Source organism: Condylostylus longicornis, unplaced genomic scaffold, assembly GCF_029603195.1.
Source record: "Condylostylus longicornis isolate FDR11 unplaced genomic scaffold, ASM2960319v2 ptg000010l, whole genome shotgun sequence".
In the NCBI taxonomy this organism is placed as follows: Eukaryota; Metazoa; Arthropoda; class Insecta; order Diptera; family Dolichopodidae; genus Condylostylus; species Condylostylus longicornis.
In genome coordinates this window covers 18100173-18244351 of record NW_026577979.1, presented here as the reverse complement: position 1 = coordinate 18244351, position 144179 = coordinate 18100173, and the positions used below count along the sequence as shown (strand labels likewise).

General features: G+C 25.6%; 1 protein-coding gene and 1 non-coding gene across 5 annotated transcripts; both read left to right on the top strand.

Moving 5' to 3' along the window:
* Nucleotides 1–32080: 32080 nt before the first annotated feature.
* On the top strand, nucleotides 32081–139085 carry LOC129619032 (uncharacterized). 4 transcript variants are annotated; one of them, XM_055534102.1, is made up of 5 exons: nucleotides 32081–32571; nucleotides 96697–96899; nucleotides 106018–106066; nucleotides 137335–137794; nucleotides 137864–139085. In XM_055534102.1, the coding sequence occupies exons 2-5, from the start codon at nucleotides 96873–96875 to the stop codon at nucleotides 139005–139007; spliced, it is 1680 nt and encodes a 559-aa protein (XP_055390077.1). In that variant the 5' UTR covers nucleotides 32081–32571; nucleotides 96697–96872; the 3' UTR covers nucleotides 139008–139085. The 4 variants fall into 4 exon arrangements, with proteins under 4 accessions (XP_055390077.1, XP_055390076.1, XP_055390075.1 ...); XM_055534101.1 differs by having other exon boundaries at nucleotides 96697–96911; nucleotides 137867–139085; XM_055534100.1 differs by having other exon boundaries at nucleotides 96697–96911.
* Nucleotides 120757–120827, top strand: Trnaf-aaa (transfer RNA phenylalanine (anticodon AAA)). Its single transcript has one exon. It is a non-coding gene; the product is annotated as a tRNA-Phe (tRNA).
* Nucleotides 139086–144179: the final 5094 nt, after the last annotated feature.

Below are 144179 nucleotides of genomic sequence, written 5' to 3'. Positions count from 1 at the left end.
ATTCTTATTGTTTTTGTTTTATTTTACAGAATCAGTAACTCGTCATACATAAATATTATAAAACAAATCCCGGAAATTGAAATGGAAATATTTTCAAATAAAGTTGGGTCAAACCAACGGTTTGTAATGTAGCACTTTCCCCTTCAACAAATGAAATACTGATTTAAAAATAGTCTAGCTATTTACTACACTATTAAAATTAGTTTTTAAAATTTCTACTTTTGGATAATTTCAAAAATGCTTATGGTTTTGCTGCAATAAATAATTAGAAATAGCATTTTTAGGGTTTTGAGGGACTGTCATTTTTAGAGGGTGGAAGTCGGTAAAAATTTTCTTCTAAGGAAACAAGATTCTGCTAAAGATTTATGTACGTATAAAATTTCACCTTTCTATCTTCATGGGTGTAAACATGTCCACGGAGGGACGGACGGACACATGGTCGGACGAACGAACAGAGTGAGATTAATACGCATTTTTTTTTGAAAATTTTTATGGAAAGGTGCTAATAAGTGAATTGAACTTTTGAACAAATATTTTAAGTTTTTGAGAAAAATCAAATTAATATTAATTGATACTCGTATTTATTAAGTAGCTAGGTCTTTCAATTCTCAATGTATAACATAATATTGTTATTCCTATTCACACAAGATTAAATAAATTCAAATTAAACTAATTATTTGTAAAGTACCATATTCCTCTTGAGCAAATGAATTGCGTTCATTAGTATACGAAAATATATTAGATTATTGCATACATTCAGTACCAAGAGAAAAAACTATTTGAGGAAGCAATAATATAATGGTCGAATTTGGCTGTTAGGTAGGTCGGCTGTAATAACGGTTGACTACAACGGCTATATTGTTATTGTAATATTGACCATGCTGTGTCAAGGTAGAACAATAATATAATCTAGAAGCATATTGGTCATATATAGTAATACGTAAAGTGTAACTCTCATACGAGTGTACAAATAGTCAAAATATGATTTTCGTTCTTTGAAATTTGAAACATTCATCTGTGTTATCTCCATTCTTGTATAAATTATGCTAAAAGATTTCTAATCTATTAAATATTCTGAAAAAAATTATATTTCAATTTTGAAGTTTATATAAAAGTAGCAATCTTCAAAGCAAATTTTTCTTTTCCATTGCATTACAAATATTTCGGTTTTTATAAAAAAGAGTCCGATTTATTCCCCATATATTTTCATTTTTCATAATAAGAAAATAAATTAAAATAACAATTTTTCAAATGATAATTTAAAAATGGAAAACTAAACAGAATTTGGAGAATTTTTTTAATTATTTTGTGAAAGATTTGTAATTGTCCTTTGTTGGAATTTAGGATATCTAGGAGTTGAAAACTTCTATGGTGATTTCATTTAAAAGAATACGTGTAACGGTGAGTTCGACGAGTGACTTTCTTGAAAGATTTTTAAAATTAACTTTTCATATAATTTGAAAGCAATTTTTATTTATCTACTGTTCCGCCTGATTTTTCGTTTTTATTCCTGCATAACTTTATCATATATTTTTTGGTACACGAATTTTGTGAACAAAACTAGAAACTAATAAATTTTAAGATGCTTTGGATGAATTCCCATATGTGATATTTTCATTATACATTTTATCGGACGAAATTTCATTACCAGTTCTTTAAATTATATGAGCAATTACATTTTGCTTTTAAAATTTTTTTTTGAGAACAATTCAGATTATTTGTTAATTGCTGCCTGTGTTTAAAATGTAGCTTCTCATACCCATTTCATATTTCCCATTTCAATCTTTAAAAACTCAAAAGTCTATAGAGAAAAGACAATATACAAGAATAGATTTTTTGTTTACTTAAATGCTCATATCCCGTTCTCTGTTCATTTTAATCACAAATTTATCTTCTTAGAATTAAAAACAATATTTTTTTATAATCGAAAATTTTATTCATGGCTATTATAAGGGATGACAGCAAATTTCAAAAACAACTTTTTTTTGTAATTTTTAAAATTTCACTCTTAAGCATGCTAAAAATAAAATAAAAGTTTTTACTTTTACTCATATTATTCGCCTCAGGGGAATTCTAATATTGTTTTAGGCGAAATACTCAAAAAATATTATATGAAAAAAAATGTAAAGCAATGGTTTGCAAGCTAGCACATTTCCTTTGACTAAATTTTTTAAAAAAGAAAAACAATGTCTTTTAGAAGAATAAAAAGATAAAAAAGCACTAATTAAATCCGTTAAGACGACAAGAATACTCTCAGATGTAATGACATTTACGGCAAAATTTTTGAGAATTAAATAGATTTGAAAAAGCTTTCAGTTTTGGGGAAATAAGTGCCGCAAATTAAGCTTTTGAGTAATTTTGGAGTAGAATATTGAAAAAAAATTATTTCGGACCATATAAACCATCAATTATTTTCTACAAACTGTTTTATTTTGAACTTCTACAGCTTAATGTGTAAGGGTAATGTAATTCAACAATCATTTTGACTTCTTAAGTTCTAGACAGTGAAAATGTTACGCATTCTTCCTGAATTGGAAAACACCTTGTAATAGTTTTAAAGGACTTTAATCAGCAAATTAATAAAACATATTTGCAGCACTAAAAACACAGTACTCGTAATGTTGAAATTTCCATTTAAGAGGAAGAAGAAAATATTCCGAATACTTCTTAATTCAAAGTTTTTTTTTGCTAATATTTGGTTAAACAAAAAATTAATAAGAAGTACTTTTTCTCACAATATCCGAGAATGTTCTAAAAATTAATATTTTTTAATATTTTTCTGCCCCGCTATTTCAATGTCAACAAAAACTGTTATAAAACATGCTACGATTACAAAATTTCTTCTACACATGTACGAAGATATAAAAAGATTTTTATTAAAATTGTATAACAATATTGAATCACATGCACAAATATTGTAATAAATACATATTGTGCAAACACAATGAACGGAACAATTATATTCTGTTAATACAACACAAGTGTGCTTAAAAATTATATGGCACTTCTTCAAAAGAACTCTAGAATCACTTGCAAAAAACATGCGAAATGAGACTCTTTATGAAATGTACTCGAAACAAACTTGTAGATAAGAGTATGAAGGGGATATTTAAATCTATTTTTGATTAATTTTCCTAGAAATATTAAATTTTAGCAATTTTCATAGCGAAGAAGGTTAATTGAAATTAGACGTAAGTCTTTGAAACTTCGCTGTTAGAATTATTTGTTTATATAAGGTATAACACAAACTCATACATCAAAAAATTACAAATTTTGTAACTTTTTTAAATTATGTCTCATTTTTACTAAGTGAAACATTTTTATGATTTTTAAAAAAACTCTCACCAAAACTGTTTAAAAATGGAAGCCCTTCGTTACCACTGCCTCTTAAAACAAGTGAGCTTTTCGCAATCAAACACATTCCTTCATTGCTAAACATTTGATATTTTTGTTTTTCTAATATTGCACACTAATTATTTGTACAGCTACTGTTCGGGGATTTTCGTTATCACATCAAACATTTTATCGTTTAAATTTGAAAACTTTGTTATAAAGTTAAACCATTTATATGAATTGGTTTGTGTTTACGATTATAGGCTAACAGATAGGTTTTCTTCATAATATCTTTTGGTGGTTTGCTTCTAAGAACAAACTCCATTCTGAAGATATTTCAGCATTAGCTTTTAGTCATTAGCTTAGAAAATTTGTGTTAAAATTTTGTATACATATTTAACTTTTCCTTAGCTGAAATTTAAAACATTTTGAGGCCATTTGGAAAGACTCAACTCAAAATCTGTGTATATTTTGTAACATTATCCCAGAATTTTTTAATCGGCTCGGAATTAAAAATTCGACGAACCGAAAAATTTGAGAATATACTAGACTCTAGTAACTAGATTTATTACATTTAATTTACGTTTAATTAAATTTCACATGAACTATAAAATTACCGATTGGTAAATTCTTGGTGAGTTCATTAATTTGCTAATACATATTTTATTTCAATAACTCCTTAAAAATATTTTTTAGCGTTTTCAAATATTTATTGTGAACTATGAAAAAATTATTGCTATAACTTAAATTAAGTTGAAAGCCAAAATACTCCTGACTTCCAAATTTAATTAATAATGTTGTTTAATAACAAATAGTTTATGAGGTTAAGAGTTTTATAGTCTGGTAAATTTTTAAAGTTTCACTTTCATTAAAATTTTAACATCATTTTAACGCTTTGTCTTTATATTTTCATTTTTAAATTTTTAAATTTGCAATTGCTTTTTAATACATTTTTCCCTTCAATATCTTGAATGCCTTACAAAATCCTATTTAGAAAATTAAATTTACCAGACTAAAAATAGAATGTTTTATATGAATACGAGAAGTGAATGATTTACTGTTGTGTTTATCATAGGATACCACCGTAATACACAGTTAAATTTATTGAATGAAATTTAAGGAAAGCGCGGTTTGCGAACAATCGGATATTACCATTTAGATTTAACCACAATTTATAGATGTTCTCAGGTGCACTTATTTTGTTCCATTGCAGCAGAATCAAGAACATATTTATGTTGTTTCAAATTTACGTTGGAATTACATTTTATGATAAAAATAAAGGTACAACGCTAATGAACCTGAAGATGATGGGCAAATAAACAGCAAAGTTTCCGAAAATTTACTCAATGTTTAATTACTCAAATTTTAGAACTAAAATTATTTTAGAGCCCGCATATCAAATATTATGATGTGGTTTATTCTGAATGCATGAGCTCAATTAAAATTTTGACTTCATTATTAAAGTTGAAGAAGATGAGCAATTACTGATAAAAGACAGATTTTAACTCCCGAAAAACTTTTTGACTTTCACAAAAAAGAATTTGGTTAATTTTATGATTCATAAAAGGAATTTGATCATATTTTATAGTGAGTTGCGGTTGAAGTGCGGAAATTACTAAAAAGTAAATAATTTAAAGGCTTTTTGGATCAAGTTTTTTGGTGATGAAGACCTTTGTTATTTTACAGTTAAATTTAAAATTTATTCTCAATAATCAAAACAATTTGTTCTAAACGAAAACCGATTTATTGAATACAATGCATAACAACGGGTTTCAATAATTCGAAGAAAAACAAAATATTCTTTTCTTGGAAACCAGTCGGTGTATTAAACTAATGATATGTGCGTAAAATAACTTTTCCCTTTTTTGTTCTCTTTTGGGGTGTTGGATGTCAAAACTTTTTATTCTAGGTTAATTTCGTTCGATGGGAATTCAATAGAACTCATTATATCCAGAGTTTCAAGTTTTCCAGAATTTAAATAATGACTTTATAGAAAGTTGTTGAATACTCATGTCGCGTTGGAAAAATTTTTCATCATAAGTAGAAGCTCCGATATTAGTTGTATGATGAAATTTCTGGTTGAAAATGCATCATTTCTCTCCGTTATGATATTATTATGAAAATGAGAATATTTTTTTAGAAATATTCTTGCAAAATACACATGAGCTCTAAACAAATGTTCTATTTTGCTTTTATGGATTTAAAATTTTGAAATGTCGCTTTGTTAATATGGGAAGTTTTTATTTTAAGTGTTTCACATAGAATTTTTCGTTAAAATATAAATTTGACGAATTGCTAGTCTGCTTGAGTTTATTTTGAATTTTTTTCAAATTTCATTTTGGAATTTATAAAATTGGATTTTTTTTTAATATGGAGAACGACTGGGATCGTCCTGGGAGGAGAAACGGCTTGATTGCTGTTTTTATAACACTGAAAAAGTTTAGTCTTAAAATACAAAGTACGTATGTATTTCGGATTTTCCAAAAACAAGAATTTCATATTAAAATAATTTTGAAAAACTTACAAAAATTCAAACATCCAGCGGCTTCTTTTCTGGTTCTTCTTTATCTCAGAAACTGTTGCATGTGTATTTTATTTCTTTTTTTTCATTTCCAGAAATTCTGAGTTGAATTCCAGAGTGTTTTCAATTCTAACTCTGAAATTAAAAACACTCAGCGGAGATTTTAGAGACCAATATTCATTCCGTTACGCCTACCTCAAATAATATGTTTTAAAATATAAATAACCCGATTATAGGATTATTTGTATCTTAAAACATATTATTTAATAGGAACTAATTATACTAATTAGTACCTCATTAGTTTTTGGGATTAATAATAATAAATTCTTGAAAAACACTGTCGTAATCAGGGTGTCAATAATGCCGAATTTTTGCAGTGTCAGTAGTTATACCCTTTAAAATATATGTTAAAAATTTAAATAATACTCGGGTAAAACGTTGCAGTTAAATGTTTAAGAAAGCAATCTAGATAAATTTTTCTATTGTATATGATGAAATAGGATAAAAATAAATTTCGTTTCAATGATTTTTTCTAATTTAGAACCTCTACATAGCCATTTTGAAAAAAATACAAAATAAAAATTATTCATAGCGCATTAAATGGTACAGATTATCGAATTTATTCAGAAATAATCCAAACCTAAAATTAACAAAATAAAGGTTTTAGTATTAAATCTTTCTCAGCATACTATATAGAAACATGTCTATACACTAATGACAAAAATTTAATCATCTATTTCTGTACATACTGGTGAAAATTACGTAAATTTGCATGTAATAATTTCATGTTTTACAATTCAGTTCTGAAATTATTATACTAAAAAAATCAAATTTTTCACCATAATTTTCTATTTGCGTATAAGCATATAGAAAAATTCGAAATGGCAATCAAAAAGGTAAAATTGAAAAACTGTAGGCGAATAATTTACACGAACATTTTCGATTTTTAAAACTTTGCCTCATTGATTTGCAGGAAATCACATAAAAATTTTTAAAAAATTTTAAATTCCGAAATTTCTCTCCACTTTGTAATTATAGAAGGATCATATTTTTTTTTAAATTTCATTGTTTTTAAGAAACTTTTTCAAATCATAGAAGAAGAAGTTGAAAGAAATCATTTTTTCCAATAAGTTGCCATACGCAAAAGTAAAACTTTATAGCAACTTTGTTAAAAACACAAAAAAAAATAACAAATTTTATTTAAGGAGTTTGGTTTGCTTTTTGCTTTTTAAAATAGCCTTTTTTTAGTTATTTAATTTACTCGGCATTATGTACACACCCTTACTTAGTTAACTTTGCCACAATATCGCATTATTCTACATTATTATACTATTTTACATATTAGCCATTCTCTTTCTAGGGAATTAGATATATTGAAAAATTTAACCAACTTCTTATTAATCTGTTATCTTTTATTTATTTGCCATTTATGACGTAATATCCTCTGCGTTCAACGTCAAAATCACTTAACACAAGATACTTACATAGAAACACAATATAAAATTAAATTTCTAATATACCATAAACAAAACCACGTGAAATTCTGGTGAAATGGGAAGGACTCGTCTAAAAATTGATCCGCTTTTCAGATCCTTTTAAGCGGGTTTGATAGTATCAGCAATTTTCAGATCCATTTAAGGTTCTTTTAAGCGGGTTTGATAGTATCAACAGTTGAAAACAAAAAAAAACAAGGCTATGATTGTGAAGGATTCGCATGCCTCGCTTTCTAAGTTTTGATGATGTTTGTATGAAAAAATACATAAAATATTTTTATATTTTTTACATAAAAAAAAACGACTAATAAAATTAAATGAGAGCCATAAAAATTGTTGGGAGTTATTTAAAAAAAAATCTGATGTGGTCAGCACATAACCGACCGCATTGTGTATTGTCCAGTTGAGTGAAAATGTTACAGAATATTAAAAAAATGTCTGTCAAGTACTTCTTTCCAATTTTAAGGACATTTGTAAGCTTATAGTTAACATATCTAGAAAAATGTAAATTCGGCTCTTAGTACAGTTTCGTTTTGTGCTATCCGAATTCCCTGAAATGCCCACCAGTTAGTTTTGGTAATGCCCAGAACTCAAATATCAAATTTCATGAAATCCCATCAATTCGTTCCGTAGATATGATGAGAAATGTAAAATCGGCCCGCAAATCAGTTTTCGAGCCCTGATGTTTCCAAAAAATTTATATGTTCATTGCTTTAATATGAGGAATTCATATATTAATTTTCAATGAAATCGGTTGATTATTTCTCTTTATATACACAAAAATGTATATTTGGCCCGGAGTAAACACCCAGTTGCTGATGCCTGATTTCTTCCAAAAGTTAGGAATTTTTGCGTATGATCGAGCAAAGCTTATATATGAAATTTCAAGTAAATCGGTTGAATACTTTCTTCAAAATGGTGAAAAATGTAAAATCGGCCCGCAAATCAGTTTTCGAGCCCTGATGTTTCCAAAAAATTTATATGTTCATTGTTTTAATACGAGGAATTCATATATTACACTTGAATGAAATTGGTTGATTATTTCTCTTTATATTCACAAAAATGTATATTTGGCCCGTAGTAAACGTCTAGTCGCCGATGCCTGATCTTTCCAAAAAATTTATATGTTCATTGCTTTAATACGAGCAATTCAAATATGAAATTTCAATGAAATCGGTTGATTATTTCTCTTTATATACACAAAAATGTATATTTGGCCCGTAGTAAACGTCCAGTTGCTGATGCCTGATTTCTTCCAAAAGTTAGGAATTTTTGCGGACGGTCGAACAAAGCTCATATATCAAATTTCAAGTAAATCGGTGAAATATTTTCTTCAAAATGGTGAAAAATGTGAAATCGGCCCGCAAATCAGTTTTCGAGCCCTGATCTTTCCTAAAAATTTATATGTTCATTGTTTTGATTCGATGAATTCATATATTAAATTTCAATGAAATCGGTTGATTATTTCTCTTTACATACACAAAAATGAATATTTGGCCCGTAGTAAACGCCTAGTTGCCGATGCCTGATTTCTTCCAAAACTTAGGAATTATCGCGGACGATCAAGCAAAGCTTACATATGAAATTTCAAGTAAATCGGTTGAATACTTTCTTCAAAATGTTCAAAAATGTAAAACAGGCCCGCTAAAAAGTGCAGTTCCCGAGGCCTGATATATCCCAAAAATTGATCAATCCGTGCCATGGTGGAAATAAACTTACATATAAAATTTCATCAAAATCGGTTCAGCCGAACTTGAGATACACGCGTGCACACACAGACCGACAGACCGACAGACCGACGGACCGACAGGTTGCTAAAAATAGTTTGGCAAACCTGTCGATATGCAAAATTTGTTGCCATCACAAAACCTACCTATTGTTTACACAATACGGTCGGTAAAAAAATTTATGTTCAAACAGAAGTCGCCATTTTTATTTCACATAGGAAAATGTATATAAGTACATAAAAATTTGAAATTCATTAATTCTTGTTGCATATCAAAATCGTTTTAATTATACTAGCTTAATAATATTGTTGTTTGCTATATATTTTTGTTTTGCATACTTTTAGGGACAAGTTGTAAAATATATTGTTTATACGTGTATGTGAATTCATCATTTTTTATCCACTGCCGTGCATATAATAGAGGAAATTAATTGATTAGGAAAACGTAAATAAAGTATTTTTAAAAAAATCTCAATCTAGTTTTTCAAACTTCCTGTGTGCTCGTATATCTCAAGTTTTATTCAACTCAGTTTATATGAAAACTTAAATCTGAATTTACTTCGGAAATGGGGCGGTGTAATAAACTTTTGAAATATGTAAGTTTTCGAGCAATTGGAGCTTTACTGCGCATCGACTTTTAATCATATACAAGAAATACTTAACAGATTTTCTTAAAATTTTATATAAGTTTCGTGTGACAATATAACAAGTTTCTTTCTTTTTGGAGTAATCAGATGTGTGCAAGTGAGTTACTACGGCTTAATTTGCATTGTTGTTCTTATGTAGAGAAAAATTCAATCAATTTCCTTAGAATTTAGTTTACTTATATTCTAACAATAAGACTATATTTCGGGAATATCGGGATTTGGAAATAGATCTTTCATTACGAGAAGATTTTACAATTTTTATTACATCTAACGAAATAAGTGACGGAATTTTTTCAAATTTAATAAATGAAACTTATCAGCCAATTAAGGATATAAGAACCAAATTTATATTGTATTTTGACAAAATGCTACTTACCCCCATTGATAAAATTTAAAAAAATAAACTTTGGCTCGCTCTTTATAATAAACTATCATACAACACTTAACAATGCGATTTTGTTATGTACTATTAACATCAGATTTTTTAAATATGTCAAAAAACACTGTAACTCCGGCGTCTTCGAAAATTCGAATTTTCTAAAATAAATGTATACTTTTTTTTAATTTATATATCTATGTAACAACACAACACTTTGTATAAAACAGAGGTAATGGGTTCGTGGAGGTAATGGAAAATTTAATTGAATCTTTAGCGTCCATGATAAAATCTGAGACTTTTGTTGCCAACTTTTTGTGAGTTTAAATGCTTAAATGTCACACTAAAAAAAATTTTCATATTACCAATATTACCATATATTTATTTTATTAATTATTGTGTATTAAATGTTTTAATAAGTCAAGTATTTCAGAATTTTCAAATTTTTTTCATTAAAAAATATTCACGAATGTAACTGAATCAGACAATTATGAGTCACAAATTTTAAAAATCTTAATATAAATTCCATTGAATCGTGACATTATTATTAATAATAGTTGAAGTCATACACATATGAAAAAGTTTGTACAAGTACCAATAAAATTTCACATTGTTAATTTTCCGGAGCAGAAAATTTTAATAATAAATTCATTGCGTTTACAAAACTTTAATATCAAACTTTTTGGAGAGTTTTTCACTCATTTTCATTTCACCATATTTTCTGAATCTTGTCCTTTTTAAAAATTTTTACACTTATACATAAAAACTCTACTATTATAGAAATAAAGTATTTAACTAGAATATTAAACAATTCCTTTTTTTTTTGTTATTATTCGGGGGGAGGATCCCCGAAATGTAATATTTTATTTATGCGATCCTCAGATTTTCATAAAACACATTCATAAAAGCATTTTTAATGTTGCAATATAATATATTAAAATTTATTGCATATAACAACTTTAATATATAAAAAAAATTTTATGTAGAGTGACTAATATGATTTTAAAAGACCAAAGGGGATCTCCATATTGTTGTTAAGTACAATACATAAAAATACGGAAGCGAATATTATATGGGTATTTTTGCGGTCTAGCAAATGGTATACATAAAAAAACCCCAATGTATCTCGGATGGGTATAGAAGAGAAAGAAAGTATCAACCTTAAGTAATTTTGCAAAAAGCATAAAATATTGTGTATATGTGTGTTATATAACCTATATTAAGTTATTTATGATACGTATAATGTGTAAATGGGGCCTAAGAAATATGGTCATCTGTATTAAAAGTTAACTTGTTGCAAAAAGGAAATTTCTGGCGATTTCTTAAATCTTGATAAACCTAAAAAAAATTTTAATATTATATTGCTTGAAAAACATAATTTGTATAAAGAATTTCAAAAAAATCTCCTAGTGTCAAACTCTTGTTTATTTCTGGTTAGTATTAGTATTCTTTAATTTGAAATCCCCATTATTTAATCAAATCCCCAATTTGAATTACCTGAACAATGGTGCAGTGGTTGTTGCACTGATCCTTTAACAGAAGAGTCTCGGGTTTAAAGCCCAGTCAGGCCACTATAAAAATTATATTCAATATTATATATACTCACATACTCACTAGTTGCCATATTTCAATAACATCCAATATTAAAAAAATACCAGAAAAATAAAATACAAAAATCAATAACTTTAAATAATCAACATAAAACTATGGTAGGTTCATCACTTATTTATTTACTCAGTGACCTAAAAAACTGGTGTTCATATAGTGCACCAGCCCTATACTCCTCCCAGGAGCGAAGTAGGAATAATTTGAAATTCCACTACACATCAGAATTACATAATTTAATTTTCTTATATCAGAATTCGATCATTATTACTTCATTTAAAATTAGTTGGCAAACAATTATAGTCCATGTAAGAGAGAAAACCTTGAGAATATAAAAAAGTTTTGGTACATTCTTAGACTTATTTAATTATAACTTAGAATGAGAAAGATATATATCCTCTCTGCCCAAATATAAAGTTTATTGTCCCTCTTTGTGAATGCCTTTTAACACTTAATAAATTTGCTGTTTTCTTAAGGCTTCTCCATAATTGAAAATGAAGGAAATGCGACAGACACAATAAAACAAAAGAAAAAAAACCTTTTAAATCCTTGTTAATAAGGAGGGATTTTTATTATTGCCTTTCATAAAAAAACCTTAACACCTTTAATATAAAAAATTTATTTGAAAAAGGCACAGATAAAAAAATTTTAATTAAAATGAAATATAAAAAATTTATTTACAATTGTTTTAAGTTTTTTACACTCATTTTCACTGAGTACAATAGGAGGATTACATCTGAAATTTTGGTTGAAATCTGGGCTACAAATAAGTAAAAATGTTTTAAAAATTTATTGGCTTTAAATAGTTAAATTATCTTTTGAATGCTTATGAATTTCACGCTGTCCGTCCGTCTGTTCGTTTGTGGATGTGTTTACAAAACTTCCTTGCAAAATAGAAAGCCCAAATTTTATATGTACATGTGAGCAAATCAAAAACATTTTTTAAATTCTGCAAATGCAAAAAAACGGTGGTGAGCTTTTTCTACCGCGTAAAAATTTATTAAGTTTTAAAAAAAACAAGCCATTAAAATAACCTTAATTTCAAATTCGTTTTTTTCCAATTTTTGATACCGGTTGTCTTCTAGAGGATAAGCTGTAGACAGTGGCGTGCCTAAAACTTTTGCTTCCCGGGCCGATCTCTATTGTCCGGGCCGATCGGCTCCACCCTTTCTATTATAAGTCAATCAAATGGTGGTTTTTATAAATTAATACACATAAATAAATTATTAAGTTATTTAATCAATATTAATTAATACACAGAGCAAATTTTTTTAGACATATATGCACATTTGTATGCACTCGTAAACATATTTATATAATATTTACTCTTCTAGCTTTCATCAAAATTTATATAAACCAAATATTAAACTTATAATAGTTTGCTTTTGTAATAATAATTTGTTTGTTAAATTGTTAATAATAAGTTGCTTTTTACAACTATAAGTAAATATAAAAAATACCGCCCCAAGGTAAGTGCCGTCCGGAGCATACCGCACCTACCGCCCCTCCCCGCCCCCTAGATATGCCACAGCCTGTAGGTGTTTGAAATTTATGTTCTTAACAGACAATTTTTTTCATTCTCGATCCACTTTCATGTTATCGCCCCTCGAAGTTCGTAAAATTCGAATTCACAATATCTTATATTTCCCGATAGAGCTTTTTCAAATGCTTCTTTCAGTTTGTTTTTTCTTATCCTTAAATGTATGCAATAGTTTTACGTAGAATTTGATATATGAACAAAACATGTTTAAATAATGTAGTAGCTAGTTTGACTCAACTCTATTTTATTTTGATTGGACATTTTAAATTGTAAAAGTAACTACTAGGGAGATTGGGCATTTTTACTTCTACGTATTTGTTCTATAACAATTTTGTGGGGAATTGAGAAAAAATCAAATTTTCAGTAACTTTCAAAATGCATAAAAATTTTAAACGGAGCAAGTAACAAAAGAAAAATTTTAAGTCAAAATATTCTCGAGATTTCGTTGGTCTCCTCCTACATCTCAAATGCAAGTGTTGTTCAATATAAAAATGTATATGTCATATATGGAATGTGTCGGTGTAATTTACACTTTATATCTTTTTAATTGACTTTTAACACATTCTCATCAACACAAATAATGAGAAAAAATTAAAATTGTTTGATTTTCTGTTCTTGTTTTGATTATTTTTTTTCTTTTTTTTTTGTTACTATTTAAGGATAATAATTGCATTTATAAGAAATTCGAAAAAAATCTTTTTCCTTTATTTTTATTATAATCTTTAATCGTACAAGTTTTTCTATATATTTCAAATTTGTTTTTAACTCTAAGGAAGGAGTAACAAAAACAAAACTATAAGAACTTGGATTTTTTTAAAGTGTTAGAAAATAAGAAAAGTTCTAAAAGAAAATTTATTAAAAAATTGACTGACATTGAAAGTTTTCTAGTTATTTTTCTACTGATTTCTTCTATTTTTTATAATTTTCCTTCTCTTTTTTGTGAGAGAATAATACTTCGGAAAAATAAAGTTTTATTGTCTTTTTAACTTAATAGTCACGTTCCTAAAGTTCTACGATATTTTTTTATTTTTCATTTTTTTTTTTGAATTTTTTTATGATTGCTTAGTTGGAATGATGATTGAGTATAATTTGAACACTTTGTGTGAAATTTTAATACAATCTGCTATCATCGTTACTTTAACTTTTGTGTATCTTTCAGTTTCCTGTTGGAAATAAAAAATAAAAAAAAAAAGTTTTGTTTGAAATTTTTCTTAAAATATTTGAAAAATACTTTTTTTTTTGCTTTCTTAAATTTTAATCTTTTGATATTTCTTGATCTGTTATGAAAATTATGTTGCCTGTATGAAAAATGCTCCATTGGAAATATTGTGCCAATGTGACTTATAGGACAGTAGTTTCAAAAGTTTCATAAAATCCAAGTGCCATTAAAATTGATTTAAACAAAATACTAAATTGAGGCCAACCTTTTCTTAATTACTTTCTACTTACTATCATTGACAATACGTAAAGCATATATACAGGTTATTTTTTTTCTGTTACAATTTTCAATCTGTTTAATCCAGTGTTTCCAAGCGGGGTCATTCAAAAGTATATTTCTATATGAAAGTCACTTCAAGTACACTATTGATTTCGAATCATACTTAGGAATGCAAACTATTAGACGTATTATTTATCACCTTCGGAAGAAACAATATTTTTCTGTCTCATTGAAATATTGTCGGAGGAAAAGGAACAATATGATAAACCACGAATTGTTTCTATAATATTATAAATTATTCTCTTCAGTCATTCAAAATTCAGGAGGATATATATTCCTTTTCACTCTATATATTCCCCATCTAGAACAGCTTCTAAATTTGTTTGGATCGCTAAATAAAAGTAAAACGATTAGTTTTGTGATAATTTGCTCTTTATCTTTCTTTTACATTGTATTCTCATCTGTTATACAATTTACGGCCCCCTAAAAATATGCAAATTTTCTAGTTTTATGAAATTTTGAGTAAAAGTTAACGCTATATATCGCTATGATATTCTCCAATTACAACTAATATAAAAAAAACTTTAATTTCCTGAAATTACTAGCAAAACGCCGAAATTAAGGCTTTACATTTTATTCCTTCCTGAGAAACCATTTTCATTTGAAATACATAAAAATTCATCTATACCCAAATGAATCAGAATACTGAACTGCCTTCTGTTAAATTTAAATACTTATCTTGTTAAGCTTAAAAAATTTAATATGGTCTTTCATTTTCATTACGGTTTTATTTTACTTACATATCTCTTTGTTTTCTTCACCTTAAGCATGGGATTTTGTTTTATCCAAGTGTATATTAATATTGCTTATCTAAGTACTTCACATACCTTATCATTAATTAGCTACATATCTAGAAAAATTCATATTAAAAAATGAAAATGACATTGAACAAATTGATGATGAAAATATTTTTTTTTCCAATAATGACATTAAAACAAAAAATTATGATTGACTTTGAATTTTAATTTTAAATTTTTCGTAAATTAAAATACGTTCCATTAATTGAATATTATGTGTGCTTAACCTATAAGTGCGCAAATATAGGACTCGAATATCAATAATTTTTCGAAATTAGTAATGACGGAATAAAGTCAAAAATGTTTTTCCAGTAATAGTCGCGCATCTACAGTATTAGAGCCAGAAATTTTAAAAGTCTTTTGCTGGTTTTAAAAAAAATTTATTGGATAGCAAATGTGCATGAAATTATAGGATTGAATTAAAGGAATAATCAGTATGAAGATCCCCTTCATAATTCTAATGAGAGTTTTTAGTGCTAAATTTGCTTCTAGTACTGATGTACCAGAGATTAACCTTTTGTTTTTAATCAATATCACATTTATTCTATACCATTAAAATAAAAATTAAATTCATTGTTGCATCAAATTTGCTAAAAATTAAAACAATTTGAGTGTTTCACTTTTATGCGCACAATATACTTGAAATTTTGAACTTCTATGCACCACTTGTAATATTTTTAATGAAAATTTTCCATTATACAAAAATAAATTTTATTGATTTCAAAACTCTACCAAAATACTTTTGATTAACAACCATTTTGAAAAAAAAAATAGGAGTATTTTAAAAAATGTCCGATTACATGTACCATTTTTAGAGTTCAATATTGCAGCGAATGGTTAAAAATAACTGCCTAAGAGCGCCTCTTTTAGAAATTTTAATGAAAAAGAAATTCAATACTTTTTTGTTCAAGTAGAATTTCAAATTTATTATTTTCCCGATTTTTTTTTTTCAATTTTTTAAAATTTTGTTCACTTTTCCTGAAGCCAAATTTCCTGCATTATTTTTCAGTAGAGTTTTTTTTTTTTTTGTTTTTAATTTTAAAAGAGAAAAGAGAATAATAAAAAATGCTTGATGAAGGAAGGTAAAAAACAAATTTGACAACTTGTTGAACTTTGATCATGTCTTAATAATTTTATTGACAAGAAATGTCAGACTTTACCTAACTGTTAATTGTGCTTACTTACTTGTTTGCCACTCAGTTTTCTTCTTTTTCTTGTTTCTTTCTTTGAATTTGTGTTGTTTATGTAAAAATTTAATAGGTATAGGGTTTTGTAGTATAAGGGAGAAATATAAAGATTAAGTTAATTTTTTTTTTAAATTAATTTACTGGAATATTTTTTATATGGAGCTATTGAATAGGTTTGACTTAAAGAACTCTAATGTTGGCTATTAACGCTTTATAAATTTAAACTTATTGCAGAGTCACTAGAATAATTAAAATTCATAAGTAGTTTTAATTTAGTCATAAATAAAGATCTTTTATTTATGACTAAATTTTATTTTATTTATCTTAAATTTTTAAGATCTTTTTTATCCATTCAACTGACTGGGATTTATTTTTCAGTTAAAAATTTTAATAACTTTAAGACACAATAACTTTAACTTTATTATACGTATGAATTCCTTTGTGGGCTTAAAATGAGTCACTATGTAACAGAATTTATCTTACCATATACGAACAATATTTATTTCAATTAATTTCAAAGAAAACTTTACGGATATTCTACATACTTGGCTTCTCTGGACTTGACATAAGAAAATATATTGTTTCTTTAAAAATTGATTATTAAGGGACAATTTATTTCAAAACTAACATATTTCTAATTTGGCATCAATTATATTAATTGCGAGAAAACTTGAGATTCCTTCAAAATTTTTAAAATTATTCTGCATTACTTGAAATATTAAAGTTCGATTTTGATAATTATTTAGTAATTTTACAAAATTTTTGGTACCTTTACTAGCAATGGTAAAAATTACCGCACCCCTCACATTTAAGAGTATCTTTCTTGAGCATTTAAAGGACCGTACCTTTAATGTATACGAATCCATAGTATTTAAAAAATAATAACCGAAAATTAATAACTTTCCGCTTTTCCTTTGATATTTAGTTTACATTTTGTAAAATAAAAAAAAAGTAAATTCTAAAGGAACGTTGTAAAAACCTATTGAATATGCAAAAAAAAAATCAAATTCCTCATAAAAAAAATGAATTGCTTTTATTTCATCTGTATAATTTGAAATTAATACTATTCGTTGAAATTTAATAATCCTGCCACAAAGGAATACGAATTTTTTTTTTGATAATGGGAAAAAATAAGCATGCGTAGATTGTGGGCAATTCTTTATCAATTTAAATTTTTTATTAAAAAAAATAATTTTCTATACGTTCAAGGTTAAGGTAAAAATATTTGTAATTAAATGTAAGTAATTTCAATAAATTATTAATTGCATTAATATTTTTATTAATTGCCTCTTATTTGAGAGTAATGATTTCCCGGGACCAGAAACAATTGTCATATATACTCTTATATCCGTGCTAGTTTTTAAAATATCATTTATTCTGAATTATAACGCATTTGTACAGGACTTGTTCTTACAGAATTGATCTCATAATATATTGTTATAGATTTGTATAAGAAGTTTAAATATTAAGTTTCTGTAGATGAATTTGAATTCTAATTCTTTTGCAATCTAATCCTGCTGTCGTTCAACAAAATATAAGTATTTGAAAATGGTAAATAATTTTTGTTCTTAAAATTTTCAAAATAATGAAATTGAATTTATTTTTTTCTGCTGTTTTCTATGGATTTAAAAATATTCAGCTATGACTTTGTATATTACCCGAGTGCTTTTTTAAACCATTCTCATATAAGACGTGTCTTTAACGCTAACATGGATTTTAATAATTTTCAAAAATTTCGTGCCGGTTTATTGAGGAATCTCCTATATAATTCCAATATAACAGTTTTTGTTTTTGTTTTTTTTTTTAATTTAATAAAAGAACTTTAGATAGTAATAAAAGTGTAGATTGAAAGAAAAAATCTATAGAAAAATCGGTAGAATTCAGTAAAAACTGATAATATTTAAATTTATATACACAGGTCCTCATATATACACAGATTTGTGAAGATATATTGTACTGTGTATATATTTGTATATTGTACGCGTTATTACAGAAAAGTAACTGTCAATTAAAAAGGATTTATAGCAAGATTTATTTTCAAAATATGGTTTGCATCGGAAATTACTTTTATTAATACTAAAATTTTATAAAATTCCTCATCACTTTTGTTTAGAAAAAGAAAAAGAAATATAAATTTTGTGATTTAATGGAATTGAACATGCATTTGCTTGGTAACTCAAAAAAATTACTCCAATCATTCCGTTAAATTCGTTAAAATATATAAACACACTTGAGCCTGGAGAGATTTTCAATTATTCTACTAACCCCTACGTTTACGATGAATATTCCATAAAAATACTACCGATCATGGAAATTCCTTCAGAAAATTTTGCGTTATATTAGGATCAAATAGGATCTAAGTGTTTCAATCACAGTATATGCAGAATAGATCTTGCAACAATGAAATAATGAAAAGTTTCGGAATAAAATTGTAATTTAGAATTCAGTTCTAAATTCAACTTTTTGCAGAGTAGTTGCGAAGAGAAACTATATATACGACTGATTAACAAGAATTCCTACTTACTTCGATCCTTTTTTTCTCATTTTTTCTTACGTAATATTTTGCTTTTATTTATAATTTAAATAAGTATAAATCCTCAAGGACCCTTTTGAATAACACTTTAATTTGCATAGAAATTTCCACTTGACCTCATATTAAAAAAAGCACATACAAAAAAAAAGGTTGTATAAAAAATAACAAAACAAAAACATATTGGAAATTGATGCAATATCCTTTTTTTTTATTATTATTATTTTTCACATCTTTTGTGTTGACTATGTGTGAATGTGAGCATAAATTTTATGGTAATATATTTATGAATGTACACTTTTTGAGTAATAGATTTTCACGCATTCATAACTTTTTGCCTTACTTATGTGATTCTTAATGGCTTTTTATGCTTTTTATGAATCGTGTGGGCTATTTTTTTTTGTTTTTGTTTATTCCTTTTGGGCTTTAAAAGGGTTAGTAAAATTTTTATAGTTTTTGTTTTTTTTTTTTGTATTTTGAAAATATTGATCGCTTCCTTTGTCACACTTCTTTAAAAACAAAAACAATTTGAATGTTTATCTTGCTTTTATATAATAATTTCATTTTCAATCAACGCTCTTTCGAAAATAAAACAATTACCTCCTACTATTTGTACTTTTCGTACAAAATACCATTTTTTTTTTTTGAATTTGCCTTTCATTGAACGCATTTTCGTAAGTGCAAATATGAAGCACACCAGAAAAAGGAAATACGCTTGAAGAAATATTTTTCGTAATCATAGAGACTTTCGTATACAATATGCAATTAAAATTGCGAACTCAGTAAATTGACATGCCGAATATTCAAAATACAAATGAGTTTTTTCAAATATTATAAAATTCGAAGATATTTTTTATTGAATTGACTAATTATTCTTCAACATTTTTGCTATTATAACAATGGATTTTTGATTGCTTGAAAATTTATTTGAAAATTTTACTCATGGCCTTACATAATTGCAGCATTTTTTATTTAAAACCAAAACGTATTGATGCCGACAATCTCCAACGACGATATTTTCAGCATCAATTTCAGTGTTTCTTAAGCGTCACTTAAGTGCCTAATTTAGGAACATTTTCAATACACAATACAATATTTTCTAAACGAGAGAATAAGGTTAGTAAATATGTAAAAAAAAATTAAAAATGAAGAAATCTGAAATAACAAGAAACAACAAAAAGTATAATACGTACTGCTATTGCTGTAAAAGAACTGGCCCAAGCATAGTTTAAGCATACAATTAATGCCATTATTGAAAGAGTTGGGGGTTGGAGAAAATGGTCTACACATGCTTACAAGCCTTTCATCTTCAATATTGATATGATACCGCTAAATCTAAAGTAATAACCAAAATTATAAAAATTTCTTTATTAACATAAGCATTTTGTTAATTTCGGACAGACACGAGTAAATTCGATTTTAAATAATTTAATAATAAATATATTCTGGATACAATACTTTTGAGTAAATTTTGAATTAAAAGACTACAATACACGCCTTAATATGTGAGCAGGATTTCCTACAAAAAATAAATTGGAAAGACTGAAATAATTTTGTTCTACTTATAACAGCTTCTGGACCTGAAATTTTCTACTTATAGAAAATTCCAGGTTTCGGGAATACAATTACTGAATGAGAGAATTTTTACATTTCAATCACAAACCTTCAAAACAGTTTTAACAGTATAGTGGCTTCAAGCCGAAATTTAAATTTTCCAGTGCAACAGTTTGAAATTTCGAAATCTCTCCGGAAAATTCATAATCATAACTCGTGTTATACTTCATTGTCACACAATATATTATTCTCTTTCTATTGGATTATTCGTCGTTATATTCCACGACAACAATTTCCAGTTACCCAGTTTTATTCAAAAATTTCCTTATTTTAAGAAATGAATCCCTCACAATTGTGACTATATAACATTCACTGTCTTAAAAGTCGGAACGAAAATAAAAACTTTATGGTAAAATTAAATTTAAATTTTTATTGAAAAATAAATTTTTTCTTCTTTTTTTATATAACAATATTTTTCTATTTTTATCCTTTTTCTATAGATTATTCAGATCCCCTTGTTATTTTGTATCTCGTATTCTTTTCATTCAATTTTTTTTTTAAAGTTAATTCTCGCACTCAATACATTCTGAATTTCTTTTTCATACAGACGACCATGGTATTTTTATGTATGTAAGTTTGTATTGACTTATGTGAGTAATGGTAGTGAAAAATTAATTTATTTCTTTTTGCTCCAATTTCAATAGAATAAGAAATGATGGCGTGCAAAAATATAATGAATTTTAATTAAATTAATGTGAGAAATGCATTAAATTAATTATTAATTTCTGATAAATTGTTTTATTTTCTGTATATATAAATCTACATATGTAAATATGTACAAAATTAACATGAAAAAAGAGATGAAATGTGTTAATTTTGTAGACTTTTAAAATGATATAATTATATTCCACATTTTGTATGTGGGAGTCGAATTCTATCCAGTTTTGAAGGTTTTCTCAAATAAATTCCAATTGAAGGTGTTCTCATAGAAATTTGATCTCAAATAATTTATGCAAAAACGTAAAGATTTTCAATATTGCGTTTATTATTTTTAAGATTTAATTATAGAATGGGACTGATTAGAATCAAATTTAAATTTTGAAATAATATTTCTGGTAAAGTTTAATGCGACGCTTCTGTTCGAAACATCGCCTTACCAGAAGGTGTTAGCAATACAATAGGTATTATACAGTTAATATCGCTTATTGCTACAGATGTAATGAAGGACAACATAATTTACAAAAATAGTATTTGAAATAGTTAATTAAAATTTAATACCCACAAAAATTAGAGTGTAGTTCAATAAGCGGAATTTCGGCTTTCAAGTCCCCTTGGCAACAAACACATCAGAAAAGACGGACTTATAAAGTATAATTTTCTTATAATTCGGAGGATTAAAATACCGAGTTTTTTTGAAAAAATAAATGCCACTTAACTCTCTCTTTCTGTGGCCCCTTTCATTATTTTTTCAAAGTAAGATATGAAAATTAGTTCATATACTACAAATAACTCTCTGTTTTTGACTTTTAATTTTTAAATTTCAAGCATAAAATACAAACAATTATAACATTATTGTTATAGGGTATAGACACTCTATTCCTCGCTTTTAGTCACCAATAAAAATCGTATATACTTCAGGTATAATTTTCTCAACAAATATACAATCGGATTCTACGAAGTAAAATAAGAAATTAAAACAAGTGGGCTAGATAAATTTTGCATATATTTCGATATTTTTCCCATTAAAAATTAAATAGTGCAGCACATTCACATTATCTTACTATATTTTTAGATCATATTTAATATCCAGATTGTATCGGCATGCGTAGTTAAACTGAATCTATTATATTTCTTATAATTGAAATTTCTAGAAATATTCTACCATCTGTTTAGTTCACACAATTTATTTGTAATTAAGGGAAAATTAAATGCTTTTAGTTATTTAATATGAAACAAATGAATTAATATCACTATAAGTTTTTCTAAGTGAATTTAAATTTTTGCCTTAAAAAAAGTATGAAACGTAGTTTATAAAAAATTTCATACGCTTAAATCCGATAAATTTGTTACATTACTCTGGAAAAATATCAAATATGACACTTAATTTTTCATACTTTGTATTTCCCATTCATTAATAAGTTCTTTACCATATACTATTGTTTAAGTCTTAGGTTATCAGAAATTGGGAAAATTTTAATATGCAACTAAGTGTGAAATCCTAATGTCGTATCCAAAATATGCGGATTTTTAGAAAATTCTGCGTCATTTGAGTTTACCTTCAAGTACTTTTCTGAATCACATCCGTTCCAACAAAAATAAAAGCTTCAAAACAGAATTTAAAAGTGCATCGTTCTATTTTATCCAATTTCAATTTATCGCTTTAAATCGATTCGCACTTCTCCTTTTATATAAAATTTAAAACGAATAAAAAAATGTCCAATTCAATAATCATTCCGTACAATTATAAACAATAAATTTATTGTAAAACAAAAACTTTCTATTTTTAATAGCAATTATAGTTGAACATTTTTCTTAAAATTTAATTTTCAAAGATTATAAACGATTTCAATAAAGTTGTCTTGAAAAATTACGTAAAAATAAAGTTTTTTATTTAATAGTTTTTCAATATTAAACAAAAATTTGTGAAAATTGTTGGAACTAACAAGAATAAAGTTGGATCAAACCAATGGTTTGTAATGTGGTACTTTTCCATTCAACAAGTAAAAGTACTGCTTTTAACAGCAATCTACCTATGTACAACATTATTAAAATTAGTTTCATTCATATACGAAAGTATTTAAAAAATTGCATACATTTAGGATCCGCAATGCATACAATTTTTGAAATAAAACCAAAAAAAATTCAAAGAAACGTTAACAAAATGCTTGCATTTAAGGGTTAATTGCGTAAGTTAAGAAAAATAATTATATCTTTTGAAGGCATGACATATAGCGTTAGATTTCTGCATTTATAGAAATTTCGAAAAGCTTGCAGTTTCAGAAACATAAAGAGCTAAAAAATCGATTTTTACAAATTTTGATAGGCGATAACTTTAGAGGGAGTGGAGATTGAAAAAAATTTTCTTCTAACAAAATAAACTATTTATTAGTGTCTAAAAGCCGCCAAAAATTGTAGACTCCAACAAGCTGCAGTCTACCAGAAAAAATAATATCAAGAATTTGGGAAAAGTGGACTTTATATAACGGTAAATTTCAACGGCCATTTTGTTTTTTTAAAGTTGAATTTAGTGTGTTATAGTGCGGTAGAAAAAGCCAGCCACAACTTTTCTAAGTTCGTAAAATTTTAAAAATGCTTATGATTTCGCTGCAATAAAATAGTTAAAAAATGGCATTTTTATGGTTTTGTAATGATATCATTTTTAAAGGGGGGAGGTATAGATCTTCTATGAAAATATTTTCTTCTATGAAAATAAGTTTCTAATAAAGATCTATGAAAATCTAAATTTTAGGTTCCTATGTTCAAAGGTGTAGAAATTTTTCAAACATGTCAGTGGACGGGCGAACGGACGAAGAGCGTGATAACTAATAAACACTTTTTTTCAAATTTTCTTGAAAGTACAATAATAATTGGCTTGTGCAATAATAAATTTGTAAAAATAAGTAAACAGTTGGAAAACTCAACGTTTGTACTTTACAAATGAAAAAAGTATGAAGAAAAAGTCGTAAATAAAATATGGTGAGTGCGGTAGTAAACAAATAATTTGAGATATTCTTTAATAAAGGATTATTTAACGAATAATCGGATTTGTAAACAAAATGCTTTTTTGCTCATTTTCCTGTTATTGAACTATTTGTGTTTCATATCCAATGAAAGAATATAAAAAATTTTAAAGAAAAGTATTCTATTTTTGAATTCTCAAAAAAGCGGAAGCTATTTTAAGTATATAGGTTCCTATATCCAGCCCACATTTTTAACCTGCTTTTACTTTGAAACGTTATGAATTCTATTGTTTTTAAGGGAGCAAAATAAATTCAACATTCATTGATCAGATTTCATATTAATTTTGATCAAACAAAATTCATAAGGAACAAAATCGGGTTCTGAGAAACAATTCATTATTTGCACATTCTTTAATTGCAAATGCCAGTCCATAAGGTTAATCATTAAAATATGGACCTGCACGAATGCAAAGTGTGCATACTTGAATTCCAAATATTTCATTAATGCACGCTTTTTTCTTCTTTTAAATTCTTCCTTTTTAAATTAAAGTGTAATTTAATATTACCCAAGCGACGAAGCGTATAGTTTATTTGCTTTATAAAAATGTTTTTGGGGGAAATTTTTTTTATTAAAATTCGTTTTGTTTTAAAGTTGTTTTAAAGTTCTCAAATATTTCGTTGAAACAGAAATTTTTTAATTTTTTTTACTTAATAAATTAAAAGAGTGGATCAATAAAAGAATTTTAATTGAATATAAGATTAAAATTTTTTAAAATTGTAAAAATAGAAACTTTAAGATTTTTTATTATGTGATGTATTCATAAATATCAAGAACTGGTAACACTTACACATTTATGTTCACCAATTTAGTGATTTCGTGATACGAATAGTTCACCAATTTAGTGATACGAATTTGTTACTCGCTTTTATTTTAGATAAACTACTATACAAACTAGTTTTATATGATTCTTTATTGTTGCACACTACAGTCAACTTAGGATTAGAGTCTTCCGCTCAAATATTTAGAGGCAAGCTGTTTCAATTTATTTATTGAGTTAACCGTAAAGGGTGATCAGCCTCTCGTAGTTTTTATATTAGGTATTGCAAGTTATTGATACTATTATTGTCTATTTATGTTGGAGGTCAATATCGAATATTACAGATAATTGGGTAATTACTTTTATAATTCATTAATCTGCATTATTTGTCGATTATATTTGCCAGCTATATCTTGCTAAATTTTACGAGAATACAATGCTAATAATTACTTGAACCTGGTTATGGAAAATAATCTATTGCACAATTCTGATAAAATTTAATGAAAAATAATACAAATTACATGACATTTTTGAAACTTGCAACTCTTTAATTTTCTATCGATACTTTATAGAGCTATTTAAAGTATCTCTATCGATACTTTAAATAGCTCTATTAAATTTTATAATAAACGTAATATTTCTTTCTTAAGTTCACTGAAAAAATGCAATTTTTTTGGTATATTTAATATTCGAAGTTCGAAAATTGTTAAAATATCCGGTCCACACTATTACCTGTTGTTTAATATTGCTTTAATGCTATCATCATTATTATTATTTATTTTTCAATGTCATATACTCAATTACTACATCCTATACACAAGCGTACCCATTTATCTGGAAGAAAATGAAAAAGAAAAAAAAATATTGGTTTCTATAAGGACTCCATGGAAATTTAAAAAAAAAGTGAATTTTTCTTTCTTTTTTTTTTGTTTTTATTCAAGTAATAAAATTTATTGTGGCAGTTAAAAGAGATTACGGTAAAATGTTGAAAGTAAAAACAGAAATAATAGAAAAAGTATAAAATAAAATCCTGTTGCTTACATTTATTTATTCCGTTATATTATTACACTATATATATACGTACGTGCATAATATAGACGGTGAACGCGTTACTGTGAAAATCCGAAATTAAAAAATTTATTTTTAAACATTTTATTGTTATTTTGTAATGATTTTGGAGGATTCCTATTTAAAAAAAAAAAAATTCCTATTGATTATATTAAGAACGCCTACAATTTAATTAAAAGTGATCCGTGAAGGTTTTATTTTAAAAAGTTTTGATCAGCAAAAAAGTTTTGATAAATTTTAAAAATCTAGTCAGTACAGCAGTTCTAAAGACGGATTTTACTTAATGTCCAGAAGTCTGGACAAAATTATGAACAGACAAAAAAAAATAATTTTTCTAACACAAAGTGTGCGTAAAGGAATGGAAGAAGATGCTCGTGATGAGAAACCGACTTTTTGTTTGCATGTATTTTTCTAGTTATGTAAAAATGTTATTGTCCGGACAGGTCTATACCATAAATTATGTTTGCCCGTTCAAAAATTCTTAGTTATAGACGGAATAATAAGTTCAAAGATTTTACTTTTAAAACAATAACACTCCTACAAAATAAATGGAAATTTTTAAATTACTTAAAAAATAAATGGACTTACTATGAGTGCAGAAACTGAATGTGAACTTCTAATCTCAATTTCAAAATATTCAATTGGCAAAACTTTTTCTACATCAATTTTCTTTAAATTATTTGAGATGAAAAGAGAACTTTCAGTTTTTGATGAGCTGAATATGCGAATATTAATTTTAGTTTAAGCCCTATTAGCTGATCTAAAATATTTTTTAAAATATTGAAAGTTGTTGTCGTTTGAAAATTCAATTTGTATTCACATCCCATGCTGTACAAGATCAATTATGACTGTTCTCATAAATCATACATAAGTGCATTTTGATTTCGTTTATTTATTGTGACACAAAGTTATACATATAAGTTCAAATATATGTATAAGCAGGTATAATAATATAATTATAAATAACTTCATTTTATTATGCTTATGCTTACCTCCATTTTATTCTAAAGAAATGATCAAATATAAAGAAACTGAATTATTAAAGAAAAAAGAAATAGAAAATGTTATTTAACTGAATTGAACCTGTGGCTATTTTAAATCTACTTAACTAATACAAGAATACCTGGTTTTATACAAAATTCATTGCAATACACAACTACACAAATGTGTATTAAGTTGTATACTTAAACATTGGTCCTTAATAGGTTCTTACCGATATAGGAATAAAATACTTTGTGTATGTATGTAAGTATATAGATAAAAACACTTAAAAAACATAAATAGAAAATCTGTTCAGCAGAAATTTTTATTAAAAAGAAAAAACGAAAATTTCTTTTTTTTTTTGCTTTTTGTGAAAAGCAACATAAATGAGAAGAGGGTAAAATGGACATAAAAGTTTTCGTCATCACTTAAGACTTTCATTTTTTTTTTTCGAAATCGAATGACAAATGAATTAAATAAAATATAAATGACAAAACAGAATTATAATGACAAGAGCTGAGAAAACCATGAAAAAAATAAAAGAAATATCAACTGAACTACCAAAGCTATTTAATAGAAGAGAAAATAATCTGTACGAAATCGACCATTAAATCGAATTTTATAAAAGTTAAAAAGGCAAAATGCTAAATGTGATTGGTAAGTCTTACCGATTTTCAAATTTAATTTGTAAATACGGTATATTTTTTTTCAATATTTTACAACTCATTCAAATTATGTTGACTCTTCATTAAATTTACGAGTTTTTTTGGATATAGGACGGCATTCTTCGAATATTACAGCTTTTTGTAGAAAATTCTAACAGTTTTTGCGGAACATTGTACAATTTCTTATTATAAGCATTGTACAATTTCTTTCGGATGAGAAAGAATTACAGTATTGTAAGTCTTATTATGGAATTACAGAATTGGATACGTAACAGACCCCCCCTCCTCCCCAAACTTTGCCTTTTAATAAACATGGTTCGTCAAAATTCTATTTGAATTTCGCTAATCCATTTCAGAAGCTGTTCTCAGAAAATATTCTCCGTTTAATTTATTCACTTCAATACGCATTGCCTATTTCATTCACTTCCAGATAATTATGTTATTAAAGCTCATAAATTTTTCTAACATGTACTTGAAAAAATTTTTGATAAAAATTCCATGCATTATTATTGTTTCATATAGTAGCTGTAGCTTCCAGTCAAATTAGAAGGTGATTTTTAATGGCTTCATTTTCTTAGGGATATAAGAAAGAACTTCTTATAAATTCTTTAATAAAGAATTTACCGAAAATGTTGCACTTATTAGTAACTCCCACAGAGTTCTTCCACCTTAGATTATATTCAATATTAGCGCCTGACTTCAAGGAACCCGTCGTTCGTAGGGTCGACTGGTGAGTACAATCGAAACAGGCGATGCAAAATATTTGATTGATCATCATATTATCTCCGCCCCTATTTATATTATAAATATGGGAGAATTTCCTTTATTCGTTTAATTGCAAAAATTCTTTCTGTTTTCCGGCCGACTTCATATTTATAATATTCAAATTAACTGAAATGTTAGGAAAAGAGCTTAAGAATATGAAAAGTGGAATATGAAAACGAAGTGGTATAACCATTTTCTTCCTCAGCAATCTTATTACATTTTGATGTTCCTACTTACATAATATTTAAAAGAAATAAAAATTCTGGTATTTTATTAAGAAAAACAAATAACTCTTAAAGTGGTCCTAAAAAGAAATTTATGAAGCTGAAAATAGAAATGTTGAATTATTTAAAATCTATTTTCAATGAACCACTAGCAGTAAATTTAATTATCTGCCTAAAATATTAAATTCTTATTATTGTCCAAAATATCAAAGTAACTATACGACATTTTTATATTACGTTATACACTAAGAGTAACATCTGCATAGACTTATCATGCATTATACAAAACATCTATTTACACATATGTATATTTATGTAGAATATGTAAAAAAATGTTTATTTGTATAGAAATATTATGTATAAGTAAAAGTAATTTGAAACAACTGTTAATTTTATTTGTTATTAAAAAATAAGGTTAATTTTAAAGCATAGGAAATTAAGAAAATGTCATCAAAGTCGGCCATTGCTTTTACAAAAATAAGTATTTCATTAAGGATAAATACAAGGATACGATGTCGTTACTATAAAAATAAGAGCACATAGTAAAATTTTATTGTGTAACGAAAATTTGTATTATGAAAAATTTTACTATGGGCATTATTTTCGGTTGAAAAATTTATTAAAATATTCTTCTTCTTTTCTATTTCATTGCAAACTTTTATTTTAGGTTTTAAAATTCGAACATAAAAATGTACAGAATATAAGCAGCAAAATATATTTTTTGTAGTTATATTGACCTATTCGAGTGTGACAAACACAAGAAAATATGAATTTTATAGCACAATTATTTGAAATTCTTTTAAGATGATTCTGACGTACAATTTATGTGATTGTTAAATTTTCGCAAATTCTTCCATTATACCAAGTAGAGTGCAAGTTATTCTTGTGTTAACATAAAATATGCCTAGATAAATTTGGATTTATTTTTAATTAAAACCTTCTCATAAATGAGCTCTTTTAGTATAATAGTACGAATAATAAAATTTAAAAACAAATTTTAAAAATGAAAATTGTGAAAATCAAAATATACAGTTATTCTTAATTGTGGGTGCTGTTGCATTTTAAAAAGTAGTCGTGGATCATCCGATAATTTTTTCTGTTTGTTTCATCGTCATCATCACTTTGTTGAAAATAAATCATCATTTTATTTTGTTTTTTAGCAATAAATTTTTAAAATGAAGACGCGCTGCTTACTCGTATTGACAGGATAGCAAATTGAAAAATTAATTAAAATTAGAACACCTTACATAACTTAACTGTACGTACCAATTTATATATTTTTAAATACACTCTAGCTCTTAATTAGCGAATAAATTTTAGAATTCATATTCAAAGGTTTACTTTGGGGCAAGTTACATACCATTTCGCCACATTGTCTGAATTCAATTGAATTTTAGGAATTATCGTTTTGAGTTATTTCTGAATCAACACGAATTATAGAATTGATAATTAATATCTTGCAATTATTTACATTTGCCTGAAGTAACATAAAAACTTTAAAATGTTTCGGTTTCTATTTTATTATAGAAATGATTGACGCCCCAACATTGTTTCAAAATTATTAGCAGGCCAATTTTCACAACCAACTTATTGATTCAAATCAGAATTTTAAATTAGAATGTAAAAAATAATTGTATGCCTACACAATTTTATGGTCATCAATAAAATTTTTTTGTCGCTGAACTATAATTCGTAATAGAGAAATGCTGGCACATATTATTTTATTCTTTAAGCCAATTAAAAGCGGTAAAGTATTACTGATTTCAGTTTAGAAACCGTAGGGGCGACTTAAGCACAAAATTTTTTACTTTTGACTAGAGTGGAAAAAGGATTTCAACACCACAGTGAAATAGTATTACAAGCATTAGGCTATAGTTTTACAGCTTGGTGAAGGGCCAAACTAAACAAAATTCAAGAAAAATACTTGAAATAATATTATTGTCACTAAAACACTGAAAAATTTTTGTTTAAATTTTCCCTACATAATTTATTTTTCTTGGTATAACCAAATAAACTCAAATAAATCATTTAAAATTTCTTTTTGTTGCATTGAATTTAAAAATTGTTCTTTTTTGGAATTCTTTCATTTCAAACCATTTAAAATTATGAGCACTTCAATTAAAAACCAATAAAAAATTATTGAAGAAAAGGTTACAGGCAACATTTTTTTTATTTTTATTACAGTTTTTACTCACCTGCATTTTACCGGCCACATTTGATTCAATAAGAGCGGTTATGTGATGGCACAAAATTTCACATTTTGAAGCTTCAACTGGAATGAAATTCTTCGTGATAAGAAAATATAAAAAATTTGGTTTTAGAGATGTCTTTTTCTCTTTCGGTTTGCCCCATTGGGAACCTGTAAATTTCGATTTCGGCTAAAGTGACGGTTTAATGAAATTTTATATTTGAGTTTGATTCAGTCATGTCACGAATTGATCAATTTTTGGGGATAATATGCCAAAGCTTTGTGCACCTTTATTACTAGCTAAAATTATATTTTTGATAATTTTAAAAGATATATTGAATAGGTTTCTAAGTGACAAAGATGAAAATTCGTTTTACTAAGAAAAATTAACTGCCCGCAAGCAATTAAAGCCTTTCATGCCATGCTCTGCATTCAATACACGTGCCGAATTTATAGTTTTGCTGATTTTTCTTGAAAATGGGCTAGAATAAAGGAAACCTCTTCTAAAAACCAAATTTACATTCCACTAGGTATAAAACTTACTAGTCTTGTGTAACATTTACGCCAACTCATAAAATACTTTTGACAGTCGGCTATGTGCTCATCACATCAGATATTTTTATTCCTTTCAATATCTTTGTTAATTTGCCAATTTTAAAAATAAATTTAAATTAATTGTAATTATTTTAATTTTTTATTCCCTTTTTCTCTTTCAGACTTAAACTGTAAACGTTTAAAATAAACAAAAAAACAACATCAGGTCTCCACCTATAATCGAAACAATCGAATCAAATGTTTTCATTGAACATCAAATTTGGGCAAAAAAGTTAAAAATTTTTGAAAAACAAAAAAAAATTTAAACAAAAGACAAAAAGAAAGAAAAAAAGAGTAATCAAATAAAATTCGTGTATTTGCGCGAATGTAAAACAAAAAAAAAACCAAAACCCAGGTCTGAGAATTTAAAACGCCCGCTCCTTAATTTTACAGAGTAAAAAAAGAAAAACAAAAAACGTTGTAATGTGAAAATTCAATTGAAAAACAACAAAACTAATTTATTTTAATACTTTTTTACAATTTTATTGTTTTTTAAATTTTATTTTTCCACTTTTTTTTGTTCTTCTAAATTAATTTTTTTCGTTTCTTTTTAATTTTTTTTTTTTAATGGCTTGAATGGCTTAAAAAATATTTACCGTTATTTTTAAGAACATAAAATTCCATTTACTTTTTTGTTATTGTTTTTCCTTTAAAATTTTACTCTCTTCATCTTTTAACAAATTAACAACGCCAAGAATTCAGGGGCAAAAATAAAAATTTTATAGAGAAAATATTAGAAGAAGACGACACTGAAGCAACCAACACTGAAGTACCATAAAATGTAAGTCTAAAGAATCCTTTTTTGGTTTCATTTTTCTTTTAATTATTAATTACAAAAAAAAGAAGATAAAATTTTTGCTATTTCTTGTTTATTTTTTTAATTTTCTTAAAATAGAAAATTAAATTTAAGGATATTGTATCCTTTTTATTTTTATTTTTTCTTTCAAATTTAACTAGATACTAAGTATATACAATTTTACATAATATTTTTTATATTTGCAATTATATTGAATTTTTGCTTTGTAAAATTTTATTAGACTCCAAATGATATTTTTGAAAATTAGAATTAATTTTTAAAAATTTCTCCTTGTTTTTTCTGTTTTTGGACATAAAATTGCTTGGTAATTAAAATGTATAAAATTTTTTTCCTTCAATAAGAAGATTTTTTTTATAGTAATTTTATTAGAATTTTTAAAGAAGATTTTTTCTTATTCTAGCTATAGCTGCTTTTAAAATAATTTCTAGTATACAAGTATATCATAGTGCATGGCAGAAAATAAGAAAATTTACCATTGAATTAAGCTATTTAACTCTTTGCTTTAATAATTAAAAATTTTAATTAATTTAATAAATTAAAATTCACTTCATTTTCATATTTTGTCTATTGAAATTAACAAAAATTTTAATATTTCATAATGGTGTTTACTATCTTCTTAAATGTGATTTATATTTCAAAAATATTAAAAAATTATATTATAATAAATTAGTTTATATGCGCCCTTTAAATCTTAGCTGCTCGTATGCTATTTTACAATAATTATTATTAATTTATAATTTTAAGATTCTTAGAATTTTACTTAAATTAATTTGATTTTTATATATTTCAAGTGCTTGAATTAAATTTAGAAATTGCAAATAATAAAGTAATTGGAAAATAAACAATTTTTAAGTATATAAGTATGTATATATGTAAGTATTTTTGTATATATTTTATTGGATAATTATTTTTTTCGTAGAAAAGTATAATATTTTTAATAGGCCAAAAGAATTTTAAATATCGTATATAATAATAATTAATTAGTTATATTGATTAATGAAAAGCGTGCCAATCAATAATAATTTGTATATAACTAGTGATTCTAAGAAATTTTTAAAATTTTTGTACTCTGAGCCTTATTTACTAAGTGTTCTTGTAGAATTGAAAAAGTATTTGATTTAATTCTTAGCATCATTTAATTTAAAATTAAAAAAATTTAATTGTTGCATGTAATTTTTAATGTATTTTAATTTGTAAAGCTTTATGTCAATGCATTCGAATTAAAAATTTTTAGAAATCACAAATTAAATTTATTAACTTTGAAAGAATTTACTACAGAATTTTCTTGGAATATATGACTTTTAAAATTTAAATTATGTATATAGAACAATCTAAACGAAATTTTAGGAAATATATTTTGTATAAAATTTTTCAATTAAGCGATTTTTTTTGAAAAATATTGTCAGATTTTTATCATTACGTATTAATTGAACTTTTTTGAAAAATTTAAAAATTAAGCACATATCATTTATGTGGGAAAATTTATGAAACAATAATATTCAATTCGAAAATCAATCGAAGTTCTTGGTAAACTAGGGAATCCAAGTCCGGATTTTGAAATTCCGTAATTATAAAATTCATTTGTTTATATAAAATTCGAAACTCCGGAATCCGAACGAATTTAATTTTGGATTATTCGGATTTCTATGTTGCACGTTTTCCCTTTTCTAATTAATATAATTAAAAAACTCTAACATAATCGACCACAATATACCTAAATTGACTAGTTTAATAAAAGTGTTACAGAATTGTGGATTTAATTTTTTGACAAAAATTGGATTCACTATTCCATACTTACAAATAAATAATTTGCTTACAATGAAGTAAAAATTAAAAGTTAATATAAAATAAAAAATTTATAGTATGCGTCGTCAAGTTGCAATAGACCTCAAAACCCAACAGGTTGAATTCGGTTTTGTAATTAAAATTTTCAAATTTTATTTTTGATCAAAAATATGCAGATAATTACTGGCTCACCCTCCTGAAGCTATGCAATAGTGTATGTTTTAACACTAACATGTTAATTTGTTATTATGAATTACTATGTAGATTAAGATTATATAACATACTTATATTTTTATAAAAATTAGGGTACCAGCGAGTTATAAAATAATTCTCTGAAATTTTCTTGTGTTAAAATGCATAAAACTTTCAAAAATTGTATTTTCACATTGATTTGGTGTTTTGTGATGTAATTTGAAAATATTCGGAAGTTATAATATTGTAAATTTAACCGACTTCCCTTTAAAAAGCTTATATAGTATTGAGAAATTTCTTTTACTTTCTGTCCAAATAATTCAGTTAATCTTCATAAAGTAATTCTGTTTCAAAACAAATTTTCTACAAAAAAATAAAATTAAATTATTTTTATTTTAATTAAATCTTGATCCAATAAAACTAAAATATTTGTACATATATGTAATATATGTATGTATTTTGTTTTAAATATTCCTTCTGTAGCTAAAGAAAATGTAAAACACTCCAACACGGAATATGAAAATGTAATTTAATTTCCAGAAGTTGAAATAAAATATTTGTATAAATTTATTATTTGGTTAGTTCAGTTAACAAATTAGATTTAGGAAGTTAGAAAATTTATTTTACATTATTTAAATTCATGTAAAAAATTTGCAAATTATATTTTGCATGCAATACTAAAATAAAAACAATAAATAATTTGAAAATGTTGAATTAATTTAACAAATTACTCGGATTTGTTAAATTTTAAAAAGTAAAAGGGATAACGAAAATTTTTCTCAAAAAACTGTTTGTTTTTTTCCATGGTATTAATAATTAACTTTTTATTCACTTTGCAATAAAAGTGCATAAAAATTTTTCCAAATACATATTTATTACGTAACTTGCCCATTAATTTGAAATATAACGAAAGTTCTTGAAACCACTGGCAAGGATTCACATTTGTTTTACTTACAAATTTATTTTTTAACACCCAAAACATTCAAAAACGTATGGGTATTTTGCATACATAATTAACATATTGGAGTTATTTTTAGTTTATATACATTCTCGGGAATTATGAATTATTTGTGAAAATTTGTGATCTAAAATGCTCAAGCAAATAAGCTCCTTGTCATGACTTCACAGAGAATAAATTAACTTCGATTTCAAATCGAATTTGAAAAATCACATGCAATGTTTTGAAAAGTTTCTCCATTGTTAATTTGCTACTCGTAATGCTGCTATTTTTCTAATGTCCACTGACATATCAGAAAGGAATTGTTGAACAGGATTTAAAAGTTGTAAAATATTAATAAATAATATACTTATAACTATTACAGCCTTACATCTATCAAGAGGATAAATCACGGCCCTATATACTGTGGTTCTTAGAATTATTTAATTTACATGAAATTGAAGAGCTAGAGCTAAGAATATTTCGAAATGTACGACTGTATATCGAAATGCGTAAGTTTGCATATGTGATACATTTTTAATGCAGTTTTTCTTGTATTTAATATACTCCTCATATTTGAATTCTGAAAGTCTTACATATGTAGGTTGTTCCTTTGTTTTTGGACTGACAAAAAAATTCATCATAATAATTCTAGTTCTTAAACTCAAACAAACTTAATAAGGTACTCGTATATAATTATTTGTTAAGATTTTTTGCCTGATTATAACAATAGGTTTATCCTTTTTGTCTATAATATTAACTTGTTTAGAGTTATGAAGAAATAATAGATGGAACAAACAAATTTTTATTTTCTCTTGAAAAATTTTCTTTCAAAAAATGAGTCACAAAATCTTTCCTTCACAACATGATTAAACTTTAACGCTAACATTATCTTTACCTGAGAAGTTAAGATATAAGAAAAAGCATTTTATAAAAAAATTACATTTTAATTTAAAGAAATAGGTCAAAAACAGAAAGGGACAGATAGTCTTTCGTTTTGTATTTAATTTGAATTTAATGTACAAAGTTTTCCGTATTATATTTGAAAAAGGATAACAAACTTTACATTTATAAAAATTTTTTAGCAAATGCAGATTGCAAAATTTCCCATATAGGATTTGAGCCGAAAGGAGAAAAATAATTTTGTGTACCTTTGAAAAGACAAAATGAAAAGTGACATTTATTATATTTTCAAGGGTTCATTAAAGGATATTTTTAGTTTTTGTTTTTTATTTTTATCTTGACAATGCGAAGTAGATATACAATAATGACACGAATTGTCATCATTGTGCATGTGAAAAGGATAATTTACAGAGTGAAGTCTTTCTTCCTTTTTATTCATAATTTGTCTCTTTGTTGTTGTATAGAATGTAGATTTATAATGTAAAATAGACTGTCTGAGTATAGTAATGTAGAAGAATTTAAAACTATCAAAACAATTCGAAGAGTCGTAATAGTTTTGATGCTTTTACAAGACACCAAGCACTAAACCAAAAAAATGGAGATATCGGAACTGAAGAATCCCCCTGATTCGCCTGGGAAAATTCCCTAAGAATACCTGCTGGAACCAAGGAAAACTCCAGCGAGCCTATTAATCTAAAATTAGTTAACAGAGTAATTTTAGTGTGTTTAGTCTAAAGAAAACTTTAAGAAAATATTAGTCACATACACAAAATACAGGGTAATTCAACAACAAGTTAAGGGTCAGATACATTCAAATAAATTGTCGAAAATAAGTAAAATTTTTGCTTGAACAACAGTGTTAAATCAGAACTGTTTGGAAGCTATAGGGATTTCAAGCAAATTTATTTAAGCAAAATTTTTAGCACACCTAAGTTTTTTTGCTTATAACTTTTGCTTATAACTGTTTATAACTTAAAATAAAGAATAGTATATCATTTGGTTTTACACGTTTTTTCGGAAATTCAAGTATTTCAATTTTAAAAAATTTCAAATTTTCCAGAGATTCTAATTAAATTTTTTTTCCCAGACCAGAAATTATTTTTGTATCTCTTTACAATTAAGATTTCTTTAGTAAATGCGATTTGCTTTACTTTTGTGATTTAAAACACATAAGATCTTAATGCTCTCCTATAACTTGAATGTGAACTTACGTACATATAATATTATTTACCCACACAATAAATTCAAATAAAAATATTCTTTAACATTTTAACCAAAAAGATTATAAATAATTTCTATTTATACCATTGGTAATTACATGGTTACCCTAGTCGCCTAGAGTATTTTGAAGTTTCTACAAACAACATATACTAAAGCGTATACTGAAATTTATAATGTAAGAGTGACCATTGATTTTTAATTTAAAGGGATTTTTTTAATTGGTTACTCTGGTAATTTATACTCTTTATTTTTTTATATCCCTATTATCCTTTTTACTATTTATTTAAATAATATTCCCATATTACACCAACATTTATGTGTCATATATATTATATCCATTTAAAATATATATTTATGCACCCTGGCTGGTACCATATAAAATAAATGTTAGAATAGTATTTTTTATTAAATGCCTAAAGGAGTTTTACAAAAATAATATTAAAAGAATGAGGATGCGAGTACAAAATTTATGATGTGGTAAATTGGTATAATTTTATTGTGTATGTGTGCGTTCCACATAATATATATGTAATGATATATTCTTAAATTAATCTACAGTTTTTTTTATCTTATTATATTTAATAAAATTAAATAGAACGTTCTTAAATATCACCAAGCTTTACGTTTAAATAAAATATATTTATGCAAGGAACTGAAGCATAAATTTATGTTTTAATTTTACTCAAAATATAAAAATATCAAATGGAAAAAAAGAATATGGAATGGGATTTAGTTAAAGGATTTCAAGTTTGGTGAAAAAATTTTGCCTACCCCTACATCCCTCTTTAGATGTTCATTAGAAAAAAAAGAAAACAAAAAGGAAATTATGTTGTTAACTTAATCCTATTATAGAATTATTATGAACTCTTAAATAAAATTTCCTGCCTTTTTGTTTTGTCTCTATTTATTCTATGTGGAACTAAGTATGACACTCCATTTTTGAATGTTTTCAACACAATTTTTTTTTATAAAAAAAAGTCTAAAACAATGGAATCTACTATTCATGTTAGAAATTCAAAAAAAAAAAAATTTAAATACATTTTTAAACATTAAAATATTCAAATTCGTTGTTTTCATGTTTCTATAAGGACATAGAGTATAATAGTGTTATGGCCATATTAAAAATTAAATGAACTTCTCTGCAAACAGTAAAAATTAAAAATTAATAGAGCTAAACAAAATATTCGAACTTTTCTTAAAATATTTGCACATTCTTAACTCCCACAGTTTTTACTGCTTAATTAAACAGCAAATTTTATCGTAGAACTTATTGTATTTTTTGGATTTGTGCCATGTAGTTTAGAACTAAATAGAAAATATTGAAAACGGAATATTGATAATAATTGATACTTACTCACGTAATTATTAATGTTTAAAAAAAAGGATTATATTTTTTTTTTGATGCACTACAAAAATCGAAGCCAATCTTGCTGGGTAATTGTTGGGCTATTTGTTACGGTCTTCTAAACTGTAAAATTTATTCAAATTTTACGGTTTTAAAAATTTTTTCAAATTATTATTAAAGCGAACATCGTTTCCTTGTAAAAAATTTGTCAACTCATGAGAACCTTTATGGTATTATATATAATGATATATAGCAGTGTACTTCGAAAAGTGACAACCTGTATTTTTAGCACTTTTCGAAAAAAATTTTGAAAAAAGCGGTTATTAGTTTCACTCTGTCCTTCCGTCCGTGGACACTTTTTTTGTTTAGAAAACTTCTAAAGCCTTGAAGATAGAAAGCGGAAGTAATATGTGCATAGATCTTTACTAGAAACTTATTTCCGTAGAACAAAATTTTTACCTATCTGCCCCCTCTAGAAATTATCCCCCCTAAAACTCTAAAAATGCCATTTTTTAGCTATTTATTGTAGTGAACCATAAGCATTTTTCAAATTTTACTAACGCGGGAAAACAGCGGCTTGCTTCTCATATCGCAGTAAACTATAGCTTAACTTTAAAAAAATAAAATGACCGTTCAAATTTATCGTTATCTAAAATCCGTTCTTTCCAAATTTTGGATATCGTTTTTCTTCTAGACCCCAAGTTGTAGAAACCTGAAATTCATTTCGCTTAAAGAAAATTTTTTCCCTCTCCACCCCCTCTCAAGTTAAGGCCTCTTGAATTTTGTAAAATTTGAATTTTTGACATCTTAAATTTCGCAAACCGCAAGCTTTTTCAAATTTCTATAAGCGAAAAAGCTAGCGGTAAATTCCATGATATTAAAAAATATAATTATTTTTCTTAACTCACGGAATCAACCCTTAAAATCGAGTATTATGTTAACTCCTGTTTATATTAATTTTTGCTTTATTTCAAAGACTGCTTAAATCGTTCAGCCTATATGTATGCAAGCCTAAAAATAATTTCATTTATGAATGAAAATAATTTTAATAGTGTGGCAAGTATACATAGACTGTATTTAAAAGCGGTATTTTCGCTTGTTGAAGGGAAAAGTGTTACAATACAAACAATTGGTTTGACTCAACTTTATTACTTTTCTCTTCCGGCCATTGGTAGCTGTGATAAAAATTCAAAAACTATTTAATTAGCTCGGGAATTATTCAAGTTTAATATTACTGAAATTACAAAGAAGTGAGATTTAATGTAATATTGCTTCATGAACTTTTGCTGATTGTGAAAAAAATAAAAGCTGTGGCATAAAATGTAAATTAAAACACCCTTTTATTCCGGTTTAGCTATTTCTTAAGTTCGGTAGTAAGATGAAACATCAACATTTCGGAAGATTTTAACGAAAGTTCTTAATGTTATTTTTCTGTTAAACAGTAAACAAAACTCTATTTACGAAAATTTTTATTACTTGCCTTATTAAATTATTAAAAAATGCTTTTATTGAAATAGGTGAGTTTTATCTTACAGCTTTTGCGAATTTATGTTTTAAGTTTCAATTCGCAGAAATATCTTAAAAAATTTTTAGCATCATCAGGATTTCGAATATAACGCGTAGGCTAAAAATAGGCATAGTTTTGCATATGACGTACAAAGATTTTTACATTAAAATTGGAAATGTCTCAAATCTTAAACAAAGATTTATTTGTGAAACATTTTGTATAGAAATATTTTAATTAATGGCTGAAATTGTAAAATTCATACTTTTTTATAAGTCTTGACCTTTTAATTTCCAATTTTATTCTTAAGGCACACAAAATTACAAAATGTTCATTAATTTGCCTTAAATTTAATTAAAAAATGTTTTTGATGTCTGAAGCCGTTAACATTGAAAATAAGACTCTTTTATAGAATTTTAAACAGATCGTTTTCAAACTTGTAAAAATAACAAGTTTTCAAAAAAAATATCTTATTTTGTACACCCTTACTCTGCATTTGGCAATATTATTTTACATTATGCTGTCCGTAACGAGTGCAATTAGTAAACAAAATAAGCTTCAGACACTGTTATATTCACGTTTTCGTTTTGCATTGCAAATACAAAAATGAAAAATTACTGTAATAATGTCGCATTTATCCTTTCTTTTTTGTGCAATGAATCACAATAAAACTGAAATTTCTGGAGGAAAAACACAGTTATAGCATTAATGAAATAAAAATGACATTAATTAGTATAAAACATGAGTTTCATTTTAATTCCTCTGTCTGCGTTCATTGTTTTAATTCCCCCGTCTCATTTTTGTTTGTATTCAAAAACATATTTTGCAAATTTCTCATGAAATTGGTAATCAAAAACACAAATTCATGTTTTTGTTTTGTTCTTTAATGCATTTAAAGACTTTTGAATTCAAATCGAATTTGAATAAACTTTAAAAATTATTTTAGTGATTTGTAGGGTAATTTATGCTTAAACTTCTAAATCCATGAGAAAATCCATTATAGACGTGTCCATTAAAGTATTTTTGCTCTTTCATATAAATCAAAAATAATTTTAACTCTAATTTTAACGCTAATTTTAATTATATTTGGTACTTTTTGAAATTTCAATGGAAATTGTTTTTAATTTAGCTTTGTTACTCGATGGAACAAATTTCTCTGAGAAATCAGGTTTCCTTCTTACCAAAGGTCAATTAGTTAGGCATATGTTTAAAATTACATGTCAAACAACACAATCGATCACGAATACTCACTATATCTGAAAGTTCAAGTTCTTTAAACGGGGGATAGAGATGATCTTTATCAAAATCTTTTTCTTCTTTATAATATGCTTGAAGTTCATATGCTGATCAAACTATTTTTTATTCAGACTATGATTAGAAAGTTGAAACTTTTGTGCTGATGTCATTAAGAAAGTATCATGTAGTGAATTTCAGAAATTATTAGCGGCTTCACATATTCCTATTTTTTTTTTAATTAAACTGTCTTGACAACTCACAAGATGAATGCTTGTTTTTCAATCACTTCAATTTAACATAGTGCTGGAGAGATACAATTACCTGTATATGACCTTCAACTCACTTATGCAATCCATTTATGCTTATTTTGATAATGATCACTCAATCGTTTCAATACTTCAAAATTCAAAAAGTGTGTATTAAATCTCACTACAATCTATAAAATAATAGTAGTTCTCAAAATTGCTTTAATTGTTACTGACATCCCCAACCGCTTAACTTTTAAACGAAAGAAAAGAAAAAACACATAATAACATACAATAAATCAGTACACGCAATCAAAAATGAAATAAAGCACTAAAAAAAGAATAATTTTTTAGCCATTAAAAATAAACATAAAATTCAAGAGACTAAAGTAAAAGGAGCCACTTCTGTTTTTGCTCTTATGGTAATTTGCATATTTTCAAGTGAAAAGAAAATTAAAACAAAACACTTAACGCAAAGAAGGAACGTAACGAACCAATACAAGTATAGAGAAACAAAAACCAATACAATAAACTGGGCAAAACAAGAAAACAAATCCTTGTCAAAATGCGAAAATAATAAAAACAACAATATTATAATCAGAAAATAACGAGAAAATATCCTTCAATTCTATAGAACAACAATGAAAAATTTCAGTTTCATATACCTTTAATTTTCTTTTCTCAATCCGATACATACCATACAGTTTTGCATTTTTAGCCTGAAGAAATGTAGAAATTTTAGAACAAAATGATATAAACAAGAATTCCATTAAATCATCATTAAATATTCAATATTTTCTCATGGCTATCTCTAGATGTTATTTCACACGAATATCCTGTTGAAATTCTTAAGATGAAAACAGAATTTTCTCATAACAATTTATTCCTGTTGCTTTGTATATGTATAATCACTTTTCTATAATACAAAGATTCTGGTATTTGTTCTCTTAAAATATTATTTGTAAATTTCAAAAAATTGTGTACATATAGATTTTATAGTTGATTTGCAACAGATTCGTCACTATAATTAATGCGATCAATATTAATCTTAAGAAAATGGAGAACACAATATTTTAACGAATGCAACGTGATTTTATTTCGTTATAGATAAAACATCAAAAAATTTAAATGGATTAGATTACAAGTGCAAGTTCCAATTCCTAAATGGAAGTCATTGTAAATTTTATGCGAATCTTTTAAAATTCAATTTGGTGAATTAATTACGTATTTTGAAACGAGTTTATTAAAATTATAATTATGCACTAATCAAAACGGCAAGCCCAATCATATTTGAATATGATTAGATCTATTCCACGACTGATAATAGGGCCATGTATTTTAAATGTAAAAATTGTATATGGTAATTTAATAATTCGTCCAAGTTATAACTTGTAATGTGATAATTTGCTTAATGTGTCAAGCAGATATGTCAGTAAAAATTATTACTCGATGATTATTGTTTTCGCAAGACGAAGAAATTTTTGACTAATTTACGAATAAAAATTTTCTCAGGCGTAAATATCTTTGCATCCTTACAAGATCATTAACAATTTTTTGAATATTATTTATTAGAATGTTTTCAAAGTAGATTCGACGTGTCCTAGTATAATAATAATAATAAAATAACACTCTCGAATTATTGCAACTTCTAACAAAAAAATTCATTCTGCTTATTAAATAAGTTACATTATTCTTAACGAAATAAATTTAGTTCCAAGTTGTTTTTGAAAATATAAGAGCAAAATATAAAAAATTTCAAGATAGAAAGGCAGGTCATTAAATATAAAATATTCAATTGATTTGAACATAATTTGATTATTCTTCTATATTTCATATTATTCAAGTGTCATTACCATTTTGTACTTAATGACCTCTATAAATAATATTTACGATGAGAAAATTAATAATTTTTTTCATTCATTTCACACCTTTTCCTTTCATTTTAGATTTTAAAACTACCGTAACACAAAATATTTTCCAAAACTTTTCCTAAAGTATAATAATATAGAATTAAAATTCAAGTAAACAAGTTGTTAAGAGAAAATTCTCGGGAAATTTAAACTTCTATATAATATGCTATTTACTCGTATATTATTTACTACAACAAAGTTATAGGTACACTCTTAAGGTATTTAAGGTATTTTCACTATATCTTATAGGTACTTGTACGGCATTTCCATCTATATTTCAAACCTTATAGTGATAGTAGAAAGTTGTATAAGTAAGCTAAATACTATAAGGTTAATAAACTAAAAGTTGTACGACAAAAAAAAAATCTAAACTTTTGCTGTTAAAATTTTAATCTGAAAACTATAGGAACTTTGAAATGATAAAATTGTTACGGATTTTGTACATTAAAAGACCAAAAATTAGCCTGCAGTCGTTGTTAGAATTTAATATAGCAAGAATTACTTTGGAAAATCTCAATTGAGTACTTCAATTTTATAGAACTACATTAGAATACGCACTCTAATCTGTTGTCTAACACCAAAATACAGGAACTGACACCGGATTTCTGAAAATCTTTCCAAAATTTTCTAAAATTCTTTTGCAGAATGTCAAACCAATTTCATAATACTCTTACGCAAAAAAGAATTTTCACTCAACCAAATACACAAGTGAACAGAATTTAAATTTTAAATTGCCAAAGTTATACTCAATTTTTCAATTGTTTTTTTTTTTTTATTTTATTTTCCAACTTTCATTGCTTTTATTGTAACATTAGTGATTTTTAAATACTATTACAAAATATGTATAAATGTGTATAGTGTTTGGCATATGGACGATGATGACTATAAAAATGTTAGTGTTGTGCATAATTGAATACAACAATAATGTTCATTAAAATTGTATGGAAATGATGAAAGCACTTAGTGCTCTTTATCGCTTTAAATTAAAATAAAATTATGCAGATGAAGTAAGGGAATTTAAATATAGAAGCAAGATTAAAGGAAAAAATAAAAAAGAGAAAAACTACAACAAATAAAATAAAATAAGAAATTCAACGAAAAATAATAATGTATCCATTAGATCCTGTAAACAGAATTTACCTGTTCCTTTTCTTAGTATAAAGATGGTGGTTACCATCATCATATTTTGTTGCCCTCTGGTTCCTATTTATAGAAAACCAAAGAAAAAGTGGAAATTCTACCCTCTTATTAGAAAAACTGTTTTTTTTTTTCAGAGCGCTTAATTTTTCCTTTTGTTTTCCGTTCATGCTGATGAGATGAATTTTCATTAAAAATCATTTGAAATTCAAAAGATTTTCATGCGATTTTCGGTTTTTGCTTTTTCTTTTATTTTTAACTGTTTACTGCTCTTGTACGTACTCTTGTACAATAGGTTTGTATATATAAAATCATTGTATTTGAATTATAGATAAAATTTGTGTTCAAGAATGAGATTTAAGGATATTAAATAAAAACAAATAAATACAATATGAAAATGAAATGGTATAAATTTAAAGTTAATTTGAAAATGGAAATTTTTAGAATTTTAAATTATTTACAAATTTTTATTTGAATTTTTAAAATTTTGATAACGATTTGTAATGTCGTCAGTTCTTCAGCTACAGTTATATTTGGATTATATGGAATGATGGCAAAATTTATTGTTAATGTTATTCAGCTAAATAATTACAAAAAAAAAAAATTACAAATGAAATTTTCCATAAATAATGTATTGGCGTATTAAAAACACGCTATTTACGTCATCGAATGTTTTTGTTTTCTATAAGGTAGAAAATAACAAACTATTTTAAGCGCCTGTATGGTGGAATGGATTAGAGTTAAATATAACTATATGTATAATTATATAAATATATGAATATAAATAATGAGCGAATATATTTGTAAAATATTAAAAGGTGAGCGGTTTATGTCACATAAATTTTTTTTTAATAAATAAGCTGTTAAATCTGCGTTTAATAAAATCTGTTCAAAAGAATTAGAAAAGGATATCTCAGAAAGGAATAATGTTGGTATATTTTGTAGAATCCTATACACCTATAGTAACACCTACAGAAGAATTCAAAAAAAAAATTTAGGAATTTTCATATTTCATAATCAAAAGGTGGACAGATGCCAGCGAATTGCTGAATTGTAATACCGACTAAAATACTCGCAAATAGCCATTATGTAAACCCTGATGAGTCTTTCAATCGTCTTTTAAGTAATCGTCAACCTAAAAATAAACGTTGATGATTACAGCTAATATAATAGATTAAATTCTTGGTTTATTAAATAGTTTGTTAAATTCTCTTGTCGCTATAGGAACATTATATGAGAGGTTGACGTGAACATTGATCTCTCTTTAATAATATGCCGAATCAGTGTAATTGGCAGGAAAATTATATGTCAAACACTAGATTTTGCTAGGAATCAAATGACAGGCCTCCAAAATCGAACTCCACTAGCGATTGATTTTACATTTTTTGCCATTCATCATTTCATTATAAGAACCAGATTAACGTTATAGGTTCCTTAATTTAATATAAATGTTTAAAGGACCTTTTCGCTGTTTTGTGTAACTTTTTTGTGAAACAAAGTATGAATAAATTACTTGCAGTTTCTAAATGTTATTCAGCAGATACATATTGCGGTCGGCTATTTACTGAATACAAATTAATTTATTATAGTAATTAAATTACAAATTGTTTTTTATTCTGAAAATCTTAAGTCCAAAATAAGTTTCCGTACTTTGAAGACAAAATATAGTTTTTCTAGTCTTTGTCTAAAAATTGAATAAAAATGTAAAAATTATTTTTTCTTATTTCTGCACAATCATTCCGTTCCGTTTTCTTTGTCTCCTAAAGAGTTTATTATAACATTATTTTCTTGTAATGTGGTTAACATAAGTGTCCTTATATTTTATCAAATAAACGTTGAAAATTATTAGAGATCATTATCCATGACTTGTGACTTTTTTGTACTTTAATGGATACTTTTATGATTTCAAGTGATTTCAAATGTAATAAACGTTCTTTTAATAGTAATGGTTATGACTTTTGGCGAACATTTTCATACAGAAACAAAATTCATAAAAAATGGACATAAAATTTTTTTTTTTTAACAAGAGTAAGTACTTCAGGGAAATATTTTTATAATATTATACAGTTACTCAACTAATAAACTCCAAATAACACAAAACAAAAATTTCGTAAAATGAAATTATAATAAATTTTTTTTTTGAATATTTTCCTGTGCCTATAATTAAATGAAAATTGTATACATTTCAATGGCCTAAATGAGGTAAGAAAGTCCAATAAACGATTATTAGAGAAAAATGAAATTTGTGTAGACGCATGATTTGCCGTATTCTGTATCACTACCGTCCTCGCTAGAAATCTTCTTCATGTCTTACAACCAAGTAAAATCTGAACTACAAAATCTCAAATCGTATAAATTTTGATAAGTGGTAACATTTTTTATTAGGTCCCGCTACGCGAGAATTCTTGTTTTTAAATGATTTTCACTTTAATTAGCAAAATTTAAACTAAAGATCAAATCATCCGTTCAATTCTGTTTTCAGATATTCCATTCATATGATAAAAATCTTTTCATTAATTATAAAATTTTAATCTTTATTCAAAAAGGACCACATTTTCAAATCATTATTAAAATAACAACAAAAATGAACAAAATTTAATTAAAATTTTCTAAAGTAATAAAAAATTATCTCAAATTATTCGCCGTCACAATAAATAGAAAAAGAATTCAATTAATTCAAATGATCCGATTTTTATCGCATAATAGTCGTATCTATGCATTATAGTGAGTCTTAATATGCAAATTGATGATATAATGGTCAATGAATCTATTGAAAAAAAATTATGACGAAAAAGAATTAAAGTGAAAAATTTTTTTTCTCCACTATAAAAATTTATTATTTTTTTTATTTACATACAAAACAATATAATATTATTGTTTCATTGAATTGAAGATGTAAGTGCGATAGAACTCTTAATATGAAATTCATAAAAATTGTAATATTCATATATTCTTAATAATTGGCTTATTGTAATAAAATTAATTGGTTTTCAGCGAATCTATTTATCTACGCACTGCATTTGATTTAATTAAAGCTAAGACAGATTTACTACTAAAAGTTAAATCACGTGAAAGTGTGGCAAAATATTATTAAAATGCCTTTTAAACACTTCTTTCCAGTTTTAGAGCGATAGTAAGCTATTAATTAACATACCTAGAAAAATGTAAATTTGGCTCTTAGTAGCGTTTCGCTTTGTGCCATCCAAATTCTCTGCAATTTTACCAGCTAATTTCGGTAGCAACTAGAGCTCAAATATCAAATTTCAAGAAATTCCATCAATCCGTTCTGTATATATGGTAAAAAATGTAAAATTGGCCCCCAGTTTGGTTTTCGAGCCACGATCGTTCAAAAAAAATTAAATATATTCATTGTTTTAACACGCCAAAATTTAAATGTTAGAATTCAAGGAAATCGTTTGATTATCTGTCTTTATAAGAGCAAACATTTAATATTGGCAAGCAAAAAAATCCAATTTCCAAGACATGATATATCCCAAAAGTTGATCAATACATGACATAGCCAAAACAAACTCGCATATAAAATTTTTTATGAAAATCGATTCAGCCAAACTTAAGATACATGCGTGCACACACAGACCGATAAGGCAATAGAACGAAACACCGACAACTCTCTAAAAATAGCTTATTTACGATTTCTTACTATGGAGAAGTGCGTTCCCACCAAAAACTCGATATGCAAAGTTTGTAGCCATCACATAAGTTTTTATGGAAATAGATTTGGTAAAAATTGAAATACAAAGTGATAAAACTTCATCTTGTTAAAATAATGATCAAGATTTTGCTAAATTCACTTTCGATTGCTGGTAATGCCGAACGGTAAAGACAGCTTAAGTTTCCGAATTTATTTTGTTTTATAGTTTGAAAGCTACTGAAGAAGTCACTACTAAGTAGCAACTTGTTTATATGAAATATCCTAATTAACGAAAATGCTATAGGGACATGGTTATTAAACAAAGGCCATGAAATTTTTGAAATAATGGCGAAACCAAAATAATTTTTCGCAGAAACTTTTTTTTCCGCACTTATTTAATTTTTCGTATTAAATTAATATTTTTCTAAATTGGTCATACTGAATTAGATATTAAGCTTTCCTTCTTTGTTTATCGTGCAAAGTTATTTAGTTTTTGTAAAAATCTCAAATTTCAAAAATGTTGTGATTTTTCACCTTATGTAATGGTTATTGCAGGGTATGGTGTTGGTAAACCTGTTTTTCTTGAAGGTACTGTGAATGCTCAAGAGTATTTAAAAATTATAACAATTTTCAAAAGAATTTCTTAAGACAGTACATTCCGACTGGGTTTTTCTGCGCTGGTTGTGCAATACATAAGTAAACTACATGTAACAAAAAAGCTATAAATGGTACGAAAGCTGATAGACTTGTAGAAATAATTGATTGATGCCATAAAAATTAAATTATACTGAACGTTATTCGCATATACAGCAATTTGTGAATAGATTTGTAACAAAGAAACGGTAAAATAAAATTTAAAACTTTAGATTTGTAGAAACTTATTTTTTTTTAAACAATTTTTTTTAATCAATTTTGAAATAGATACAAATTAATATTTTTGTTGAATCAAATATTAGTCCATTACTTTATTGCTGATAAATTAATGCAACATCCAAGGCATCAATCAAAATTATGCTTCAAAACCAAAAAGAATTTATGATTAAATAATGGAATAATGCAATTGAATTTACTGAGGAAAATATAAAGGAGAACATTAAAGGTTCAGTTAAATGGCTGTACTATTCAAGAATCAAAATAGTGAGATGTCCTTTTTTGAATCTCATTCTACTAAATTGAAAATCGAAATATTTCAATTGTCATTCAAATTGTATTAATAATAAAATTAACTGAAAGTGTTTTGCAAAGTAGCAATTTGCCTTCCGACAACTGCTGTTAAAAACAGCAGTTATTTAAATTACTTTCATTCATATTATTATACAAAAATATTTAAAAAAAAATTGCATACATTTAGGATGAAACAAAAAAAAAAAAATTTAAAGAGCCGTTAACATAATTGTCGAATTGAAAGGCTAATTTCTTGAGTTAAGATAAATATTTATACATTTTATTGGCATGGCATTTACCGTCAGCTTTCTGGGCTTATAGAAATTTGAAAAGCTTGCAGTTTCTGAACTATAAAGTACGGAAAATGTAAGTTTTACAAATTTCTGGAAACGGTTGCTTAGGAGGCGATGGGGATGCAAAAATTCCTTTTAACAAAATAAACAATTTAGTTATATCTAAGAGCTGCAAAAATTCAACTATACTACAACCTGGAGTTCACGAAGGAACAGACAGAGTGAAAGTATAAAAATCACATTCAAAATTTTTTTGGAAAAACGCTGAGAAGAAGGATAAATAAAAATATAGAAGACAAAAGTTTTCGAATAATGGCTTAATTACCCAGAAATTGCAGACTATTTGAGTTATTTGTAACTATTTTGAGTTTTGCGGCATTGTCCCAAATTATTTGATAATTTCACATAACACAATAATATTTTGTTAAATTTGTCTTTTTAAAGTTTATGGAAAAGTTCTAAATGGTTATATAAACGTTATTTGCCAATTTATTTTGTTAAGCATATTCCAGTTAAGTCTAACTATATTCTTGAGATTGCATAAAAATTTTTACATAATATATTTTATTTTATTATGTATATAGCTATGTTCTTATATTTTATCATAATTATTGACAAAAGAGAAAAGTGTATTATAACAATTTATGGTATTCAAATGTTGTAAACATGGAAAAGCTAAAAAATATTCCCTTAAACTATAGGCAATTTCTGTTGGACTTTTCTACAATTATCACAGCATAATTTGACAAACTCTTTATGGGTTTTCACTTGTATAACTAAGAAAGTTTTTGTTTTTCAAGTACTAGTCAATTTAATATTAGTCGTGACCTTATAATGTTGGTAAAAGCTGTATTATATTTTTTTTTAAAACATATAGATATTAATTAACACGTTTTACCTCCACATATCAAATTTGAAAATACGAGATCTCTTAAGCGGAATAATATCAACTGTCTGATCTGTGCTGTTATGTACCTCTACAACTATGTACAGATTTTTCTGTAAACTAAAGTTTTTATAATTAATGTAAGAATTTCATCTTCTTAAAAACGTATTAATGCGTGTAGGTTCCTAAATAATTTTTACGTATTCCATTTTTAAAACAAAGTACTAAAAACACCACAACTTAAAATTTTTTAAAAGAACGTCCATTTAACACAGAGAATGCATTTCATAATGGCAACGCACATCTAGTTAAGGATGTGCTTTGTAGTGAAGGAATAATAGTTTATAATTTTTATGTTTTGCACGTGCAATTTAACAAAAATCCAAATTTGTATATTGCACTCCTTTTAAGTTTTTCTAACATTTGAACATTTGGGAACTTGTAGAATTTCAATAAATAATGTAAAAGTAAATTATATCACCTGAAACACACTTTACTTCAATTTCTATAATTTATGCGCAATATGTGAGATCTATAAATTACAATAATAGAAATTTTCAATTGAAATTGTTTAACTAAATTGTTCCAATATATTTTTTCGATCAGGTTTGCAAGAAATTTCAAAAATAATTTTTTTTTCTTTTGAATAGACATCTAGTGATTGAATTTAATAATTTAATAAAATAATTTTTTTCAGATTTTAGACACGTTATTAAAATTATATAAATTTAAGTTTCTGTGACAAAAACTAATGCCATAAGCATAAATCTATCAAGGCATCTATCTCAGAGTTTAATGGAATATTTGATAATTCAGACATGCATTGAAAGTTTTAAAATAAATTTTAAGTCTTTATGCACATATACATACTTACAAATCTGCAGAAATTTGTTATGAACATTTTATTTTTGCAAATAAGTAATGTTTAAGCAGTAGCAGAAAATCATCGCAAATGTTAATTTTGATTTGACAATTTGGATTTGAGACCTAAGTTAGAATTGAGTTATCGAAAATCTCCTACAATTTCCTAATTTCTATGAAAATCTAAAGATTGGTTGGAAATTTTTTGAGTGAACGAAATTGCCTAATATTTTTGACACTGCTGATTCTACAGATTATTTGAATATCCAACCAACATTCAAAATTAAAAAAGTTGATTGACGTGCTAGAGATATGCATTAGAAGAAAAATTCAAGGAATTACAAATTTGATCACCATCTTACTAATGCGAGAGAACTTAATTACAGAGATAAATGTTTGACTTAAAAATTTAAAAACAAAAACTGAAAAATCAAATGATGTTTCAAAATTTAACGTTTTCCAAAAATTCAAGTAAGTGATATAGGTTTAGTGTAAATATATTAAGTGCAAAAATTTGAAGCAGAATTCTGATAACCGCTAACAGAATTCCAGTAAAATTATTTCAAGACACTGCCAATACGCAAATGTTTTTGGATATGTTTTCAAATTTGAGCTCATACGCTGATATAAAGCATAATATTGCATACTGTTACTGTAGTTTATAAATGATAAAAGTATTCCGAAATATCTTAACCAGATATATACAAATATTCTAAGCAATATTCATAGAACACCCAGTAAAATATTTTTACTAAGTTCTTTAATTGAGTGAATGAAAATAGTTTAAACATTAACATACTTCTATACAAAATTCGTTTATACTTCATTCATTTTGATTGAAGAAAATATATTCGCAGTTATTATATTTGGGGTTAACGTATGCGAACATACACATAAATTACATTAATAAAACCGAATAAGCAACGTATCCTCATATAAAATAAAAAAAATATTAATTATCATAACGAAACAAATCTAATTCTAAGAGATTTATTGCGTGAATTTCATTGGATCATAGCCTACTATTCTCCGAAATATTATAAATAGTCAAAGAGATACATATTATATGCTTTTTATTACATATCACTATTAATACGACAATATGTAAAGTACATACTAAATTATGTATTACATCCCAATATTACCCAATGCAATAGTAGAAATTATAGAAAATTATTTTTGTTTCCAAAAAATCTGTATTAAATTGAACAGTTATAAAACATTCTGTTAGTTGGCATTGAGTACATATAATATGCCCAATCAACACTTGTTGGAATTAAGAAATGTTCTAATCTTGAAGGCTTTAGGTATACAGAACAAAACGTAACACTGTTCAGGTTAATTTTGTTAAATAACAGACAATGAAGATTTGGAGTTACATTTTCACAACGCAGCTCATGTGGTCTTTTCGTGATTGTATTTCAGACTAATTTTATATAATTAAGGGTTTTGTAAATTGGCAGTATTTAATTTTTTAATCAAAAAATCATGTTTATGATTTATGTATTGCGGTTTATCAAACTTATTCTGGAAATATAATGAACCATTTATTAATGATATTTTTCATCTATACCTTGAACAGTTTTGATATTATTTAACCAATTAGAAATCTTTTCTGAGACTAACAATCCCACAAAAATGGGAGCTTATACTTAACCCCTCCAGTAATCCTAATTATTTAAAAAATCCTATTTATTTAATTTACATTCGATACAATTAATACAGTAGCCAATAATCCTGTATAGAATGTCCAATGAGTTTGTGTAGAATTTTTGTAGAATTTTTTTCGCGTGACAATCTTAGCTATTTAAATTTATTAGTATTTATTAATGTTCTAATAGAATAAAAATTTCGTCCTTGAAACATCCTTCCAAAAATTACTATGTATGATGCTTATGTTTTTTAAGTAGATTAATAACTAGTTTATGCATCATTATACTGATTTTCGTTTCTATAACTCCCGTTCCGCGCTCAGAACAATAAATTATAGTGAATCCTTGGAGCGAATGGAAAAATTTCATGATTTTTCATTGTAAATGAAATTAAAATTTATATCGAAAACAAATCAACTTTATCTCATTGAATTTTGAGAATTTGAAAAATCAAAATATTCACAGAATTTCAGTATTCACATTAATAAATGCTTTTACATAATCAGACAATCACTCATTGCAAATTAATAAATTAGATGCATATGCATGTACACATGTTGTGTGTTGCACGTTACATCACAAATTAATTTAATATTCCACTGAGTATTTCATTGGAACACATTCATATTTTTTTTCCAATTTAGTATTCAAAAACTTACAAGCACATAAAATCATGTTTTTAAATCGAAACGCCTAGGCTTTTTATTACAAATTATTATGTAAAAATGTTGTTATATGCTGCTCGAATTAAATGAAAAATGATTTATTTGAAAATGTTATCATTTATCAGATTTATTAGAACAGGGTGTAACAAAAATTGTTTCTCTACTGAATAATCTAGAAAGAAGAAAATAGAATGATTTCGAAACAATTTTGAACTTTCACAATAAATTATGTATTTGAATAAAAATTATTTATTACAGTTCCACTAAGTGGTTCCGAAAATATTTCCACTAAGGTCAGTTACACTAAAACCAAAATTTTGAACTTATTTTTACACAAAAACTCACACATTTAATATCGGTAACACTTAGAACTCAAGATATCGGTAGCACTTAGTATCGGTTTATTAGACCTCAAGCACGTGCTCATAAAAATATATTAAAGTGTTTTTCATTTTAATACTACAATAAAAATACTTGAATTTATAACGTTAGCAAAAATTAATTAAAAATGACATTTGAGAAAAGTGTCAATACTTAATAGCAACATACATTTGGAACAGGAAATTTTTTCAAATGAAAAAAGAAAACTTACAGCGGAAAATAAATTATAAAATAATATTAATGAAAATTCATACTGAATTCCATAATTAAGAATCATAAAAAATATTGCAATTATGGTTATATTGGCCATCGTATAGAATTGAAACAATGACAACAAATTGTTAACAACTACATTTATTTTAAATGATTATACACGAAATGCAAACCGACCTCTACTTTTCATGTTTGTGGAACAAAATATTGAATGCAATTTAACTTATTACAACCCACTGTAATGTGGCTTGTAAATACAGATAACAAGGACATTATAACTTACAACACATATTGCATTAGTTGATTTAATTAGCGTTGTGGATTAATATTTTTAGATTTAACTGCAACAAATACATAATAAAGAGACCTTCAAGTTAATTTATTAGTAAAAGTACAATTCTCGTATCATCATTTAAATTTTTGTATTTGCAATTTGTAAATGAAATTAATCAATCATTCGCCGGGGAATCTTTTTTTCATACTCGTACAAACGTATGTTCGAAGAGTATAGAAAATTTGCCTTACCGTTTGTAACGCTAAGGAATAACGGTCTAAAATATAGACTCAAGTATATGTTTTTGATCAGCGTCGAACTCTAAGTTGATTTAGCGTTGCCAATCCGTCCATCTGTCTGTCCCTGTGATAACTCAAGACTAATTGAGCTAAATTCACCAAATTTTCACAAATGATTTATTGTATTAAGTGCCAGAACCAGATTTAAATTGGACATGATCGGGGTGCTGTTTCGGAAAACTGCCATACAACTTCAAAATTTATCTGACTATATCTTAGAAACTATAAAAGCTGTGAGATTGAAATTGCACACAAACGAATATATTAGTAGGATCAATGTGTTTGATAAATGTCGTTGAAATTGCTTGGCTTTTTCTGGTAGCTGCCATACAACTTCAAAAGTTATTGAGCTATATCTCAGAAATTATAAAAGCTGTGGTATTGAAATTACAAGCAGATATATTAGTATAGAGCCAATGGGTTTGACAAAAGTCGTTGAAATTGCTTGGCTCCTTGCAGCTGCCATACAACTCCAAAAGTTATTTGGTATTATCTCAGAAATAGTTGGAATGATAATGTAGAAATTTCTTGAAAACAAGTGTATTATTAAAGCTGTTATGTGTGGTAAAAATCATTAAAATTTCTTGATTCGTTGTGGTAGCGGCCATAAAACTTAATTGAAAAGTACTGAAATTTTGTTAACCAAAAATACACAGGACTGAAATTTTGCATAAATTAATATGGTAATATGACAACTTAAAGTCATAGTCTGCCCCACAGTCAGCTATGGCATATTTATTCGCACATAGGCTAACAAATTCGTACAGGTATCACAGAGTTGACACTATTTTTTCTCGTGTTAAAATAATTGTTGAAATAATACTTTTATTTCCAAAATATTTAAATTTTTGAAAATAATTAAGTATTTCTAGATAATTGCAAAAACAAAGAAAACTAATATAGTTCAGCACACAACCGACTTCTATAATGTTGTGTAAGATTATGATAGCGGTCTTTAAATGTTTATTTTATTGCGCGCAAGGCGAGAGATAACAAGAGTTTATTATAAGAAATATTACTGAAATTCGTGACAAGAAGATGCCTTGAATATTTGTATCGTATTTTTGTGTCTGATTTTAACAAGATTTGTTTTTTGCAGTTAAGGAAACACAGTTTATTTTAGAAAATGCTCCCCTCTCTTAAAATTTGTTAAAAAAATTAATATATCTTTATTGTGGTTTAATCAAGTCTTACTGCGAGGCGAACTCTTATTAGCATTCAAACAAAATTCATTAAAAATAGTCAAGTCCTTAACAAGTTCTTTTAATTGAAATATGTTTCAGATTCTTCAGACAATTTAAGTGCCAATCAAATATTATTCTTGGTTTGCGACCCCAGCGGAATACAACTGACTTTGGTTTGTAGTTAGTAGTTTTTTACGCTGCATAAAATAAACAATGATGAAAAACTAAAGACTTGATTCTAAAAATCTGAATTGTCTCCAAATTAAAGTAAATTGTTTCACGTCACGTTATCGTTTATCCTTATACGAGATAAAATTTAATTATAATTTTTTTTCTTTATTCGTCACAGTACATTTAAGAAAAAAATTAAGAAAATTCATTTTATTAGTATACATTTGATGAAATTTAAAATTTTAAATTGAAAAGAGAAAAAGATTGAGACAAAATCATAAAAAAGTGAACACGAGTAGTAAGTAGGTAGATGATAAACCAATGAAGCGATTAAATGGCATCAAAAAGGTATTTAATTTTTGTCTGTTGTCTGGGCATCAGCTTACTTAATTTCAATTTACGTTTGCTTTCAAGTTTTCAATACAAAAAAATTAAAGAAAAGAAAAAGATAATTTGCTTTTCATTTTCTTCTAAATTCAAAAAGGAATCAGACAAAAGGTAAATTGTAATATCATTTCTATAAAACAGTTTTGTCCTCATTCACAATATCAAGAAGGTCAAGTGAATTTTCGATTTTATTTTTGTAATTTAATTTGTATGAAAGATAACTTGTGTACATATTTAATAACCTGCACAGTGACAATGTCCGCTTAATGGAAAATAATAGTTATAAAAACAAGAACTCTGCATTAATAAGGGTTTACAAGAATCATAAATAATTTTAAACACCGTTCTAGTGAAATATTAGGTATATTATTGTTCCAGGTGTTTAAACTAGCATCACAGTGTTATTCATTCTTATATTTATTTACACAAAAAATATGATTGCAAGCTACTGATATTACAACCAAATTGTTTTCATCTATAGCACAATTAACAAGATATTGGGGAATATGTTTTAGACCTTTTTCAAAAAGTTTGCAGCAAAAAATTTGTTTGATTTACTTTATTGATGTGCTGCACAATTGTTCGTTAAAAAAACTTTGAAATTCAATACTTTCTTCTTCTTGATTATTGCAGTTTCATTAGCAAACAGATCTTGATCGATTATTAATAAACTTTAAAATTATTCTATATAATTTAGAAGGTTAATTTAAAATTTTATCGGTCCAATTGAATGCATGTCCAAAGTTTTAAAATTTAAAATTAAAAAATAACCATACAAAATTGAAATATCATATGGTTTAAATCTTCTGTAGCCAAATTTATAATCCATTTAAGCCTACACCTCAAAAGTATCCAAGTTTTTCTAACGAAATTGATTAAGATTTTACTTAATTTATAGTTAAAATTTCTAGCATATTTAATTAGTTCTCCTCACATATTTCTAAAAATTTAGATTTTAGCTGCTAAATTAAGCAATTTTTGAAAATACTTAAAGTGCTTCTGTATATACCAGTTTAATATTAACACATACTCGGGCATATGCATAAAATTTATGTTTGCAATGGATTTTATCGTGTTAACATTTTTTCTTTACACTTTGAATAAAAATAAGTGTAATCCATATATAATATTGACTTTTTTTTTTAAATTCCTATGTACGCCCTCTATGTCTAATATAAATTTATAACAGAAACAGTTGGGATAAAATTCAATTATATTGCTCGGTTAACTTTTATATTGACTTTTTCAAAATCTTATATAGATTTCAATTTGTATTCTTAACAAAGAAATTAAAAAATACACAACTATACACACTATAATATTAGCAACATTAGATTGTGGTAAATACGAATGAAATATAATCGTAAATTTCAATTAAGGATTTGGCAAGATAACGGTAACATGAAAAGAATCACTCGCCTCCACATTTTCGTTTCATTAAAAGTTTTTTTTTCTTGCTGTTTATTTTTTCGCTTTTCTAAAAATAAAATATTTTCGAATTTATTTTTGGAACTAAATTTATTATTATAGACGCTTTTAGGTCAAACGTTACGACTGATATCAAATGATCCCTTTTTTGCTTGTCTTTATTTTTTTAATTTACTGACTTTAAATTTTCAATTTTTAAAAATTTTGAATTATGTACTTAAATGTTATTGAAAGAATTATTGACTGAGTTGCAAAATAATTTAACTACGTTTGAATTGCATACATTTAGGTGCATGCAATTTTTTACAATATTAATACTTTAAATTTATGAAAGCAGGTAGCTTTATTGAAATATTAAGAACATTCTGATAAAATATTTTCTTCGCTGACATTGAGTTCACCAAGGTCTATTGGGAAAGTCTATTGGGAAAAGCTTTTCAAATTATAAGTACGAAACGTAATTATTTTTGTTAAGCTCTCTCTACTTTTACATAAAATCTGTCCCAAAAATAATGTAGGCTCTTGAATCTTGAAAATAGAGATTTTCTTTTAATGGTCATTTGTAATACGAACAATGGGTGGTTGATTACGGGTAAACGGTAAGTCTTACCTTTTTAGATAAAAGATAGAATTTAATAGTAGATTCTAAGCGAGGGGGACTTTGGTCTTATTGCACCAGCCTCTTTTTACTTTATTTGAATCAATTGATCAAAGATTTGCAAAATTTCTGTAGCACCTGAAATGAAAACACTTAGAGTAAAATCAAAAGTAAAAGTAAAAATATAAGTTGTTGATTCAATAAGGTCCACATCATTCTAATGAACTCGATATCGTTAAAATTATTTTTATATTTTTCACAATTATTCAATCATACGTACATAATTATATAAAAAAAAATTGTTTCCAATTTTAGAAATTACATACATTAAATATTTTCATTTTTCCTGAAATGCTTAATTTGTACTCTGACTCAATAAAATTTTATATCAAATTATTAATAACTATGTTTTTCACAAAAATTTTAAGTTCCATTTGGATTAGTTCACATTATGTAAAGCAAATCTAAAGGAAGTCGTATGTAAGTTGTTCGCGAAAACAAATAGGTACTTGGCGATGTCAAAATTATTGTGTTTTAAAGAATATTTTGAAAGCCAAAATTATTAGAAAATTGTCAAGTCTAACCGAACGTTAGCGATTTAGCAAAGACGGTTTAGCAAGTTTTTCTATATTGTATGCTAAAGATTTCGGCATTCATGAATTGTTTACATAAATTAAACAAAATTATATATTTTTTCCAATTTTTTTTTAAATGAATATTCTGAAATTTTTAATAAAGAGAAAAAATAATTATGGAATTTTGATTAAATATTTGAACCAGCTTTAAGCAGCATTCTTTCATACTCTTAACTTTAATTTCATACGATATTTTCGCTGAGTTTATGGAATTGAAATATTAGTATAAAATTTTACTACTTTAACTGATTAGAGAGATGATATTAAAGAAGAAACAGAGCAGACATAAATTTTTTTTCTTCTCACGTATAAGATAAAATGCGTATCGTATAAACCATATAACATTCGTTTTTCCATAAATTCGATTCGATTATGTGCAAATTGAATAGCTAATTTTCAAAATCCTTAAAAACATACAAAAATATTTCTCTTAGTTTAACTTTAGTTTGTGGAAATCAATATATTTAAAGAGGATTAAAAAGAATTTTCCATTCTTGAATGATTTTTATCTGACTCGCATTTAAATTTTCAATAAATAATCAAAATGTCTAGAAACTTGTTATAAACTTTGAAATTAAAAGTTTCCCATTTTAGAATAAAATTGATCGAAGAAACGAAATGGAAATAAAAATTTTAACAAAAACTTGAATTGATTTTTCAAATCAATAAAATTCTTAAAATTTAAATATTAACTTTATTTTTATGCGCCAAGAATAACGATTGCGAAACCTCAATGTTTTTGGGGAAGACAAAATTTTGTTTTGTTAAATGAATTTTAATGGTTGTTTTTTCCTTAAATTTAGATTTTAGTAGATATTAGTTCCAGAATTAATAAAGGACCTTTATCGAATTTAAAAATTTTCATCCTTAATTTTGTTTATTTTCTTTTATTTTAATTAAGTTTTTAATTTAAAATACATTTTTTTTGCACAATCTTAATCAATTTTTATTTCGAATTTATTTTATATTTTATTTATGTTTAAATTACTCGGGTCTAATTCTATAATTAAAATTATAACTTAAAAAATCTTTATTTTAGTTCCATGTTATTCGAAAAAGGGAATATGAAGATTAATTTGGAACAGACTTTAGTTCATGATCGAGCGTTGTGCCTTGTTCAACAGTACGACGAGATAATACTCACAACAATTTTTTTTTATAAAAATGAACTTTATTTCAATTATAAATTTTCATTCAAAATCCACTGTAAAATGTAATTTTCGAAGATATTTATGTTGAATATCGAATTTTAAGTTAATTTAAAATGGTCTAAATTTTTGAAACCAGGTATAACTTATAGATCTTTTTAATATTCCTAAGAAATCTACTTAAACTGCAACGCTCAAATTTCCAAAGAAAGATTTAGTAAAGGCCAGACATTATTCCATAAGAAATTGATCACAGTCATGTAGAAGATAACTGTAGTTGTCCACACGAAATTGAACACAGTTATGTAGATGTAGATGATGTAACTGTCATCAAGCTCTTTAAGGCATTTAATTGAAATTGTAATTGAAAAATACTTGTTGCAATCGATTAATATGTTAGTCAAAATATCAGTATATTATTGAAATAGTTATCCATTAAAAACAAAATTTACTTATTATACCATCTCAGGCTTTCATTGCTCCAGAAAATGGCAGTTATTCGAAAATTCGTCTTGTGTGTCATTAAAAATATTTAACTACTTCCTTATTTTCTTTTTGTTATGATTTTTTCCTACTTTTGACTTTTGTGGAATTGTTGATCGAAAAATAGCAACCATTTTTATGATTCGTCATCGTAGCAGCAGTAATTGTTTTGTATTGTTGAATTAAAATTTCCTTTTTCATTTTCTCTAAATATTTTAACATTCAAACTACAATCAGAGCTTCAACATATTCACATTAAGAACACCTACAATTGTTAAGAACAATATTATTAATAATTTTTATTTTTCATCTTCCTAATTAAATATAAAACCGAAAGACAATTCAAAACATACTGCATCATTTCGAAAAAAAAACAGACCTAAAGAGACATCTGTTCACCTTTTTGTTAAAACATACTAAATAATATCTAAAATAAAGATTACCCCATACATACTACTTTCAAAAATTTTTATTTTTGATCTTTAATGTTTCAATTAAAGCTACTGGAATGTAAAAAATTTTCATACATCGTTTCAAACTTTTTGTACGTATATATATACATTATTGGTAATATAGAAAGTAAATTAGAATTTTCCTTTAAAAAATAATAATATAAAAAGAAAAAGGACTTAACTTTAGTCAATATTTACCCAATTTCTCCCGAGAATTTATATTATGAACACACATACGTTTATGTGTATATATATGCATATTTATATATGTATGTGCATTGGTATGAATATCCATTTATAATATCAAAAACTGGAATCCTTTTATGTTGTAACATAAAGGAAATTTTATTATTTTTATTATTATTATACATTTCGGAAGGAATTTATGAAATTTCACTTTTAATTGATTTCTCAGTTCGTTCATCATATATAATATGAAAAAGGGACCCATAACAAATCATTAGGAGAAAAGCTGGTATATATACATACATAAAATATCTATCATATAAAAGAATTAAATAGGTTTAGAAGAAACAAAAATCAATTAAATTCTTTAGGAATTTTATTATATTATATGGGATTAAAAAAACAATAAAAACCGAATTTAATAATAATAATAAAAATTTCGAAATATTTTACATAATATTTATATTTCGTAAAATACTCCACCAAGCAATATTTTGCTCGAAAATTATTTACTACAAATTTAGTTCCTACTTATACAATATATATCATATGTGCAATACGGAAAATGCGAATAAATGTATTACGATTTGAAGTACTCATTTTGTTCCTCAAATTAATTATAGTTATTGTGCATATCAAATAAGTCTAAAAAAACTTTTTGGCCAGGGCTACAATTTTTGCAAAGAATTAAGGGAAGCGAATTAAATGAAAAAGATATAGTTCATCGTGTCAACTCTGTGATACCAGTACGAATAAATAATTTCAAATGTCGGAGAAAATTGAAATACAGTTTTATATGTCTGTGCTATTTTATATATATCACCAAATTCATTTGTTCAATATTTCAGTTTTGTAACTTCAATAGCTATTGGGCTACGAACCAGCAACTAGTCGAACCACTTCCTCGATCATATCTAATTTAAATTGGGTTCCGGCATTTACTGCTGTAAATACTTAAAGTAAAATTAAATATATAAATTGTGCGTGCAATAATCCTCCTCCTAATCTGTTTTAAAAAAGTTGCAATTCCAAACTTACACAATAAATTTATGAGATTTTAGTTTATAAGAATATTAAAGCCTAATAAGCATAGGGATAGACCTCGCAACTCATTATGGTTCTAATGAATGGTAAAGTTCGTTTCTAATGCTAAACACAAAACAATTAACTACAATATAAATTTTTGCTTATTGTACGCAACATAATATTGGAGAAGTCATTCAAATGTCAACAAAATAAGTTCTTTATTCTCTTTTTATAATACTTTATTACATATTGCATTTAAAAAAATATCAAATCCATATAGCAACTTAATTCTTTAAGTGTAGGTATATAACAATATCCAAACCTATAAACATAATAGAAAAATCATTGTATATACTAAAATAAAAGTTCTCTTCAAATCAAGTTGAAAAGGTCCTTTTTCTTGAATATTAGTGCCAAAATACAAATATATCCTTGCATGATGCTTTAATCATATACGTTACGTATTATACTTTTAGTTTGCTACAATTACAACTTATATGTTTATCATATTATTAAGTAGTTTAAGAGTTCTCATTCATACATAAAATATAAGTATGTACATACGTATATTTGCGTGTAGGTATAAATAGAGAGAAAAAGAGTGAAATAGAAATTTCATCTACAATTAATTAAACGTAATCATCCGTTATCTAGCTATGACTTACAGATGAGATTTAGTCATTCGTATAAAATTAGTTTCCGCAAGATCATTCACTTAATTTTCTCAAAATTTGATTTTCTTCCCCATACTATATTCACATAAGATTTCTTTAGTTTTTATCATTTTATTTTTATATGTTAAACGGTGATTAAATAACATGGAAGTTAACATACATCGTTACATAAGTTTGTGTTACAACATAATAATTACAGTTGATGTTTAAGGAATAAATTAAGAGAAGAAGAAGAAGCCGTGTTTTTGTCATTTCAAATGCTACTAAAAAATTTAATAAAGCAACTAATGTTAGTAAAATGTTTTAGCACTTCTCAAAAAACAACAGAAATGGGAAAAAAATGTTACTTTGTCCATCTGGGTGTCCGCTCACAAAAATTTTAAACCCTTTAACATAGAATCAAAAAATTTTGTATATACCAACAGGTTTTTACATATTTCTGTAAGAAAAATTTTTACCTATCATTTCTCTGAAAGCTACATCTCCTCAAAGTTTATTACCCATTTTATGATTATGTATTCTATCGAAACCACAAACGCTTTTTAAATTCTGCAAATGGAGAAAACTAATGCCCTGCTTTTTAAACTGTTTACGCAAACATTAAGATAACAAAATGGCTCTTGGAATTAAACATTATCTAAGATCTTTTTCTACAAATTTTAGAATTCGATTTTCTTCTATTGATCATAAGCTGTAGAAGTCGTTAGAAGAAAACTTTCTTCAGAAAAGAACCTTCACCTTTTTCCAAGCTATCGCTCTCGATATTCGAAAAATTTCAATTTTCGGCGCCTTAAATTGGATTTAATCCACTTATTTAACCATCGAATTCAAACATTATGTTAACGCTTTCTTTTTTTTTCTCTCTCCAAATGTATGCAATCTTTGGATATATTTTAGTATATGAAAGAAAATAATTTAAATATTAAAGTAAAATGTTTTTAAAATACTTTTCTCATTTTTTCAAGGGAAAAGTGCTTTTTTACAAACCTTTGGTTTGATCCAAGCTTATTTAAGTGTGCAAAAACAGTATTACATTCTTAAGGGCAAAGTTATTGACGCAAATCTATTTAAAAGTAAATTAAAAGTTCTTTCAGGTGTTCTTAAGAGTTTTAGAAGAAATTGTTAAATTAAAATGTAATTTAAAATGTTATTTAATCTTATTATAAAAAATATTAAAAGTTTTTTTTTTTTTAAATTCTTAGCAAATTTACTTTAAAATAATTCAAGTGTTTGTATTATAATTAAATAGTTTCGCAAAAAAATTCGAGCCTAAAGTATTTTTATCTGTTATTGTATAAAACCCTTAGCATGTGAATATTCAAAAAATATCTGTTCGAACTGACGTGCCACTTGAAATTTTGTTAACGTCAATTTCTTTCACATTGTCATATTGCATCTTTAAATTTATTGCATCCATATCGGAATTCATATAATACTTATATTACGACAATACTGACGATAAAATATTCCATTGCTCTTACGATTTTAAATGAAAATCTTTAAAAACTTTCAGCATACTGCCTCCCTCGTTAACTCAGTTAGGTGTCGGTTCTATTCTAACCTCAGTTTAATTTTAAAGAATATTTTAATAACAACTCGTTGTCCGGCTGGATTGGAAATTTAGGCACAAATTCAAAGAACGGCAACTCAAGCAATAAAACAACACAATTTCAAGCATCGATATTCGTTTATTTTTGTCCCGGGAAATTTTCGAAATAGTTATATATAAATATTAAAAACGACAAATATCTAATAATTATGGTTTCTTTGGAAAACAAAACATAATTAGCTAAAAAATCTCTATATCTTTTGCTAGCCCACATACAAATAGTTACGCAGAATTTAATTTTGTGATCAAATCAAAATTACAAATCAAATTATTAATTACAAATCTAATTAATTTGTAATAATAAAAAACTTTAGAATATTATGGAAAATTCGGAAATTTATTTAAGAATATTAAATAATCCTGACATTAAAAAGAAAACAAATAAACCCCTTGCAAGTGTACAATTGCTGATGTGTGTAAGTAATTTAATTGAAAATAAAAATTTTATTGAAAATAAAAACATTCTAAACTAAAATAAATAATCTAAAATAATTTTGAATAGATCGCTTGAATAGTGACATTAACTCTTATATTTTAATTTTTGCTTGGACAAATTTTCAATAAATTTAATTTTACCACTTTCCTTTTTCAATTTCAAATCAATAAAATAAAATTTATTATTGAATAAAATTTTAAATATTCTGTCAAATATGCTTTTGACCCAAAAATATCCATTAAAAATTTTGTGTGTATGTGTGGGTGTGAAACAAAAGAGAAAATTTTCACATACCTATATAATATGTAAACAGGGCACATATATATGAATTAAATAGGAAATCTTAATCTCAAGTCATTCCATTTCAACTTTTCAAACTGAATATTTCAATTTAATTTTGCTAAAGTTGTTCCATGGAAGCAATAAATTCTAAAAATTTGACATGATTTAGTCCTTTTTTTTCCTATCATGTTTTTACTTTAATTTTTTTTTTCTTTTGATTTTGTCCTTTTTTTTTTGTAAAGCTAGAGAAAACTAAACTAAAAATGTAGAATAAATAATGTGAGAAGAGGACATTTTTTTTTTATAAATTTTATTTTGAAATTTAATATTAAAGAATCCCTTAAAGGACCAGAATTTTGATGTCATTTCAAACACCTAAAAATTTCTATCATCAAATCTTATACCTACATACATATTTTTTTTATAGTTTTCTTGTTTTTGTGTTTCTGTTTATTTATAATGTCCTTTATTACTTTTTATTTTTTTTTTTTGCTACAATGTTATCTTATCGATTACTAATCGATCACCTAAAAAGAGATTTTTCCCTTGATTATTTTTGATTTGTTGTTTTTGTTTACTTCGAAAATTAAGCAAATGAAATCATTTAATATCCTTACATACACATTAGATTGAAAGGCTTTAATAATAATAAGAAGTCATTCAGTTGCTTGGTTGAATTCTTTATTTTCTATGTATATTTGAAATTATGTACAGCATTTTTTTGTAATAAAAATTTTTGATCCCAAACACATTCATAGCTTTATTGTAAAACCAATTTAGTATCTTTTTTTATGTAATAATAATGTTATTTAAGTTTTCTTTATTGGTTTATGAAAACTTATGATAAATTTTTTAAGAATTTTTAATATCAGATAAAAGGTAAAATGATTTTGGAATTTATATCAGAAGATTCAAAGACCTTTACAATAAGATTATTATGTATAACATTTAATGGATTATCATCAACATTCCTTTGAAATCTCAGTATTTTTTTATTGTGTGTAGTTGATCAAGTTTTAACTCTCAATTTCTTTATCAATCAAACCTTTATTAAATGTTTATGTATAATTTATCTTTCATATGTATTTATTTTTCAAGCTCTATGTAGGTGTTCGTTGGAAAATGAAAAAATTTTGCTTTGGATTCTTCATAAGTTCGGATTTTAAGCTTTAATAATTTAATAAATGAAATTAATTATGACATCGATTTCGGGATATTGTCGTTTTTTTTTCTATAAAAAATCTACTTTAAATGACAAAAGGTTAAAATATACATAATTAAAGTACAATACATACCATTAAATCACTAGGTCTATCTTTAGTCTTAAAATATGATAATTTTTTTGGTTTCGAAACATTTTCGGCTTTCTAAACTTATTGAATCAAGTTAAATTAATCAAATAAACTATGAGAAATTCGTAATGTCGATTAAGATTTAAAAAAATTTTAAAATTTTTTTACATATTACTTCTTTACAACGGAATACGTAATTAAGAAACTAAATGTTGCACATTGGTCTTATTTTGTCAGAGTCAACACTAAACTCAATTAAATTCGAATTATTTACGCAAATTGAGGGTAAATAAGAACATTAAAATATTATTTGTGGTTACAAAATAGTTTTAAAAAACATTAATTTGCTACCGTTAATTGATACCGTTTTTTTTCTAGACCGCTATTTATAAAAGGCTGAAATTTCAGCAACTTTTCTAAACCAATAAATAGTTCATTTCGTTAGAAGAAAATTATTTTCCAACTCGTCTCACGTGACCGTCTCATGAAATTTGTAAAATTCGAATTTTTGGGCACCATATATTTCTGAAGCTGCAAACTTTTCCAAATTTCTTTAAAAACATAAAGCTAACAGAAAATTCCATGCCATAGAAAAATAATTATTTTTCTATGGCATGGAATATGGTATTTAATTATTTATCTTAACTCATGCAATTAACCGTTGAATTCGAGCATAATACTAATGCTTCATTAAATTTTTCTTTATTTAAAAATTGCCCATCCTAAATGTATGCAATCTTTGAAATATTTCAGTATATGAAGTAAACTAATTCAATTATTGATTGTGTTCAAAAGCAGTACTTTCACCTGCTGAAGGGAAAAGTGCTACTTTACAAACCATTGGTTTGACCCAACTTCATTATATTATTCTCTTTTATATTAATTTAAATATACGAATTTCATTGCGCTCAAAGGCCCTAAAGCAAATTAATTAAGGATATTTCGTTTTTTATAAAAAATATCTCTAGTAAATATAATAAAAAAAATTATTAAACCATTTTTACTGAATCTGAAAATAAAATATAATATTTTCATCATTTTATGCACACATACCGCTTGTATTATTTACGTTTTATTATTACATACACACATATTTTAAATATTTCATAACTTCTTTCGAAACTAACATCAACTCAATACCTATACCTACATATAGATTTGTGTCTGTTAAAAAAAAATTAATTGCATACCTGACAACATTCATTCATTTTATAAGTAAAATACAAAATTCTAATCATCTTTGAAATTCCACAGATTTAATAAAAAAAAACTATAGGCAAATATAATAGAACACATACCTCATTTTAATTAGCTATTATTAACTGGTATACAGTATTATATTTTTATAAATTTTGATTTTAGTTTTATATTATGTACGCTTAACACAATTATATTTGTGTATGTGTGTGCATTTACTATACATACTTGTATAAATACAATGACTATATACATGTGCACGTAATCCCGATATGCCTACTCAAAATTCCATTTTAATTGGCAATATAAACCATAAACACATACATATTATATTCTACTTGTATACGAACATACATAATAATGTGATCATATTATGTGTACACACCATAGTACACTATTATTGTACATTTAATTTATTCAACTATATACCACATCCTTAAAATAACAAAAATCTATGATTTTTAATACGAAATATTTTCCAGAAACTTTTATCAAAGTTCACTTGGTACATATGTATACACATCAGGTAGGATTATAATATTGTAAGGCTACACATACAAATATATATCATGAAAGGCTTATATTATATTATATAAAATGCATATTTTAATGGTAAACCATGAGTAAAAATATTAAAATAATGTAGTATTATAGTATTGAACGTAATAATATAGATGTCGCCCGTATAAAAGAATTTTATAAAACTAAATGAATTTAATTTTCTACAAATATTTTGCTTGAATATTTTATATTTTAATAAATTCTAATATTATTATATTATTAAAATATTAGAGCAAAATTATTATAAGGCTATGTATATGCAAAAGAATTTTGGAATTTTCTAAAGATGGATTCCAGTTAAAGAGGAAAATAAAAAATATTATTGTCTAATGTAGAAAATTTATGTAGGTACCTTGCTTAACAAGAAGAATATTTTCCTTATTTCTTTGTGAAAATCTATACAAAATTGTAATATGATTTGATGGAATAATAATATCAAAATTGAATCAAAACAAAACTAAGAAGATGAAAATAAAATCACAATGTAAACTTAAACAGCATAATTTTATAACGTTTATTGGAATTATTTGCATTTCTAATAGTATGCTTGAGTTCTCAATCGTTATGCACTTTAATGGAGTCCTAATTTAATACGATAATAGAAAATTATTAATTAAATTGATTACTCATTATGCAAACATAATATAAATGTTATAATTTCATGATTTAATGTATGTATTATGCTTCAATTTTCACTGAAACTATTATAAACCAACAATGTTACTAAAAAAAAGTAAATTAAATTCGTTAAATTTTCAATATAATTTTCATAAAGCCCAAAACCTCATACAAAATGTATATATAGGGAAAACTGTTAATAATTGTCAGATTTTCTGAGTGTAAAATAACGTTCCCAAATACCTAATTTGGGGCCTTGAATAGTTATACAATTTTTTTTTGCCATTTATTGAAATTCACCTTTCAAGATCTCAGAATCAAAAAATATTTCTATCTAGTATCGAAAAAAATGATTGAATATTGCGGTGTGGCTTATTGTGTAAAATGATTTGATTTTTTTTACTGAATATGCTCGTCTTATAATGTGAGTTTTGCTAGATGATTTTTTGAAATCGCTTCTGTACAAATCAAATGTTTAAAAGGGTGCAAAGGATAGTTTGAAAAAAAGAGTCGTTAGCATGAACATATCGTCCCAAGTAAAATAAGAAGAAGTTGGCAGACTTTGTAATGTTATATAGTCCTAATTTCGACAAATTTCAACTGTCTAACAAAAGGCACTTTCTCAAGATTTGATAAGAATTGAAGATATTTTATTGTCTTCATGTCAAATACACAGTTACACTATACTATTGAATTATATTAAATAAGTATTCTTTCTCTATATACTCTTAGGGAAAGAAATAGAATTTTCCTGAAAATTATAGGTTTAGATTAGTTTCAGATTAGTTCTATTCAATTTATTTTTTGTTTTTAGCAAAATACTTTAATTGTATTGTAAATCCTTAAACCTTTATTAGGTTTACTTTACAACAAGTATAAAGGAGAAATTAAATTTTATTTTTAAATTTTCATCCAAATATGCTATGGCAACTTTAGTAGGGTACACAAAAATTTAATTTGAGAATATAACAAAAATAGTTTAAAAGTGTATACTTTAATATTGTTTTCATTTGTTAACTATTTAATCTGACTAATTGCTTTAGAATTGTTAACAAAAAATGTATGTTAAATGTATGTGTGTTACATTGAAGCCAATGGTATCCTTTATATTATAAAATAATGTAAATATGATGCTAGTCTAAGTAAAAAAATTTTTTTTTTTCAAAAATTTTGATAAATTTGCTTAATTTCCTTGTTTTCTTGTTTTACATAATCCGATAACAAATTCAAATAAGTCTTTTTTTAGTTTAATGAACCAATAAGAATAAATCCAAAGCAATTAAAAAGATTTTGCTATAGGAAATAAACTGCAAAATTTGTGGTTAAAACAAAATGAAAGCTAAAAATTTAGTAAGATAAAAATCAACTTAGACAAGTTAATAAATTTGACTTAGGGCAATAAGTTAATTATTAAAAGTTTTCATATTGCTCGATTTGCTCATAAATTTGTTCCAAACCAAAGTTATTAAGTTTTTCGTAATTATAAGGAAAATCTGGAATTGGCAATGTGTATGAGCTTGCATTGGTTTTCTGTTTTACATTCAATTCTATTTTTAATAAAATTTTTGAATAAAAAACGAACAAATAAATCCCTAAAATTTTTACGGATTTCGAGATCATAAAATTCTGAAAATTAAAACTAATTTACAATAATTATTTTTAAATAATGGTACTGTACTGGCAAAAAATTAGAACAGAATTCTTAAAATAATAGTTAAAATTTTCACTCGTATACACGCAGTTAAAATAGCACCCATCAGTCATGAAAAATGGGACCATGCAAATAATTAATTCTATAATTTGATTGCTGTTTCTATGCCATATATACATATGTATGTAATGTTATTCAACAAGTACAATTAATATTAGATGTTCACATACCAGATACATTCATCCTTCAAACTATACCACTGCAGTGCCACAAGTACAAACAAATTTATTTTCAACTAAATTAACAAAATTAATTTTTAATTCTTTATATAGGAACCACCTACACAGCAGAATTCCTTGAATTCTATTTTAATTTCTCACATTTTTTTTAAATTCGATTTAATAAGCAATTTAATTACAGAAAAAAGAGTGTCGAACATTTTGCAACAGCGTCACTCAATTTATTTTTTGCAATAATTATTTATTAATCAAACTTTTATATTAAAATACACAAATTTTTTTTTTATAGTTGAAAATAATAAAGAAAATAGAAAATTATAGACGCTTTTTAATTTTTAACTTCGTTATTTCAGAAAATTTGAAACCAAATAAAAATTTCACCATTCATGCACATGCCAATTTTAATTTATGTTCAATGATGAACAATGGTAATATGATACTAGCGTTTAACAACTATAATTGGAAAAAAATGGCATCAACTGTAACACTTTTCAACAATGAAAAAAATTATAAAAAAAGTTTTCAGTAACATACATGGGATGAAAAATAAATTTAGCAGGAGCAGCATATTATCGACAGAATATCGAAATTCTTCAAATTTGCTTTTAATATTTGAAATATTGAATAAATTCCAAAATATTTTCGTTCATTGCAAAGCTGATGTGCGTCAATTTAAGCGGAAAGCTGTTAAACAAAAAATTACACTCGATTTACCGGAAAATTCCAAAATTTATTTGAAAATCAAGTTTATTACCAATATTTTCACAAAGGGAAAATAAATTAATGCAAAAAATTAAAAGAGAATTTGCTTTCATACATGGCCATTTTGGTCGAAGCAGAAAGCACCTGATTCTGGAAATTTTCGAAGGCGAAGAAAAGGCGAAGCAGATTCAGGAAATTTTTAATTTGAACAATACCTTCCTTATTGTACGCGTCACTTATTAAACCAAAACAGAATATTGAAATTGTAGATCAATCTAGAGATTACGAAGTCATAAAATAAAATTCTCAATTAGAATATTAAAGTAACGGTAAAATTGCAATATACATAAAATATATTATGTAGGAAAAAAAACTGATATAACGTTATCATTCAAATAGTAATCAACATGGATTATTCCTTAGTTTTTATTTGTTTCTTTTGCATTTGATTGCTTGATGTTCCATAACACGCCACACCGTGTTTATTGTATATGCATTTCAAAATATCATCGCGTACATTTTAATCTGCGGTAAAGGCACTCAGTTAATTGAATTCTAAAAATTGCAACATAATATTCATGTCATATGCATTTCAATTTCTATTCAGTTTTTCCTATTCTTTGCTCTTATTGATTTGACTATTATTTTTATAGTTTTGTAAATTAAATTTTCAAAATGGTGTTTCTTCACATATTGCAAATTTTAAATTGACATTAGATGTTGATGCTTCAAAATCCGACAAGAGTATTCCAAAATTTAAAATGCAATAACTTGGATAATATACATATACAAAAAAAGATATTAAGAAGAAGGAAGATGAATTTTTAAATTTAAATTTTATTTTAATCCATTTTGAATAATGCTGCATTACGTAAATTATAAATATATATATTAAAATTCTGATAAATCCCCAGTAATAGAGTAAAAATTGCAAAACTGAGTACAAGTTGTGTATATGGCGAACATACTTTTTTGTATATCCATTTTACATTTCAAGAAAATCATTAATTTTCTTAAAAGATCGCGTTTCTGGGAACCGCATTTTGGAAAAATTTAATGAAATAATTGTAGTTAAATTAACAGTTCTATGAAATTTACGTGAGATACATTCAAAATGTAATGTGAGCAATTAATAATAAAGATGATTTACCATTTAAATTTAGTTGGAAAATAATACCTCCTGCAATTGCAAATGCAATTTGTAAAAATATTAACAATGCTTCTGAAGTAAAGGTATCAACAGAAAATATGAAAAGTTTCTGTTCTAAAGAAAATTTTTGTAATAAATAAAACTTCCAACGGAAAATAAAAACTTGAACTGAAGAGCTCTAATTTAATCATGCTAACAGAGTTGAAAATTTGAATGGAGGTTAAATGTTAATACCCTAAACATGTTATTGTTTTTATGTTATTGAATTAAATTGCATTGTATTGTTAATAGTTAAATTTGCGGTTCTCTGTCTCATTTAGAAACAAAACCACTATTTAAGCGTGAAAAATCTCAATTGAATTCTATTTATTTTTTCTTTAAAGAAATCAATTTTCTGATGAAATACAATTTTTTTTTTAAAAAATATTATTTTCAAAAATTCTAAATTAGTCGATTAGCTTTAGGTTATTTTAAAAAGTAGATCTATGTGAATTGTGAATTCACTATGCGATTTGGAATTCAACTTTAAAGAGACAAAAAAAATAAAATTAGCCCAATCCACCTGTTTTATTTTATTAATACTATTTTTCTTCGTTTAAAAATATTTACAAAAATAATGTATATGTGTATACACAGGGTGATTCTGAAAGCTATACAACAACATATCCCATTCGTTAGCGGATCGAAAATGAGTAAAACATTTGTTCCCAACTGGCTGCCAAATCTCAAGGGTTTCCGATTTCCAGCGATTTTAATGAATTTTCACGAAATTTTTACATATCCAAGTTTTTGTTTTATTCTAACTTTCGTTCTGAAAAAGATAGAAACTTCAAACAAACAGTTTCTGAAAGGTCTAGTAAAGGGCTTAAAATAAACATGTTGCTTGCCTCTGTATCTTATATACCTTCGGAATACCAAGCATTCGAACTTTAGGGAAAATCAAAATTTTTCCCTTGTTTTATTTTTTCAGTTTAGTTAGATCATTTCGTAAGTTCTAACTAGATGCTTTCGTAAGAAATTTTTTGTAACCTTGAAAACTTTTTTTATAGAATTTTGCCCAGCCTCTTAACTTTTAATTTAAGTATTCAAACATTTATTAAAAATTCAATTTAATATTACTTTATCCAAAAATTTTCCAAACCTCTCAAAACGAACACCAACTTTTCCTATGAAATTCACCTAATTCGCCAAAAATTTATGTTTTTCTTGTTTCAAATCTATTTCTATTCAGTCGCATATTTCAAATTAATTGCTTTACTGGAATTCCTCTTTAGTTGCATCAACCGTATACCAATTTCAGTTTTTGTAGAACTTCGTTTAAAATTTTATTAATCCCATTAAATTATTTAATAATTATTTATTAATTTCAAAATATTAATACCATAGCATTTACAAACTCCATTTTGTCAAAAAATTAAATTTTCCTATTGAAAAAAAAAAAATTCTATTAGAATAAATGTCAAAATTTATATGGCATGTCTTTAAAAATTCGCCCTAGCTGAATAATTTTAATAACTTCAGATGCCAAATGGTGTCTAGATTTCGAAAAATATTTTTTCAAATTTTTAAATTGCACCCAATCTGAGAAAAATGCATTTAAAAATTTCAAACCATATAGGTACCATTTCTTATAAAAATTGGGAAAAATAAAAAACCTATCAATTTTCCTTACCAAGAAAAGTTTCGAAAAAAAATTTTTGATTACTAGATTTTTTTTTCGTTTTTCCTAATACAAAATTTTAGTCTTTCTTTTCAAAAATTCCAAATTTTTTAAAATCAATTTTTGTTTTTCAAATAAAAAGTTTGTATAAAATTTTGTTTCAATTTTGTTATTACTTGTTACATTTCAATCGGATTCATTCAGATTTTGTAAAAAATAGCGGCTCTTAAAAATGTCAACTGTGACTTTCCTCATCCAAAAATTTTCGAGTGACTTTCCTCATTCAAAATTTGATAATTACAGCGCTTAAAATAAGTAAAAATCAAAAATAGTGAAAACTAGGGCCTTTAAAATCTTTACATAGAAATGGTTTTTGCGCTAAATTTTCTGTACAATAAAAATTTTTTTAAGGACTTAAAGTAAAGGTTTACTTTCCTCTCTAAAGCAGCTGGGCAAAACTCTATAAAAAAATTCCATTTTCGATTCTCTAACCAATGGAATATGTTATAGAATACCTTTTAGAATCAACCTGTATATATGTATACATTGATTCACATATGTGAGTACGTGCGATTCATTTTGCACATTTATGCAAATATAAAAGATTTTTTATATGATAATCATAATATACAAAAAATAAAAAACATTCCCTTAAGACATGTTCAATGTTTCACATGTATGATGAGCGAAAAACGTACCGCATATTACGATTTAAATTGTTGAATTTTATCTACTTGATTGTTACGAGTATCAATATATTGGGTGCAATATGTTATCAAGCAAAAATTCACAAGTCGAAATTTTGAAAATAAGAATTTTTTTTTGTGTAATAAGTTTGGTAGAGTTTTGAATAAGGGAAAAATTCTGTAAAAAATATAAAAACTTCTCAGAGAATTGCTTCGCAAATACGGCAATAGATGTCGCAAGTTTATTTTGAAATTTTATATTTGCCTTCACTATCTTTAATTACAAGTTTTATCATAACGTGATTCCCTTTTTCCCCTTTTTAACAAACGTAATGAAAACAGTGACAAATAGGAATTGAAAAAATATTAATTTCGTACCCATTCTGACTTCTGTTTTCACCTCTTTATAAACGCAAGACTAATTTCTATTTCTAAATAAATTTGTTTAAGTTTTGAACGAATCTACGTTTTATCGACCATGAACTAAAACTCCTAAAAAACCGAATTTGTTGAAGTGTTAACAAAAGTGAAAATAATCTATAACTTGCAAATGAATTTCTTGCCTAATTAACGTTAGATTAAAATATTTTGACTCATTTTTTGTACATTGTGCGTGATGGAACAAACTTTATTCACCATTCCAATTTTGCCGTATAATGGCACTAAATTATAAAAATTGTGGTGATTCTAATGAAAAGTGGAATATAATAAGAGTCAATTTTTCAATTTTTTTAAGAAATTTTATAAATTTTTATTAAAATAATTTGAAAAGTGCAAACCTAATGCATTATGTGATCGATTATGTGTTGTTCACATCAAATATCTTTCTTTCTATACGGTGTTTTTTTCTTACCATATCGCGTCCGTGACAGTTTATGAATTTCCAAATATGTGATTTTGTTTTTTTCATTTTTTTTTTGATTCTGAAAAATAAAATTTTATCTCAACTAAGTAAATGGTATTTACATAAAGGTAAAATAAAACATTTTCGTTCCCCAAACCTTTCAGATCCCTCGGTCCTTAACATTTAAATTTAAATATGTTAAAGTATATTTGCAGAGTATATAATAATATGTAAGTTTACATTGTATGTGTGCAGGAAAATAAAGAAAAAAATTCACAAAATTGAGCTTTTAAATTAAGTTGGAAAATTTCGGTCTTTCTTCGTTTTTTTTTTATTTCCATTTTTGTTTTTCCTTAACCCTGTAGGGAATTAAAAGTGAACGCGTTTGCATATACGCATTATAATATTAATATATGTATGTATTATGAGTTTTATGAAATTTAACATATTCATAAGCAAATATACATAAATTTTAATATACGTATATGAATGTGTAGAAAGTCAATGTGAATTTAATTTAGGTACTCAAAATTCAAAACAGAATTATTTTATAGGATGTAAACTTTCTTTTAAATATTAAGAAGACATTAAGAGAAAAAAAAATTTTTTTGTTGCCATTATATTTTTAGTGCATTATTGGAATGGGGCAATCTGTGTTTATATTGTTAAATGTTACAACTCAAAAATTATTGATCACGATAAAAAAAAAACTCCAGTGTGTTTGTTATTATGGTGAATTTTATACATTTTGGTAAATACAATAATTTTTTCAAACATCAAAGAGTACACCTGGCAACAGCCTTCTGAGTCGGTTTAATTTTGATTTATTTGCTCCTAATTGCAATGCTCGTCCTCTAACAATTAAAAATTTAGGCTTATTTCATGCGAAGTTGAACAAAATCCCATTTTCTTGCATATTTGTTGCAAATCAGAAGAAGACATTTAAGACAGCGCAAGCAGTTAAATTTATTTAAGTTTTATAACTTTATGTTTTTCTCTTCATATTTCTGCCACCCAACCTGAAAATGAAAAACTTGAACTAAAAATGAAATTTTATTTATAGAAAAGACAAAAATAATTTGTTTTTATGGTATACCTTTAAGTTCTTACGAGGAAGTTTTGTTCTCACTTAAGGTCTGGAAAAATTTATAAAAAATTTGCGTGTACCTTAAAATAAATTGTGGTGTACTCTTGAAAAATTGTTGTTAGAACGAGAATATCTTCCCTTATCAGAAAATTTTCAATCCGCTAAATTATAATTTACTTTTATTCTTTTTGAAATTTTTTATTTTAAGATTTGAAAATTTTGTCTAAAACTTCAAAATTTCTCTTTAAACTTTTAAATTGAAAAAGGGTATTCTGACAGTAGGCAATATTTTTAAATTTTAAGGCATATGCCCTCTTCATTCAATGAAAAATTTTTTTCATTGAATACAAGAAAAAGGAAAATGTTCAATTGATATGGCTTGTGTATTGCACAGTGGACACATTAAATACAAATTTACCTGTAGGCGAACATTTTAGTTTCCTGTAACAAAAATTTTTCAATTGCAATTCGAAAATAAATTTTATAATTTATCTTTGAATAATTTGTTCGATATTGCTTTAAACAAAATGACAATCATTTTTGACTTTTAAGACATGCCAATGCAAACTTGTGCTAAATTTTTGAAAAGGACAATTTAATATTTTAGTATTCTTTTCCTTTTCCAGACATCAAATACATTATACATGCACAAGCGTACATAAGACAAAATTTGGATAAGAAAGTTTTAAAATTTTCCCAATTCAACTTTCAAATATTCTTATGTACCACTCTTGTTTTAAGATGTTTTTTTAACATAATTTAAAAAAAAAATTAAATTGTCAAATATAGTTTCTGAATATTATACATAAAGGTTCAATATCTTGCTTGTTTCTTCTTTATTAAATTGAATCTCCTTTGCTGCAGAAAACTATTCCCGAAGGATTTTCTGTTTTGTTTTTCTTTTTTATTCTAATAAATTGAGATGTTGTTCTTTTCCATTAAATTTGTGTGTACATCAAATTGTTTATTTATTTTAAAATTAGATTAATCTTAAAATGGCCCCTCAGACCTGAAGTTTAAAAAAAGATATGTACAATATAAATGGGTGTGTGTGTATAAAAAAAAATATGAGTCTTTTTAAAATTTCATTAAAATGAAAACAAGAAAATTAATTTTCACGAATCACCAGAGAATATAGAAGTTTTTAACCACAGTAAACAATATTTTTAATTAACTGAAAAATGTTTTTTAATCTTTAAAAATTTTTCTGCTGGGAATTGAACAGCGTTCGTTTGACTATAATTTTTATGCGTTGCGATATATTAAATTTAAAAAAGAAAACTTATATAATTAAAAAATTGTTATTTTAAACATTAAAAATAAATAATTATTATAATTGAATAGTAAAAATTTTTAGTTCGAAAACTTAAACAGAAAAAAACAAGTCTAAGCCAAACTAATTGCAATTGATGTTTTGTTCGGGATGTAGAAGTTTTCAAATCTTGTTAAAACCGCTTATGTTAAGTTTTAACCTTTTCACATTATTTTTCAAAATAACTTTATATTGTAGAAGCCTTGGGTACGTTTTTGCAACTAAACTCTATTTAATATATTTTCAACTTCAAGAGGTTTTTATGGTTTTCTGGCAACATTTTACCAAATTGGTCAATGCATTTTTAACGTTCTCAGTACGCGCAACAATGTATTTTTTATAGGAAATTCGAAATTTGAGAAGTTGGGGCACATGTACGTTGTTGTAAAACATATTCGTAGTTTTAATGTAAAACTATTGTCTTTAACTTGGATTACTATAACAGCTTTAAGTTGTAAAAGGTCATCTTGCTTGAATTTCTTCTTTATACAAGGTTCTTTCTGAAATTTTTTTTTTGGAGCGCCCGCAAGAATTTGTTGGAAAAAAGAATCTGTGTTGCTATAATGATTCTTGTGCAATACAAATCAATGTTCTAAAATTGGGGAAAAAAACCCGGCGATTTCAGCAAAATCACTTTTTTAATGCGCTTTAACAAGTAGCACCATAGTATGATGTCTGCCAACTACACGGCTTTTTTAAAAACAAAACATTTTATAAAATTGTATGATTGAGTATGGCTGTTGGATGTAAGGTCTGCGGTCATTAATTTCAAATGGTGTTCTCTGGTGTTATTTCTTATATATGTATAGTGTTAGCATACCTAAAGATGGAATTTTATTTTTATTTTTTTTCTTGAAGAGCAGCAAATTTTACTAATTTCTATTTTCATTATGCGAAAAAAACTAAAAGTGGCATTAATTTAAAATTTGTTTTTTGAAAAGTAAAAGCAAAAACGGAATTTTTTTTTGTAGAGTTTAAGTTCAATTTACATTCAATTTTGAATTATAAACAGTTAAAGACAAACAACTTATAAAAAGAAACTTTAGGTTAAAAATAATAAAAGACAAAAAGGAAAATAAATTTTTTTTTTCCATAAACAATAAACAAAAAAACCCTAAAGCTAATCGTTAATTGCCTCAATTTCTTGGTATGCATATATGTAGCAATGTAGCTGTATTGAAAGACATTATGTGTGTAAAGTAAAAATCGTCAACATTATTTTGATTACCGCTACCGCTTGTACTATAACTTTATTTTGTTTCATGAAAACATCGGCATAAAATAAGAAAATTAATTCAATTGTTTCTCTGCATATTTACACAATTTTAATTAAATTTTCGGTTTTTTTATTTGTCACTTTGTGATCCTGTTCCCTATCCAAAAATTTTATTTTTGGCATTATTTTTTTTTTTTTGTTAAGAATTTAAAAATTTTAATTGCTCTTCAATAAATTCGCATAACGTATATAGAACAAATGATTGTTCCAATAAAAGTATTCGAAGAAAAGACGCGAGGAGCTTAAAATTTGTAAAACATTACATTTAATTGGAGAATTTTAGCTGAAATTTTAGTCAGTAAGGTAATATTCGTTTCAAATACCAAATATTTATAAATGCGGATTTAAAGTATTCTTCTTAAAATTTTAATTCAAATTTATGAAATATTATTGCCGATTAGGCATTGGCACAGCTTAGGTAATTATTGTACTTTATTCCTTATACACTTGTAAATTTCTGTATATTATCGATAACTCCCCTAAACGTAAATCCGCAATAACATGTTTGTTCAAATATGAAATACAACAGCATTATAGAGGTGGACATAGTTACTTTATTTCTGCACTTCAAGTCGGTCATTTAAAATTATGGAATACACTTTTGGTAGGACAGAAAAATAATATTCTAAAATCACATTGATGTAGCTTGGTATGTAATACCAATAAAAAATTCATCATTAGGCTGACATTTAATTTATTCGATTTTGAAGCACCAAAGAAAAACAAAAATAAACACTTAACGTATTTTTAGCACTTTTCCAAAAAAAAAAATTTGAAAAATAAAAATTTTTATTAGTTTCACTTTGTCCATCCATTACTGTGCCTATAAACAAAACTACGTCCTTTAAGATAGTAAGCGTTACCATTTCGACTGTAGCAGAATATTTTTACTTATCTCTACCCCCCCTCAAAAATTTTTATACCCTCTTTCTTTAAGACAGTAAGAAAAAGAAGTCTTAAGCTACCAGTTTTTAAACACTAATAAATAATTTATTTCACTAATAAAAAATTCATTTCATATTTTACTAACATTCCCAATTTATAAAAAATTCACTTAATTTTTGACGCTTTACATTTCCGAAACTGCATACTTTTTCCAATTTCTGTTTTTACATCAATTCATTTAACTGCCAAATTCGACCACTTTTTTTGAAGCTTCTTTCATTTTTTTATTTTCTCATCCTAAATGTATGCAATATTTTGAAATATTTTGGTATGTAAACGAAAGTAAATACAAATAAGGTACCGAGTAAATTGATGTGAACAGAATTGTGTTACTTGTAAAGGGAAAAGTGCTACTTTCCGAACTATTGGTTCTAATAAGCTTTATTTGTTTTTATGCAAATTAAACTTCATTAAAAAAAAACTTGAAAAATATTCATCTTTATTTTGCACAAAAAAAGGATATCAAAACCCATCAAGCGATTCTAATATATACACTAATACAATTCGCTGTTAATACTTATACATATTTAAAGTCGGAATTGCTAAAGTGGGCCCTAGTATAATCATTTTCTATTTTTATTATGGAATCAAGTTCATCTTTCCATTTAAAGTAAATTGGAATTGCCAGAATTTTTGAATAAATTTTTGTTTTTTTTTTATAAAAGAAATTTAATTAAATATTTAAATATTACGGCTGAATAATAATAAAAATTTATGAAAATGAACGTTAATTTAGTAAATCAGAAGATCAGAATTAAGAAAACAGGAAAAATATATCCAGAGGAAACGAGAAAAATTATTAATTTCGTCGAAGAATTTTTTTTTCATAAATTGCGAATGACACGATTCAAATTTTAATAATCAATAAAAAAATAAAAGTTTAGAAAAAAGTCAGCGTTTTTGTAAAATAAATTTTTGAAATTTAAATATTTTTATTAAATTTTTTTTTTCAATTGTCATTCTTAATAATTAATTCATTTACCAATTGCTTACAATAATTATTTTTAAATACCTCACAATAAATAATAACTTGCCCTATTGTTTACCACATAGATATATTATACTACTTAGTAATGATCACTCGTTATTCATTTACTCGAATAAAGTGGAACAGTAACCGTCCCGATTTTATAAATTACTCGTTACTTAACAGATTCGAATACACATGGTTCCTTTCTACTGAACTAATTATTAAGGAGGGGGATAAGGAATGAAATAACATTCCTTTTTTAACCAAATTGTTCAATTGAAGTGTTATACAATTTTACGGCAATTTGAATTCCTAACAAATAGTAGAGCACATTGGCACTGCAAACAACAAAATAAATAAGTTTAAATAATAATTTTGCAAATGTTTAAGAAATTCTGAATAAATGAATTTAAATTGACCGTATACATGGAAAGCAAAGTGATGAGGAACTAATTGAATTTAACACTCACACATCCATGACTTTACTATTTTTCCCCAATATACAGGAAGACAATACTATTTCTCTGAGTTCCTAATATTATAATATATGTAATGCAATATAAGTGTTACTTTTATATACATAAAATCTAAAATCATTACGAAACCTATAGTAAATATCAAATAATTTTATAATAATTAGTGTTGATAGAGTAATACAAATAAAATCGAAATACGAATACAAGAATTGTGTATTTTTTTCACCTTAAGATTTATTATCCTTTTTCAAAGTCACATATAAAAAATAAAAAAAAACTTTCATTACATATAAAAACAATAATTTGTGCCATAAACAAGATAAAAATAAATATTAAAAGAAAAATTTAATTACTGTATCCTGTCATCAAAACAAGTGCCAACATCCTTGAAAATTTTCTTTAATATTGTTTACATGTACTTTTTCAAAACTAATAAAAATCTTCTCGTTTTATTTTCACAAATATTTGTTTTTGCAAATATTGGAATATTCTTAACATATAGCTCGATAATACACAATACATATATAGCTATGTAGAATTTTCTTATAAGATTCCCTAAATCTTATTTCCTAATAATGATTATTTAATATACACTACATGCATACATTTTATATTGTTCTAATATCAAAAAATTTTCTAATACGAAATATTGAGGAAAAACGAAGAAAGTGCGGAAAGGAGTCAAAAAATATTATTGCAAAAGAGTGTATTAGTCGCTTCTTGTTTTAAGGTAATTACTAATTAGTGATGTGTTTAGTGCCACGAAAAACAGTTTTATTAAAAAAAAATTTTTTGCAGGCCTAGTTAATGTAGTAAATTAGGTAACCCTAACAATTATTGCACTAAAGTCGAACACTAGGTTGAATATTAAATTTTTAATTTTTTAGAATTTTAAAGACTTGATTTAGGAAAATTGGGATAGGTAAAGCTAATATTAAGTAGAGATTTGTAAATTCATATGTCTCACATATGTTGTGTACTTAATTTTCCTGCATTTATTAAGTAAACCTTGTACTCGTAGGAATTTTCTAAAAGAAAAACTAAAGATAAAGTACTTATGTATTAATTTCACTCTGCCCGTCTGTTCAACCGTGCGTCTGTTTACAACACTCTTTTCCGCGTTTTTGTCGAGTTCGATCATTATTTTATCATCCTAAATGTATGCAATAATTTCAAATATTTTGATGTTTTAATAAAAATAATTTAAATAGGCAGTAAATTTCACTTTAAAAAAAAATTTTTACTAATGCTACTTTATAAACCAGTTCGAATGACAATAAATGATTTTCATTTATTAATTTTAAATTTATTGCCTCAGTTTATTCTAGAAAAAAATGCTATTGCTAGAAGGAATACTATTGTTTTTGACCAATCAAATGGATATAGAATTTACTAAAATATGAGTCATTTCAGCAGATATTTGTATAGAGTGTAAAAATGCAATTTATGCCGAAACATGTATAGAGCAATACAAATCCGGATGATTAAGGTCCGCACCCCATTTACAAAATTGTTATGAAAATAAAATAATCCAAATTCATTTTCATATCAATTAGGAAAATAATTTCAGGATTTTGAAAATTTATTTAATATCTAGCAAGGGAATGGGCATGCATCATTGAATAAAACAAAGCTATAAAACAAGATGCAAAAGAATATCAAAATATGAGTATGGTTAAATTAAATTTTTAAGCCTTAATCAACTAGCAAACTTAATTTTTCTATTTTAAAAACTTAAAACTTTAAACATAAATGGTAACCTAGAGAGAAGCGTTATTGATATTTTATTTTTTTGACTAAATTTCAAAAAAAAAATTTCCAATTCATTTAATTAGATTTTTAAATTTAAATCAATTTATGTTTTACTAAAAAAATTCCAAATAAATTTTGTAAAAAGTTCTTAACTAATTTCATTTCCAAAAATTGTATAGAACCATTAAATATATTACGCCAGCACATGTGTTGCTAATTTAGTTGAAATCTATTATTTAAGTATAAGCAAGCATGCAATACAATACCCCAAACGCATTCAAATGTACACATGTAGAAAAACAATACAGAATAGAATATTTGTGTCGGTAATAATTAAAACAATAATAATGTGGTAGCCTAATTCAATTTCACGGAATATTTTTGTTGGCAACGTAAGAATTTTTTATTATCAACTTATATAAAGGAAAATGCGTTTTGCGACAATCCGAACAAAAATTACCACTGAATTATAATTGCCAATATAAATTAGATTAGAGAATATATAAGACTCTTGAATAGAAATTTGAGAGTATGTAGTCCAATGATGTAAGTTTTTATAGTTCTAAAGTTTCTTTGCAATAAGATTTCAGAAAGGACATAAATTCATATATAATAAAATTTTTAAATAAAGTCTTTTTATAAGCAAGCTGATTTTGTCTTTCAAATAGCCCGAGCCAGTTTATTTAATTATTCGTGTATTTGTTCTTATTTATAGAGATTTGTGAAAGTTTGAAAAATTTTCTTCTGTTTCCCAAAAGTATGCAAAAAATATTAACACCTACGTACAAAAAACAAAAATCTCCACAGAATTGTGTTCATTCTATTTTAATTAATTTTTGTAAAAATGAATACATTCGTTTCAAATTCTATGTTTTTTTTTAAATAGAAAAACAGGTTTTTTAAAAAACCTCCACATAATTTAAAGAAGTATATCAAATTTTACGATAACTTCCTAGATTTCATGTAAAGTTATGGAAGCGACGTGTTGTTGATAATTTGATTAATTAATAAGCTATATGAATATATGAACAAATTTTGTCTAAGCTTGAGAGCGTTATTTTTTATACATAAATCTCCATAACATAAGAGCATCATTCTGAAATTTTTAGTTGCTATAGGAACATAGTGCATTACAAGCAGTTTTTGAAATAATGTCCATAGATCAATATAAATTGTCGCTTTCCTATTTCACACACACATGCATTTATGAATATATATATATATATGTACGTATGTTCCAGTGAAATTGAATAATATCTTTAATTTTTGAAAGGTAAAACTATAGACGGAATAAAGCTTAAATCCTTAGTGGTAAATGTACTTTAGTATCCTTAATCATTTCAATTAATAAATTTATGTTGTGTCACGTAATGTTAAACAAACTCATTAAATATTTTTTCGTTCCACAATATGTGTGCTCCTTATATTTAAATATATATTGTGAATGTATGTATTTTCATATTACATACAATTTTATGCTTTGCGCAGTCTAACGAATGTATAATTAATGGTACAATAAATTAAACGTATTTCGTTGAATGAAATATTATACGATCATGTTTCAATAATAAAATTTCTTAAAACTATTTGATTGTATTTAATTTAATTATTATATGAAAGAAATTTTAGTAAAATTTAAGTTTTAAACAATATATAAGCGACTTGATTTATACAAGGACGTGCAAGGACATCAAATATTAAAACGAGTATATCAATTTCAAAAATGTACAAGTAATATCATTAAATTCTATATGAATTTCATATCAACTTTATTCTCATGCGCCAACTTTTTCAAAAGTGTGTCTGTTTAAGTAAAAATACAAGTTGAAAGCTTCTATATGGTTAAAAAGTCGAAAACATTTTCTACACACAGATGCATTCACAATTCATTTGGTTTTATTCGTTTCTTTTATAAGAGCATGATTAACATATTCTTTCATAAAAAGAAGAAAAGAGAAAATTATTAAATTTATGGGTTCCTCTTTTTGGTAAAAGGAATTTAATAATATTTTCATTAACTTTTTTTGTTAACAATTTGAAATATAAGAACATTTTCCAAGGATTTTTGTCAAAAGACAAACGAATACAAAAGATAAAAATGCAAGAAAATTAATTGAAAAAAAATTTTTTAAAGACAAAATGGAAAAGAGAAATTCAATTAAAGAACCTATGGTATTATTGGTAAAGAAATACTAGACGATTATTTACCTTTAATTAGTTAATTAACAAGACAAATAATTAATTATTCAAATTGGAACCAAATACTACACAAATGACTCAAAAATTTGTTAGAGCTTTTATTAATACAAAGTTTATTAAATAACGTATAGTCGAAGAGCTAATTGCATTAAAGAAATTATATAGTTTTTTGCAATATAACAGTATGTAATAATTTTACGAAGATGTAATTATGAAATTGTGACATTTAAAATCCCCAGTTAATGTGAGAAAAATAGGCAATGCACAGCATAATTATGCGTTCGAGAGGTAAGATGCTAGTAAGCTTTGAAGAGTGAATGATTTGCGAAATACAAACTAGCGGTAAATTCTCAGTCAGCTTAAGTATGCTTCTCCATCAGTTCGCCCATCCAGAAATAATGAAAATGTAAATGAGCTAAGTTCAGCAAGTTTTCCGAAAATGTCACTATAACAGTAGATGTTAAAACTTTATTAATTGTGAAGGCGATCGAGAAACTGGTGCCATTATCTGCATTGTATGCAAAATCTAATGTAATGGAACATTCTAAAGTATAGAAATACTATACATATACACTAAAACAAATGTATAAATGAAATTCTAATGAAAATTATGCTTCAGAAACTATTGGAGGCCTAAGCTATTTTAGCAATATCTGACTTTCATTTCCAAAAATTTTAGAAAAGATTCTCTAAGTTTTTATAATATCTTAGAATATATTTGAGTTGCAAAGATCAACTTTAACGAGAAATGTTTTATACTAAATGTTTTATACTAAAATGTTTATACTTTTATACTATAGGTGAACTTACTACCAGTATTTGAAAAAGCTACAATTGAGGTGGTACACAAATTAAGACAATTCCAAGAATCATTTACATATTATAGAGTTATAATATGTAAATAAATATTATATAGTTATAACTGTACTTCTCTAATTAAATTTCTTTCAATGTTTTATCCTTGAATATTTTCTCACAATTCCATTAATACTTCAACATAGCAATAAAAATTAAACAAATAGTAGAACCCGATTATTCATTGAAATTTCATTGAGTATAAGTTAGTTGTTATAGATTCTAGAAATTGATAAGTCACTTGTACACTTAAATACTTCAACATCTATTCCAGCGGAAAATCTTATAGATTTCAATGGAATTCAACTTTAAAACTGTTCAACAAATTGAATTTACTCTATAAAATATTAAATATTATTAATTTACATAATTTTAACTACAATATTTTTAACTAGAATATTATACAAGCCAACACATAATTTCTATTTAAATAATAACTACCCTTTGAAATCAATATTATGCAAAGTTCTCACTTCTTTTATTACACTAATGAATAATTTAATAAAGATAATTACATTATCTTTATATAATTAGATTTTGTAACGACGGCAGTAAAGTATGTGGCCCGCAACTATTCATACAAATCATATTATTCAAACCCAAGTCAAAAGTTAAACTATACAAAAATTAAAATCACGATCACAAGCTATCGTATGCTCAATAAAGATTTGAAGAAAGGAACAGCGCACGGCAAAAAAAATATGAAATTTGATTTTTTAATTGGAACATTATTTGAACCTTGGCAATAATTTGTAGTGTAAAATATTATACTCATGATATGTAAGGGTAATAGAGTGAATGCTTTTTAAAAACTCGAATAAATTTTGATAAAAGTACATGTACTCGTATGCTTTCGTTCATTGCGTTTTATTTTAAAATTAAGTGACTGATGACTTTTAAAAATTCCTTATTTGTCTTTAATTTTGTTTCCTTAGCATTCGTAAATTTTTAGAATGTTAGATTCTTATAAAGCTTCATGACAATGGAATTTGACACAACCAAGTTTTAAAGATATTTCCAAAATCACTTCAATTTTAAGAGCAATTTTATCAAAATTTGACGATTTATTGAAATATTGGGATTTTGTGTTCGATTATAAAAGTCGATTCAGAATCAATTAAAATCGATAATCTTAGATAAAGTTGGTCAAAGTAAAGAATTTCGATATTTCAGTATTACCGATTTCGATATTATACAGTGACATTTGTCGATATTGTCGATTTTGACAATCAACTTCATTGGAAGGTAAAATTTTAAAACAATTGAGCAAATCTACTGAGTAAAATCGTCTTGTATAAAAGCATGAGTTGTTTTCATCTCTTTATTTAAGATTAGTCCATGTAATTGCATTAGAATTTCATAATTCCGCCCATTCAGCGTTGTTATTTTAGTACTATGATTTTTTCACATAAATTTTTATTAGTCATACAAAAATTTCAAAAAATTATTTAAAATTATTGTTTAAAATTTAGATACAAAAATCTAAATTGGAAAAACAGGTTCGGTTCTTCTTAATATGAAATTGACTACCCCCTGCTATGTACACACGAATAAATAGAATATATTAGAAAAATATAAATTGTCTAATTTGATTTCATTGTAATACACTTGGGATCACTTCATAATTATACTAATATTTTGTTGAAGTAAAATCGTAATTTCATTAAGGATATAATCAAAAATATTCTTTTTGTATATTTGTAATAATATATTGTATATATATACATACATATATATACATGTATATGTATTTAATTTAAGTGTTACAATTTTAATAATAATTTTAATGTCAAAAAAGTTAAATGATGTTAATATTATTATTTAAGAACTAGTATTGAGTAGTAAGTGTATGTAATTAATGTGTACAGTAATATTATACATATACATTTATGGTATATACGCCTAGCTACATGGTTATTATCATTTCTATTCAGACATATTCAAATACAAAACTAATACAAGAATTTGAATATGGATAACAATGACATTTAATAATAATAATTTTATAATGAGTACTTGATTTTGATCTAAAATTTGGTTAGTATGTAGAACATGTAGTTTAAACTTAACAAGTTTTATTATTATTTTTCTTATATTTTACTTCTGCATTTCGATTGTGGTTAATTTATTATTGTTGTAGAGCATGCGTTAATTTAAGTGTTGTGGTGATAAATTATGGTTATGATTATTATAAAATAAATTCAATTAAATGGATGTTTTCCGGTATTTTATTATAGCTTAAGAATTTAGTATTAAAATTATTTTATTAATTTAAATTTTAGAAAAAAAATTACAGTAGCTAATAGAAAATTTTCAATTCTATAAAATTTTTGAAAAAAAAGTTGATGTCCATAATGCATAAACCTTGATATCTAAAATATTATTTTCCTAAAGTTTCTAAATTATTCGCTTTACCAAAACTTCAAGATGTGCAAGCATTAAGAAATGGCAACTTTAAGAAAACTTCTGTCTTTGACAATTCAAAACTTTTAAAAAAACGAAAAAGTCAATAAAAGAATTCAGTACAATTTCTTTGCTTGGAAAATCTTCAGAACAGCTAAGCTGAGTTGAAAGCTTAGTTGTTCTGAAACTCTGATAATATTCTGAAATGAAACTGAGTTTAAGAAAAATGTTGCGTAAAGTGTAAGTTCTCACATATTAAAAAGATTTCACGAGTTTTGTTATATTATTTGATTGTTAAAAAGAGATGGAAGATTGTTTTAGTATGTAAATAATGGAGTTTCTATTTAATTAAAACCGATAAATTTAATAAAATTATTTACAAACACATAAATATGTGTACAAAAAACCAATAAGATACAGCTTATATTCGAAAAAAAAAAACATTTTCAACTTCTGGAATGGAAGTTCACATTAAGACACGTTCGAAATTCTTTATATAGAGACAAAAGGATTACAGAAAGTTCTCACAAATCAATTTTTCGAGTCCAAACTAACCTGATAATTAAAGATTTTTCTTTAATATTCTGTTGATTTTATTAACTAATTTATATTCAAATTTATAGCAAGAGTTTAAATTTCGAGGGTATTGTTAGAAAATTTTGAAACAAAGTTTATTCGAGGGGGTCATACAATCTATAAAATCAGATAGTATGAATACGCCGACCTATTTTTGAAAAAGTTTTGGAAATTTTTCTTAAAATTTTCAATGGAAATTATCTTATAATAAAGTTGATTAAACGAAGCTTAAAAGTTAAAAGTGAAAGAGTCTTAAATAATGTGGCATATCGTCACAAAAATCAAAAGGCTAGATATCTATACATACTCCTTAGATTATAAGGAGCAAAGCAGACACAATCATATTATTATATGACTAGCTCTTAGAAAAAAGTAGTTTTTGAAAAATATAGTATATGTAGTACTTATATACAATAAATTTTGTTATATTTTTATTATGTATATAACATATATTTCGAAAAATCATAAGGTCAATGTGATTTTATAAAAGCTTAAGTAATTTTATAAAACTAATTAATTAAATATAGACCTTAAGATAATTTTTTATACTATAGGTATATTAGTATTTGAAATCCTCAGTGAAGAACAATATAGGGTTTTTAAATTCAATTCAGAAATTTATGTTGAAGCTGAATCGAATTTAAATCCCATATATTCCTGCAATATGCAGAAATTATATTTCTGCAATTCATATTGTTATAAAATTTAAAACAAATTATTATGCACCACCATTTTTAAATCACAACTTTAGAAATATTTTTTTATTGCATGTTTCCGAAGTAAAATTCTTTTTATAATAATACGCAAACGTAAAATTTTATCTTTAGTTTTAAATTCTCAAATATTTAATATAGCATTGTAGTGGTTAATTAAATTTAATTAAGTAATTATAGGATTTTTCCATAAAATTCTTAAAATTCTGAAAATAATTTGTGCATTAGTCAATACTTTACCATATTCTTCTCCTCACTTTTCTTTCACTAATTATTAAAAATCTTGCTTCAGCTATTTTCCTTCAATAAAAATATTTTTTCTTTCAAATTTCTAAAGTAATTTATTCCAGAGTAATCTTAAATACCAAAAGAAATTAATAAAAACAAATTTAAACCACAACTTATATGTAAGCATTAAATATTATAATTAAACAGAAAAACCAAATTTTATTAATTTGGCAAATCAGGAATGAATTTAATTTTTACAAAATGCAAACATAAAACTAAATTTGCTATATATTTAAACTAGATGGCTAAAATTATATAAATTAATTATTATTAAAAATGTAAAGAAAATGAATTGGTAGAAGTTGAAATATGAATGCAACATGGTACAAAATAAATTGAATAAGATTTGGCATGGTATTTCAGTTATAATTTGCTTTAATCTGAATACCTTCTTGAATTCCTAAAAAACACACAAGGAAGGAAGGATATTTTCTCATAGCAATCTAAACTCGAACTCTGCGCTTGTGAAATCTTTTTTAACTTTAGCGTATGGATACTGTAGCAAGACAATTTTATATGATTAGTCACTGATCGAACGGTGGGTGGGTCAGGTATAAGTTATAAATTTAGAAGTAAATTGTCTATAAAATCGATTAAACCGAAGGCGGGATAGTCAAATAATTTTTCGCCTATCGTAGAAAAATGCGCTTTCATTGAAAACTTCACGTTTCCCTTGTTGTGTAATACACAAATGGTCCATACGCGTAATAAAACGCAGTCCATACCATTGTAAATTATAAAAAATCGTATAATTATTTGGAAAATAAAAAAATCTCATTTAGCTTGATTTTTATTTCCCTGTCATCTGCAGCAAACTAAATTTCATAAATTAATTACATTCTTGTAATTAATTTATGAAGTTACAATTACAAATACATTCTTGTTTGCAATCGTCTATCATTTCAAAAATAAAGAGACAACATTAAATTCAATATTTTCCAGTTAAAAAATTGGAGATTGGAAAAAAAAGAATTGGTTACTATTGCCTAATTGAATCATTTCCTAGGTTTCATACAAGATTTATTAATATAATGTAAACAGGAAACAATCTTATTGGAATGGCACTTATCACCTTACAAAGTTGGCATTATAATGCAAACCGTTCAATTTATTCTTACAATTAAAACCAGTTCCGAATTTTAATTACAGTTTTAATTAAATTATTACAGCAAAGCGCAATTAATGCAGTTTATTTCAAAATTATATACGGGAGAACAAAAACTTTTAGTTGGTCCCTTTGAAATTTTTTCAATTCTAAAATATCGTAAAATTACCCATTTATTTTGTGCCAACTTTATTAAAATATGCGTAATATTGCTATAAATATATTAATTAAAAATATTAATTAGCTAATATATATTTATATTTTTTCTCAATTTAAAAATTTTTTATTAAATATTATGATATAAGTAGAGCATAATTAAATAAAATCGTAAAACCGCAATAATTTTCAGTAGATTAATAATTAAAAATTAGTTTTTTTAAAATGCTAAAAATGCAAGTAAATAATATTTTGTATTTTTCAAATTATATACATACATGTATTATATTATATATATATAAATATATATTTAATATTATTTAGCATGAAAAAGTAGCAAACTCTATATTTAATTAATATTTTTTAATATACATAATTTAAAAGTAAAATTAATTTAAATTTAATTTAAATAATCATTAATATTACAAGTATAAGAGCTTTATAGTAGTAATGAAGTATAAATTAATTTTTTATAATTATTTTATTAAAATGTATATTGAAATTTTTATAACAAAATATATTTAATATAATTATATTTTTCAATCAACATAAAAGTAATTAATTAATATTTATTGTAGATGAAATTTATTAATTTTATTCAGAGAATCGTACATTTATACATACACATTAATTTTCAAATTTTTTCATTTCTCGCCTTATATGTACATTCTACATTACATTGCTATCACTGTGATCTAATTTAATCTTACAAATCACACTTTCTTTACATTTTTACAGTGAAACTGTTTGTTTACTTAAGTTTTCTTTTCTTTCCTACTCGTATATCAAAATGACGAAAGCAATACAAATTCAGCAATTTTCCTATTTGTAGTATTAAAGGCTTAAAGGCCGGTGTTTCGACCGAATTAATACGTTTTTAAGCTACCGCAGTTATAGACGGGCAGACGAACGAAAGAGTGAATGAAGCAGAAATATACCACTATCTAAGTCGACCAAGAATTCGGCGTATATTAAGAATATATTTTTAACTTATAGTATGTATGTATAATTCACACGTCTACTTCCTAGTTTATTGCCCTATATCCATCTACAAAATTAGTTTCAATTATACATTTATTTGCATACTTCTTCAACTTTTCATTTCCATAAAGACAATTTGCAAAAGAGGCTTACCAAAAAGTTAAATACTGGTATTCATAAATTCATAAATTTTAAGTAAAAATTTTTATGCATCCAAAAAAAACCCTTTATAAATTTGCACGTAATTGAGATTTTATTCAATTTTCAACCTATATCTTATACATTGCTTTAAGGCAACATTTTATATTATTTTAATCTTCACTATTTTAAAAATATTTCTACGTAATTTAATATATCGCATATTCTGAAACAAAAAACTAAGAATAATAACCAAAAAAATTCTAATTAAGCAGAATAAAAAGCTGCGCGTTATTGTTTTCCGGCCACCCTTTTATTTCAAAGATTATCATTTAGATTTTAGACAAAGATGTCATATGACTATTTACAACTTATAAGACTTTGACCTCAAATTGCTTGAGCTCAAAATCTTATAAATTAAAAGTAAACAAAAAAATTAGTTTTCAAGATTAATTGCGCTATCCTTGACCAAATTCTAGATTCCTGAAGAGAATTCTTTATATCCGTTTTAAAGCAGGACGGCACGTCTTCCCTTAATGTCAAAAATGGGCAAATAAAAAAAGAAGATATGAATGTAGTTTCTAAATCTCTCCAACAGTTACCGATTTCGTTTCACCCAATGCCTACTGTGGCTATGTTTTTAGGTGAACGTCCCTCTATTTTTTATGCTATTCCAACGAATGAGAGTACGCAGTACTCTCTTATAACCTGACCCGATTACGACAACATATTATACTTTTGATTAGGATTAGTATTTCTTGATCTTATTTATTATAAATTTGGTATTCTTAAAAGAACACTCTTTTTCATCGTTTCTCAATATCGATTAAAGTGTACTAAAACTTTACGAGACGAGATTAATGTCTTTGTCATAAATAAGCCGAAAAACCTAGTCGGCTTGTTACAAATAATTTATTTTCGTTTTTTTCTAAACGGCAAACTGCATTTCTTATACTTCTTTTCTCGTTTTCAATGCGGTGGAAATAAAAACAAAATTTTTCAAACTTTTATTAATTCTTAAATTATGTACTATGGCTTTATTTTTAGCACAGAATACACTTTGATAAAAAAAACAACTTGTGATGATAATTTAGCGTCTTGTTAATTGTTAGCCTTTATTAAAATTTTAAAATTTACAATTGGTTGTATGCAAAACTGTCATAAAAAGTCTTTTCGAATGACAAGTTAAGTTATCAGCACAAAGTCTTTATACTATTTTTTAATATTTTCTATTTGTGTCTATTTCTTGCTTTATAATAATATTTTTAACTTTATACAAAACGTAAAAACTTTATGAACTCTAACACAGCATAGAAAATGTATACAAGGTCCGAATTTTTTTATATTTTTTTTATAAGATCATTTTTCTTTTGAAACACCTTACATTTATTAAGTAAAAAAGTGTTAAATTTTAACACCCTAATTTTTTGTTTTTAAATTTTTTATTTTCTAACACAATTTGCGTCATAAACTTATTAAAGAAATCGTGTATTGCGTTTCACGCATCGTATTGGTTTCACAGAAATTTGAATCAGGTATGGATCAATCCTCTAGTATGGATTAAAACAAAGTTTTTGTTAAAATTCTGAAATTTTTCATAATTTTCTTTAAAAATTTTGTTAAACGCATTTTGAAGAGGTGTTTTATTAAATATTAAAAGTTTTGACAAGCTTTTGTCAGGAGCTCTCTATTTAAAGATAAATTTAGCATCTTTGAAACGTTCTCGTTAAAAGTTGCAAAATATATTAAATTTATGGAATTTTGACAAAATCAGCAAAATCTTTTGTTTATATTTTCTAAAACTTTATGTTGACCAAACAAATATCCAAATTGTATTACTCACTCATGCATATAATATTATAATATGTTCAATATGTTTCTTCGTCTGGGCTATTCTTGTTAATATAAAGAATATATTTTCAATAGATTTTAAACAAGCTCTACCGGAAATAAAAGTTTTTTTAAATTAATAAACATACAATACAGGTTCATATACAGAATTTTAATTTTCTGACTAAGATTTTTCATTTCCACTGCAAAATTTTGTAAACCAACCATTTTAAATGTGAGGAAAATCTTACAATTTTAGAATTCGCCGCATTTTTGGCATGGTCTACAACATACTACGACTATATTGGAAGCAGAGTATGAGTTATTGATGTTTTAAATAGCTTGAAACTTACAACACAATTTGCTCTCTTTAAAAATTTTATTTATTTATTTTATAATTTACAAAGGACTGCTATACATTTTCTACACTGAATTTACAGCCAATACGATTCTCAACTCTTGTTTTTTTTTTTGATAATAAAATTAAATAAATAATTTTTTTTTTAAATATTTGTAGTAATAAAGCAAGCAACCAAAACAAAAAATTTAATAAAAAAGCAAATTATAAATATGTAAAGTGGCTCAATTGTAATTTGAATAAATTTTTTTTCTTATTTCTTTTATAATATCGCAATAAAATTAGAATTAATAATTAAATATTTTGTAGTTGATTATTTAATAAATATTTTTTTCAATTTTTCTCCTATATATTACTCTATATTATTAATAGCTAAATATATTTTGTAAGAATTTTATTGTATAAATTAAAATTAAAACAAAAAAAAAATGAGAATATTTTATGCAAAATTTAAAATTCTCTTATAAATATTTAAAAAAATTAAAATAAAATATTATAAAATGCAATTTAATTTACTAAATAAAATACAAAAAATAAAAAATATTTTAATAATTTTCAATATTAAAAATTTTCTAAAACGTTTGCTTCTATTTTCAATGCTAAATTTTATTACAGCGTTTTTTTAGCAACCAAAAAAAAAAAGAAAAATAAATTTTAGATAGAAAAAGTATATAGGAAAAAGAAAGGATAACGAACGTTCAGAAAAAGGTTCACGAAAATTATTTTGAGAGAAAAAACAAAATTTATTTTTAATATTTCTAAAATTAATAAAGCAAATATTAAATAAATTAATGAGGAAAATGTTTACACAAACAGAGGTAATGCCAGAGGTAAATTATAAGGTCACAAAAAAAAAATTTCTTATTTTTATTCAGAATTATTGGTTTTTTATTTATTTTAACCTTTATTTTTACATTTTAGTTTATTTTTATAATAAAATGTTAATATTAAAGAAAAAAAACAGAACAGAAACAAAATTATATATTAGAATTAAATAATATTTTTATACAAAATTGTTTATACATAGTGTATGTACATATATACCTAATTGAATTTCTTTTGTATATAGAAACTCTCATTAACTATAAAAATAGAAGTAAGTAAATAAATTTCTACTCTATTGTACCTACATATTTTGCATTAAAAAAATGGCTTTCTACAAAATAAATATAGAAGAAATAATTTATTAAATAGAAATCTAATTAGACTCAAATAATATTTTAGTTTTAGAAATTAATCACTAAAGCTCTTGCACACTCTTCACTAACTAATTTATTAAGAAAATACAAAAGAGAATAATAATATTCATAATTGCAACTGTAATTATTACATAAATATTGTATATATATATATCTATTGTACATATAAAATTCATTTTATATACATACATACATTATGTATAAAGATTTATGTATAATTTATATTATATTTATTTAATATAGTTCTTAAGTATTTTAATGAAAATTTTCTTATTAAATTAAAAATATAATGAGAAAACCAAATTATAATAAATAAAATTTAAGAATTTGTTCAAACTTGCGTATAAAACGAAACTAACCGAACATAAGCAAACCTAAAAAAATGCCTTAAAGTAATCTGCTATTAATTTTTATTGCAAAATTTTCACTAAAGCAGAGTTAAACTTTACTCAATTTATTAGCAAAATTCGCAAATGGCGAATACGGCGTGAATGAAATCAAATAAAATTACAGACTAGTAATGATTTTGTTGAAAACAAAAGTATAAACTCAGATGTTAAGTCACTTTAGTTTTGGTGAAACTTGACTTTATATACACATGGAGTAACATTATTTGTTTCTTCAGAGTTGGCAAAACTCTCAGGGAATTTTCGCAGTTTTACAAAAAATTGTTTTTGTGGGAAATGCAAACTCAGATGTGTAGCTTGCGAGAGTTAGAGATAATTAGATTATTAGAAAAATTCTGAAATATTTAAAAAAAAGAAAGCTGAGAATTTTTCGAAAACCCAAAACATTTCAAAAAGGCCCCATTTGTTTTTCGCACTCTGTAGAGTAATATTTTTTTGTGAGTTTTTTTAATTTAAAAATTTACTTTGCAAAATATTTTATAAATTTTCTCTTATTTTTCGATTTATAAATTCTAATTATACCTTTAAGTTCTCATTCACCTTTTTTGTCCTAATGTTATGCAATTATTTCAATTCTTATACCGTTATTTGTGTTAATGGATCCATAGCTTTCTGACTAGTAGGCCAAATAAAATATTTAATATATTTAGTACTTTAAATAATAATCAAGATTAAGTAAATTAATGTGGTATTTAAACAACATCGATTGATAATGAATAAGCTAAAAAATATTCAAGAAATAAAGAAAATTACAAGTACATTCAACATTTTAAACCCATTTTATTCTCTTAAAAAATAATTTCATATTAATTTGGTATTATCATGTTTTATATATAGCCTTCAGAGAAATACAATAAAATGCCTGAAGATCTTCTAAAATTTATGAGAAAAAATTAATACGCCTACACTTGCAAAAATTTAAAGAATAAATATAAAATAAATTTCAATTGATCCAGCTTAATCATGATGATATGGTCTAGAATCTCTGGTATTTTTTTTTTTGTGTATTTTGGAATCATGCATGTAGCTATACATGGCCATATATAACGTAATTTGAAGAAAAAGCCTTAGGTTTTCCTACACATTTTCCGTTCAATAAAATATTTAATTACAAAATTATCTAATTTTATAGTTGTATTCTGTTTAAAAAAATACCAAAAATCCATTAAACTTTCGATTAAAATTCTGTACAGGCCAGGATCAGGTATGTTTAACAATCAATTGATGTTTATAATCTTCATCATACTTTTTGAATTTTAATTAATAAATTCAAGATTTTAAATATTTACATTTTTCCACATAATTTATAATGTCCTTACTAATGAAAAAAGGAAAACTTTTAAATATTTTTTTAATTAAAATTTATACTATAATAATGTGGATTCAATATAGTAGTGGTAGTTTTAATAGTATTGCCATGAGTTTTTATTTATCTGTTAGAATTTTTTAAGGATTTCCAGATTCAATCTCGAAATGTCGAAAATCAAATTAACAAATTTGACAAAAACTATGTTAAGTATAATAAAGGGGCTTTATTTTATTTAAATCAGTCACAAATGATTTTGAACGGTGTCAACGCAATTCTTAACTTAATATTTAAAAATATTGGAAAAAACTCAAATCCTTTTTGATTCGCAATCTCAGAGAAAACGTGAAAGCAAAGGACTTTTCAAGACAAGAACAATATTTCAAGGAAATGAAGAAAACAGCAAAAAAATACAATAGAAAGGTCTTTATTATTGTTAAGTCAAAGGTGTGGTAATTTAATAAACGGAAGGGAAATGGCAATCAGCCTCATTATGAATTCCGTTCGTACTTCGCAGACCTGAACTTAGAAAAATTCTAAATGTCATATTGTTAATTCCGAAATATCGAAATTCTACTCCGAATATTCTGAACAGAATCAAAGAAGAAAATCAGCTTTGATAAAGTGCGTATGTAGCGCACGAAATATATTAGCAAAAAAATAAAAAAAGTATTTTATTCCGGATAAAAGGAAGTTTTCTTTTCATACCAATAAAAAAATAAATGCCAAAGGTCTACGAAAGAAATAATCACACCACGCGTAACAAGGAATTTTAAGAGAACGGACGTTTTTAAATTTTTCAGTAAAGTTGCAAATTCTCTATTTTCTTACTCTAACGCAGATACCATATGAAGGTAAATGAATTCTTCTTTCCTCAAAAGAGCTTTTTTTTCAGTTTTAGAAAATATTCAAAAGCTGTAAATAACAAAAATATAAATAAACATTTGGCAGCTGAAATAAAATACTGATTTTGATACTCAGAAAAATGGTGTTGCCATTACTGATTCATATTCTCTACGAATGGAGTTGATATGATCTTTCAGAGGCCATTGTGATCATTGAGGTGATTGTGATCATGATAGGGCTAAACATTAAATAACAACTGATGTTAAGAAAATAACCTTTAGAATACACCTACAATTAATTGGTAAAAAATTATTAGATTAAAAATTAATGCAAAAATTAAAAATATCCTGTTTCATAAGGAAATTTTGTATTGCTAACGCAGCATTACATGTCATCAGTTATATCATAAATGTAAATGTGAAGATATTGTACAGGTAATGCTGAGCAAAACCTTTTGCCCACAATTACCCTTTTAAAATTTCGAAAAGATAATTAATAACCTAAAAATTTAAAGTTTACTCCTATATAGCAAATTAGAATCTATTTATTAGATTCTAATTTGCTATAAGAGCAATATTTGCTGTATAAGAGTATTCTATAATCAAGTTATGTAGCGAATAAACACATCTTGTTTCAACTTTGTAAAAATATTTCTCACAAAATTCTTTAAGTGGAATGTACCATATAGTACGAACAAAATAAAAATCTAATTCACATTTTGCATACATAACTGGTAAAATTTTATAAATTAGTGGAATATCTGTGGAATTCACCCGAATTTCAGAATCATTTTTTTCAATATGGAAATTCCTATTCGCTATTCTTTCTTTCTTTGGTGTTCTTATTATTTACTGTTTTTGGGAAAATTTATTAAAACAGACAAAACATGCTAGAATTCACCATAATTGTATAAGTTTATTCTACAGAAACTCATCACAGATCATTTCTTTAAATTGCTTACTAGATCGGGATTAATGGATTTATGGACATGATTTTTTTCCATAGATGCATCTAAATACAGTATGTTGTACTCCACAGTTCTTAGAAATAATTGGAAAGTTCGCGAAACATTGACCCTTTGTTATATCACTATAGTTCACCTAAAAAGACTAAAACCAGCCGTATTTCGTGAATACGCATTAAGAAATCGGGAGGAAAACTAGAAAAAATTAACATTTCGCCAAAAAGTGTGCTATAATTTTTCTACTGATTCAAACAAACAACAAAATTTTTCTTAATTGTCATCCCAATTTCCGAATAGACCCATCTACACATTTTTTATTTACATTTATTTACAACTAGGTATGCAATAAACTAGTCGGGCATGAATTAACATACTCAAAGATCGACGAAATCATGATTTTGTTGATAGAAAAAGTTAATAAAGCTAATAAAGTCACAATAGAACAAGGAAAATTTAAAAAGAGTATGTAAAATGAAAACCTCAATAACTTTTACAACTCGATTGCTTCACATTCTTTGCAGAAAAATTTCAAGCTATTTACGCTTAACACTCATACTACTAAATAGTGGTATAAATTCAAACCACATATTATACTTGGCGTACACTAAGTGTGGTAATACACTCAGTTACGATAAAAAATAATATTATGTACACATGTATGTGAATTACATATATTTTTGTTTTAACTAAATCAATCAATAATGAATGGTTGATAAAAGCAAAAAAAAAGTAATTTTCATCAAAGAAAATATTGATACTTTTTATAAATATTGAATTAGATATAGTTTCGAAGCACGTATCCTAAGGATATTAAATGTAAACAATATTGTGTATGTATAAATGCTATATGTGTATATATATATCAGTCCATCAAAGAAATTTCATTAATTTTAACAGTCTTGTATAGGTAAAAACCAGGTTCGCCATTACTTTGGGCTTATTGATAAACTGTAAGATTCCCGGATTTAAATTCTGGAAGGGTCGTTATCTCTTTGCAATATTAATGATAAACTGATTTTATTAATGATAAACTCCAAAGGATCTATTATAGCACTACCTTGCACTTAGCATAAGTTGAAAAGAGAACCTTAATTTAATTCAGAACCTATTCAGAAGTAGCCGAAATAAACTCCCTTCCTTCAATACAAAAATAATAATATTTAATCTTTACAAATTGGAAATTATATTTAACTCAAACAGCATTTACCGTGCGCGGAAGCAGTAAGTCATAGACATACATAGTGTAATGCAGTGCATGTAAATGTCGCATACCAATAAGCTAAGAACAACACATGATTCGATTTGTTACGAATTAGACTTCATTTTAATGCTATTTGCCCTACCTACAAAATTTGTTGGGTAGTAATATATTTTACATGCAACGACTTCTCTTTTTTGTATTTCTGAAATGCCACATAGTGAGAAATTTCGTGAAAAAACTTGTACAAGTATTAAAGATTGCAAGTTCTTATTCAAACTTTTTCGTCTTAATATAGATCATTAATAACACCATGTTTGCAATACCTAAATCAAACTCGAATTAATTGAGTTTAATTAATGTTAAGCTTTACCAGTTTTTGTAGAAACCTTTTATTAAGTTTTATTTATTGGCAAGGCACTGTTATTCCTTATATTATGATAAATATTACCAAATACACATCATGTATGTATACACAACAAAATACACACTATAATTTTTATAAATTTTTTAAAGGATTACAAAATTGAATTTTATTGGACTAAGGGCTGAGTAATTGAAATGATATAGAGTAAACTTTAAAATTATTTGTAGAATAAATTTTAACCCAATCCAAACTGTAAAATGTATAAGTTAAAATCCAGGTATCATACACAACAAAAACAACATTTTAATAAAACAGCGGAAAGGAAATGTTAAGGATGTTTGTATGAGAACAAAGTTGGGTTAAAAAGCAAGAAACCTCTTAAATTGTTTTATTTTCCACTGCGAATAATGATTGTTGTGTCTGATATTTGTTGAAAAATTTTCTTTGATGTTTATTTGTGTTCAACCTTCCCGTTTAAAGCGGAAAAGTAAATTTCTAGTGTAAACGGCAACTTGTTGATTCGAATAGAAAATATACTGTTGCTGCAATATTTTGTGTACATAGTATATAGAATGAAGGAACTACATATAGATAGTCTGTATCTTATTACATTACAAGATTCATAAATGATTTATGACATTTTCTTATATTAAAAATTTAATTATGAAAAATGAATTGCAATAACTTTCAATACTAACAATCACTCAGAATAATTTCTTGTTTTTCTTTGAATAAAAACTAAAGGATTGAAGTTCGTTTATGTATGCTACACAAAATCTATAATCTAATAATGGAAAAATAATACTTAACAGTAATGATTTATACTTTCTTGAAAGTGGAAAACCCGAACCATAATTAATAATTTTAGAATAACATATTGTTGATCTGTCAAGAAATTAAAAAAAACCTACAAAATAAACCTTGTTTTCGACTTTAAATATCAAACCAATAAAATGATATTTAATACAAAAAGAGATTTTTTTAATACATACATAGAGGAATAAATAAAAGAATTTGTTCTTAGCTTTCAAAATATTATCTATTTATGCCGTCTATCTTAAACGCAAAAGAAGTTATACAAATAATTACAAAAATAAATAGGGGAAATTGACGTTAAACTGAAGCGTCTTACAAGCTGGTAAACTGTGAAAATGGTTTCCTAACTCATGAATTTCATGTTTGTGTATTCCTAAGTGCCTGTGCAATGTGTATAGCAGTGCGTTTAAAGCGAGAACGCAATGTATATACAAAACTGTAAAATTGAAAATTGTAAGAAAATCGATAACAACCGGTCCATAACTATCGTTTTAAATGAAATTAATCTAATGATGTACCAAGGACTCACTACCTTGCTTCATTTTAGTTGAATATGAAACTTTTTTTAAAATTCGGTATTGATATTGCAATTATGGAAAAGTTGTTCCAAAAATAAAGCGTAAGACTTTTATACAAGGAAATTCATATTAAATCTGTTCGATTTCGATAAAGCCTTATGATAGCCTGACAACTGTTTCACTCACAGACAATGAAGTATTGATTTGGCTTAAGTATGAATCTTATCTTAATAATAATCTTATCATATTTGCCCAAGTGTGCTATACCAATTGGTTGTTTTATGCCAAAATAACATGATTCTAAAAAAATAATGTGCGCAATATTTTTCCTTAAAATTATCAGATTCTCTGAAATAGAAAATAAAATCTTAAAAATAATTTCTTCTTATTAAATTCTGATTTTTTTCATTTTTTTTTTAAATTACATACAAATTGCATTTATTATAAGTTACTAACCAAGTATATGGACCCATACATTTTTTACTTAAATACCTTCGAGTAGAAAAACACATAAATTTAATTTCAATCAAAAATGCAATGAAGCAAAATTAAAGTGTACTAAATTAAGTTGAAAAAGAAATTCAAGTGTAACACATAATTAAATTATCACTTTAGGGATATACTCAATCTCATAATTACATTATAAACCCCCTAGCAAATGAACAAACATTAAAAATTAAATTTCCCAACCCAACCATCTTTACTTTTTTATATTTTTATCCATTTTCCATTTGAATTATTATTAATTGTAGCTTAAATATATTTTTCTCAACACTCTTAATTTTTTATACATCCTTATACCTTGTTAATTAAATCATTTTATTGCACATATACATATATTAAAGAATTGACCATATAGGAAATACACATACTTACGTTCAACAAAACTTCATTGAAAAAAAAAATTAATGTTTCCAATATAAAACTTAATTTTATCGAACCAAAAATTCAGCCAATTAAGAAAGATATATGAAACAGTTCTGATTTTAGTAATGAGCAATGGTTCTGTTTCATTTTATTTTACTCTTTACTAAATGTAAGAATTTAAGATTAACTTTTAAGTATAAAAGTAATTTAAAAAAATTACGTTAAGCTCATTAAAAGAATTTCATATGAAATTGTAATTATTCGTAAAGAGAAAAATGTAAAATGAAACCTTATGAATATTTTTAAGTACCAATGAGGTCGAATACATTTAACACTGGCAATCCTTAACTCTGAAGATACAGAGATATTAACGAAAATCGAAATTCAATGTCGGACATCTTCCAATGGGTATCCAATATACGGTTATAATGAAATATGTATTGTAAAATTTCTTGAACGAAACCAATATTGTTCTTAAAGTTACACGTGTCTGTCCTCAAATCAATTTAAATTTTCAGAATATTTTCTATTTTAATTAATATACTTTATCATTTTCGGATTATGGCACTTTCATTAATTGAAGGTTCTTACCCTCTGGTTCTTAGTGGAATGGTTGAATTAGATTGCTAGCAAAACTCATTAAAATGTGCAATTATAGCTTTAATTTTATGATAAATAGTTACCGAAAATTAATATTTTATTGATTTTGAAAGGCATTGTATGAAACAAATTAAAATGAAATATCAAAGCGATTTACGATCTATGTATGAATGATCATGGGTATTTCTAAAATTAGCCTTTATGCTTTTTGCTTTATTCTAAGGAAATTTTTATCTCATTTTTTGTTTTGTTCCACTTCGGTCCTGGGAAAGGCATGATATCGTAGATAACCATGAACCAGTTTCTTGCATCTTTGGGTTTACTAGGAAGTCGTTGAGCCTATACCTTTTATCGCTGAATCGCTGAATCAATCGTTTCTTACTAAGCTACACAAGGTGCCAAAATGTCGATTTAACTAAGATATTTCACATAATTGTTTATAATATAATATTAGAGAAATTATTCGGGCCGGTTGTCTCTGCATCATGAAATGGTAAACAAAATGACTCAATTTGAAATATGCGCAAGATGTCAGAAGAAAAACCAAACATTAAAATGTGTGTCCCATTACCCGATACATTATAATTTTATTATTACGAGTTCATTATTTTGAGTACAGTTACGGTTAAAAATACCAAATTTTTCTTATTTGTTATATTTTTCATATCATAGCTCTTTTATTCATGCTCTTAATTTTTATTATTAAATTACATGCATATATATACATATATGTGTATATACATATACATATATATATATATATGTATATATCGATATTTTAATTAAATGACAAGCAAATGAACTAAAAATTAATAGAAATTTTTATTTTCTCTTAAATTGTATTCCAGAAAAGTGCAAAAATATCAGGATATATTCCTAATTTCACTGGAATCATGGGTGAGTACCTTTCTATATCATATTTTGAATATAATATATATGTTATGTCAATAAATATACTTGTTATTCATAACAAATATTTTTTTTTTGTCAAAATAAAAAAAAAACCACAATATGAATAAAACCACTTCCTAATAAATTCCATAAATTTGAGAAAAACAAATTTTATTGAAATCAAATTTTTGCAAATTGAAAATTTTTGTTAACCTCAAATGGATATTTGAATAAATTTAGCAATCAGTAATAATAATAACAATAATAAGAACAATAACAACAACAATAATAACAGCGTCCAATATAAACTCATATATGATCCTGAAAATTCAATTGAAAAAATATATTTTAGCCTTCAAGCAATTTCAATTTAACTTTTTTAATTGAAATATCAATGTAATTCTAATGCAAGGGCATTCATATATAAAAATGTCAGACCTATATTACAATATTAGATTCCGTGATTTTCAATTTTATGATAGCCCTTCTTTAATAATATACATAAAAAATCCAATATATATGTTTACTTATAAACAAAAAGAAGATTGTATAAAAATTAAAAGTACCTACACATATTTTAAAATCTCTTCGTGAAATCCTGTGATTGCATATCCTTTTTAATAATTTTAATATTCTTTTAAATAAATATGGATTATATTATGCATGTATGTGTGTACATGCATACTATATATATTGGTTTTTTATTTAATATCTTAAAGTATTTCAAAATAAAATTCAATTATTTAAAATGAATTTGCATACGAGTTTATTAAACCATAAAGGTTTATGTGTAACTGGAGAGTTTATTACATTGAATAAAAATGAATTTACTATTTTTCCATTAAGGGCCGGAAAAAAAGAAATTATAGACTATAAAATTGAATTTTTTTCAAAATTGATTTCTGAAATATTTTTGAGGTCGAGGTTATTAAGTACACATATAAAGACTATATGCTAAATCGAATTTAGTTTTCACAATAAAAATGTAGTTCGAATGGTTAGATGCGGGGATGCATTAATATTAATAACAGGATTAGGAGAGAGTTAAATAATATTTAACACTGTATATTGCATTGAATTACGCAGCATTTGTTCAGTTGTTCAACATTATACACCTTACATACTTGTAAGCATTTGCGCTTTTAAGTAAGCCCTAGCATACATAAGTCTCTTTATTTTGAATCATAATTCAATAATTCCGCTTCTTTCTGCCTGCCTTTTGGTTTTTTTTACTGGAAAATTTAAATTACAATTTATTTACAAATTTAACCAGCCCAATTTTTCCTTCCGTCAACAAATTTTAAATAGACACTTATTATAGACAATGGACTAATTATTATTAATAATTTTATGTAATTTCTACGTGTCTAATAATCAAGACTCATCTGATGATATGAGCTTTTTTTCTCAAAAATTCTTTGATAAAATAAGCTTATCGCCAAGGTAAAAACATTTTTGTTAAGTACCAAGTATCATTTAATTTTCAAAATGAAAGACTTATTAGCAAATATTATAAAACAAAAAAAAAAGTCATGAGAAACTGCTCATTTCAAAGGATTGATCCAAAAACTTTCGTTAACATGAAGTGATTTGTTTTTTTGTACATATATAAAATATATTGAAACAATTTACAAATTAGCATATTTTACGGCAAAAATCAATTTTCTGTAATGTAACAAAAGTATTTGAATTGCAATAATCAAAGAGCATAAGGATGATTTTTAAAACTTTTTGGTTTAAAAATTCAAAAAGTTGTAATATTGTTGATATTGAGAATTTCTAAAAGGGCTTTTACACCCTTAAATGATTTGGTTTTGAACAAACTTCTCAAATGGTTTTTTAATTGAGACAAAGAGACTACTTTTAAAGTCACTTTATAAAAGTGTAGCTATCTAAATTTTTATTCATAAAAGTTTCTCAAGTAATAACAGAGCACAAAAAAAAAATAAAAAAAAAAATAAAAAAAAATTGGCATCCTTAAAAGGACACTACTTTTATAGTGTATAAAAGTTCAATGGAAAATTTTTCATATTATGGAAATTTCCCGATAAAAACAAAAATTCAATATTTCACAAGGCCAAAAATTATTGCTGTTTTCCAGACTTTTAAACCTAATGATAAATCTCTTTCCTGATAAGATAATCAAACGAAACTTCAATTACAATCATATTCTTTAAAAGGCAAGAAGACTCGAAAATTTTCAAATAATTGTGACATGCATATCTTTTGGGGATCATAGCTTTATTTCTTAATGTTGAAGACTTTAGATTGCAAAGAAGGGGTAGCAGTGCATCACGACTAGCTTAAAAGATCTATTGGCCCCCCTTCTGAAGAGCTATTGACGGAAATCAGTAAGTTGAAAAACCTTTCATATCAAGGCGATTAAAGTTGCAAGAGTTTCGTGATCAAGTACCTTGTTTGCAGAAATGTTCTTGATCCAGTATAGCTTTTATGGTTAGAATTATCAATTTTTTTCTGTACTATTTATAATTGTTCTCAAAATATTATGTAAAAATTAAAGCGACAACACAACTAAACTTGTTACCACCAAGATAACTGAATTATACTTGTAAGTTTTTCACTGAAATAGATAGGTAAGTCCTATACCTTTCAAAAAATGCACACACTCTTCTCTTTTAAAAATCACACATGAAATGCTCTGGCAAGCCTTCTAGAAAGAATTTGCGTTCTGATACAGAACGAGATCCTTAAAGACAAAAAATGTTTTTTAACCACCTAAATTATTCTCCTAAATGAAGTCAGTATCACTCTCAATAAAATTTGGAAAATATTTGCCATCCACCTGAGAAATTTCCGTATTGTCGTAATTACATTTTTTGAGAAAAATTCAAAAGTGTTCAAATAATTTTTTTTTCTTAAAGTTTTAAGGAATAAATAAAAGTTTAAATGATTCATTTTTTTCAATTTCTTCTCATTTTCGTTGTTGTTTTTTTTTTTCAAAGTATTTTAACTACAATTCAAAAGTTTATGTGTACTTCACTTAGAAAATTAGAACAAAGTAACAAAAAGTTTGACATACACACAAACACACGCCTATATATATCAAGTTGTATTTCAGTCACTTTTATAGTTTATTTAATGTTAAAAAAAAACGTTGCCTTTAGAGAGAATTTATAACAAGCTCCCAAGAGACTTTTACAATGCTGAGCCTTCCCTTCATCGGAACTTTTTCTTTTAATTTTGTATTTTGCATTGTTTATGCATGAATAATTTTTTTTATTTTTCTCAGATTATTGAAAAATTATTCAACCCTTAAAAAATATTTTTCTGGCCTTTTTGCTTCCTTTATTTTAATCAATTGCTTCCATATTTAAGAATCCTTTGGGACAAAAAAAATAAGAGGAGAGAAAAGCATTCTTAAAAAAAAATTTCAAGAAGTGTTAAATATCAAATTTTAATAATTCATGGCCAAAAAAAAGAGAACCAAAAATTTTCCACATCAAATAATTTTTTAACAAAACGAGCTCATATTTCTTCAATATTCGAAACGTGTTTGATAACAGATGATCCCAAAATTATTTTTTTTGTGAAATTTTTTTAAAAAGCATTCATTAATTCGAAATGGGATTAATAAAACTGTCTGAGTTTCGGTATATGAAATATATTCCTAAGACTTTAAGGATGACTCACAAATGATCGATGCGGTCTGCAACTAACTTCAATTTATTTACAGTTCAAACACAATTTGCAATTAAGAAATCCTGGTTACGGCAAAATTTACTGATTTCATTGTAAATCACTTTCAAAAACAAATAAAATTTATTACCATTTTCAATAATTTTCCACTACTATTTTGTCTATTAAACTGCTAACTTATGTTAAATTTTGAATTGCATATACTTGGATATCGTTTGTCGATCTTAGACTCTTCGATCACTTTAATTTTATCACAAAAATTTTAAAATTATTACAATAAAAATATAAACGGCTCACTTCGTTTGCAAAGAGATGTTCATTACCATCTATATCTGAGGCCCACATCGTTATAAATAATTGTTTAATCAAAAATCTTTTTTCCAATATCTTTATTTTATATTTGTGAATTGAGGGATTTTAAAATCACAAAAAAAATTAGCACAACTCACTGATTTTTATTATTTTGTGTTTATTCTTATAGAATAAATTTTTATTTAATAGAAGCATCCTTTATTGTAGCGATTATAAATAAGATAAAAGTACGCTTGAAGAACAATATTTCAATTCTGTTTTTATATTAAATATAAGAAAATTTATGAAGTTATTATACAATATAACACTATTACAATATTATACGACATTACTAGAAAAATTTCTTTTGTATTTGATTTTATTCCGGACAACAATTTATGTACTGTTATTTACCTACATATATTTATGTCAATTTATAATATTGCAAATTCAGTAATTGAACACACAATTCATCCGAAGACCTTCAAAAAAATTCTTTTAAGATAAGGATATCAACTAGTGACAACAAGTATAATTTGTAAAAGCAACAATTCGATTGTTGCTTACAAGATAAATTAATTTAATAAGTACAGAACGCTTTTCATTTTAATGGCTGCACTTCTTACATCAACATTATTTTAATCTTTACTATTTTTGATATTTAATACACAAATTTTAATATTTTTAATTCATTTTATTAATTTTAAAATGCAGATTTTCTAATAATACTTAAATTAGTTATTATCGTAATTAAAATTCAAATGACGTACATTTGAACTCCAAAAATTTTTAAAGTATATAACAATCATTTAACAAACCAAAAATCATCTGAGCTGACGATAAAACAAAAATAATTGACATAACAATAATAATTATCAGATTAGAATAAAAGTAAAAGCAAAAGTAAAAGTAACCATTAAAATAATAATGTCTGCACATACGTGTGAAATACATTATCGTATTCTACCTATTCTACATATTTTATTTTGTATAACAATATCTTAATATTCAAAACAAATTACGTTCTTTTGATGATTTCACATTTCAAAAGCATTTTCTAAAAAGTCTGTCATAAAGACATCAATTCTTATGATAATATCAGTCCAGTGTATGTTGAAGAAAATTCTCAGTTCTATAGCACTTAAAACAAGAATTATATATCAAATGATTCATATGTATGTATGTATATAACACGTGTATTTGTCCATTATAATTTTCATATATACTTGTATTGTGCTGTAAGTTTCAAAATAAATAAAAAAACATAACGAAGTTTAATTCTCATTAAAAATAATTTCATCACATAATTATCACAAAATGTTGAAACGTTTTCATATTCTTTTATTATTCTTTTTAACTTCTTTATGATATTTTTCTTTTACCAAAAATTACTCTCATGTCGTAAATTATGTAACAATTTTATATCACACCATTGGGACAGTATACTATTGCAAAATAAAAAAAATAAAACAACATATGAAAAGTTTATAATATGAACTTTTTTAACCTTAAATAAAAAATTATAATGAAAATGTTTTAGCCTAGACAATAACAGTGACAATCAACATTTCCCCTTTCGAATCCCTCTGCGGATATCTAAACTTTTAAAGTTAACAAAAATTGAAATTTTCATCACCTTATAATTTTATAATTTCATTTATACCAAAATACTATAAGAAATCAAATTAATTATGTCATCTAATTATTGCATGCATCTAGGATGAGTAAAAAATGTGGGAAGCGCAACGTTGAAATAGTTAAATTTGACGATTACGTAAGTGACTTAAAATGAATGATTACATTTTTTGGTGGCATGAAATTTTCCCTTAAAATTGTTATATAAATCTGGAAACTCGTGCAGTTTCGAAAATGTAGGGTGTGGAAAATTCAAATTTTACGAAATTTGAGAAGTTATAACATAGAAGCGGATAGAGGTCAAAAAAAACTTTCTTCTAACGAAAAAAACTATTTATTAGTGTCTAAAAACTGTTAAAATTTCATACTTCTACAACTTACTGTCTAAATAAAAAATGATATCAAAAATTTGAAAAGATGGTTAATCTCATCAGCGATTTTGTTTGTCTATTGCGATAGGAGAAGGTAGTTATTACATTCCTGAGTTTCCAGAATTTAAAAATTTTTTATGGTTTCGAAACAATAAGTAGCCAAACAAGTAAAAACAGTTGGGTCGGTATTAACCAGAGTGAATATACCCTTCACGAAGGTGTAGGGTTTAAAAATTACATTTAAAGGATTTTGAGGGGATATAACTTTTAGAGAGGGGATGGGTAAAATTTCTTTCTAATGAGTTGAATTTCTAGTAAAGATCTACTTGCATATAAAATTTTAGATAAACGCTGAAGAAGTTCTGAAAGCAGACACACCAACGAGCAGACGGACGGTCGAAAAAATTTGATTGATTAATTAACAGTTTTCCTCCAATTTTTTTTTAGAAAAATGGGAAAAGATTAATTGATATAATATGCATTGTGTCAAGTATAGCAAATGTAGCAAATATTAAGACTTTTTACAAACTAAATCTACGAATTAGAATTCGATTTTTGTTTTTAACACCATTTTGTCTTTGGGTTTTTGATTTTTGAAAATTTTTGTTTTTAACACCATTTTAAAGCTGATGTTCACGCATATATTTGACTTCAACTAAGATCGCCAACAAGTAATTAACTTAAACTCAAAACTAATATGACGTCAAAATTTCAAGGTCTGAAGTCCGATTGCATAATAAAATAAACTATACGTTTTCAAAATAAAAAACTATAAAATTTATATTTTTTTTTTTAAATCAAACAAGCTAGAAAAATTCCCGTTTTGCTAGTAAATGCTTTTGTCTATAGCATTTAAATTTAGCGATAAAACATTTGAATTTCACTGATTTACAAAATTTCTCAAATTTTGTCTTTAATTTTTCTATAAAGAATGGATAAATTTTTGTGTTACTAAAATGACATTAAATAAGTTTATAGTGTTATGTTGAATATTAATGTCCTTTGTGCGTACTATCAAAACAATTCAAGAGAAACAAAAGAACACGAGTATGTAAGTACAAATAAAAGAAAAAAATTAATATTGTGTTACTTTTTAGCACTTTTCCAAAAAATTTTTTGAAAAAAGTGCTTATTAGTTTCACTCTGTCAGTCCGTCCGTCCGTCCGTCCGTCCGTGGACACTTTTTTTGTTTACAAAACTTCTACACCCTTGAAGATAGAAAGCTGAAATTTTATATGTACATAGATCTTTACTAGAAACTTACTTCCGTAGTACAAAATTTTTACCTATCTCCCCCCCTCTAGAAGTTATACCACCCCAAAACCCTAAAAATGGCCTTTTTTAACTTTTTGTTGCAATGAAACCATAAGCATTTTTGAAATTTTTTGAAATTTACCGTTATCTAAAGTCCTTTTTTTCCAAATTTTTGATGTCATTTTTCTTCTAGACCCCAGCCTGTAGAAGCTTGAAATTTTAGTGGCTTATAGACATTAAAAAATAGTTTATTTCGTTAGAAGAAAATTTTTTTCCATCTCCACCCCCTTTCAAGTTATCGCCCCTTGAAATTTGTAAAATTTGAATTTTTGACACCTTATATTTCCGAAATCGTACGTTTTTTCAAATTTCTATAAACGCAAAAAGCTAACGGTAAATTCCATGACATTAAAAAATATAATTATTTTCCTTAACTCACACAATTAACCCTTAAAATCGAGCATTATGTTAACCCCTTTTTATATTAATTTTTGCTTTATTTCAAAGACTGCATAAATCGTTCATCCTAAATATATGCAATCCTAGAAAGAGTTTTGTATATGAATGAAAATAATTTTAATAGTGTGATAGGTATACATAGACTGTATTTAAAAGCAGAATTTTCACTTGTTGAAGGGAAAAGTGCTACAATACAAACCATTGGTTTGACCCAACTTTATATAATATTTATGCGATAGTATTGTGTTCGTCGATTTTATTTGCTCTCTCTCTCCATCTCTTTTTATTTTATATTTTTCTCCCAATCTCAATAAAAAAAGTAAAATAGTTGAATCAACACAATATCAAAAATGTTATTAGATTCCTTCCGGGATTGAAAATTTTCTGTTGCTCATTAAGAGCAACAAATGAATAAAATGAACAAGAAAATGTGGTTTCTGTTTTTTCTCTCATTTTTTCTTTAATTTGTTCTTCTTTTAGATTATAAAAGGATATTTGTGAAAAAAAAGCAAAATAAAGAAGAAATAAAAATTGGTTATTATCTTTTATTTCTACCTATACACACAGACTAACTTAACACTATAATTTTTAATATAGTAAAGTTGAAAAAATTTCCACCCATCCAAGAGAACAAAGTTTTATGATTCGGTTCTTTGAGAAAACTTTTGAAATTTGTTTTATCCTTAATATAAATAAATTCCTTTAAGCCTACACGTTATGAGAAGAAAAAACCATAAAACAAAAACAAAAGAAAAAAAAAATACTATCTTGCAAATTAGTTTGATTGCAATAAGTGAGACAAACTTTTAATTAACATTCAAGAAAATTAAATTTTAAATTTTGAATATAATGAAAAATTTTTTTTTAATCGTTTTATTTCTTTAACAAGTTTTTAGCTTCCTCTACAATAATGATACCTTTTATACTTAAATTCTAATTCTTTTAATAAAATCAGTAATAATTTTTAACTTTTATTTATATTTTTTTAATTTACCTTAAGGTTAGGTCAGGATTGTCGAATTATTTAATGTAGGAGGGAATTTTTCACATTAAATTTTACATTTATTTAAAATGGATTTTTGCTTTGAAATTTTGATAATTCTCCGGATATTAAATACTTTTTTTCCATTATAGTGTTTACCTTTTTTAATTATTTAGATACATTAATAATTGTAATTATTATATAAGTAAGAATAAATGCCTTAAGTAAAAAATGTTGTACGGCAATCAAAACCTAGCTTGAGAAAAAAGACATTATCAGAATGTAGGTCTCCACAAATAAATGCATTATATGCCGAATATTCTGGCTTAATAGAATTTGAAACAGCGACCTATGTAATATGCAAACAGGATCCAATAGAAAATCAAATAAGAAAGATATCAAATAAGACAGATACATGGCGAAGAACAATAGGAAAATAAATAAGAGCCACAGGCAAGACTAGAGCGCAAATAATAAATAATAATAAAATCGCAAATAATCGCCCGAAATAGAGAGAGATGAAGAGGTTTAATCGAAGCCCTATGCTCCTCAACAGGAATTTTAACGGAAAACAAAAAACAAAAGAAAAGCATAAATGCTTATAGGTTTTCGTGTTTTAACATTGTTACCATTTTTGGTATAGTTTCGTTGAAATTTCAGAATTTGCCAATTTTTAATGTATATTTTTTGTTTTAAACGTTTCGGTAATGTTTTCTATTGAATACGACAACTTTTATATTTTAGTTCTTATAACATTTTTATTTTAGCTTTATATAACATTTGTTGTCTTAGCTCCTTCATGCAATATTAATTTGCATGATAATAGATGCTTGGCCTAAACAATTTGTTTAATTAAAACATAAATTTCATCAACATTATTGAATTATAGTCACATAAATGTATAAATAGAAATTATAAATAAAGCTTAAAGACTAATCTGATAGCAAAAATATTATCAGTTCTATTAGATAAAATTCATATAAGAATTCAATAAGAAGTTCTGCAAAAAATGTAGAAAGTTTTAGAAATTAAAATTTGCACACCATATATATTCACCAAACTTTCAATTAGTAAATTTAGTTTGTACTATTTGAGTTAAACTTCACCTTTTTTAAGGAAAAACAGTACTTATGCTAGACTTTATGATGATCCTATTGCAATAATATTTCTATTAAGCATAATAGAAATTCTATTAAGCATAATAGAAATATTATTCATAAGAACTTCGACTAATTGATTTCTGAAGAGCCGATATTACAGGCCAATAATGCGTTTCAAAATCTAAAGCAAAATTACATTGCTCCCACAATTCAGAAATGATATATTTCCGTTAAGTACAAATGCAAGTTCATAATGGACACTATATAGATTTTGTTTGTGCGACCATTTTAATTCTTTTCTATTGCTTGATTACCACTCGTAATTAAAAATGTAAATATAAGCATTTATTTACTTATGGCAAACTCACCTTGATACAATTTGTAATGCTTTTTCTGCGTTTAATTAAAGACATGTAGATCCCCTTTTCCTATTTTTTCATTAATCGAGTTACTTTAGGTCTCACAGCATTTTCGACAATTTCGAAATATTTTTTATATTAATACATACAAATATATGGACGAAATATTTTTTGACAAAGTAAATAATAATAGTAAAATAAAAAAATGTTATATAAGAAATAGAAAATAAGTTTCTATAATAACACTGACAACTTTTATTCATGGGCTTTCAAAGATTTCGTAAGTAGGAAAATGAAAAATAAAATTCTATTTTATTCGAAAGGGTTTTTTCTTTGTTTACGCAAAAAAGTTTTTTTAATTTAGAAAAAAGTTCTCAAAAATTAAATTAACTTACGAAAACGAAAATCATAAAACGCAGAATAAAATTTACAAAATTATAAGAAGCTCTGGAAAGCTATTGGAATCGAGTTCAGAAATCTGTTTAAAATAGTTTAGACGAAAATTTGCTTGACAAAATCTAAAGAATAAAAAATCAAGATCAGAAATTCCTTAAAAACTAACTGTATGGACAATAAATAAGTTCAAACAAAAGCATTCTTAAACCAAATTCTTAATTCCTTATCTATTCCAACGAATAAAATCGTTTCGTGCCAATATACTTAAATTCAAGTAATTTAAAGAAATCATATTTAAATATTTCATAAATGGCAATTAATGGCAATTTGATCACTCTATTTGAATTTTGTGTACAACTCGTTGGAATAGTTGCAATAAAATCTCAAACTTTCGTAAAGTTTCTTCAAATAAAGGAACAACAATTAATGAAATAAGTACCCAAATTTGAAAATCTAAATTTATTTAATGAATATTCGAGTAAACTTTGTTTCAAACTTAATTATTAGTCTAAGACCCTGTACACAAAAGTTATGACATTTTTTTTTTCTTATTTCTTTTCAAAAGAAAAATCATTGTTAAAAGTTTTACTTTTCTTTTTATATTTACATTTACCTTTTTCATTCAAAACTTTTTATTTAAATTTAAGCAAATAAAAGAAAAAAAATTCAATATTTTTAAATAATTTGAAAAAAAAAAAGAATTTTTAACAACTCTTAGAAGACAAAAATAAAAATGTTATTTTCATTTTAACAAGAAAAGGAAAAAATTTGTAAGAAAATTTTTAAATATATTTACAAAAAATAATGCGTACAAGTGTATGTGCACAACGCTATATAAATACGAAAATGTATAACAAGATTGTACAAACAGAAAAGCACGCCGTCATCTTTTATTTCAAAACGGTAATTAGCCATAAAGGGTATAAAAGATAACTAATTTCAAGTTAATTATCCTTTAATCTATTAAACATCATGAGCATTTCATTTCCTCTCATATTTTCTTGTCAAAATTTTCTCTGGAACATCATCAATGCCATTTTCAAGTACTTATCTTGTTTTTAAAGATAATTTTTTTTTCAGTTCATTCTGTTATCAAGGTATAAAAATTATATAAAAAAAAATATTAACTTACATATTCATATGTATATATTATGTTTATTTCATATATACATATATATATACATATTTTATGAAAATGTCTACAAAATAGTTCAATTGTATTAACAAAAATTTTGTTAATACAATAGGCCTTCATCGCAACTGGTTTAAGAATAGGGATTCTTATAAAAGCAAAAATTTCTATTATTCGCTGATTTTATTAAAAGTAGGTTACAATTTTAGCCCTGTTAGGTTTAAGAGTCCTAATATGATAGCTATCCAAAATGTTTCAAGATTCAGAAGGCCTAACTTCCGTCCTCTAGTTTTGGCTATAGGGTCTTTGTGGTGTAGGTTTGCGAAATAAATGAGAATAAATTCTTGAAAAATAATTGAATCAACAATTAAAATTTAGAAAATAATGTGTTTCAAACTTCTGCAAATGTTATTAGTTCCAAAATATTATACTTAAGTGACTTTGGAATAATTGATTGTTAAGATTTTAGGTCAACCAGTAGAATCTTTTTAAGTAACACAAGCAATTTTGTTGCATGTTTCAATTGCTTTTAACAAAAATTACCAAATATTAAATTTAGATCCCAAAATATTTCTTTCACAAGGAAATGTGTTCCTTTAAACATATAAATACAAAAATTTGTTAATTCTAACGAATTTCTAACTCAAATTTCTACAGTAAACTTTCCAATTAAAATAATATTCCTTAAATAATATTAAAATTCAATTAATAATAAAAATTTCCTAATAAAAAATAATATTCTTTAAAGAATTTACTAAATGATATTATAATACTAATCATATTTTTAGTTTACCATCCATTTCTACAAAATTTTTAAACTATTTCACAATTTGGCAACACTAATCTTCGAATATTCAATTATGGAATATTTAATATTATGATTCTTTCATCAGATTAGCAAATAAATTATTTTTATTTCAAAACTTTTTGACAGTAATGTATTACTTTAGTAGTATACGAAAAACGTTAATTTAGTCTATGCAAGACGGAATAAAAGATTATTAAACTGTTAATTTTGACAGATTACAGCTTAACTCATTGAATAAAATCTCAATTAGCAAAAAGACTTTATTAAATTTAGTGAAAGAAATTTTTTTAGCTTTCTGACTTTGTATAATATAAATGAAAAGTAAATATTTAGTTTGAAAAAAATGTTGAATTTAAGAATTGGAGTTTTATTTCAAATTAAATATTTTAGAATAAAAAATATTCGAATTTCGTTGGTATAAAATGCGTCCACAAACTCATTTTGTAATAATTATATAATTATTAGTTAACATATCAGTTATTAAATTTGTTATACTGAACAACAACACCCACGCTATATATATACAACAAAATTGGACACCATGACGGTAAACGTAATCATAAAATATGGCAACACTATCGAAACTATAAATGAAAAACTCTTGGTATGAAAGACTAATATTCATCGCTTTAAATTATTCAGTAGCTGATTCAAAAATTTGCATTATTCATCAAAATTTAATATCATAGAAATCATTGTCCAACTTAGCAAATTTACTCGTAAAGTCGATGAAAAAAGCGTATCGTATTTTTCAAATATGTAGTTTATTGCATTATAAATTTTCATCTTAGTTTTATTTTATATTTCTCATTCTTTTGTATTTGTCAATATTTTACATAAGCACCGAATACCTCGATTTTGAAAAAGTAATTGCCTTCAAAGCACATTTTTGCAATTGCTTCTTCTTCATTGTTTTTCTTTTTGAAACATCAAAATGGAAAAATTGTCTTGCATTAAAGTACCATAAATTTTCACAATGTCTTCAAAATTTAATAAACATATTATATTGCAAGGAAAATAGAGAACGTGAATTCCATTTAAATCACGTACGCTCCGAAGAATTTCAAAAAAAAAATAATAATTTTTTTTTCTTTTTCTAAATTACAGAATTTTTGTGCGAAAATTTTTTTTATAATAAAGAACACAGAAAATATGACATTTTTATGCGAGTGCCATCTGTCTCTACATTAAGAAATATATGAAATGACAAAATAACAGTTTATCATGTTTAAAGTAAATAAAGCAAAAAACAGCAAAAAAAAAATGTCAAATAAATGACAGAAAATTTGCAACAAGTCAAATATTTTATCCTTACAATATTGTTATATACATACAAACATATGCACATACATATACACAAAATAGAATTTTAAAGTTTTGTGGTTTTGAGCTGCGTACGTGTTTACATAGTAATTTTAAAGTGAGAAAGTCCTTAACACCTAACATTGAATCTGGTTTTGAAACATTTACCAAATATATTTTACTCTTTTTTTTGCCAAAACTTGCAATGCAATTTTTCATTTTCAACAGAATATTCAAAAATTACCGCCCTAGTTGATAGGTAAATAATAATTATATACGGTCAATTCAAGAATAAAAATGGTTGAAATTATTTTGTTTTTTAAAAATTTTTAAGCTTAAAAGGGTAAAAAATTGCTTTGGAATAGAAAAAACTTTTTATATAAAACCTTTTAATAAAAGGTGATTTTGGTTATTTTAAAATTTTTAAATAACCAAAATCACCTCTATAATTTATTTTTAATTTAAAAGTCTTCAACGTTTTACATGGTTTTATTAAAATCTTTAAAAGTTTTCCACAATTTGATGAAAAATTTCAAAAATTGAAAGATCGGATGAATTTTTTTCAATATCCGGAGCAAATTTACAATTCACCCCGGTTAAATTATACCAAGAAAAATGCTCAATTTTTTTTCAACTAAGCGGGCAAATCAGTTATAAACATCGCGTTCTCGGCATTAAAATGAATACCCAAAGTTAAACGGCACAAAAGAGAGACTCAATTTGTGACTACACAATACTTAAACCCTATTATACTTTATTTTTTAGCACTTTTCAAAAAATTTTTTGAAAAAAAAGTGCTAATTAGTTTCACTCTGTCCGTCCGTAAAACATGTTTACAAAAATTATGTTAACTCCTCTTTAAATTAATTTTTGTTTTATTTCAAAGACTGCATAAATCGTTCCTGCTAAATATATGCAAGCCTAGAAATAGTTTCCACATTCTTATTAATTCCGGTAGCTCAGCTGGTAGAGCGTCCGCCTAAAAAGCGGTAGGTCACTGGTTCGAGTCCAGTTCGAGGAGAAAAACTTTTTTAATGAATTTTTCTGCCTTTAACTCGTTCCTTTGATTACGTCATCCATCTGTTCTGCAGTTGCATGAAGAGATTTCCATTAAGATAAAGTAAAAACTATTTGTAAGCCTAAGTTCGCCTTGAAGCTGTATTATAATATAATGCCATATTGGTGGACTACATTCTTAAAATTCTTATTTGTTCACTTAATTTACTTACAAAATTTATACGTTATATACAAAAATAAATATGTGTGGATAAACTTTAAAAAAAATTCTTAAATTTCCCTAAAACGCTTATATAATAAATGTGAGGGTTTTAAGGGATAAATCGACTTGTTTCAGGCTACAATTTCTATATACCATGACAATAACATTGATATTTTGAAGCTTAGTCATTTAAAAATGTATATATATATGTATATATATACAAATGAAAACAATGGTAATAAAAATTGATTTTATGACTGCCATTAACTTTTTATATGGGTTCAAGGTAAAAAATATATCCGAATTTGCAGCAAAATAGCAATATTAAAGTGTTTTATTGTCGCAACATCGTTTATTTTTCGAAATTATTGTCCTTGATTAATTTTTATTGAAAATATGAAAAAAAATCACAAATCAATTTTAAATTGAGCTTTTCGATGAAGAAAATCGCCTTACAATTTTAGGATGTATTTTTATTATATCTTACGAAGGTAGATTAAATGCTTTTAATCTGCTTGAAAACAAATTTGGAAAAAAATTTAGTCAGTCCATTCAGTCGTACGCGTAAAGAGAGAAGATTCGAATTTTATTAGAAACACTGTAATTTTGAGAAATTCATTTTTCAAAGTGGAGCAAAATTTGAAAACTTCCGCTTAATTTGGAGTTGTAGCCATTACCTTAAAATTACATTTTTGGTGCCAATTTAAATAGTCAAAATTTTCTTGTTATTTCACTTCCAACTTATTACCTTTCTCTCACATTGTTAGGTTCATTAAAAGTAGCAAAATTGCACTAAAATAAATGGTACATTAGTCGTTTTTATAACCATTATGTACTAGCACGTTTTATTATTTAACTCCTATGTGTATGTAATAAAAAGACATAGCCGGAGAGTAATTTAAAAATACATATAGTAAATTAATATAAATTCAATTATATTATTAACATGCCGTATTTCAAAATCATTTTATGCAATCAATTCAATTTTTTAATAATTAAAACTTCAATTAAATTAGAAAACATTCAACTAAATACAGAATTAAAGTCAAAGTAATCTTAAATCTATATTTAGGTGTTCGGCTTTCATTTTTGTTTTATTGGACACACAAAATAAATATAATTGTATTTTTATTAATTATAAATATGACATTGGAGTCATAAACTTAAACATAGGGCATATTAAGGTAGGTAGTATTAAATTCACCACATTCAAAATATAGATCGAATATTTGACCTTTCATAATTCACAAAAACAATGTGATTTTCATGATAAATTATAAAATATTTCAATATGGCAATCATATTATTTAAATATTTGAAGGCTTCTGTAGACAACTAGTTCCTTCGATAAAAAGGTCTGCAAATTCATCATTTGCAACATTCTTTATTTCTTCTTCTTCACTATTTTCGTCAAATTTTTCTACGTTAGTCATAGAATCATGAACTTGCATACCACAGTTTTCATGAAAATTTTCAGAAATTTTTTCATCCATTTTAACGTTATTATTTTCAATCATTTCACAGTTATTAAAATCTAATTTTGTTATTTTGCTTGAGTTGATTGCAACTACTTCAACGTTATCTAATTTTACATCTGGAATGTCAATAGAAGTTTTCTCAATTGTTTTCAATTCGTATCCTAGGTTATCAACGATTTCTTTTTCTTCATCTTTGCTATTTCTTTGATTTTTAGTTACCTTATTTATTTCTACAACTTGTTCGCTATTTATATGAGGTTCAATAATATTTTCGTCAAAAAGACTTGCTAGGTCTATATTTATACTTTCATTTGAATTCATTGATTCATAATTTGAGATTTCATCCTCTAGACTTATTGGTTCATATGTGTTTTTCATTTGTGCTTGTGAATTTTCATCACATACAGCTTTTTCGTTTTCATTCTGTTCATAAGGTTCGTTGTCAATAACCGAATTAGCATGGCACACAGAAAAAGAATATGTATCAGCATTAAATTCCATGAAACCTGTGACAGTTCCTTCACAAATCTTTCCCATTATGTTTTTATTCGTTTCTGGGTTATAATTATCTGTCCCGTTTTCTGACTCATTGTCATGTATTGTTCGATTTATAAATGGGCTTAAAGAATCGTGTGCGATTGGTTTAATCAGATTAATGTGATCGGACATTTCAACTTCGCCTTCGATATCAAAATTTTTAGTTTCAATAACATTTTCAACCTTATTTTTAACAACTATTTTGATTTCTTCATTGTATATAGAAATTTCTGTTGCAGAATTGACACACTTGTTTAACGTTTCGTTGCTTTGGGAAGCATAAACATTTTTGTTAATATTATTAGAGATTTGCAAATCTTGGAAATCGGTCTCTTTAGTTGCATTTATATTTAAAATATTTTCGTCCTCAAATGCCATTTCATTATTCATTTTATTAAATTCATCTTGCTGAGAGTTTGGTTTTTCAGTTTGAACAACATGTTCAATTTCCTTTTTTACAATTTGTAAAGGTTCAAAATTTTGGTATTGCTTCATTTCATTATTGAACAAAGATAAATTGTTTCCTTTTTGCAATAACTTTTCCGAAGTTTCAAATTGATCATGTTTTTCTAAAATATTTTCTTCGGCATCTTGTAAATTTTCAGGACATTGCTGCTCCAATGAAACATTGTTCAAAAAATCATTATAAGCTTTTTTATACACTTCTGATTTTCTATTTAAGTTTTCTTCTGAAAATATTAAATTTTGATTTGAATCAAAATTCAAATCAACAATTTCGTGGTACATATAAGAAGTCGCCAAAACTGCTTCAGGTTCTTCTCTCAATTTATACGTTCTTGGCCAATTTCCTTTGTTTTGGATTTTTCTGTTTTTACGCCTATTTGCTCTTCGACATCCACGTCTTCTTCTTTTATTTTTCGATCTACCTGCGTACATACTTTTAATTATCTGAATTTCTTTCTTCAATGTTACTTTCTGTGTATTGGCTTTGTTCTTTCCCAATTTTACATTTTCAGGTTCGCCATTGTTTTGACAATTGCTATTTTTATCTACAATAGCTTCACACTCCAAATTTTTTTCATTATGATGAGAGTTTTGTTCTGAATCGGAGCTAATCTCTGAAGTTGTGTCAGTAATTGATTTGAAACTTTCATCATCAGATGTCAATTCTTTTGCCTTTTCTTGTTTCATCTTTTCTTCCCTTTTAATCTTACTAAGTTCTTTAAATTCAATAAAAGATTTTACATATTCGCTCAACTTTCTTTGATTTTTTTCGACCCACCGGTCATTTTCAGCTTTTTCTTCTTCATACCCTCCTCGTTTCCAAGCTTCAGCGCAAGCTCTATCTCTTTCAAACACTGGTCGACTATCCAAATATGTCAAATTTTTACATTCCAATATAAAAGTTTTCCTTAAAAAAAAAAAATAATTAAATTAATATCAAATACGTTTTTATATTCAAAAAATACTTACCTATATTGAGGAATACTTCCAACAACTGGATTACCTTGAAGAATTAGCACTCTCAATTCTGGCATTTGACTAAAAATTTTAACAATTAATGGATCCTCAATTCGATTATTACTCAAATCCAATGATGAAAGCATTTTGCATTCTAAAAGACCTTTCAATCCTTCATAAGAACGAATGTAATTATTTGCTAAATTTAAGCTTGTCAACACTGGCAAAACATTGGTTCCACAATTTTCGATATTTGCAATTTGATTGTGTGATAAATTAAGTGTGTCTAATTCGCGACACGTATGTAAATTTTCAATTTTACTTATTAAATTATGCTGTAAAAATAAGCATTTTAATGCTGACTGATTTGTAAGGCCTGTAATTTCTGAAATTGCATTACATTCAAGCCATAAAGATTTTAATCCAGTATATTCATCTAATCCTTCAATATCACGAAATCCTTGGTAGTGTAAATATAAAACATCATTCAAATATGGTGTTTGATACAGGCTATTTCTTTTACACAAATCAAGCAAAATTTTCTTAGTAATACGACGTAGTCCAGGCTCTTCATCTTCATTTGTTTTTGAAAACATTTCTTCGTAAGAATTTTCAATACAATTTGATATTTATTTATTTAACAAAATTCTATTATGTCAAATTTCTTTTTTTTTTAAAACTTACTACATACATATATGACTTAAAAATTAATTTTCTTTCCAGAATTATTTCAAATATTGAAAATTGTGTAAGCGATGTTATTGATTACTTTTGCTGTTTTGTATTGTCGGTTTCTAGGTGTTTTCAAAATTTTATTTACATATGTAAACAAAGTTAAGCTAAGATACTCGAAGGAATTCACAAATATATTGAAAATGATGCGCACGTGAAACATTGTGGAATTTACACCGTGATTCAAATTGTGAACACGAAATATAATTAAAAATAAATAAAAAATTTGACAGTAATTTGTGGATTTTTAAGTATAACAAACTACGGCATTATTCATTAGTTAATTTTACATATGTATGTATGTACATACATATGTATGTACGTATAAAATTAAAAGTTTCAATATTGCTACAAATTCTTTAAAATTTTCAAAGACTAGAAAATTTTTCGGTCTCAGAATGTCCATAAAATGCAAGTGTGAAACAATCAAACCATTTTTAATAAAACATATTAGAAAATATTAATCAAATATGAAAACTAGAAGAAGCTCTTAAAGGAACGAAAAATAGTTTTATTCCTTAAATCAATGTATTCATATTTTCAATTTAGGGACACTAGTAAACATCATTAGTTAAAATTACAATTAGAACCCACAATTGCTTTCGCTATATAAGTGTAATAACAAAGTGACATTTAATGTGATTTCCATCAGACTCAGAATCAAGTAAATTTGAAAAATACACGCCTTGTTTAGGACATGATAATTTTACCGGAAAAGTACGATTTCCGGAAAATTGTTTTAGAAAAATATTTACATTTTTGATCCTTTTAAAATAATAGATTTGGTTTTTCGGAAAATAGCATTTTTTTTTAGACTTTCCCTTACAATACCGCTCGGAAAGTACAAATTGAACCTAATTAGAGATATTATTTGAAAGTCATTTACAAAAACAAATCAGAGAGGTTAAAAACTTATTTACTTTCCCTATTAAAGTATAAAGTAAGTATAAAATCAATCATAATTACATGTTGATATTTACTTTCGCATTAGTATAAGGGTTGTTACAATTTTACGAACAGCAAAAATTATTTTACGAACAGAAAGTTTTTCAGGGTTTATTTATGTATAAGACAATTATCATATGCCACATGTGCAGTATGCCACATTTATTATTAGAAATGCGAATAACAGGCAAAAATTCTTGGCTCAATTTTCAATATTTTTTTCCCAACAATTTTATTTTTGTAATCACCATACTTTATTCACTATAATGTTGCAAATTTTTACCATTTTGTATACACTTACACCATTATTACACATTTTTATAACCATTGAGTGCAATCACATCTTGTTTATTCCTTCATTTAAAACTTTTCTTATAATTTTTATAAATAGTTGAACTTTTTCAAATTTTTCAAGAATATATGAAGAAAATATCCAATAAAATTACAATTTTCTCACATCATCAAAGAAAGAACGACTCTCAGACACATTACAAAGTATTAAATAAATGAATTTTTAAATTTTTATTACAATTTTCTCCATTATTAGTTTTCTGCATTTTTATTTTTCACTTACACATTTTTAAAAATACTGAAAAAGAAGTATAACAATTTTTGTACTCATTTAAAATGCATCTCTATAAAATTCCATAATATGATGGTGTTAAAATGTATTTAAAAGAAAAGCACTGTCTGAACGCCTCTCTCGAGATATGCCAACATATTTCATTTGATATACATATAGAAATTCTTGCTTAGCTATAGTTGTCATATTTCATTTTTTTATTCTTATAATTATTGGATTATTGATTTTATGTGTAGCGTAAAAAGAATCCCATAAAACAAAATATTATGTAAGAGTTTGTTTCTTAATTTTCATACGAAATCTGGTGCCTTGCAGGACTAATTTTAGTAAGTGATGAACAGCAAAAGTTTTAAAGCTTTTCAAGACTTTTTGTGACCAAGTTGGAATACATTCAATTCTCTCCTTATTAAATGAATTTTGTTTTAAGAACAGACCGACAAAATGAAATCACGCAAGATCTGGTAATAGTTAAATATTAATAAAAGGGCATACGAACGAACATAAATTGGCTAAGAATACAAAAAGGTTTGCTTCTTAGTGTCACGTATACTCCTAGATGGAATTGAATATTGTAGATGCAAGTAGATTTTAGAAGCTTTTCTTCATTTCGACACATCATCAATGTTACTGTTATGAAATTTTCGCATGCACTGTAAAATCGCGAAAAAAGACATGATCAGGTCTTCAAAACAATTTATATAGCAAAATTGCTAAATGACAAGTTCAATGGTATTTTCGAGTGCTAAATTACAAGCAATCTTTAATAATAAAATGTTCAATCTGACATAATACTGCAGGACTATGATCCTCACTATTCCTGTTTTTCTCTTCTTGAACCTTTTTACATATAATATTTTTTTAATAACATTTTTCGGTTACCAACATATTGTTTTTGAATTCAAAAATGCTTAAAGGGTAAAAATGAGCTCCATTTACTTTTCCAACAATCCCCTAGCAGCAGTAGCATCATCCCATAATTCTTCTTTCATTTAATATTTAAATGCATCATTATAACACTATCAAAACTAAAAGTATCACATTATCATTTATTCAACTAACGAAAGTATTACTCTTTATTTGGAAAAAGAAAAAAAAACTTTATACGAGTACTTGAGTACAGTTGATTCAGTATTTTAATGTAACGGAGCGATTCTGATATTTAATATAATTTAATAAATTATGTTAAATTGGAACATATTATTAATTTCAAAAGAGGTTCAGAAGTTCATCTACAACACAATTTATATCGAAAACAAAAACACTTTTCAAGGATTGAATACAGCTCGTCAGATTCCAAGCGCCTTGAAATCTTAACAACACATTGCATCGCACTAATTAAAATATTGTAAAGAAAATTTATTTTTAACAAATTTCTTTAAACTTATAGTGATAAACTTATAGTACTAAATGGTGGTATTGTGATAGCTTTAAAGTTTTATTGAAATTTTTGCTTAAAATAAGAACAAAAATGGTTTGACTTAATTTAAATTTCGGTACTAGTCAAATTTCAGACTTTATTCAATTTTGTACCATTTCGATAAACCTACATATTGCATAATCAATTCCATAATAGCATTTAAGCAGAAATCATTCGTGTTATCAGTATTTAAAGTCTGTACTAGAATGCTAAAGACAAGAGTACGTACGCTACAATAGTTTTTAAATATGAGAAATTTTTTTTGCATCGCATAGTTGAACAGTCAACGAGTCGACTTAATGTTCTTGAAATAACATCGTATTCAAATTGTAATGTTGTTGAATTTTAATATTATTGTTGAAAGCTATTAGAACATCATTTTTTAAGCGAAAGTTTTAAATTTTTTCTTTTAAAAATGCAAAAAGTTTTTGCAAAGAAAAAAAAATTATCGTTTATCCATACCATCTGTTGCATTAATTTTACTGTACAATATACACATTGATGTACAATATGAACGTTTTCACCCTCCGTGCAGAAGAGCAAATATTTTTGAAATAAAATTTAAAGCATAAAAATAGTGCAATTTTTTTAAAAAATATTATTTGCAAACATTTAAAATAATCAAGGCTAAAAAACTGGCCCAAAACAAGCATTTAATTAAAAGGCTAAAATCAAAATTAAATTAAAAATTAGAAAAAAATTAGAAAAATAAAAGTTGATTCAAACCAATGGTTTGTATTGTAGCACTTTTCCCTTCAAGAGGATTTCAAGAAGTGACAACTTGAGAGGGGATGGAGATGAAAAAAAATTTTGTTCTAAAGTAATGAACTATTTATTATTTCATTAGACAGTTATATATATAAGACTTTCACAACCTGGGGTCTACAAGAAAAAAGACATCGGAAAAATCTGTCGGAAAAACAGATTTTAGATAACGGTAAATTCAATTATGGTATACCGCGATAGAATAAGCCAGCCACTATTTTTTAGAGTTTACAAAATTCCAAAAATGCTTAAAGTATCACTGCAATAAATAGTTAAAGAATGCCATTTTTAGGGTTTTAGGGGGGTTTAACTTCTAGAGGGAGGAGATAGGTAAAATTTTCTTCTACGGAAATAAGTTTCTTGTAAAGATCTATGTACTCATAAAATTTCAGCCTTCTATCTTCAAGAGTGTAGAAGTTTTGTAAACTTGTCCACGGACGGATGGACGGACGAATGGACGGACGGACGAATGGACAGAGTGAAATTAATAAGTACTTTTTTTCAAAAATTTTTTGTAAAAGTGTTAAAAATATTTCTCTAATAATTAGGTAATATTCTCGAATAGTGGAAATAGAAGCGAAACCACAGATTTGAAACTCTTTTATTTTATTACTTTATCAGTTTACTCCTAAAGATATGCAATTTTAGAATGCAATAATTAAAAATGTTCTTCGGCTAATAAAAAAATTTACTCATTTTAGAAATAAAGAAACAGAAAATTAACGCAAGAGAATTTAATAAAATCTAAGAAGAAAATAAAATTTAAGAAATTTAATAATTTTTTAGGTTGTTGGCACGAATCTTTTCTATCAAATTTCTCATTTTTTATCTATGTGTAAGCCATGTTAAAACTAAATTATGCAGTCACTCACTTAAGAAAATCACATTCAAAAAACTATATATATCTCTGTCTTTCTCTAGAACTAAATCGATACATAATAAAACCGTCAACTTTATGAAACAAGCCAAAACTTTAACTAGAACACCCAAGTTTGAAAATTCTCTCAATTTAAAGTTCCTTAATAAAAATGTGCTCAAATTTCCCAAAATTAAACTGAGACATGCTTTTAAAATTTAAACTGCAAATTTTTTAATCAAATTTCTAGAATTTTGAATATTGAGTGAAATTTTAAATTATTTTCGAAACATTTTTATTAATTTAATAAATGGAAGAATCCAAATTCCAACAGGATTTTTTTAAAATAAAATTTTTCAACGCGACGTTCTACGGAATTCGACAACTAATATCTTATATGACAATAATTTTTTAAAAATTTTATTACTATAATTTTATGAAAATCGAAAGAAGTTTTGAAAGCAGATAAGCAAAAAGGAGAAACTTATGAAATCGTCTCGAAATTAAAAATAAAGTTGGGTCAAACCAATGGTTTGTATTGTAGCACTTTTCCCTTAAACAAGTGAAAATTCTGCTTTTAAATACAGTCTATGTATACTTACCACACTATTAGTATTATTTTCATTCATTAACGAAACTATTTTTAGGATTGCATATATCTAGGATGAACGATTTATGCAGTCTTTCAAATAGAGCAAAAATTAATATAAAGAGGAGTTAACATAATGATCGCTTTTAAGGGTAAGTGCGTGAGTTAAGAAAAATAATTATATTTTTTGATGTCATGGAATTTACAGTTAGCTTTTTGTGTTTATAGAAATTTGAAAAAGCTTGCGGTTTTGGAAATATAAGGTGTCAAATATTCAAATTTTACAAAATTCAAGAGGCGATAACTTGAGAGGGGGTGGAGATGGAAAAAAATTTTCTTCTTATAAAATGAAGTATTTATTAGTATCTAACAGCTTCTGATTTTCTAAATTTCAGCCTCCTACAACCTGGGATCTAGAAGAAAAACGACATTAAAAATTTGGAAAAAATGGATTTTAGATAATGGTAAATTTGATCTGCCATTTTGTTTTTTTTAAAGTTTGACTACAGTACGCCGCGATAGGAGAAGCAAACCACTGCCTTTCTGCGTTTGCAAAATTTGAAAAATGCTTATGGTCTAACTGCAATAAATAGTTAAAAAATGGCATTTTTAGGGTTTTGGGGGGCATAACTTCTAGAGGGGATGAAATAGGTAAAAATTTTCTTCTATGGAAATAAGTTTCTAGTAATGATCTATGTACATATAAAATTTCAGCTTTCTATCTTCAAGGGTATAGAAATTTTGTAAACATGTCCACGGACGGACGGATGGACGTACAGAGTGAAACTAATAAGCACTTTTTTTCAAAATTTTTTTGGAAAAGTGCTAAAAAAAATTAAGAAAAACAAAAAAAATAACTATTTTGTCGTTAAATTTGTCTTCGTCTTTTGATTACAAAAATAATGTGCAAGAACAAAGTTAACTCGTTTTTTTATTTTAGAACAAAGAATGAAAATTTTAGCTGCCTTTTGTTTTATGTAATTTTGCCGTTTATTATTTTTCAGATAACTTGAGTTTTATTTGATGTGAAATTTTTAACGCAGTTTATACTTGTATACTGAAAGGATTATTTTTGTTCAGTAGAAAATTTTCCAAAGAAACCAAAAAAAAATTCTTCTTTTCATTTTACGGAAATTGCACAAAAATTCACTTTCGCAAATAAGAGATTTTGAAAGAAAATTGATTTTGAACAATACATAAATTAACTGCAGTTCTTCAGTGTTCTTATAAACTCCCTATTCCTCTGTTATATAACGACTGTATTGCATTCCAAGATGAAAGTATTGAAAAGGTGCCATATTTTACATGTTAAGATTTAAATATAAAGACACTTTTATTGCCTTATATTGAAAGTAAACTATTTTAAATGAAATATAGAACTGCCGGCATATTTGTATGGTTCTCTATTACAATTGCACTTAATATACATTTATGTCTAAGCTTCCTTTGCAATTGAAACAAAACCGATTAGTCGGTTCCTAAAACTAAACCTTAACTAACAGCATTTATATTCTAAACTTACTTTTGTAACTTTTTCGCTAAACTAATAAAAAAGAAATTTGGCGAAAATATTTTGTCGGCCACATCAACATTTTATCTTGATCACATCAACATTTTTTTTTAATTAAGAATTTTTTTCAACTCAATTAATTTCATTATGCTACTACAAAAGTTTTATTAAGTTTTGTGAATTGTGGGCTGTGTAAGTCTAATGGTTGCTGGAAGAAACTATTTTACAAATCAATGTACTTAACTCAAAAAATTATTATACTCCTCTTTTATTTTTAACATCATTGGTTTATTTAGTAAATCGCGTTCTTCAAAATAAAATCACTTATCGTCCAAATCGCAAGCAGCCCAATTGCATTATGCTAAATTTGAATTGTATAGAAATTTTTCCACAAATACACTAATAAAATGTTGAAAAACTAATTCTTATAGAGAACGACTATTGTTGCAGTCAAGTGATATCTAAAATTCCAATAAAAATTCTTAAAAGAGTTTTTAAGAAACAATTTTTCATTAAGGACAAGTTAAGCACATAAGTTAAAGATAAAAAATTTATAATCAATAATGTATATAAGATTAGAAAATTCAAAATATCGAGTAGCACTCAATAATCGGGAAAAAAAATCTGAGTTTCATGTAAACCAATATTCAAGATATCGACTCTAAGTTCATACTCGTAAATTACTTAAGGGGAAATTTCCTATTATGTAAGCCTTTATTTTAATCCTTATTAAATCCTAATTTATGTGCGTCATTGGGTCTTAAATTGGGTCTTAAATTGGACATACTTGTTAATTTTAAAAACTGAGAAAAATTTTTATTATAACACCAACACCATTATTATAACACCAACTATAATTACTATGGTGTTGTATAAAAGAAGGATTGAATTTATACAAATACACAAATTTTTGATATATAGAACTTAAATTCTTGGTATATTCTCAACCTCTTAAAGCAGATAAGTAAATATTTTCATTTTCCTGATGAGACCTAAGTAGTTTTGCATTTTTTTTAAATCAAAGCCAATAAAAAGAAAACCTTTTAATAAAAAAAGTTTTTAGCGAATGACCACAAAAATTTTATTATATCCTTATATACCTTTTTATTTTATATAATTCCATTATTGTTCAAAACAAAAAAAAGGTATACTCGAATACAGAAAAATAATATAGAAAATGCCCTTTTAAAACTGAATTTAATCTAATAGATGCTATTATTATAATTTTTAATGTACAGAGAAACCAAAAATCGATTTTGAAATACTACAGGGTCGATTAAAACATGAATTTTCGAAAATTTTATTTACATAGTTTCCAATACATTTAAAGGAAAAAAGATAATAGTATCTTCAATTTTGTTTCACCTCTGTCCGTGACCGTTTTGCCCAAAATCCAATCTAATTCCATATACTCTACATGTGTTTTATCCTTTACATAATGCATTATGTACATATATTGAAATCTATTCTACTCGAAAATATGTATGATCATAATAGAATATCCTTTTTTAATCATCATAAGAAAAAAAAATTAAAAAAAAATAGAAACGAAAAAACTCAAAGAACGGGAATGAAAAGAAGATTATTTTGTTGTGATGTAATTTAAAACCGCACCAAAGATACAAAAGAATCCAATTTAAATGGAAAATTATTGATTGCGTTGTTAGAAAGGGCAAATAGAAATTTTATACTAATAAAGGATTTTTCAACTTTAATAAAAATTACAGTAGACCAAGAAATTCTTGACTTGAGATTTTTAAGATTTTATTATGCAAAATAATTTAATTGGAAAGCATTCATAAAATGGCAAAATTTTCCACATAATTAGGAAATAAAATTATTCCTTAATTGATAATTAAGAACGCTATATTTTTATGCCACACTACAAATCTATATTGAAAGAAAACAAAAATTGACAATATCGAAAGTAATTTAAACTAATTTCGAACAAATTTAAAGTAAGTTATGAGACCTAATTTTTACCTAAATTCACTCAAACGTTTGATAAAATTTAGTTAAATCATACTTATTTCTAGTATCACACTTATTCAAACTCGTTACAGGCTTATTCAAATATTGAACTTTATTTTTTTTTCTCTCAGTGTAGTAATAATTTTAGAATTATTAGAAAATTGCAAAAGGTCCTTCAATTAATATTATAATCGTTTGGTTTCTATGTAGAATTCTATGTTTATTAACTATGTACGATAGGTTTGAATTCCTTAACTATGATTTGGATTTGCACTTTTTTGTATATGTGGAAAATTTTGACACAACTTTAGTACTTTTGATTTAAAATATTTTAATGCAAATTTCATGCTATGTTTTATATAAATCTTTGATATAATACCCTGCCCGTCGTGTGTCCAATTTCAGGACAGATGTATTTCTGAAGTTTTGGTGGAATTGCTTGACAGGTTCGGGTATCTACCATACAACTCCGAAAGTTAATTTTAAATATTTGGAAAAATATCAAAGCTAGATTTATGAAACTCGGCAGTCTTGTGTCCACTTATAGGTCAGACATAATATCCGTGAAGTTTCTATTAAGTGGTTTGACAGGTTCAAGTAATTGCCATTTGGCAATCAAAGTTATTTCAAAAACAAATTTTTAAACTCAGATTGCCAAAGTGCAGTCAGTCTATACCGACTGAAACGTTTTTACTTGTTTTATCTTTAAGTAGTTAAAAATTAAATATGCACCGTATTTTTCAATAATATTTATTTCTTAAGTCACTTAAGTTCGGATTCAAAATTAACCGTTCGGATTCAAAAACAATAGTGTTTTTGGGAACCTCACAATTACAAAAATGAACTAAATTCATTTTAATAATATAAAAACAAAAAGTATTACTTGCATATCTTTAAAATTAAAACCAAATCAGGGGCACCAAAAATTTGTTTTTTGCACCTCATTCAGTTCGACGTTCAAGTCGTGGATAAATAACACATTTTCCTCTCTGGAACACTAGTAGTTGGTTTAGATACTTTCATTCAAACGGGCTTAAATTATTCTTTCCATTCCTAAAATATGCGTTACGTGTGCCAAAATAATCCCAACAAAAACTAACTCTCATACATATGTACGAGTGGGAAAAAATTTTCTTCTTGAAACTTTCACAGCTATATACTTGTGGTAAAAATAAACTCTTTGTAAAAATCACAGTCCCTTGTATGTGGTGTTTTTTTTGCCACTAAACTAAATATTAAGCAATTACTCGATCACTTTTAAAACCAAAATGAATTCTAAATTAAAGCTAGCCGCAAAAGAGTAAGTTACTTGTGATATGATGTTGCTACACAAATTTTAAACGAAAGGTTTTTGCAGTTCTATTTTCGATGTGTCAAAAGTCTACCTCGTACATATTTAAAGGGTAAAAAATGCACTTATTAAAAACTTATTTTTCTTTCATTTCTCTTATTAATGTTGAAAGGAAAATTACTTATACCAGGAATTTACTGTTGCCTTTAATAATAAATTTTTCTCAAATCGAATTAAGGATATGAAAACGAATTTAAATCATAATTTCCATATGTATGTATGCATAAAATATTATACGTGTGTATGTAAAAGTAGGAAATGCTATAAGGAAAATAAAGATGAAAAGGAAAAAAGAACCGAATAAGTTTTATGACAATAATACGATGTTATTGTGTCCTTTATAATTAAGGAACAGGATAATTTTTCTTGTTACTTAAAGGATCCAGTTGATTCATTTTTCTCCCTATATTTTTTTCCTTTCTTTCTTGTTTTTTTGTTGTTTTTTAATATTTTTTGTTAGTTACTTGGCTAGATGAAAACAATGACATAAAAACATTAAATAATATTTTGACTCTTTCACACAATATGTAATTGGGGCCTTAAAAAATTATCTTTGTTTATGATTTGTTTATGATTTTTTTTTGTGATTTTGCTTAGATGATATGATGTTGATGAACCAATCTTTGGTCTACAATACAGAAATGTCAAAGGAAATAATATAAGAATATAATAATAACAAGGATATTGTTAAATTTATGTGTGTAGATATTATGCTAAGTATGTATATATGGAATGTATACATAGTTAGATAAAAGTTATTTGGGAAACAACTAACTAACTTGTTTAAAATTAAGTTTTAAGGCTCTTGAAATTTAGGAATTCAATCCTTTTGGATTTTGGCAATAACAAAAGAAACATTTTTTGTTTTTTTTTCTTTCTCTTATATTACATCAAAAAAAAAGGGTTTCTTATTTTCAGATTAGATTGAAAACCTTATCATAAAGCAAGGTCAAAAATAGTTAAAAAAAAATGAAAACAATTTTGTCTATTTTGTTTTTTCTTTTTTCTATACTTTATGAAAGAATGAAATAGAAGAAAGCCGGATATAAAGAAGATCCTCAAATATTTCACTAGATATACACATAAATATTAAGAAATTTTTTTAATACTATTATTAATTCTAAACATCAAAGGATGATGAAAAAAAATGTAATTTAGGATAAAGTTTAATGAAGTTTGAAAAATGAAAATGAGCAGTTTATAAACAATGTATGTTAGCATGAACCTTTACCTACATACGTATTCTATGGTAAAACAAATGATTTTAATTTAAAATTTTCGTATATAAAAAGTAAGGGATGGAAGATTTATGGAAAATATTACTTAAATTTAAAAACTGCAAATTCTTGAAGCTAGCGATAATGTAAGATTCTAAGCCTATTCTGAGCCCCATGGTCGAATTAAATTTTGTTGCTGTTACACTTATATTTTCTTCAAGTTTTAATTTATCAAGATTAAGAGCAAAATGTTTTTGATATTTTACTGACCTATCAAAGTTCTTTATTTTCTATTAATAAATTATTGCATTCTTGTTTATTTAAAAAATGATAACGGTCTATTTCTATACGATTTAAAACTTCTTTACAGTTTAGTTTTACAAAATGGTCGAGAATATTTGAGGAAAATAGCATGTTTGTTGATTTTCAAATCAAGTATTAAAGTTTTGGGTAAAGAATAAAGAAATTTCTATATTGAATGTTAAGTTGTGAGAATAAGAAGAATAACATGTTATCGCAAGAATAACAAACCCCGAATCTGCAAAATTGTATTAATTTGAGATATTAAACAAATTTTGTTATGAATTTTTCATTTATTTTATAAATTTTTAAAGAATTTCATAAGATCATGGATTTAAAATAAGAAAATATTTATAGCCAAATAAAGAATGCAAGAGAAACTTCTAGAAATCTGACCTTCAATATTGAGGTGGTATTTAGCACAAAAGTGCTGAATTTGGCATCTTGATATTTATCTAATTATCAATGATTCAACTAAAAATTTTCTTTCAATAAAACTTTTCCTTTAAAATCAACTTTTATTTTGATAAATAAAAAAATTGAATTCAATATTTTTATAATGAAATTTTTCCAAAATTCAAATAGATTGTGACCGTAAATGTCATTAAATTTTATTTTAAATTTTTAAAATTTCAGACGCACTAAATCGTTTAAGACGGCCGAACTTTTCTCCATTTAGTTCGAGTAAAACAAATGAGCCCTTAATTGTAGTTGAAGAATCCAACTTTGCAGAAGAAGATGAGCAGGAAAGTTCGCAAGACACGCCAACCCAGCAAAAAGCTAGTCTTGACATAGATTCACCTTGTAATCCATACTTACTGTCACCATGGAGGGATCCTAGAGAAACAAGAAAGCATTCGTTGCCTTCACAGCAGGTGACTGAAGGAATAACAGCAAGTCAAGTGCGACGGTTATCAGAACGGGGAGGAGAAGGCTCAGGACCAAGTCCCAAGGAAGCAGCATTCTTGGCAACATTATCCCAAGCTCCGGCTCCATCTGGGCGCAGGCATTCCGTAGTAACAATATCAAAAATGCCAACAACTCTATTTGGCCGAAGTCGAAGAGAATCTGTTGCTGCTATACCAGGTGGTGGAGGGTAAGAACTTATCAAAAGCAAAATTATAAAATAAATATATTATAACTTTCATATAAACTTATATTTCAGTAGAGTTTTGGGATCAAGGAGAGAAAGTGGAGCATCAGTCGGTCCACCATCGACAGATCCATTAGGTAGTATACATAACTTACAGTTAGATATAATGGATGATATAGTACAATCACGTAAAGCTCGCATGAAATTGTGGACAACAAGTAATGAAAAAGTGTGCGAAGTACAAATTGTTGATGAAACTGGTAACACAACAAACAATTCCCAACGTTATACAAACCGAAGATATTCAGATTTTATTGCACTTCCAACAATACCGTCACATCGTCGTGCATCTGAGCAACCAAATATTGTTTCTCCTTCTGTGGTTACTCCAGGTGGTAGCGTCAACGTCGTTGGAACACCCAGTGCTAGTGGCGGTATAACTGCTCCGCCAATACAAAGGAAAAAATCCAGAACAGGATTACTAGGAAGTCGAACTGAATTATCATCAATATTTAGTAATTTGACATCATCAGCGATTGAAATCAACAAAGTTGATGATACACCATCAACAACAGTAACTTTTCCACAAGTTGGAACTTCATTTAAAGGGAAAACAAATTTAACAGCCAGTAATGCAACTGGTATGTCAACATCAAGTTCAAATATGTTAGATCCAAATGTTGGCCGTTCTACACGTTCAAATAGCTTTGATGTTTCAATTTTACATAACTGCAAGCAATTTATTTCTGATACGGGTGATCGCAGTGCCGCTGAGTTATCTGGATGGTTCGCTAAACGTCATGCACCAATTGCCAAAAAGAAATCGATACGTAGCAAAAGTACAGCGATGGCCTTATCTAAAGATATGCTAGAACGATTACAGAATAAGGATCTATCATTAAAATCAGACTATGGAAAATCAAAATTTTCATCATCATCTTCAGCAACAACATCAACTAAAACTAAAAATAAATCGGACAATAAAAATTCATCACATATGGATGCTCATATGATTGGTAGTGCTATTGAAGGTTTTCTAAGAAAAAGTTCGATTTCATCTGGTAGCAAAGGTGCGATACCAAAAGATAAAAAAACTAAACAAACAAGTGCTGTTCGAACCGGTTTGAATTGGTTTACAAAAAATGATGAAGATGATACAAAAGATTCATGTGAATCATCATTATGCTCAACATTAAAAGATTTATTTGTGAAATAATTAACAGGGAATTTTAGCTTTAAGTTGACCTAAAATATTCAAATCAACTTTTTCAGATAAAAAACAAAAATTTCCCATTTTTTATTTAATTTTATATTTTATAGTGCATTTCTAAAAAATAATGCCTCCACTTAGTTAATATTAATTTAAGCAATTCTCAGTATTAGATCAATCGTGCATAATATATGAATGAGTTCGTGATTTTTTTTTGATAAGCATAAATATTATTTACGCCATAACTGTTACAAACCTGTTTAATATTTTTAATACAGGAAACTATAATTTTTGTTTAAGATTCAACATAATTTGGCTTTTATCTTCAAGTTGTACATCTGATAGTTATTACATAAAGTATTTCATTTTAAAATAATTAAAGATGAAAATGAGATTGAAGTATTTTTGTGAAAACTACGTCTGATCAATTTTAAGTATATGTGACATAAATTCATTATGAAGGAAAATAAACTATATTTTTCAAGGTTCTTCCAAAAAATTTCTGATATTTCCCGCAAATTCATAAGTTAGACTACCAAGAATTCTGTGTAGGGATTTCAATACTGAGAATCGTTTTTACCTTTCTTTATAAGTACAAAGCTGGCATAATAAATAAATTTTTTTAAGCAAAAAAATCTTATAGCTAACAAAATATTCTATTTAAATCTATCTCATAATACTAAATACATGATTATCAAATTATTTAAAATAATTCTTAATAGAAAATAAAAAAAAAAAATAAAAAAAAAATAATAATTTAGTTATAATCCATAAAGATTTGTACGTATATACATATGTATATGTACATAAGAATATGTATGTATATTTATGTATAATTTTGAAAATATGTAAATATTTTAATAATTGAAATTGTATGATAAATGTGAACCGCAAAAAGTAATAAAACCCGTTAACAAAAAATAGATCTTAATATTACATTTAATAGAAAACCATGTAAGTACATAATAAAAAAAAACAATTATAAACTAACAGTTTTTCAAAATAATAAAATTGCGTAGAATTTCTAAATTAATAAAAAATAAAAAGTTAAAAAAAAAGGTAAATCCAAATAAATAAGTAAAAAAAATTTAAACAAATACAATTTAAAAATTTACACATTCCATTAGACTTGTAATACTTAATAATTATTATTTGTAATTGTACAAATTACAAAATTCAATTTCAAGTAATCACTAATAATTATTGTGATAAATTCTTTAATTACAAATAATTTTGAATGGAGAATTTTTTATATTGTTCTAAGTTTAAAATAATCTTTGAATTCTTCTTCGAATTTTACGTGATTAAAGCTTTTCAGTGTTCTGTTTAGGATAAAGAAATCTGGCCCATTATGATTCATTGTGTTCAAAAGGAAATTGACAGTTTTCTTTAAACACATAACAAAAATTTTCCTTGTAAACACACACATTTAAAATCAATTACTTAATAGAGAGCTCTCAAACTAATTCCCGCACGAAATCCTTTAATAATTTGATTTGATGCTATCATAATCCCGGATTTTCAGAAAATTGAGCTTATTATGTATAAATATAAAGTGGTAGTTCCAGTTCTACGGTGCTGGAGAAATAAATTTTTTATTATTTGGCTTTCTGGAACTTAAATACAGTTAAAATATTTTTTTTTTTAAAGGGCAAGTCTAAATTACCGGTAACCCGGTATGTACCTCCCCTCTCTTTGCTTTATATGATTGCCTCTATATCAACTATCTACCTTTGCAATATATCTACCATCTGCTAGCGGAAAATTATTTGTGTAAAGGAAATTTATTCATATTTTTTTACAGTGATTCCACATAATATTTTTTACCCTATTGTATTATTATATTTTTACCCTATTGTCATATTTCTGTATTATTATAAATTTACCCTATTGTCATATTTCGGAAAATTACTTCAGCTTGGTGGTTTGACCTGATAAATATATATGGCACAAGTTAGACCAATATGTACAAGCTGACTTTTAGATCTATTTTTTTATTCCAAATCTTGAATTAATTTTGCACCCTGTTATACCTAATTTGTGGAATTTTTGCACCAAAGTGAAATAATATTAACATTTTTATCAGTATAATTTTTTAGAGTTTTAAGTTTATACAATCGTGTCTTCTATTATTACTCTTTTCTTTTTCAATTTTGCGATTCTAAAAATTAAGAAAAAGGAATGAGAACTAAAAATTTTCCAAAACATTATTATTTAACAATATTATTTGTAATTAGAAATATTTATTATAAAATTAATTAATTCAGAAATAAAATTGATTACTTGCAAATTCGCAAACAAAAATAATTTTCATAATAATTGTTTAGATTCAGTCCAAATACCAATTTAAAAATTTGATGTAATAGAATTAATAGAGCATAATAAAATAGATTTAATATTAAATATAAAATTAAATTAAAAAAAAAAATTTGTTATAATTTTGTGATAGTTGAAAGTAATAAAATGTATTGAACAAATTATATAATCTGCTTCAAAGAGTGAAAGTGTAAAAGAGCAGAGAATAAAGAAAAAAATTGAAAAAAAAAAATAAAATTATTATTCGATTATTTTTATGTAAATGTTGAAAATAAAATATTGTTAAAATTAAAGGATAAAAACTTAATGAATAAAAAAAAATAAAATAAAAATTAAATATTTGAAATTTTTAAATATTTATTTTAAAATTAATTAACAATACAAATTAAGATTTAATGGAAAACTATTCTAAATTGGTAACTAAAAATTGCTTTGATTTCTTTTTTATAAAAAAAAAATTAATAAAATAATATTGTAGGAATGAACACCAATTTTAGTGATCAATTTAAAATAATTTTTACATTATTCTTAAATTACAAAAAAAGCTTTAGAAATTCCTTAAAAAAAAAATAAATTTATTATATAAAAAATGTAAAATAGATTCAAAATAAATTGTGTATATTTTTAAAGTTGTTTAAAAAGCTAATCAGATCCAAATTAAAAGAGAAGTTGGAATACACCAGGGTAATATACATACATATATATCTACTGATTTTCATAAGGATATTTTATTTTTATTTTTCGATCTTTGTTTAAACAACAAACAAACATGAAAACCATTTTGATTAATTCTCGTCTAGGTTTCTTTAATAATATTGAATAAAATCTACGCAATTTAAATTAAATTTGAAATTTATTTCTGATGCCTTGCTGATTTTATAAAAGTGGAGTATGAGTTTTTCTTTAAATCAAAATATTACCCAGGTATTAAGAATTGTTGAATTTTTTTTTATGTATATTAAAAAAATAGAACAAAATTATATAGCTTATATAAATATGAAATCAAATCTTTATCTTTAATATTTTATTGTTCAAATGAAAAAAAAACACAAGTTAACTGAGAGGGGAAAAGAAGTAAACGCATCAACTTTATTGCAAAAATAAATATGAAAAAAAAAACTAATAATTAATAAAATAAAAAATGTTACAAAAAGATTAAGTTAACCAAAATATTTTCTTACGTTAAAGTGCACATACATACAAAATTACATTTTTACAAAAATTTTACATCTGCTAGAATTTCATTTAATTTTTTATTGCCATTTCTACATTTTACTTTTAATTAACATTAATGTTTTCTAATTTAATTGCATATAGAATTAAGTTGGGCATTAGTTTATTAGCTTTGCAGTCTAAGTTAATGAAAATTGAATACAACATTCAATAAGTTCCTGAATTTTACTAAAAAGGTAACTGTGAATTAAGATAATGATGCTTTAACTTATATTTTTAGCGCTTTAAGTGCTGTCAAAATTATGTACCGTATCCCTCGTATTCGATTAACGCTTTTTTAATATTTAATACCCCTAATTCGCATAACGTCATTTTTCTCGTTTGATATTTTTTTTTGTTCCAAAATTTTTTAATTTGACAATTCAATTTCTTGTCGTGCCCTTAAAATCAATTCATTTTCGCACCCTCAAAAATTTATTTTTTCCATCACTTAGCCATTTTTTTTGTATATAAATCCACAAATAAAAAATAATATGTACATACGTATGTAATACGTGCAAATTTTTTTGTTTCACCTCGAATTACGTCATTTAGGTTAACGTCGCAAATTTTCAGTTCCGAAAACGGCGTTAACCGAGGGATTCCTCTAAAGAAAATTATGTGATTAAAACATGTTATATAAATAAAAATTTCGAAAATTTTTGATTGCGTATTAGTATAACGACCGCGCATTTCCATGAAAAAAGCATCATAGTTTTGAAGTATTGCAAGATCAACAGGTGCGTCTTGACGAGAAATTAAAATTTTTGAATTTCTCTATTAATATACAAACGTACATACGTATACAAATTTTATAGAATTTTAAATAATACGTACCTTAAAATAATTATAAAATTAAAGAATATTAGCAAGAGGTTAGCAGAAAAATAAACTAGATTTATTTTTTGGTTAAAATTTTTATATACCTACTTTTAATTTTGTAACTCATGTAATCCTGTATGTATGTTTTCTCACCATTAAACAAATATAAAACATAACCTATAATAAAATCCATAATTATTATTAAATATTAAAATAGGAAGGCCTATTATTATTAGAAACTATAACTAAAGAAAAAAAATAAAAATTAAATTAAAAAAAATGGCACAATTTTAAAATTATAAGATTAAAATTTAAAAATCAAATATATTAATAGTTAAACTGTAAAATGTAAAATAGAAATTTTAATTTTAAAATAAGAAATTAAAGTTGCATATAAAAATATCCTTGTTAAAAAATAAAAAGAAGAAAAATAAACAAAACAAATTCGTGCACGCAATTTAAGAAAATTGAAAACTATTTTTAACTACATATACTAAATTAAATGAAAAAAAATTAAATTAATAAGAACAAGTACGTAGTGTATTTGTTCTCAATATTAATTTACGCATAATAAAATACATGTAAAATATAAATATTAAAAAAATGAGCAAATTGTACAATCAAATTAACACAAAAATAAAAGAATCATACATAGGTACATACATACATAATATGTATTATATAATGGTGGTATTATAATAGTAAAAACACTTATATACATATATATATATATATATATATATATAACAAAAAAGTATTTACCTATATAAACATTAACTTGCCCTCTAATACAACTACATACATATACACACAAACATGTTATGCACG

Coding starts and splice junctions, on each gene's coding strand:
- LOC129619032 (XM_055534100.1), top strand. CDS start 96,873: ATGAGGAAAATGTTTACACAAACAGAGGTAATGCCAGAG. Junction 106,067..137,334: donor TAATTTCACTGGAATCATGG/GTGAGTACCTTT, acceptor TTAAAATTTCAG/ACGCACTAAATCGTTTAAGA. Junction 137,795..137,863: donor GCTATACCAGGTGGTGGAGG/GTAAGAACTTAT, acceptor CTTATATTTCAG/TAGAGTTTTGGGATCAAGGA.